This window comes from Mesoplodon mirus (assembly GCF_964341445.2).
Source record: "Mesoplodon mirus genome assembly, chromosome: 3".
NCBI lineage: Eukaryota > Metazoa > Chordata > Mammalia > Artiodactyla > Ziphiidae > Mesoplodon > Mesoplodon mirus.
In genome coordinates, this window is record NC_138978.1 from 190,395,246 (window position 1) to 190,539,424 (window position 144,179).

The following is a 144,179-nucleotide window of genomic DNA, read 5'->3' on the forward strand; positions in this document are numbered from 1 at the left end:
TATGTAATGTCCTTTTTTTCTCTCTTGTAAGTCTTTATTTTGAAGTCTGTTTTGTCTGATATGAGAATTGCTACTTCAGCTTTATTTTGATTTCCTTTTGCATGGAATATCTTTTTCCATCCCTTCACTTGCAGTCTGTATGTGTCCCTAGGTCTGAAATGGGTCTCTTGTAGACAGCATATATACAGGTCTTATTTATGTATCCATTCAGCCAGTCTATGTCTTTTTGTTGGAGCATTTAGTCCATTTACATTTAAGGTAATTATCGATATGTATGTTCCTATTACCATTTTCTTAATTGTTTTGGGTTTTGTTTTTGTAGGTCTTTTCCTTCTCTTGCGTTTCCCATTTAGAGAAGTTCTTTAGCATTTGTTGTAAAGCTGGTTTGGTGGTGCTGAATTCTCTTAACTTTTGCTTATCTGTAAAGGTTTTAATTTCTGCATCGAATCTGAATGAGATCCTTGCTGGGTAGAGTAATCTTGGTTGTAGGTTCTTCCCTTTCATCACTTTACATATGTCCTCCCACTCCCTTCTGGCTTGCAGAGTTTCTTCTGAGAAATCAGCTGTTAACCTTATGGGGGGTTCTCTTGTATGTTATTTGTTGCTTTTCCCTTGCTGCTTTTTATATTTTTTCTTTGTTTTTAATTTTTGATAATTTGATTAGTATGTGTCTCGGTGTGTTTCTCTTTGGGTTTATCCTATGTGGTACTCTCTGTGCTTCGTGGACTTGGGTGGCTATTTCCTTTCCCATGTTAGGGACGTTTTCCACTATAATCCTTTCAAATATTTTCTCAGACCCTTTCTTTTTCTCTTCTTCTTCTGGGACCCCTATAATTCGATTGTTGGTGCATTTAATGTTGTCCCAGAGGTCTCTGAAACTGTCTTCAATTCTTTTCATTCTTTTTTCTTTATTCTGCTCCCTGGCAGTTATTTCCACCATTTTATCTTCCAGTGTACTTATCCGTTCTTCTGCCTCACTTATTCTGTTATTGGTTCCTTCTAGAGTACTTTTTATTTCAGTAATTATGTTGGTCATCACTGTTTGTTTGCTCTTTAGTTCTTCTAGATCTTTGTTAAATGTTTCTTGTATTTTCTCCATTCTGTTTTTGAGATTTTGAAACATCTTTACTATCATTACTCTGAATTCTTTTTCATGTAGGTTGCCTTTCTTCTTCATTTTATTTTTTTTATTTTTGACATAACATTTTATTGTTCATCTAAAATGAAAACCTTTTCTATTTTATAAAATTGAAAAACATGCTTAACAATTTGAAGAGCCTAGCAAGTACAAAAGGTTTAATATGATTCATAAGATATACTTATTGTTAATCACTTGAAATTTAAGCTAAACTTAAGAAGAATTATTGGGACTTAAAAAATTTCCCCTCCCACATGATATCACATATATGGAATCTAAAATATGATACAAATGAACTTATTTACAGAATAGAAACAGACTCACAGACATAGAAATCAAACTCATGGTTACCAAAGGGGAAAGGGGGTGGGGGGAAGGGATAAATTAGGAGTTTGGGATTAGCAGATACACATTACTATATATAAAATAGATAAACAACAATGTCCTACTGTATAGCACAGGGAACCATATTCAACATCCTGTAATAAACCATAATGGAAAAGAATATGAAAAAGAATATATGTATATATACAAATATATACGTGTATAACTGAATCATCTTGCCATACATCAGAAACTAACATAATACTGCAAATCAACTCCACACTTCTTCATTTATTTGGTCTTGTAGGTTTTTACCTTGCTCCTTCATCTGTAACATATTTTTCTGTCACTTCCTTTTTTTTTTTTTTTTTTTGATGGGTGGTGCTCTATTTCTGTCTTACTGGTTGTTTGGCCTGAGATGTCCAGCACTGGACTTTGCAGGCAGTTGGACAGAGCTGGGTCTTGGTGCTGAGATGAGGACCTCTGGGAGGCCTCACTCTGATTGATATTCCTTGGGATCTGAGGTTCTTGTTAGTCCAGCAGTTTGGACTCAGAGCTCACACCACAGGAGCTTGGGCCCGACCTCCAGCCTGGGAACCAAGATCCTGCAAGCTTCATGGCACAGTTAAAAAAAAAAAAAAAAAAAAGGGAGAAAGAAAGAAAAAAAGGAGCAGTACAATATCAAAGAATAAAAAACAAAATAAAATTAGAAAGATAAAAAAATATATTAGGAAAAATAAAACTATAATTGAAACAACTATAACAAGGTAAAATAAAACCAGAACAGAAAAAAGAAAAAACAAAGGCTGGGGGGGAACAAGCCAAAAGGAGAGAACAATAACAATGTATAAAGAATAAAATAAAATTTAAAAAATAAAAGATTTATTAAGAAAAATAAAAATATGAAAGAAGCAACTACAATGAATCAACAAGGTAAAATAGAACCCCAATCTAAGAGGAAAAAAGAAAAGGAAAAAAAAAAAGCCTTGGCTATGGAGGTGGAGTTTAGGCAGGGGAGTGGAACTTAGGCAGGGGCATGGAACTTAGGCAGGGGCAGGGTTTAGGGTGGGGCAGGACCTAGGCGGGTCGGGGGAGTGACGTTCAAGCGTGGGCCAGGGCCTCTGCTTAGGACCTGCACTGAAGGGGAGAGGCAGCATGTGGAAAGGAGGGCCTCTGGAGTGTGGAGCTCCCGAGTTTGGAGGTAGGGCCCTGAGTGAGGGTGTGTGGGTGGGGATTAGGTCCAGTGGGGTTGGAGGGGGTCTCAGAGGGGGTCTCCGAGTGGAGAGGTAGGGCCCTGGGGTGGGGGTAGGGGCGGGGCTTGGGCTCTTCATGGCAGGAGGGAGGCTCTGAGGACAGAGGATTAGGCCCGGGAGCCCAACAGGCCTCCCAGTGCCCAAGTGGACAGGGAAAGCACTGGCCCCATCCCTTGTGTTCCTTTGCACCTCTTCCCCACTGTCTCCCCCATCCCTGCTGGACCCCTAACCGTAGGTGGGTCTCTCTGGGTGTAGGAACTCCTCCCTTCCACCAGCCACCCCACAGGAGTGCCAGTCCTGGAGATCCGGCCTTTACTTTTGCTCTCCCTTCACTCCCTCCCACTCCCTCAGGACCCGCGTGGCTGGAGGGGGCGTCAGTGGGCAGACGATCAGGCCCGGGATCTCAACAGGTCCCTGGGGGCCCAAGTGGGCAGGGGAAACCTGGCCATGCTTCCTTTTGATCCTCTGCCCTCCCAGTGGTTCCTCAATTTCTCCCTTTGGGTATGGGATCCCTTCCCCTCCCCCAGCCGCCACTCAGGGGCTCCAGTCCCATCCCACCTCCACTTCTCCTCCCCCTTCACTCCCCCCATGCCCACGTCCTACCCGGTCGCTGGGGATTCCTCCCGTCCCCTTAGGTGTCCATGGTCCCCCACCAGTGCCTGGTAGGTGCCCTAGTTGTGAGGAGATGTGAAGTCCGCATCCTCCTAGTACACCATCTTGACTCAGCCTCCCTGCTTGCTTTTTGAGCCTCACCTCTCATCTACTGTCTACCCCTCATCTCTACACCATGCTACATTCCAATAATACTAAAATATTATAATTGGCTACATCATGCTCAAGTATTTATATCTGTTGCTTCTTCTGCCAGAAATATCACCCCCTGAACAACTTGGTTAAACTCCTCTGGTCTTTTGACTTCCTTTCCAAGATACCTTTTTTGACCACTGACACCACTCTTTATCCCTCTAACCTGAATCAAGACTCACCAGGTGAACCTATTCTGTACCTTTATTAGGGTATGAATCATGTATTATAATTAATATCCATATTCATATTAAAAAATCCATTAATAATCCAGCTTTGGTGGGTGCAAGGCTCTGACACCTGGAGAGGACTGTGACGGTTTCAGGTTTGTTGTATAACAACAAATATCTTGTTAAATGTTCCATGAGAGTTGATAGTAATCCAAAATTTCCCATGAAGGCAGAAGCTATGTAACTTTCATAAATTCAGATTTTTTTAAATCTCAGAGATCATCAGAATACCTGCGCAAATATCTTTATGCTCTGTAAGCTCCTTATTTGACTGCAAGTCATCTTGTTCAACAAGATCAGGAACAAAGTGGGGAATCATAAAAATAAATACATAAGTAAAAATGTATTACCTAAAATATTTTTTCTCTGAGTATGACTCTATGATTTCAATTTCAGTTTTGTCACCTTTGTCTTTTGACTTTATACCCACCATAAAAATTCTACAAATTACAGTTCTAGTTTCTTTAAAGTGAATGAGAACTAAAAGAAATAGTCTGAGTGCAGAAATTCTTCCATATTTTTATTTTCCAAGCATGGGAGCCCAGTCTAGTTGTGGGGTCATCACACAGACTATTGACAGTAATTCCCTACATTTTCTGACCTTGGGTAAGGACAAGTTCAGCTATTTAGAGCAACAGGCACACCAGCTTTCCTGTGTTGCCCTCCTAATGCCTCTCAGGTGACCCTGGATCTGTGGGCTCTGGGTTAAGAGAGAGGAGTCTCCTTGTGACCGGCTTTTAACCCCAATTAACTCCCATTAGCCCCAGCCCCACCTAAGAAGATGTAACTACCCTGTTATTACCATCATGCAAAAGGTAATAAGCTTTCTAGTCATTCTGAGCCATAAAGCGTAAAGATGTCCACATTTAACAGAGGGGGCTTGACAAGCAGCACAGGTGTTTTCAAAACCGGGCACTTGCAAGCAGAGGCCTGGTCATAGCCAAGCATGCCAACCTTTGGCTACTGCTTCACCCAGACTTAATTGCACGGCACCTACTTAGCAATTCATCTTTGTTGAGTCTTTTCAATGCATTCAATGTGGTCTTCATTGAATCAACTCTCTATTCCTGCCCTGATTTTATTTGTTTGTGTATTATTTAATCAAATAATGCATTAATAATAAGTAAAACAAAGAAAAAAGGAAAAAAAAATCTGTCTCTTGATAAACATACAGCTCTTTTGGTATGAGGAGATGAGCACTAGCAACAAAAGATTCAGTATTACAGACATCAGACAGTATGTTAAAAAAATAGAGAAAGTGGAAAAGCTCAGAGAAGTCTTTGATTGGAGTTTTGTTAAGAGAATATCTAGACTGACTTTTAAGATGACTTTTTTTTTTTTTTTTTTTTTTGCGGTACGTGGGCCTCTCACTGTTGTGGCCTCTCCCGTTGCGGAGCACAGGCTCCGGACGCGCAGGCTCAGCGGCCATGGCTCACGGGCCCAGCCGCTCTGCGGCATGTGGGATCCTCCCGGACTGGGGCACGAACCCGTGTCCCCTGCATCGGCAGGTGTGGACTCTCAACCACTGTGCCACCAGGGAAGCCCAAGATGACTTTTAAGATGGCGAAAACCCACATATAGTTATCCGACATCATGTTGTATTACAATCCTGAAAGAACTGAGAGCTAAATAGGAAAGACGGAGGTGGCCCATTTACTGTCGAAGCATAAATTTCTAAGAGTTTAAAATACCATTCAAATGCAAATATAAAAGAAACACATATTGACAAAATCACTGTACTTTTTAATAAGGGAACCAGCAGGATAGTAAAGCTGTTTCAAAAGAGAATGAGAGAGCCTGAACTACTCACAATCAACTAAAGATGCTAAAATATAATTACAAAGTTATAGATGAAACTAATTAATGTCCTAGAGAGTACTACAGCCATATTCTTTTCTTCCAGACACAAATCCATTGCTTCCCCAAAGGACAAAATTCGTTGTCAATTTATCAATCATCTACCTTCACTGAGTCTAAATCCTGATCAACAATAGGTAGTCAATCAAACAGTAGTTCATTATCCCAGAGCAGAGGGTTGGCAAAAGTTTTCTTTAAAGTGCCTGATAGTAAATATTTTAGTATTTTTGTGCCATATAAAATCTCTGTCACATATTGGTTTCCTTTTTTTACTTTTTAAAAATGTAAAATCCATATTAGCTCAAGGGCTGAACAAACAGGCCTTGGTCTAGATCTCACCTGTGGGCTATAATTTGCCAAACCCTTCCCTAGAAAATAAAATAATCCTTGAATAAACCTGTTGCACAAGCTCTAGTGTGACACTGAAAAAAAACTTGCAGTCTTCCCTTGCCTTTCTTCCAAGATTTGGGTAATTTGCTAATCATAGAAATGAGGTAGCAGAGGCAAAAAGAGTTGATTAGCCCAAAGCTCTAAAGCAAGAGGCACAGCTGGGACTGGACTGTGACTTCAGTGCCCTGTTCTCTCATCTCTCTTAATCACGTATATGTACACAATACACACAGACACACACACACACACACACAGTGACAGTTTTGATAAATTATTTTTTAAAGACTTTATTTTACTTACTCATTTTATAACGTGATACATAAGATGTTTAATAAGAAATTCAGTTGGCATTGTTTTCCATATTGCTATATTGGGTAGTTGTAATCATAGTCTATTCTACATGCAAAAAAGTCAATGCCAGTTGAAGGGTCAAAGCTAAAAGAGAAGAGAGAAGAACCAAGAAGGAAGGAATAAAAGGAAAGGAAGAAACTCTGACTAGGAAAGAGCAATAAAGATATTTTATCCCTTCACGAGAGTTGTCAGGGTCTAGTAGGGAAAACAGAAACAATTCTGGGTAGGTTGCAAAGAGGAAATCTAATACGCAGAACTAGTTATCAAAGTGATGGCTGAGCTGAAAAGCTAAGCAAAGGATGGTGATGAAACACAGAGATTAACATCGACTAGAAGTGCTATTGTCTTAGGGCTAGAGGCATACAAGAGGTGGGGGTGTTACCAGATCTCAGGAGTCCGAAGTGTCTACTGGGGCCAGAACACCATGTGAGGGTTGACTGGTAGAAGTTGGAACCACAGAAGGAAGGCCACGTTTGGAGGCATGGAAAAGATGCAGTCCCTGACGGAGACACCACCCAAGACAGAGAGGGGGAAACACTCTGGAGTCTCCCCTCCCCCTCCCCCCACCAATCCCTGTCTGTGGCGCCCATGGACCAACCCTCTAAGTGTGTAAAAAAAAAAAAAAAAAAAAAGAAGGAAGGAAGGTAAATATGGAAATAGAAGTAGAGAAGAAACAGGAACCAAAGAGGAATTAAGCACTGTGCACAATAAAGCAAGATTCTTGAGAGTAAGCTTTCATTTCTGCACGATAGAAGTTGCCAGCCCCTAATAAACCACCCAATTTAATCTATGAAAGAGAGGGTGTTGAAAAAAGAAAAAAAAAACTATAAAATATACATAACTCACTAATGTCAAACATATCTATCACTACTAACATTATAATTATCAGACACTATTAAAAAATCTAAATGTGCATAATGAAAAAGAATAGTTATATCTCCCTGAATTTGCATTTTCAAGTAATTCTAAATCATAAGTATAATAAAATTATTATGCTGAATTAGTTTTATTAAACCTACAATATGAAATAAAAAGGTATTTAAATCCAAGTAAAGTGCTTAATGAAAATTCTTATTTTATGAAATGCATCTATTATGAAACTATATTTGAGTTATTTAAAACTGTTGTTTAATTTAGGCTTCTTAAATATTTTGAGAATGCTACTGAACTTATACACAAACAACTATAATGTCCCATGAATTTAAAATAATATTTAGCAGTAATTAAACTAGACAGATTTTTAAATATAACCATTTTTGAATGTGAACAAACTTAGCAAGTTTTATTAAGCAAGTGTATTTTAGAAACATGCCTTGGGAAAAATACAATTTCTTGGGGATATGAAATATAAGAAAATAATTGGGGAACTTTTAGAAAGTGCCTGAAAAATTTTAACCGTATAACTCTTTTAACTTAAGGTTACTTTTCTTTCAAGATTAAAATGTTAAACTTAGAAAAGTAGCAACTTTTCAACAAAACATGGAACGTACTGGTTGTGAAGAGCTATGCTATACATTATGCAAATTTAATTTTACCCTTGCTGTAACACTGAATAAATGCACATACTGTGTCATAATGAAGCATTTCTTCTTAGTATTATTCTAAACTTACCATACAACTCAGCCATCAGTAAAGTGTTATTTAACATATTACAAGTTACAAGTATTTGTTAATACCAAAGGTTTAATTAATTAATTCTATATCACAATGCTTAAAATAATATTTCTTACCTCACTGTTTTCACTTACCGGAAGGATATGAGATGTTATCCTATTTTGAAGTTAACAAGTTGGCCTTCTATAATCCCATAGATGACAGAAGACACAAGACTCCTGAATCTGAAACAAAAGATATTATTACTCATAGTAAAAGCAGTAGGCAAAGTATCAGGACCCTTGAGCCCCACCTCCCACAGGTGCAGAGAGCTGGGTGACACCTGCATACTCAATGGTTTGTGTCACAAGAGAGAAAGCCTGAGCTTAGGGAACCTGAATCTTTATAATGGGCAGTAAACATGCCTATCCTTTGCTCTGGAGAGAGACACACTATTTTCCAAGGCTATCTGCAAAAATAGTCAGTGCTTCTGCTTGCAAGATGGGCAGAAACGTGAGAGGCCCGTGGAGAAATGTCTCCCAACAGCTACCCAAAGCCTGGAAAATATCTAGTCTTATTACAGGAAACACAGGGAAAATGCTCAGACATTTTTGCTCTGTGGACTGTGAATGCAGAGTTGCATCTGAACTTGCAGGAAGCCATTCCCTGAGAGCAGGAGGTAATAATCAACAGAGAAAAGATAAGAGTCATCTTTCATCAGAGACGATACTCTCCATAAAAGTAAGTCAAAGTATATTACTTTGCATGAGATGGGATTTTTCTCTTTGGAAGCTCTTCAGCAAGCTGCCTACAAATGGATAAGAGAAGTGCCCTAGAAAAGAGGCCCATGTTTTCTAAAGATGGAAATACTTGGAGTTAAACAGATTGCATTTAAAATAAGTGTCACAAGTGAGATGACTCAACTGAAACTTCGCTGCTTGATCTTCTGTTTGCTGTCTTCTAAAAAGAAGTCATCATTTCAGATCTTAAATGTACCAAATATAGTTTCAGTTGTGTCACACCCCTTGTGGCTCCATATTTCAGTTATGCAATATTACAGTGGAACAATGCTGCCCACTTGAAATTCAGCTTCATTTATTGTGTTGCTGTAGTCCTGAGAACGCTCTGAGTAGACATCAAAGCAATCATTCCATTCTGCTTAAATCAATGTGTGTCTATTGGGAGTAATACTAAATTCTGGTGCTATACAAATTTTTTAAATAATTAAACACGGTTTCCACTATAAGTGGCACAGGACACCTCCTTATGAATCCACTAATTCATCAAGTACACAGTTGTAATTTATGCACACAATAAATAAACTGTATAGTTAGAAGTTTTAAAGAAAATCATAATCAAAACAATACATTAAAATCACTGATTTTTCTTTCTTTCTTTTTTTTTTTTTGGCTTCATTTAAAAAAATTGTGCTACCTCTACTCCAACCCTAACAAAAATCTCCACAAAATAGGGAAATATCTTAAGTAACTTGATATACTGTTGTATAATATAAATGTTTAAGACTGTGCACCAGACTGCTTACTATAAGAGTACTTTATTTTGCTTATTATTTTGCTATTGATTCCTTCCTGCAGAGTTTTTACTCTCATCTACCTAATCTATTGTTGGAGTATAAGAATCATCCAAGTTGACAAGGTAAAGTAAAAAAGCAGTTACTGCTCCAATTCATCATCCATCCATCCATCTACCCACCTACCCATTCTTCCAGTCATCTATATAGTAATCCTTTCAACCATTAATTAATCCAGCAAATAATTAACTGTTGAGTTGCTTCATAACTGTGGTTCATAGAAAAGTGAGTAGGGACTTCTCCCAATGGGTTAAATAACAGGTTGCTTTCACTGATCACATAATAGGGAAATTATTACAGGAATGCAATGATAGAAGGCCCTGTATGTGAGTCAGCTGGGATAGAGCAGAGAGTTTAAGAAAGTGAGAAAGAATGTGTGTGTGCATATGTGTCTGTTTGGAACAGGAAGAGCCTCAAAAGAGGTGGAGACTTAGCCTTTCAATGCAGGGGGTGTGGGTTGGATCCCTGGGCAGGGAGCTAAGATACCCCATGCCTCAGGGCCAAAAAACCAAAACATAAAACAGAAGCAGTATTGTAACAAATTCAATAAAGACTTTGAAAATGGTCCACATCAAAAAAATCTTAAAAATAAAAAGAAATCTAAAGAATAAGTTAGGCTGAAACCAATACTAAAAACCTACCAGATAGGGTGATGGGATATAAAAGGTGTTGGGGAAAAAAAGAGGGCGAGTGAGCACTGTGAGTTTAGAAAACCTCAGTGCCCAGCCAGCTCCATGCTTGAGTGAATGAGTTACAGTCTCATCCTATCCTTATTCACATTCACTGGTCTTCTCATTTCTGTGGCTGAATCTGAAAATGGAGACATATGGCAGCCCTAGAAATTCTACCACTCCTCTCCCCAACCAACACCTAATAAGCCAAGATTGTAGGGCCACACAGAAGAGGAGCAGAACTCCTCCTTTTGGCTTTGCTTTGTTGCCTGCTGATGTGCCACAAGTTAGAGGTATTAATATTCACACATTTCAGAAATGCTTCTTGAATACTTGCTATGAGGTATGCAAGGCATTAGTTTCTAGGGAGACAAAAATAAATAGGGTGGATAGAACATCTGCCTCTTTGGAAAGTACAGCTTAGCAGCAGAGAGAAAACTAAACAAGCCCAATAATATTTTCTATTAAAGGGAAAGGAGAGAGGTCATAGAAGGATATGTCAGTCTTTGACAGGGATGGAGAGCTCAAATAAATCCTTCCAACAGGCACCTACCATCCTGTATGCCAGAGTGGGGAGGAAGCTCGTCAAGGGGTTTAAGCAACAAAGAAAATTAAAATTTTCTTTTAGAAAGATGGCTGAAGTGTTGAAATGCCTTGGAAATGAACAAAACTTTCACTTCTAGGTGTTAAATGTTTATGTATAATCTTGTCAATGTAAAAGTGTTCACCAAAATATTCTATAACTTTGATCTCCTTTCTACATGCAAGGTATACGCATCGTTAGGGCAAGAAACTTTCCTTTCACCAAGTAGTGGGACAGAGCTTCATACACAGTAAACACCTTTTAAATACTCTTGTAATGTCTAATCCAAACCCAGAAAATACAACACACTGAAGCTGGCAGTGTCTGTTTGCTTTCTGTAGACAATAAATAAGTTCATCACAGACCCTAAAAGTGGTTACAAACATGGTTGACATGATTATAAGACCTTGATTTTGTAAGATCTTCATGTTCCATATGCCACGGAATTAAAAAATTATGTCAAAGTTTGACTAATATTCTGTAACCCGTTCCTTAAAAATATCAAGCAACCTCCCTTCTGACTGTTCCCTTGGTCTACACCGGAGGAAGGTGGGTTCGTGGATGGGGAAATCAATGAACACTTTTCACAGAATAAACTAGAACCTCTCCAGCTCATCTTCACACGGAATTCTGTGGCACCCACATATGTATTTTAGAATGAGGACAACTTCCTACCTGACTGCTCCACAGCAAAATTCATACCATTGTGGGGAGGGGAAATTCACCTCTGAACTTTCATCCGGTTAAATGTCTAACTATGGCAAGAAGTGAAAGAGCACCCGGTGGAAAATCAAGGCTTGCTGCTGATTAGCATCTCCACAATTCCCCCCAGGGGAGTCGGGTGGCCAATTAAGCTTAATTGCTGAGCACCAGGCTGTGGGGTCCGGCCCTTCCAAAACTCACAGCTGTAGCGGTGGAGACTTCGCCGCCGAGCAGGGTTTCAACCCCACACTAATCCCAGTGACACTTTACCCTAACGCACTCAAGCCAAGAGAGGGTAGATCCACCTTTAGAATGTTGCCTTATTATTTAGGATTGATTTTCAGTTAATTTTCTTTTCTGAATTTTAACATATTCCCTGGTCTTTGCTACTTATTTGGTTTATGATGAATAAGATTAGTGCTGGGGAAAAACACACCTGTGGGAAAACGTTGAGTGCAAAATTTTCATTAAAAAACTAAGACAGGAATAAAGACACAGACCTACTAGAGAATGGACTTGAGGATATGGGGAGGGGGAAGGGTAAGCTGTGACAAAGCGAGAGAGAGGCATGGACATATATACACTACCAAACGTAAGGTAGATAGCTAGTGGGAAGCAGCCGCATAGCACAGGGAGATCAGCTCGGTGCTTTGTGACCACCTAGAGGGGTGGGGTAGGGAGGGTGGGAGGGAGGGAGACGAAAGAGGGAAGAGATATGGGAACCTATGTATATGTATAACTGATTCACTTTGTTATAAAGCAGAAACTAACACACCATTGTAAAGCAATTATACTCCAATAAAGATGTAAAAAAAAAACTCAAAACACACAATTTAATAAAATTCAGAACTCACTACACACTTATATTTTGAATTTCACACACAAAAATTATTCCTTGCTTTGAATTTAGAAAAAACTCCAAAAATTGTCGTTTATAGAAATCTCAAACAACCTGAAGATGAGTGTATTTTATATCCCCGCCTTTGTAAAGGTAGGGTTTTCTGTCACTATTCCTTCTCTAATGCTTTTTCTCGGGATCCTGATAACTAAGATTTTTCAGGATATATTCTCCATCTGACACTGACAGGAGTGAAATCGCAAACCTGTGCCTGACTCACTTTCTTTTCAGGTTTATTTTTATAAATAAGTAAGTTGTTATGCCTCCTTGTCACCATGACAGCTTTCTGCAGTGCCGAAAACACACCCTTTCCCTCTGACACTCTTGTCCTACTCAGATTCCACAATTTGCATTGAACATGAACGAATCCTGAATGATATTCCAGGCCTTCTGCAAATGGGTTTGCATCCAGGTTGCTGCTGGATGTGAATAATTTTCCATTCTGCATTCATTAGTCATAGCAACAAGCAAAGAGGATTTATAGGAAATGATGGAATCTGGAGGCTAAGCTTTTTTCTCTCTGGTGGTATTATTCATTTCTTGACATCCTTTTATTTTTCTCTAGCTCTAGGAACACAAATGATAGGCAAGAAATTTTCTAAAACATAATTAAATAATTATCATCTTTCAAGAAAAAACTGTATGTGAATTGGGACAAGAAAAGTGTATGTATTTGAGAGAAATATAGAAAAAAGACAAGCAGTAATGCTCAGACAGGTAGGAAGTATGAAAAAAAGGAAGAGGCTAGAAAAGTGAATGGCAGTTATGTAAGTACTACACCAACGATGACTACAAAGAATGTAATGATTTTTACTTTGCATCTTTTGATACAAGTGCCATCACAATCTAGTTACATGTCACATTCATACGTACTGTACCTTGGCAGTTTCTGATTCTCTAAAATTGTGTGAATGTTTATAAAGAGAAAAGTCAGCAGAAAAGGAAGTGACATTATGGAAACTATTTTAAATGAGATCTTTTTAAGCTCCAGTTTAACTGAATAAATAACGTTACAAGTAAATTCACGGGACGATTAGGAAAAGAGGTTTAAAAACAGATACATATAAAAAAATTTCTACTAAGCAATGAATCACGTGAGAAACCTTCAAGAATATTGAGCAAATTTACAGAGGAGAAGAAAGCTAAGTATTTTTCAGAACTTCAGTTGGATGTTGTATTAATTTGCTAGGGTTGCTATAACAAAGTATCACAAACTGGGTGGCTTAAACAACAGAAATATATTGTCTTATGGTTCTGAAGGCTAGAAGTCTGAAATCGAGGTGTGGGCAGGGTTGGTTCCTTCTGAGATTCAAGAGGAACACTGTCCCAAGTGTCTATCGTTGGCTCGTAGATGGCCGTCTTCATGTTCACATGGCACTCTTCCTGCATATGTACCTGGGTCCAAATTTCCCCGTTTACAAGGACTCCAGTCATAATGGATCAGGAACCCACCCTACTCCATTATGACTTTACCTTAACTAATTATATCTGCAACAATCCCATTTCCAAATAAGGTCACATTCTGAGGTGCTGGGGGTTAGGACTTCAACCTATGAAATTTGGGCAGCACACAGTCTAACTTATAACGGGTATGAACCTCTTTTAAAGGGAAAAATATGCTAGCAGATAGCCCACATTGACTAATTATTTCAATTTTAACATTACCTGAATGAGTAACGAAACATATTTCTTATAGTTCACATAATACTAAGCAGACAAAATTTAAAATTAAGTTTAAATTAATAGTACTAATTTATCATGACAGAAATGTCATTTTGTTGCAGCCAAATCATATTTAGAACGTGAACGTGCTTTTGGCGGCTCTTTTGATTTCATTATGGGCCACAGATAATTCCATATCTCCCTAGCTTTCTCTATTTGAACTTCCAAAAAGCAAGAGTGGTTTCAGTCAGTCCTAAGGGAAAAGAGGCTCCCTGCTCAAGAGACTCTTCCTCCTGCATTCCCAGGCAGCGGGATCCTGTACAAACACTTCCACCTGATTATGGAACCCTTCTGGGTGATACCATCCAATTAGCGTGTCTCTGACGTCATCCAAGACACGATGGGTATTTCAGGTTTCAAGGTTACTTTCTGACCTTCATTCATAGTGGCAGTTTCAGTTAATGTCTGATAGCAAGCTAGTAACTGCCTCTCAAATGGAAACTCTCTAGTCCAAAATCCCCATAGTCGTTGCTGAGAGGAGCCCACAGACTTCGCCACAGCCCCAGTCTCTGCTCCGCAAAGACCTCTCACACAGAGCATCTGTCCGAACACCAGCTCCAGTTCTACAGGGGCTGGGCTCCGGCAATCATACTGGTTCCCGCTTAGCCTGTCTAATTAATCTTTCTCAAAGGGAGAATTTACACGTCATCTTTTACAAGACGAGGTAGGAAAAATGTTCCCCAGTCACTGGAATGAGACATAATACTCATTCCTATAAAACATTCAGATAAAAGAAACACAACTTCTTTACATAAACATAACCATTCCAACTTTTACTCAAACTCTCACCTTAAACCTATCAACCCTTATTTTTTTCTACTCCTTCAATCTAATTATAGCCTGAGTTCGGGCTTCACCAGGGAGTTTTAGTACCACAGTGCACGAGGTCCCCATACCAAGGAGCCCTGGACACTTCCCTTTTCTCTCCCTGACCATTCTACCCACTCTGATGCAAAAGGCTTCGGGTTCCCAGCAGGAGGCTGAGCCAGGGCCCTGGCCCTTTTGCCAAGCTTTATCCTGGTTATAACCTACATAACCACTGCCCAGCAACTGTAGCTCAGATTTCCCATCGTAATCTTTGCCTACCTTCCAGCTTTAAATTTCTCTAAACTTGGGTAAACAGAGTGGACTTATTTGGGCCCCTTTAATGTTGGGGACAAGCAGGGAGGTCCCTCTGTCCTGCCCAGCACTTGGCAGTGCTCTCCCAATACTGTGCTGTAACCCTAGCCGTGTTCTTTTTATTGATCTCATTTCTTAACAACTGTGTAAGATCTCCACCCTGCTTGGATGATTTTAGTGACCTTCCCCTTTCTTTTTCCTCTTTTTTGCCCATATCAGTGTTTCCTTTATCCCTTTGTTTTGTCTTTTTCTTTTGGCCTCACCTCACAGCGTGCGGGATCTTCGTTCCCCAACCAGGGATTGAACCTGGGCCCTGGCAGTGAAAGCACCAAGTCCTAACCATCGGATCGCTGGATCACCAGGGAATTCCCTATCGCCTTATTTCTTAATAATAGTTTAAAATTTTCCACCTTTTGGGAAAGAGTGCCTTTCCCCATTCTCTTCTGAATTAACCTAATGTCCTTATTAGCATTTGTATGAGCCATGGGGGGAAACTGAGGCAACAAATTCAATAAAGCTTCCAGAGCTCACCCTCGGTTTTGCAGCAGTAAGGATACATGGGGTGCCCGTGTGAAAAGGACCCTCTGAACCACAGCACTTACCACGACAGGGTAATAGGCACATTCAGTGGGTGACCGTCCAGGTCATCACACAGCCAGTCCCACATGGCTTGCACACAAAGCATATCAGCTGCTTCACCTAGGGTGTTCCACTTGGCATTTATGGGGGAGATGGTCAGTCCCCCTCCTCAGGACAAGCAGACCTCACAGTGGTTTTTATCCAGTCCACAACATTGACTGTTCTCTCAGGAATAACCTCCTGTTGTGTCTGGATCATGCATCTGTGATCATTCACTGGTGAGCTGTGTGTACTGTATCAACCCAAACGTGCCCTTCCGTCCTGAATCATTAAAACAAAAGACACAGACCCTACAGTAACCACTCTCACCATCCATTTCAGTAAAGGTTCTAGAGGAATCTGACGATACAGATCTACAAATGAAACAACTCTTCTACACTATGCCCATTGGTCCATAGTTTCTTGGTTTTGCTGTCTTGCACACTGACCACCTTCTTGGTGACCAAGGTCTTAGAGGTACCTTCTGTTGTCCCTTTCTGGGTGGCTTTGAGACGAGTGGCCAAAATCTCCGACTGATCAAATTCTGAGCTTGTTCCACCAGCAAGGCCCAGCTCAGCACTTTCTTTTACTTTCCTTGTAGCTCTTGCAGGTTAAAATAACCAAGAGATCGTATATTTAGCTATTTTGCTATTAGTTTGCATTCCCTTAAGCATGCTGTGAACCAAGCCCTACAGCTGGCTCCAACTCTAAATCCTGTTGGTAACTTTTAGTAAGTGATGGTGCAGCCACTTCTCCATACCGTGGGTGACCATGTGGCCAGCCAAGAATCAAGGTTCCTCATGCCCCACCCTTTCAACTTTCCTCCTCCCAAACTCTACATTTCCATGAGGCAAGGCTGTTCTAGCAAATCCTACTTCTCTGACTCCAGCTAAAAGAGAAATACTTGTTCCTATACTCACACAGCAATGCTTCACTTCTGACACCAAACGTACAGGTTTTTCCTGCACCAACGAATTCTCAACCCTCCACACACCACTGGCTGTCCTACAGTTCAATTCTGACACTACCAACCTGGAGGTTGTGCAGATCCCACAGGTTTAAGGGCTCGGTTCCACAGGACTGCCCCTCGTCCAATACCAGTCACAGGTACTGGATTCCCAGGTTACCCACACTTCCATCAAACGTGGCTGACAAATCAGGAGTTCCATGACTCCTCTTCCAGTTCAGATAACTTGCTATAATGACTCATGGAATTCAGGAAAACACTTACTTTCACCAGTTTATTATAAAGGATATGACAAAGGATGCAAATGAATAGACACAAGAAGAGGTACATAGGGCAAGGTCCAGAAGGGTCTCAAATGCAGGGGGTTTTGTCCCTGTGGAATTGGGGTGCGCCAGCCTCCTGGCACATGGATGTGTTCACCAATCCAAAAGCTCTCAGACTTCATACTTGGACATTTTTATGGTGGCTTCATCACAGAGGTATGATTGATTATTAACTCAATCTCCAGCCTTTCTCCGCCCCCCCCCGCCCCGCCCTGAGGATGGGGAGTAGAGTTGAAGATTCCAAGCTTCTAACCGTGGCTTTGGTCCTTCTGATGACCAGCCCCACCCCATCCGGGAGCTATCTAGGGACCCCCAGCTACCAGTCATGTCAATAGCACACAAAAAGACGCTCTGATTACCCCAGAGCTTCCAAGCATCTTAGAAGTTCTTGGTGTCAGAAACCAGAGTCAAAGACCAAATTAGAAGAAAAGATGCTCCTAGCACCCCTATAACTTAGGGAATCATAAGGGTTTTAGGAGTTCTATGCCTGAAACTGGGCGAAGGGTGAAATAATTCTTATTAAGCCGCAGAACCATTGCTGAACATTAGTATGAAGAGCCTACTGTATCAGCCTGGGTCCAATCAAGACAGAAACCACACAGTTAAGACAGGGAAACTTTAATATAAAGAATTATTAACTATAGCAAGGGATTAGAGTAACACAAAGTTGGCTAGTAAGAAAGAGAACTTAAAGAATCCAAAATTATCAGGCCAAAGGAACAGCCACGACCTCTAGGGTTAAGGGTTAAGAGAGAGCACTCAAGGTAGAGACACTGCAGGGCTGAGATCCAGAACCTGCAGCCCTGCCCCATTTTACGGCAAAGAAGTTGCTCTATCACTGCACCAAAAGAGCTTGCTAAGAATACGTCCTTCAGGACACCGGGTAAAGCCGTTCATGGGGAAGGTGTCTCACCAGAGTCTTTCTGCTACAAAATCTCCCAAGACAGTACCAAGGGGGAGCTGCTGGCTGCCATGCACTGCAGGAAACAGCAGCTCCTGTGCGCCCTCTACTGGGAAAAGCTGTGTGCCTTCTACTGGCGAAGCTTCAGCGCCAGCTGGCAAAGAAAAACGATTTAAAGGGTCCATGCCCATTTTCACTGACCAGACAAAAAGCATGAATTTAGAGCTAAGAGACAATAAATCAACAGGCAGCACATCCACCGTCGCTGGATGCAGCGGTCATTCACATATTAAGGTTATTCTATTCTTTTCTTATTTGGCAATAAAAACAAAGTGCTACTGATTCCCAACTCCTTATCCTCACGCTTCACTCTTGAAAATGACTTGAAAATGATTTTCATAACTTATTGACGGCAAAATCTGATGTGATGTAACAGAAGAATAGTTAACATCTTTATCTCCCACTGAGTTGGATATACACATTTATCACTGTGTTGATTTCAGGGTTCTGCCCCACGCCACCTGGAAGTTATATACTTTGCGGTGTATGCACCATGTTACCTTTCACAAATCTAAAATTATGAAAAACATCTGGCCCCAGGGGTTTCAGATAAGGGATTGTAGACCTTACTACCTGGAGCCGATTTGATCTTAAATAAAAAAACAGATAAGGGGAGGTAACATCAGTAAGATGGAAAAATAGGAAACCCCAGACCTCATTTCTCAACAGAAACACCAACTTAACAATATACTATTCAAAAAGCCTTCGTGAGAACTCCAGAAACCAGTTAGGAAGTTGCAGTGCCAAGACCAGTCCCATTGAAATGGGCAAGAAGCCAAGGTCAAAGGCAGGACCAGTCCCATTGAAATGGGCAAGAAAAGCCATTTCATTTCAACTACATCAGTGCCTCCCCTAAGCTGGCACAGCCTGTGACCAGGAACAAAGCCCTGCCCCTCTTGGGATAGCAAGAGAAGAGTGAATCATTAGTCCAAAATTCCAGCTCTTCAGGAGCCTGACTGAGGGACTGGTTTCTGTCTTGCCTGGTTGGAAAGCTGATGGGGAACCAACATACTTTGGATGCCTGGGCCTGCTGAGGCAAAAGAGAAATCATTGGCTTGTAGCAGCATCAGCGAATCTGTAATACTATAGACAGAAGGTGATAGTTGTCATGATCAGGAGAAAGCACTCAACTTGGGACCCTTTTGGGGGAGCTGCCCTAAGGACTGGTTTTTGTCTTGCCCGACTCAGCACTGATAAAACCAGCACACCTTGAATGTCTGGGGGCCATGGAGAATAGTACCTGCAGTACCACAGAAAAACAGCAGAGAGAGCAAGATATCACCAACTCCTGAAAGGGAAACCATCAAACCTCCCTAATTGGGAAATAACACACAGAAGCCCAGAGAAGACCCATAATGATAAAAGGTTTGAGAGGTCCCCAGTCTCTACCCAAACTGGTGAAGGCCTTCCTCTGTATCAGGCCAGGCTATATAATGACTGGGAAAAGTCTATTTTTTTCAAATGCGGAAATCCTGACCAAAAAAAAAATAATAATAATAACAAGGCACGTGAAGAAACAGATGGCCTAATCAAAGGAACAAATTCTCCAGCACATGACACTAAAGAAATGGAGATCTATGAATTACCTGACAAAGAATTCCAAATAATCATCTTATGGAAGCTCAAGTACTACAAGACAACACAGATAGACAACTAAATGAAATCAGGAAAACAATGTATGTACAAAATGAGAACATCAAGAGATAGACACTATAAAAAAGAACTAAACAGACATTCTGGAGCTAAGAATTCAGTAGCTGAACTGAAAAATTTACTAACAAGAATCAACAGCAGAGTCAATCAAGCAGAAGAATACATGAACTTGAAGGCAAGTCAACACATGACAACATGGATGAAACTTGAGGATATGAGGAATCTAAAATAGTCAAACGCTCAGAGACAGAAAGTAGATGCTGGCTGCCAGGACCTGTGGGGGAGGAGGAAAAAGGGAGTTGCTCAATGGACAGAGTTTCAGTTTTGTAAGATAAAGAAGTTCTAGAGATACATAGCACAACAATGCACATTTGGTTAACTCTACTGTACTGTGCACTTAAAAATGGTTAAGATGGGGCTTCCCTGGTTGCGCAGAGGTTAAGAATCCGCCTGCCAATGCGGGGGACGCGGGTTCAAGCCCTGGTCCGGGAAGAACCCACGTGCCGCAGAGCAACTAAGCCCATGCGCCACAACTACTGAGCCTGCGCTCTAGAGCCCTTGAGTCACAACTACTGAAGCCCACGCACCCTAGAGCCCATGCTACGCAACAAGAGAAGCCACCGCAATGAGAAGCCCGCGCACCGCAATGAAGAGTAGCCCCCGCTCGCCGCAACCAGAGAAAAGCCCACGTGCAGCAACGAAAACCCAACACAGCCATAAATAAATAAATTAATTAATTTTTTAAGATGGTAAATTTTGATATGTTTTAAATAATAGTAATAATCAAACAGATAGGAGCCCTGAAATGGCCTCACTGTACTCAGTAAGAACACGATTCGCAAGACGCTTACATTATTTTTTAGGTATCTCTGTAAATGAAATTTTTAAAAATTAATCTTATCTCATGAGGAGCCAGAGTCCCTCGTAGGATATTTCCAGAATCTGGGGAGTTGAGACAGGGAGAGTGTGGAGGACACAGATGGGGCGCCTTCATACCCTAATTTGAGAAACCCAGTGTATGCAATTAAGTCAAACCTCGTATATGAAAGAGTACAGCTTTAGACACTGCTTAATTGTCCTTTCAAATAACAATTGCCAGGAAGAAGCAAAATACATGGTGCCAGCACCCAGAGTTAACTCTAACCCTGACGGTAACCTTAGCTTCAGTGAATTCTTGTATGTTTCTGATAAATAATAAAAACATCTTTGGGGCTTCCCTGGTGGCACAGTGGTTGAGAATCTGCCTGCTAATGCAGGGGACACGGGTTCGAGCCCTGGTCTGGGAAGATCCCACATGCCATGGAGCAACTAGGCCCGTGAGCCACAACTACTGAGCCTGCGCGTCTGGAGCCTGTGCTCCGCAACAAGAGAGGCCGCAATAGTGACAGGCCCGTGCACCGCGATGAAGAGTGGCCCCCGCTTGCCACAACTAGAGAAAGCCCTCGCACAGAAACGAAGACCCAACACAGCCAATAAATAAATAAATAAATAAACAGATGTGGGTTTTAAAAAAAAAGGTTGGCCCAGTTTTCATCATTTAAAAAAAAAAAAAAGTCGTTGTAAATGGGAGCTACAATGAGTAAAGCCATTTCTAATAACAAGAAATTGGCCTGCTCTTAGCTTAAATCTCTATCATGATCTAAAAATTTCTAAACGTTAAGCAATCTGGTAGTAGTTTCTGAGTTTCATTTTCTTTGGTTGCCACTCATTATTACTATACTAAATGTCAATACACTTGCTAAATAATTTCTATAATTATGGAATTTTATATTCTAAAATTTCATTTTAATTGAATTTAAAAGTGTGAAGCAATCTGCTTTTTCTTGAAAAAAAAACCTCCATCCCATACAGTTGTCACAGGTTCAGAGCACTACCATTTCACCACCAAACAGTGCAGAGCAGACACTGTTCATTTCCTTTATATATACCTTTATCAAATCCATGGCTCCACTCCTTACTGTAAGTGCTAGTACAGAAGAGTATAATATCAACTGTTATACTTGTGCTGAGGAGACCTGATCAATTTAACAACACAGAAATCATTCAAGTCATGTCATTCATTCATTAAATATTAGCCATGCAACAAGATACCTCATAACTGTAATTCAATAATTTAATTAAAATAACCATATGAAATAAAATAGTGGTCACAGACTTGGAAATAATTGAACATTAAAGAAAAGATTTAATAGGCATCTAAAGGATGAGCTTCTTTATTGCACATTTGGCAGGTAAGTGAAGACAATAACATCCCCAGCTAATGCTCAGATATGAGCATTATTAGCACTGTGATATTTGCAAAGATGGCTCAGATAATTGCCATAAACCATTGAGAGTACATATTGTTAAGCATTCAGGTACCTGACCCTAAGCATCTAGAAACACGTTCTGCTCTTTTAAAATGTAACTGGCTAGGATTGTGGCCATCTGTAACTAAAGTACAAGTGTGCTATTTGAAAATTAAAATACAGGTCCACGCATTGTTATAGATTAATACTGTTAACCCATTTCATGAGAAAGTTTAAAATAATGGAAACCTCAAATAATTTTAAAGTTCAGTTAATAATGGCAAAATTGCAAAGTTGGCAAAATTACAGTTGACCCTTGAACAACATTGGTTTGAACTGCCCTGGTCCACTTAGATGTGGATTTTTTAAAATAAATATACCGTCAGCCCACTGTATTCCTGAGTTTGGCATCCATGGATTCAACCAACGGCAGACCTAAGTTTCCATCCGAGGTTGGTTGAATCTGCGGACGTGAGACCCATGGATATGGCAGGTCGACTATGAGACTTGAGCATCCGCCAATCTTGGTATATGTGGGAGCTCCTGGAACCAACACCCCAGCCCTGTAGACTGAGGGGTGATTGTATAAAGTCTGCTTAAGCCCAGGCCTCCCACGGAGACAGTACTTTTGCAGATAAACAGAAACACCCACTTCTAAACTTTACAGTATCTTGTGATCCAAGCCATTGTATACACACAGGAACTTCTACAGATGATTATCATTACCACTGCTATTATTTTAACATAAAATAACATAAATCTTTTTTAAAACTAATAATAGTACGCAAGCATTCATCAAGTGGCAATGATGGTGCTTAAAATCAATAAATTTGGAATCGAATGTTTTTAATGTGGAAGAAAACCCCACTATGAAGATAGGCAAAAAACCAGCTTGATTCTCTGTGCTGTTAATTTGGGAAAATGCACTATTGTTGCCTGAGAACCTCCTCAGAGCTGCCTGGGTATGATCTGAAATCACCCCCTGGTCCCGGACACAGAGGGCAGGGAGAGACCAAAGACAGGGGCAGATCATCCCAGCTTGGGAGGTGGCAGGGTTACCAAACAAAGGAACTTGCGTGTGAGGCTTGACTTGAGCAGCTGCAAGATGAGCAGCTCTCCGCACACATCTGCCAGAATCTTGTAAGTTTATATAGAGACCGTAACAGGGTTCAGTCATGTATTTATCCTAGGTGGCTGCAACACCACATTTCTATTTCAAGGCTGTACACTTGGAGCAGCTTCTGGGGACGGGGAAGGAAGCACAATGCAATTCCCAAGGACAGGAGCGGGGTGGCGGGGGGGCGCAGCTTGTGGGTCAGCTGGAGGTCATGTCCTTTGGACGGCTTCCTCCAATGGCTCTGTGCCATGTTAGAGGTAAAGCTGAGAAAAGAAATACACCGGTAAGCCAGGCACACCTTTAAGCTTGCCAAAATCATAACATCCCAGGCAAGAAAAACAGAGAAAATGCAAGCAAGTTGTTAGCACATGGCTGCAAGATGAACCTCTCCTTGTAAAGTGCCCTTGAGTTTAGTCCTAAAGGAAACTCAAACCTGTCCGGTGCCCCAGTGGGCCTCCACATTCCCCTCGGGATGACGTAACTTTATACCCCAGGCCCCTGACCTCCTTTTTCTTAGAGCATTTACCTGAGAAAACTTGTGATGGCAAATCCATTCTCTGCCTCTATAAGAAGTAAATTTTTTTTTTTTTTACTTTTACTTTATATTGGAGTGTAGTTGATTAACAATGTTGTGTTAGTTTCAGGTGTACAGCAAAGTGATTCAGTTATACCCATGGAAGTATCCTTTCTTTTTCAAATTCTTTTCCCATTTAGGTTATTAAAGAATATTGAGCCAAGTTCCCTGTGCTATACAGTAGGTCCTTGTTGGTTATCTATTTTATATAGTGTGTGTGTGTATGTTAATTTGAAACTCCTAATTTATCCCTCCCACCACCAACCTTTCCCCCTGGTAACCATAAGTTCGTCCTCTAAGTCTATGAGTGTTTCTGTTTTGTAAATAAGTTCATTTGTATCATCTTTTTAGATTCCGCATATAAGCGATATCATATATTTGTCTTTCTCTGTCTAACTTAAGAAGTAAATATTTTTGTAAAGCCTCTTGTCAGTTTTACAACCAGAATGTCTTCCTCAAGGACCTAGGAGCCCTTCCTTTGGAAGCTAAACATCATGGAAGACAACACCCTCTCTCCCAGACTCAGTGGGAAGGAAGGAGTCGAACTTGCCTGGACACTTGCTCCAACTTGTGAAACTCCCTCCTCCTGTCATGATGATAGGAGAAAGCTTACATTTCCTTTGGTGAAGGTCAATTAGCAAATGCAGAAAGCCTAGAGCCTCCACTCCAGCTGTTGGAAACACCCGCTTTGTTTCAGTGGGTGCTTGTATCCCACTTGGTCTGTGCTCAAGCCCCTGTAGCTGGAAATAGTATCAGAGAAAATCAACTTCTCTCTGCTCATCATCTTGTCTGGTGCACTTTTTTCCTTTAACAGGTGCGTTTTAAGGAATATCATGCCTCACACAGACCATGGCCTCTGCATCCTGTAGTGGTGGGAGATGGAAGCTGAGCAGATAACACAAGGAGCTGGAAAATGGTTCTGGAAGAGAGTAGAATGTCTCTGATTGTCAAGGGTTTAACCTGTCAGCACCAGAACTAAAAAAGGAGGTGGGGGGGACTGAGGGAAGATTGTGGCTGAAATGGTCTAATTCCACAATTCTGGAAGCTGTTCTGTCTCCACACTCCACAGTGGATGAAGCACATTCAAAGCTAATAGGATTTAAGTACCAAGAGAGGAGAATGGGCCCTGGAGACAAGAGGAACAGAGTCTCATTCATCGGGAAGGCAGAGGCTTTAAGGCTCCTGCAGGATGGAGGGAGGGAGATGGGCCTCAGGGCAGACCACTGACACGGCACCTCTTCAGTTTTATTAAAGGAAAAGCTCCAGCTCCTGGAGTGCTGGGTCCTTGGGAGAGCCAGCAAAATAAAAGTAACCACAGTGGGGAAGAAATTGCTTTTTCCTGTTAGTAAATATCGGATGCTTCTTAATTTATGTTCTGTATAAGGAATTAATATGATATGGTTATCTGAATCAGATGTTCTTGGAAGTCAAAGCGTTGAAATTATAGAGAATCAAATAAGACACTCATCCCAAGCAAACAGCTCTCCTCAAGCCTTGTTCTCTTATTTTTAAGAGAATATTTTTTTCCTCTTTTTATTCGATGGTGTTGTCCTCTCAGTGGGTACGAGGTAATTTATAGCTCCACACTTTTTGAGTGGAGCTCTTAGAGCTCTTTATAGCTATAAGAGCCTTACACAGAAAGCTGAATTCACAGGCATGATATTTTTAATTTATTCCTGGTTGACTAGAATCTCCAGATGCCTGCATTCTACACTGACCACTCCTGAATGGGGGAAACTTAAATTGGGTCTCTGGACACACTAAGGTAAATTGGGCCAGAAGGAGGAGGGCGAGGAGGAGGAGGAGGAGGAGGAGTAAGTATGCAACCCTCGGTTGAGAGAAAAAAGTCCTCAGAATATCCTGAAGAAATCAGACGCCCCCCCCCACCCCCAATCTAATTGCTGAGAGATTAAGGCCTGCTCAGAGGAGGTACTTCCTCACACTTAGACAATGCAAATGTAACCCCAGAGGCAGCTCACACTACAAATGTATTCATCCAACAAATATTTACTGAGCACCTAGTATGTCTAAGCGCCAAGTAGGTAGAAGAGATACAGAAGAGAAGGTTAACCAACTCTGCTCTCATGCAGCTTGCCTGCTAGTGGGATAAAAACAGTCCTTCCATCAGTACAACAAACAAGAACATATGAGACAGTACTACTTGCTAGGGAAAAATTAAAATAGGATGATTTGATAAAATTATTATAATTTTATTATCAGACTTGATGCTCGGAGAAGGCCTAACAGAGGTAGAGTTATTGAAGCTAAGAACACAAGAAGAGGTCACCCATTTGGAAATCAAGAGAGCAGCTAGGATAAAAACCCTGAGGCAAAGGGCTTGAGTGTGGGAGCATGAACACATCCGTGGGCTAATGTACTGGGGCTGAAGGAGGGAGCGGAATAAGATGGCGACGTGGGAGAGCACGGGAAGGCTTCAAGGGTGGGAGGAGCCATGACTCAAGGGATCTTTACCGCAGAGCAGGTCTGCACAGCCAGCTCCTGCCGTGCTGGGTCCTTGGGAGACCCAGCAAAATAACGGTAACCACAGACATTAAGCAGTCAAGGGATCTTTGTGCCATATGATACAAGTGCTCCTGCCAAACCTGCAATTACCCAGCAATCGACACTTACTCCCATTTTACAGCTTGAAAACTGAAACCTGGAGAGGTTGTGTGACCTCATCAGGGCCTCATAGCAAGTCACTGGCAGACTCAGAATTTGCAATATTTTACAGATTTCCTGGGTTTGATTCCTTGGTGAAAGGAGGAGGAGACAGGAGCAGGGCTGAGTGGCCGTCTCATCTCCTTAGTTCTTTCTGTTCTTTCTCTCCACTGGCCCAGGGAGGAGCTCCGATTCCAGGCTCCCCTCTGCTCTCCCCTCTAACGGAGCTGTCTCAGGCGTTTGTCATCACACAGGTGGACCCGAAACTCGCTGGGTGGCGTCTTCTGCTCCAAACAATTGTTGGAGCAGATCCCACCCCAGGACAGCCACCCTCAGAGGGCCACTCCTGAGAGTTTACTCTTTGAAATTCACAACTTAATCATTAACTCACACCTATCAAAAGGAGTGGGAACTTGGAATATAACTGCATTTTTAAGTATAATCTAAATGTAGAGGGCTTCCCTGGTGGTGCAGTGGTTAAGAATCCGCCTGTCAAGGCAGGGGACATGGGTTCGAGCCCTGGTCCGGGAAGATCCCACATGCCATGGAGTAGCTAAGCCCGTGCGCCACAACTACTGAGCCTGCACTGTAGAGCCCGTGTGCTGCAACTACTGAAGTCCACACGCCTAGAGCCCGTGCTCAGCAACAGGAGAAGCCACCGCAGTGAGAAGCCTGCGCACCGCAACGAAGAGTAGCCCCCGCTCGTCGCAACTAGAGAAAGCCGGCACGCAGCAATGAAGACCCAACACAGCCAAAAATAAATAAATAAATAAATTTAAAAAATGAAAAATAAAGAAAAATAAATGTAGAGCATTTAAGATTTCTTATATAGATACATTAAAAAAATATTAACCAGGATATTTAACTAATTAGAAAAACCCAACTCCCTAGTTTACTAGAAATCCTCTCAGTAGCGTAAACGTATTCTGCCCATTAGTCCACTTATCCAGCTCATGACTGCTTCTCTGATTAAATGCAGAAAATGTAGCTTAATAAATGTCACAGGACACAGTAAAAGCAAGACTGTAACTCAACACATTAGAGTTTGAAAACATTGCAAAGTAACCTTCAAACTGCAAGAGTTTCTTTAAAAACCAAAGCAAGTTTATTAAACTCTTACTTGTGATGAGTCTGTAAAAGAAAAAAATAAATTGTTCTACTTTCCTTCTGAATAGGAAAAACTCATTTTATATAAGGAACATTCCACGGATTTTTATTTAACCACACGCAATTGACTGAGTGTGTCTGAAGTACTTCAGCACCTCTTGGTATGTCATCATTCTGAACTCATTTAGAATTCGGTGAAACATCACAGAGCATAATGTATGCATTTGGTAACCATTTGGATGTCACATTTATTTCTATAGGTGTTCAACTGTAATTCGACATTACTGGGCACTCAGGAAAAGCGTTAGCCTTTTCTAGAGTCGCCCACTGTTAGAATTCATCCTCTGCATCTAAATCAGCATATTTGCATGTACAATGTATTCTTAATCTGACCTTTATATTTTAAAGAAGTTCTTTTTCCTGATTATCACTTTTAAATGCAAATTGTATGACACACTGCTAGTCTGCACAGTTGTGAAGAAATCTTATAAAGCAAGAGAGTCCACAGGTTAGGTATAGCTGCAAAAGTTGTATGAGGTTGTGTTATTTTCTTATTTAAAAAAAAGGTATATTGTGCCGGAATAATAGAAGAATATTTTGGCCACTTTTTCCCCCAGCAAAACCCAACCAGGCTGTGTTAAAATATAAATATCCTATGGGAATTTGTCTTATATTTTACGGGTTTTGAGGAAGGCTATCCCTCACACAGAATGTGACCTCTTTATGTTTGAGCAAAGAGAGTTGAATAATAACACAAGTGGTCAGAACACGATTCTGGAAATGGCTGGATGCTTCTGAGGTTTAACTGCCAGCATGAGAACTAAAAAGTAGGAGTGAGAAAGGGGTGGATGGAATTGTTCCAGTTCTAAGGACAGATATAAACATAGAGATACTAAATCAAAATTACAATTACGATCTGCTGAACTAAGTCTCCAGGGTCACCGTAAAATATAAATATGTGTGTATATGATAGAGAATTTTCCATTACTCATCAGGTAGCAACATTAAACAAATCATAATAATGACAACTTATTGAGAATTACAATTTACATGAGCTAAACTCAAAAATATATATAAATGTGAATATAAATATGTGTATATTTTATATAGATTAGAATTATTATTGGTTATGTAGCAACATTATTCTTAATTATAATGTAATTAACTATAACTAAAATCTAAAATACATTTAAAAATAAAATCTCCAAAACGATACCTCTTCAAAGATATAAGAGGAAGTTTAAACCCCATTTTACAGAAGACAAAGTAGAAGTAGATTTTTGAATTTGTAATTTAGTGAGCTAACCATGAATAAAAAAAAAGGCTCTCCCTCCAGATTTTTTTATGGGTTTTAAATATGTTCAGTTGTCTTCAATTCTCAAAGCCAATATATTCTCTACTAAGAAAACCAGCTGAGAAGCAGTTAATTATTGCCAAATTAATTTATTCGTATTTCTCCTTGGCCTTATAAAAGCTGAATCATCAATGAATGAGTGAATTGTAAACAAACAGATGCACAGGTAGTTACACAGATCGAGTTTGAGATTCTGGCAGAGTCATCAACACATACATAGAAGCACCCACGGTGTCCGGGGTCAACACTGGGCTATTCCCTGGTGGATGCCACCACCTTCTCTTAAGTGACTCCCACCTTGAAACTGAGAAGCTCTACTGCTGAGAACATTAAAAAGGTCTTAACTGAAAAGTAACGGAAGTGGCATAGCATCCATTTAAATAGCATATCAGCCATACAATATAGGGGAAAAAATGTATGATAGTTTAGCATGTATAATTATACCAGCTGAGACAAAATATTTTTAAAGAGAAATTTGATTTAAGAGGGGTGGTAGGAGAGGACTTTTAAAGAATCATGGATTCTTTTTTTCTGACTACTATTCCTAGCTAAAATGTCTCTGTTTTACCATATGTTTGCAGATCTTATTTTTAATTTTTTTAGACTGTAAATTCACCAAATGGTATACAGTCATCACAAGTTCACATCATTTAATACATGAAAGAAAATTTTCATTTAAAAAGAGGATTTTCTGTTTAGAATTTTTCAATTAGAGATATTCAAGATCCTACAATGCAGTTTTTCATTGGGAATTTTTCTTGACAAACACTATCAATCCGAAATCCTAAGTAACAGAAGAAAAAAGATATTTCACAGAATTTTTACGTCATGAAAAAAAGCTGCAGTTTGTTATGACATTTAAGTGATTCTGAATAACTAAATAATACGTGAACTATATGAAATAAAACATCCGTTCTTGTCTTTCAAGAATGAAGTTTTTTTCTTTGACCTTGAGGTGATGGTCATGCCATATTAAATTTTCTAACTTCATCAAATAGAATGCTATTGGTCTTAGATGCTATCTAAAAACCACTAAAACTTTCCTCCAGGTGATAACGGGAAACAGCATTTCTAGCAAACAGATATTAACCCCTTACCTAATGAGATTAATTTGTTTCCCTGTGGGTTGGAGATATCTATCCAGGATGATTTTTTTTCAGAGGATTTCTGCTTTATCAGAGATGGCAGACAAACATTTAATCACCCCCTCATCTCTGTTCCTTTTTCCTGACCTGTTTCCTAAGAGGGGAGGCCTGGTTGCTGAGCAACAGACTACTCTGAAGCGCACACAGCACTCCACGTCCTTTACTTAGCAAAAAGCAGGCAGCTGAAAGCTAATCTAACCGAGGCTTGGACACCAGGAAGGGGTTTGGCTGGGCCACCTTTCCCCGGCCATGACAGCATTGCAGTCAGTCGTGGAGTCTGGCTGCCATATAATTGCACAGCTGCAAAATATCAAATGGCTTTGTAATAAGTTACTAAATTAGAGTGAAGTAAATGTTTCACAATTACTAAAAATAACCAGCTTAAGTCTCAGGACATATAATAAATCAAAAAGTACTGTTTAGTTCCAAGACAATAGTTTTTGTGCTCTCATTCATGTTGGACTAGAAAAGAGAGTGACATTTTATTGATGCATTTTATTTATTTACTTATTAATCTATGTGTCTATATATTTATTCATTTATGTTGGAGGGGATATTTTGGTTTATTAATAAACACACATAACAAATTTCATCTGAAGGCTATTCATTAGATTTTCCCTGACTTCAGTTGTGCTGTCCTGCAATTTATATAGTTGATTTTAAATGAAAAATTCACTTAGTGTTCCAGGAATTAAGGTATTTCTTGTTGCCTTCTGTGAACAAGAGTGGCCACGTCTACATAACCTCTAAGTCATTTACAATTTCAGCATCTTTTTGTCATCAGAAGTGAGTGCCCAACTCTTACTTCTTCAGTAATTTGCTGCTCTGCCCAAACTTTTAAACAAATTGACAAGACTCAATAAACTTGTTTTTGCTCTATTTCAGGAATAAAGTGAGCCAAGATTTCTTTATTGAAAGTAAAAGCTACGAGGAGAACCTTAAATCAGCCATACTTCAATAAAATAAATTTTTTAAAAAGCTATGAGAATCTTGCAAAAGTGCTATACATTTTCCCCATTTTCCCATATACATACATACAATGGAATATTACTCAGCCATAAAAAAGAATAAAATAATGTCATTTGCAGCAACGTGGAGAGACCTAGAGATTACCATACTAAGTGAAGTAAATCAAAGAACGATAAATAACATATGATACATCATTTATATGTGGAATCTAAGAAAAATGATACAAATGAACTTATTTACAAAACAGAAACAGACTCACAGACATAGAAAACAAACTATGGTTACCAAAGGGAAAGGGGGGGAGGGATAAATTAGGAGTTTGGGATTAACAGATTCACACTACTATATACAAAATAGATAAACAACAAGGACCTACTGTATAGCCCAGGGAGCTAACTATATTCAATATCTTGTAATAACCCATAACGGAAAAGAATCTGAAAAACAATATATGTATATATAACTGAATCACTTTGCTGTACACCTGAAACTAATACATTGTAAATCAACTTCAATAACTTCAATCATACTTCAATAAAAAATATAAATAAATAAAAACAGAAAAACCCCAAATCCAAAAATAAAAACATAAAGTAACTAAAAGAATGAATTCTTTCCACCAATATTTACTGAAGCACAAAGCATCCCTCTGAATCATTGGAATCAACCATGATAGGAACAACCACAGTCTTGCCTTCATGGAGCATACAGTCTAGTAAAGCTGATGGATATTTATTTATTTTTAAAATAATTCCTGTGTGTCTGTTATGTTTCTTGCACTGTCTGGTTGCTGAGGATATAGCAGTAAACAGACAAATGTAATTTAACTCTTAGGAGCTCAGAGTTGCAGCTGGAAGAGGCAAACAATAAACAAAGGCACTCATCTGGCCAGTTGTGACCAGTTCAGTGAAAATAAATAAAGGAAGGAAGGAAGCAGCGTAAGGTGACAGCGATAGACAGGTGACAGTGCAGGTAAAGAAGAGGGATGTTATCCAGGGACTGGCTTACAAAGGTAATGTTCACGGCTATTGTAATACAGAGTTTGACTGCACGTCTGATGATTGACCACTGAGAGCTTTGAGGTCCCATGTCTCCCACGTTTCCTCTTGCCCCACATCCGGGCAACCAGTAAGAAAGCCTGTGCTCTCCTTCCCTTAGCACCAGCGCAAAGTTCCAACCAAGTAAGTCCCCACCCCTCCTGGGAACCCTCACCTCGCCTACTCTCAGACCACAAGAAAAACCAAAGCCAACTGCCTCTCCCATCTCCCAAGCCACTTTCAGACCACACTGACAGCTTGCCTGCATTCCCCAGAGATCCTCTTTATGTGAGTAATACGCCTCCTCACACCCTTGTAGTGGCATGTGTGGTGTCATCAGTCTCGACATCCAGACCAGATTTTGGTTGGGGATGTGGATCCCACCCTCCACGGGGCAACAATACAACAGTAACTTACAGTTTCCAATGAGCTCTAGGAATTTACAACCTTTAGAGAAATGATCTGATCATTGTACATGATATGATCCTGTCATGAACTGTTTAGTAGTTACCAGTGAGCCTTTTTTAGTAGTTACCAAAATATTACCATTAAGCAAAAAAGATAGACACAGAAAGGCCTAGAATCTCAACTGAGAATAGATCATGTGTGGTAAACTCTACCTACATGTCTTCATATTTGTCGTAGTAATTTCTTGAAAGCCCTGTAAAGTTTTCATGAAATGAGACTAATTAAATAAATAAATGAACTGGCTTATTCAAACAAAACATTCATATAGATACTTAACCCAGTGACAGGAGATGCCTGAGAAGAGACAACAAAATTGTAAACATTTATTCCAGATGCAAAACATTTCAGGCAGGTGTCCACTGGTCCTGTGTTTTCGCTGAAATGTAAGTGCTAACCTACCTTTAGCTTTGCTCTGTGGAGTGTGTGAATCTCCACGTTACCGAGAAGGCCCGCTGCCCACGGCACTTCAAGCCCAGAGTGGTGTGCACGACAGAGGGACCGACATTTCAGGAAGAAGATGGGAAAGATGGTGGGAGAGGTGGTGAGCAGGGGACCCAGGAGCATCGTGACTCTAAGAATAGGTGGCAGTTAAACCCATGGGGCACTCTTAGGGAAAGAGCAAATATTTGACACCTCAGGTCCTCAGCCTAAATTCAAGGGTATTTCCTGAATAGTATCGCATTATATAAAACAAATTGAGCTCTTTATCTATAGAAGGTGCAAATTGCAGCTATTTCAAGAGAAGACACATGGGGTGAGACAGTTTGCCCTGAGGTAAGCATTTCATGCATTTTGTTAAAGCAAAATCAAAGTTCTAAAATAAGAAAAAAAATAGGAGAGAATTGCGGCAGAGGCACTGGGAATTTCCCCTGATCCCTAATGTAATTGAACAGCCTGAATACAAACCCAACAGCATGTCAGCTGTCCTGACACAACTGTCTTGGCACCTTTGAAAACAAAATGAATATTCCCTATTATTACTTCACCTTTTTCTGCCAGTTGTATTCAGATTTAACACTTTCAGGTTTTCTTCAGGCATTATACCTGTATCCAGAATTTTCTTAACTTCAAAACAAACTCTAAGCATTATGGTGTTCTAAAGAGGTTTGAATATTGAAAAGAATTATGTCCCAGACCATAACTATTTTTTAACATCTTTATTGGAGTATAATTGCTTTACAATGGTGTGTTAGTTTCTGCTGTATAACAAAGTGAATCAGCTATATGTATACATATATCCCCATATCCCCTCCCTCTTGCATCTCCCTCCAACCTGCCCTATCTACCCCTCTAGGTGGTCACAAAGCACCGAGCTGATCTCCCTGTGCTATGCGGCTGCTTCCCACTAGCTACCTATTTTGCGTTTGGTAGTGTATATATGTCCATGCCACTCTCTCACTTTGTCCCAGCTTACCCTTCCCCCACCCCGTGTCCTTAAGTCTATTCTGTATGTCTGCGTCTTTATTCTTGTCCTGCCCCTAGGTTTTTCAGAACCATTTTTTTTCTTTTAGATTCCATATATATGTGTTAGCATATGGTATTTTTCTCTTTCTGACTTACTTCACTCTGTATGACAGACTCTAGGTCCATCCACCTCACAACAAATAACTCAATTTTGTTTCTTTTTATGGCTGAGTAATATTCCATTGTATATATGTGCCACATCTTTATCCTTTCATCTGTCGATTGACACTTAGGTTGTTTCCATCTCCTGGCTATTGTAAATAGAGCTGCAATGAACATTGTGGTACCTGACTCTTTTTGAATTATGGTTTTCTCAGGGTATATGCCCAGGAGTGGGATTGCTGGGTCATATGGTAGTTCTATTTGCAGTTTTTTGAGGAACCTCCATATTGTTCTCCATAGCAGCTGTATCAATTTACATTCCCACCAACAGCACAAGAGGGTTCCCTTTTCTCCACACCCTCTCCAGCCTTTATTGTTTGTAGATTTTTTGATCATGGCCATTCTGACTGGTGTGAGGTGATATCTAATTGTAGTTTTGATTTGCATTTCTCTAATGATTAGTGAGTTGAGTATCCTTTCATGTGTTTGTTGGCAACCTGTATATTTTCAGAAATGTCTATTTAGATTTTCTGTGCATTTTTGGAATAGGGTTGTTTTTTGATATTGAGCTGCATAAGCTGTTTGTATATTTTGGAGATTAAAACTTTGTCAGTTGCATCATTTGCAAATATTTTCTCACATTCTCAGGGTTGTCTTTTTGTCTTTTTTTATGGTTTCCTTCCCTGTGCAAAAGCTTTGAAGTTTCATTTGGTCCCATTTGTTTTTTATTTCCATTTCTCTAGGAGGTGGGTCAAAAAGGATCTTGCTGTGATTTATGTCATAGAGTGTTCTGCCTATGTTTTCCTCTAAGAGTTTTATAGTGCCTGGCCTTACATTTAGGTCTTTAATTCATTTTGAGTTTATTTTTGTATATGGTGTTAGGGAGTGTTCTAATTTCATTATTTTACATGTAGCTGTCCAGTTTGCCCAGCACCACTTATTGAAGAGGCTGACTTTTCTCCATTGTATATTCTTGCCTCCTTTATCAAAGATAAGGTGACCATATGTGCATGGGTTTATCTCTGGGCTTTCTGTCCTGTTCCATTCATCTATATTTCTGTTTTTGTGTCAGTACCATACTCTCTTGATGACTGTAGCTTTGTAGTATAGTCTGAAGTCAGGGAGCCTGATTCCTCCAGCTCCGTTTTTCTTTCTCAAGACTGCTTTGGCTATTTGGGGTCTTCTGTGTTTCCATACAAATTGTGAAATTTTTTGTTCTGCTTCTGTGAAAAATGCCATTGGTAGTTTGATAGGGATTGCACTGAATCTGTGGATTGCTTTGGGTAGTATAGTCATTTTCACAATGTTGATTCTTCCAATCCAAGAACATGGTAGATCTCTCCATTTGTTTGTACCGTCTTTAATTTCTTTCATCAGTGTCTTATAGTTTTCTGCATACAGGTCTTTTGTCTCCTTAGGTAGGTTTATTCCTAGGTATTTTATTCTTTCTGTTGCAGTGGTAAATGGCAGTGTTTCCTTAATTTCTCTTTCAGATTTTTCATCATTAGTGTATAGGAATGCAAGAGATTTCTGTGCATTAATTTTGTATCCTGCTACTTTATCAAATTCATTGATTAGCTCTAGTAGTTTTCTGGTAGCATCTTTAGGATTCTCTATGTATAGTATCATGTCATCTGTAAACAGTGACAGTTTTACTTCTTCTTTTTTTGTGATTTGGATTCCTTTTATTTTTTTTCTTCTGATTTGGATTCCTTTTATTTCTTTTTCTTCTCTGATTGTTGTGGCTAAAACTTCCAAAACTCTGTTGAATAATAGTGGTGAGAGGGGACAACCTTGTCTTGTTCCCAATCTTAGAGGAAATGGTTTCAGTTTTCCACCACTGAGAACAATGTTGGCTGTGGGTTTGTCACATATGGTCTTTATTATGGTGAGGTAGGTTCCCTCTATGCCTACTTTCTGGAGAGTTTTTATCATAAATGGCTGTTGAATTTTGTCAAAAGCTTTTTCTGCATCTATTGAGATGACCATATGGTTTTTATCCTTCAATTTGTTAATATCGTGTATCACATTGACTGAATTGCATATATTGAAGAATCCTTGCATTCCTGGGATAAACCCTAGTTGATCATGGTGTATGATCCTTTTAATGTGCTATTGGATTCTGTTTGCTAGTATTTTGTTGAGGATTTTTGTATCTATGTTCCTCAGTGATATTGGCCTGTAGTTTTCTTTTTTTGTGACATCTTTGTCTGGTTTTGGTATCAGGGTGATGGGTAGCCTCGTAGAATGAGTTTGGGAGTGTTCCTCCCTCTGCTATATTTTGGAAGAGTTTGAGAAGTATAGGTGTTACCTCTTCTCTAAATGTTTGACAGAATTCGCTTGTGAAGCCCTCTGGTGCTGGGCTTTTGTTTGTTGGAAGATTTTTAATCACAGTTTCAATTTCAGTGCTTGTGATTGGTCTGTTTATATTTTCTATTTCTTCCTGGTTCAGTCTTGGAAGGTTGTGCTTTTCTAAGAATTTGTCCATTTCTTCCAGGTTGTCCATTTTATTGGCATATAACTGACTGTAGTAATCACTCATGATCCTTTGTATTTCTGCAGTGTCAGTTGTTAGTTCTCCTTTTCATTTCTAATTCTGTTGATTTGAGTCTTCTCCTTTTTCTTGATGAGTCTGGCTAATGGTTTATCAATTTTGTTTATCTTCTCAAAGAACCAGCTTTTAGTTGTATTGATCTTTGCTATTGTTTCCTTTATTTCATTTTCATTTATTTCTGATCTGATTTTTATATTTTCCTTCTGCTAACTTTGGGGTTTTTTTGTTCTTCTTTCTCTAATTGCTTTAGATGTAAGGTTAGGTTGTTTATTTGAGATTTTTCTTGTTTCTTGAGGTAGGATTGTATTGCTATAAACTTCCGTCTTGGAACTGCTTTGCTGCATCCCACAGGTTTTGGGTTGTCATGTTTTCATTGTCATTTTTATCTAGGTATTTTTTGATTTCCTCTTTGATTTCTTCAGTGATACCTTGGTTATTTAGTACTGTATTCCAAACCATAACTACTTTTATGTACAGTAATTTCAAATACAGGAATTCAGTATAAAAACCATGTTTTCCTGCTTGGCTTCACAAGATAAGGGTGAATTTATTTGCTTTTTCTCCTATATTTATGAGCAAAAAGTAACCCCCCAATTATATCAATTCCAAAATAGTACTAAAGAATCTAGTGAGAGAACAAGCTTTGGATTTCAGTTTTACTCTGTCACCTGAAAGTATGAAAAAATTTCAGATTATGAACTCAGAATATCTCATTTGAACCAAGATAGGCTTCTATACCACTTCAAACTCCATTCATTTTGTTTTGGTTTTTTTTTTTTGTCCAAACAAGAAAAAAGCACAATTATAAACAATTAGTTTAAAATATGAAATCTCATTGAGGAAAAACTACATGAAATCCCCCTTTCTCCCTTATCAGACTTTTTCACATAACTGGAAGTACAAGGCAATTAAAATCTGAATTGGGATGTTGATATTCTGGGGAATTGTCTCCTCTATGGTGAAGCTGCTAAGTTGCTTTTTCTTATTGTTACGTTTTTAACTCTGAAAATCTTGATGTAGGCTCTTAATTTTCACAATGCCTTTTTTATTGAATATTACTGTGCCTTTCAAAGAAATAATTAGAATATTGTGTTAAAACTTTAATGTCACTGTTATTTTGACCTAAAGAGCCTAAATTTTTTTGCTTTCTTCTTTTCATGTAAATATTAATCTTGACAATGTGTAGCCTAGTACTAGATTATATAATATCTCAAGAAATTGGGGGGGATTTTTAATGTTCAAGAAATAAAAAATATGAATGAGAAAATTAAAGTAGGCAAGTACTTTCAGAGCTAAGAGTGGAAATTAACCTCATGGTGGTTTTAAGTACAACTCCCTAGTCTTTGGGGCTTCATCTCCAGCTGAGCACCTGAGTCATCAATAAACATGGAATAAATTATTATGAAGTTAGTCATATCTCTGAAATGATGCATATAAATATTTCTGTAAAACTGTGAATATAAATATAAATAAAGATATCTTAATAATGATTACTCTGTTTTCTACTACTACTATTACAAACTCTATCTAAAAATTTATACATCACATGAGCTTTGGTCTGTTTGTATAAGACTATCAAATATCACTCTGAACAGAGTCTTTCCAACAGAAAGCTCCCACAGTACCTACACAATACAGATACACTTGTACTGATAGTCTCTGGTTTTCAATAAGCACCTCAAGCAATTCTTATACACATTAAATGATAACGGCATAAAAGATGATCACAAATGAGACACACAAGAGAAAGGTGTAGCACAAAAGAACACTAATATCTGGGTGACCCTCTCTTTCCAAGCAGGATGAATTGCTGAGAATAGTAATCAATTAACAAAGTATAGAAAACCCAGTCAATGGGAATTTAGGCCAATAAGGCTTCAAGGACTAGATCCTGCTCCCCGTTATCACTCAGTGTGTTGAATTCCCACAGACTTCCTTTACCTCACATTTCCTTAGACTACATTCTAATAAAGTGAGATCATTAGCTAAAGCTGTGAGGCTTGTTAAATAATTTAACATTTTGAGACACTGCTGTTCTCAACAAGATTAGGTACTACTAAGGTAGTTGACTAAGTAGAATGCTGCACTGTATGGCCATGAACAAGAATATTAAGATCAAGGGGTTTTTCCTATAATGCCAAAAATCTCTCAAGGAGAAATTCAGAACACTATTTTAAAAATTCTTTCTTTCCTTAAGCTAAAGAATCATAAAAACAACAAATCTGGATGTGGAAGAAAATAAATTTTTCACTAGCATTTTATTAATGCAAGACTTTGTCACAGTATGTAGGCACAGAACATCCATGATCAAAAGTAGCTGTCTTTCACAGACAGCCAAAAGGCACATGGAAAACATGCTCAACGTCGCTAATTATCAGGGAAATGCAAATCAAAACCACAGTGAGCTATCATCTCACACCAGTCAGAGTGGCCATAATCAAAAAGAACACAAATAACAAATGCTGACGAGGATGTGGAGAAAAGGGAACCCTTGTACACTGTTGGTGGGAATGTAAATCAGTGCAGTCACTGTGGAAAACAGTATGGAGGTTTTTCAAAAAACTAAAAATAAGAACTACCATATGACCAGCAATTCCACTTCTGGGTATATATCCAAAAACACCCAAAAGTACTAGCTTGAAAAATTACAATATTAGTAACAGCATTATTTACAACTGCCAAGATATGGAAGCAACATAAGTGTCCATCAACAGACAAATGGATAGAGAAGGTGTTTTATATATATATATATATATATATATATATATATATATATAAAAAATGGAATATAGATAGATACATAAAGTGGTATACTACTCAGCCATAAAAAAAAGAATGAAATTTTGCCATGTGCAGCAACATGGATGACTTGGAGGGCATTATGCTAAGTGAAATAAGTCAATAGAGAAAGACAAATACTATACGATATCACTTACGTGTGGAATCTAAAAAATACAACAAACTAGTGAATAAAACAAAAAATAAGCATACTCACAGATATACCGAACAAACTTCTGGTTACCAGTGGGGAGAGGGAAGGGGGGAGGGGCAATACAGGGGTGGGGGAAAACAGGGTTATTATGGGATTGTATAAAATCATGTGTGTGAAACTTTTGAAAATCATAAAGCACTACAGAATTCAAAGAATGTTTCATTCATTTAAAAAAATAAAAATAAAAAGATATACAAAAGAAGTGGTTGTCTTTCAAATATGATCACATTCAGCATTCAACATGTATTAAACAATTATTTTAAACTACTTTTGGAAACCAAAGTAGAATGATAACCTCCCAAGTCATATATCTCTCATTCTAATACCTATTGTATTTTCAACAGTTCATAATATTACTGTCTTTTAGCATTTCAGAGTTTGAGTAGTATATGATAGAAAAATGGGCCATCTATAAATGTATTTAACAAGTCATACCCATTCACCCTCAAACACACCAAATTTTTCATACTTGCATATACAAAAAAGAAACGTGATACCGCTAATGGAATATCTATCTACCACTCTTAAGTTAGTTATTTTTCATTCTGCCCTCCAAACACACACACACACAAACACACACCCCACAAATACACAAATTAGGATGTCAGAAACAGCAACATTTTTTAATGTGAAAAACTGGCATCGTTGTTAATACCAAAACCATTTTCCCAGATCTTTTAGAATTCTTCCAGGACAATTTTGACAGAGACTTAATCTTAATGACATAAACAAAGTTGCTGCTCAATAATTCATTTCATAAAACCAGAGGGAAAGACAGAGCAACTGCATGACACTAAATCACTCCTTGGATCTTAAGTATTCCTCACAGTAACCAGCCTGGTCTTTCTTTAAGAGTGTGTAGTTTCCTTGGAGAGATGCTAATTTTAATTTTACTAGCCTGGCTATTCTTTCTTTATAAATCTGCAGGTTTTTCAGAAAGATACAAATTTTAATCGTAGATATATGGAGAAGGAAAAAAATGTGCATATTTACTCAGATTCCTAAAGACATGTAAAACCTTTTATAACATAGGCTCTGCTAATTCAAAATTTAGGGTAACCTAGATAGAGAATGAACTGAAATTCTTTGTTCATCTAGGAAGAAAAAAATGTTGAATAAATGAAATGTTAGCCAATTGATGGATTCAAATTTTTGTTTTCACAAATTTCTTACATTTCATATTCAATACATTTCATATGATATTAGTAGCAATACCAATTCACATGTGAATACCAGATCTAGAGATTAATAATTGTTCTTAACATACCAAAACCATGGTGTGTTTTAGTTATGAAATACACATGAAATAATATTCCTCTGTCTCACTGTTTATAGCATGCATTTCACAATTAATAATCGTGTACCACATTTTTAAAAATTTCTAAAAATTTTTCTATTATTTTTTAACTTTTTGTTTATTACTTCTTGAGACAGAAACTAATTTTTTGTATATACATTCCACAACACCCATAATGAACAAATGTTTATTGATTTAAATTTTTCCTTAAATTGTATTAAAGTATGTAATTATGTAATAATTATAATCTATTTTTAGAATTCTTTAATTATAATTACATTCTTTTTAAAAATTTTATTTTATTTATTTATTTAGGCTGCATTGGGTCTTTGCTGCTGCATGCAGGCTTCCTCTAGCTGCGGTGAGTGGGGTTACTCTTCATTGTGGTGCGTGGGCTTCTCATTGCAGTGGCTCGTCTTGTTGTGGAGCGCGGGCTTCAGTAGTTGTGGCACGTGGGCTCAGTAGTTATGGCTTGTGGGCTCTAGAGCACAGGCTCAGTAGTTGTGGCACACGGGCTTAGTTGCTCTGCGGCATGTGGGATCTTCCCAGAACAGGGCTTGAACCCGTGCCCCTGCATTGGCAGGCGGATTCTTAACCACTGTGCCACCAGGGAAGCCCTATAATTACATTCTTAATTGCAATGTTATGAATCTAGAGTAATTTCTGTTTTCTTCCACACATACCAAATATACATAGTTTACCTATATAAACAACATCTTGCCAGAGTTGGGTTTTTGGCTCCCTTTTCTTGTAAAAATCCTAAGAGACTATCTTGACTATTTGACTTGTAAATGGAAAGTATATGATGACTAAATGGACTGTCATTGAATGTTAACTGGACTGTCATTGCTCACTGGACTCCAGTTTGAATGGGAAGGATGGTACCTGTTAGGCTGAGAAGAAGCCAGTTCCAGTAAATTCTACAGCAAACATATCTCCTTCCATAGATGCAATTTCCTGCAAACATGTGTTGGTTGTTCTCCAACCCAACAACCAGCATATGACAATTTCTGTTGTATATACTTTGCACCAGAGCAGATCAATAATAGGAACATTTTAAAGTCACTTGTTATAAATAAATAAAATAACTGAGACTTCCCTGGCGGTCCAATGGTTAAGACTCCACGCTTCCACCGCAGGGGGCACAGGTTCAATCCCTGGTCAGGGAACTAAGATCCCCCATGCCATGCGGCATGGCCACAAAAAATAAATAAATAAATTTTAATAAATAAATAAATAAATAAAAGAACTGGTTCTTCTAATGCTGATTATGAACTCTAACTTTTCAGATAAGCACTTAATTATTCCCTTCTGGTTTTTTATATTTCAACACGTGCAACAAAAGACAACATAGGGTCTGATAAGTAGCAGTACTCCCCTCAAAGTACAATCCAGCAGTGGGGCCATTAAAAAGCATGCAATTTCTGTTTACATTTTGATCAAGATATCTTCTAGGTTTGTTTCATGAAAAATGGCTCAAGTCAACAACCACAATCAGGTTCTGTCTACATAAGAAAAAACAGGTAGAATTTGAGGTTCACCTAAAACCAGATTCAATCCACAGCACAACAAAATTAATGAGAAGTAGTTTTGATTAAATAATTAGAAATTTTCCCAATACAAGGAAATTTAATAATTTTAGATTGTCTATTATGCAGGTGTTGTGGAGTATGTAAGGGACTATTAAAATTACTGTTTGAACTCAAGAAGAATTAAACAATTTAAAAATTGATGAAAAGCTTGCTACAAATAAAAATTTAAAGAGAAATGTCATAAAATGGTATATGATTAATTGTAAAAGAGGTAGTATTAACAATGAGTCAGTAGAGATATTCTTTCATATATATTCCATAATCAAAACTCAGAACAACTTTAATGTTAGCTAAGAATGATTAATAATCAAGTCAGATGTTCATATATGGATCAATCCTGAAAAAATGTTTGAAGTTTTCCAAAAACTAAAGTATATTATAGATGCATACTTACATGCAACTATAATAAATAAATATTATACCATTTTATCCATTATTATACATAATATTAAAATGAATAAGATGAACAACTTTTAACAACAATATTTTGATATTAGGATTATTTAGCTTATTGTGAACACTGATATAATAAGTTATACGTGGCTCCTTGACAAAAGAAGAAAATTTTAATCCTTTTTATTAAACTGTATTCTCTATAACTGCTAATATTTAGATTCCTTAAATTCTATTATTCATTGTATCAAGTAAAATTTCCTATTTTTAGGGAGTTTCTTGTTTACTAAGATTTTGAAATGTGTACATTTAATCTAGCATTACAAGATTTTTGTAGAAAAAAATTATTTACCTCATTTGTGTCACTCATGATTTTATATGTTTAGATTTGGTTGCTATTTAGTTTATTTTTTAGACTTTTAAGCCTAAAAGTTTATACCCACCTCTGTCTATCGTGTAGCTTTAGATTATGAAAAGAATTTTTCTGCGTAAATTATTAGTTTTTTGTTTTCATTTATTACACTGGCTCTTTTGTTTGCTGCATTACTATAAATTAATACCTTAGGATACCATTTCTGAAACTAAGATGCTTTTCTGCTACCAATGTCAATAGCTATTAAATATTTAAATGCTTAAAAAACTCTGTATATTACTTTTTATCAAACAAAATTAACCTGATAACCTTCAGCTGATGCAAATGTTGGCATGTCTCCAGCACAGAATAACTGTGCCCTTGCCCTTTATTTTCTAGCTATGAGCCATTTTCTTGTAAAAATAAGGATTTATGTTACACTGATATAATATATTAAACCCTAGTTCTTTGTGGAACCCCAAAGATACTCTATAGAAATTCAAGTAGATTATACAAAGCGGGTCCATCTTTAGTTATCTAACCTAAATTAGCATGATTTACCATTGGAAGGGTGAAAAATCACATAACCTATTTTTTTCTAATTTGTCTTTTTGTTAAGTATTCAGAGTTTTTTTTTTCTTTTTCTCCCATTTATAAATGTCTATAGTTTATCCATTGTGGAGGTGATTCTAATTCAACATACTTCCTTATGTGAATTAAATTGATAATCAAATTTGAAATACATCATTAAGCTTTTTATATATAAATTATACATTTTGTATAATTTATATATACATTTTATCTCATAAAACCCCAGTTTTCTGTTTGGATTCCTTTAAATCTCTCAGACATATACCATCCAGATACGTTGCTTTGTCTGTTTTGATTTTGTTAAACTTCTTGTGAACTGGCCACACCAATCCGATTCAAGAAATAATTTTGGAGAGAGGCTCTCTCTGCTATACACAGCAAATATAGATATATTCCAGGTAATTGTGGATACAGGCCTATTGTTTCTTCCAGGATATTAACTTTATTCTTATTTCTAATTCTAGTCTTTTTTTTTTTTTTTTTTTTAAAGATGTTGGGGGTAGGAGTTTATTTATTTATTTATTCATTTTTGCTGTGTTGGGGCTTAGTTTCCGTGCGAGGGCTTTCTCTAGTTGTGACAAGTGGGGGCCACTCTTCATCGCGGTGTGCGGGCCTCTCACTATCGCAGCCTCTCCCGCTGCAGAGCACAGGCTCCAGACGCGCAGGCTCAGTAGTTGTGGCTCACGGGCCCAGCTGCTCCGCGGCATGTGGGATCCTCCCAGACCAGGGCTCGAACCCGCGTCCCCTGCATTAGCAGGCAGACTCCCAACCACTGCGCCACCAGGGAAGCCCAAATTCTAGTTTTATGTCAGTTATTATAATGAAGATTCCTTCTCTCATCTCAAGATTTCTGAAGAAAAGAGTAATAAAACCAGATTTAAGTATTATTCTTGGACAAAATGACTGATTCGAAGTCTATAATAATGTAACACCTGGGATGACTTTAAACTAGTATACAATCATCTCCCGATCATGTTTAATTTAAAATTCCACTGCTTCCTTAGATAAAAATGTTCCTTCCAATCTTCTTAAGAGCTTTGGGTTTTTCATCTAAACATTTCAGGTTCTGCCAACACAGCCTCTGTAATTAGTAGCTCCAGGCCAGTAAATTCATCCTGTGTGTCAGTTGCACCAGTTTACTAACTTCAGCCCACGATGCTAAAGCAAATAATCACAACTGGCTTCTCAGACTTGAAATGGAACTTGACAAACACTCTTTGGGAGTTATGCAGAATAAGAACGTGAGCTACAGACAACAATGACACCTGTTACAAAGGCCATGTTCTAACCGCATTACATGTATTCAGTTCCTGCTGACTTCAAGGAAAGCCGTGAGCATGTAAGAAAAAACACAGTTTATCCCTGGATTCCTAACACATTTCTAATGGCATATAGGAAACATCATGCTTCTCATTGAACCTGGGACTTCCAGGTTCCAAGTGACGATACATGTTTTATTTGCTATTCAAATAATGTCCATTTTGGTATATTATTCCAATGGATCTCATGTTCATTCACCTTGTCACAATACTGTAGTCTCAAAAGCATAGTTGTGAAAGATAAAAACCGTCATACACTACGGTAAGTGCTAGGAAAGTCAGAAGTAAAGTCAAGAAAAAAATGATGAAGCAATTTCAGAAGATGTTAGAACAAAGGAAATCAGGGATCTTTTAACACCCTGTCTTCATTTTACCAGAGAGAAAACACAGGTTCAGGGAAGAAAATGAGAGCCCAGGGGCAAAGAGCTAGTTAGTGACAGAACTGAGAATAAAAACCACATCTTCTTATTTTCATTCTGATGTTTTCAATCTCTTATCAGTGAATCTCCAGGGAAACAAGCATATAATTTACACTACAAATTCCAAATAATAAAAAGTAAATAAAAGAGACTCTGAAGGAACAAGAAGAAGTGAAAAAAATATTCTAAACAGAATGTTTAAAATGATCATTGTGGTAACTTTTAGTAAGGTAATAAATACATTAGTCGGGTTAATTTTTCAAAATAACTAATTCAGATTTCAAAATTCACATTAACATGCAAATTATTTGGAATTTTCAGTTGTAAAGAAGGAAAATGTGGCTGACAAAATAATGATCTGGAGAAGTAACCTTAAATTTGTGTATCTTGGGATTTATAGTAGAAAAAAATTGGAAGTTATAAAAGTTTAAATTATATGCTTGTTTCCCTGGAAATAATTTTAAAATTCAAAAAAATGACAGGCAGAAATGTGCTTTGTTTTGGACTAACTCGTTGTTAAAAGATGGTAAACTCAGCCATGTTCCCCTCCAGCTTTCTTACACCTCAAGCGCTGTATCTAAAGGAGACAAAATGGCAGTGTAGCCTTCGGTCTCTAATTCGTTTCATGCCTATTTTCCAGCATCCAAACACAAACGAAATTGCAAACCTCAGTGGACTTCTTTTGAAAATGAAGACACTGGTTGATTTTGATTGGTGCTTAAAAAACATAGCTTGTGGAAATACTTCATCTTTTATACCTGCACATTCTCGACCTCATAAGAGAACAAGTGCTCCCAATAGCTTGCAGGTATTATTTATTACTTTTAAGGAAAACAGAAGTTCTTGAAAATGCACACAGGCCCATAATATCAGTACTTCCACTGATATTGTAAAATAAAAATGAATAAATAAATGAATAATAAATGAAATATCACAAATTGTATTTGCTTTGCCCTCTCATATAAATTATGATGGGATAGTGGAAGTCCCACAATGAATTCAAATAATTAAACATCAGTGTTAAAAAAACAAAAGATGGATGCTAGAGTGTAACCGAGCAGGACCCTATGGGGCCTTCCTGGAACAGACTCCCCCATACACCATGTCCTCAGCCTGTCTTTTGTCTGTAGAAAAACTTTAGCCTCCTAGGCTCTCCCCAAGTTTCAAAGAGTAACTTTAATCAGAGAAGTGAGAAAATGCAGAAAAAAAGGAAAACAGTCAAGCAAGACAAAATAATAACAGTTTAGCCATTAACCAAAATCAAGGACCTTTAGTTCCTCCTCAAACGCTGTAGGTAATATTCTGAGCCATGTCCTTTGAGCTGTTTCGCAGAGACTGAAACCCCCGCCAGGTGGAAGAGGTTAACTGTCTGCTGCTCACAAGCACGGAGACCCCAGACCGGTTGGAACCAGAAGGGTGATGATGTTGACTCCTGACTACCTCACCACCAACCAATCAGAAGAATGTCCACCAGCTGATCACACACCCCACACTCCCCCTCCCTCACCCTGTCTTTAAAAACCTTTCCTTGAAGGCCTTCAGGGAGTTCAGACCTTTTGAGCATTAGTCACCTGAACTTCTTGCTTGGAACCCTGAAATAAATGTGGACTTCCCTTCCCTACAACCTGCTGTCAGTAGATTGGCTTTACTGCACGTGGGCAAGCAGACCCAAGTGTGGTTCAGTAACAAGAGGGCTACTTCTAGAAATGTAAGGTGTAATTCAGATCTGCATCTGTAAGGATTCATTGATTGACTATGACTTATGACACTATGACCACACTAGTACAAAGGGACTTTGTGGTACCTGATACATTTTTTCACCCATTTGCAACTACAACTCCTACTTCTAATAACAGTAGAAAACTTGGTTGCCACAAACAACCTCTGGGTCCCGGAAATGTTTGGGTCTCAGAAACAGAAGAACAAAAATGGTGACTTCAAATCTCAAAGGGTCAGGGGAGAATTGTCTTAGTGTGGAAGCAGAAACTAAATAATTTGCAGAATGATAAGGAGAGTATCACATCGATTAGATTGCTTCAGATTATGCTTTTCCAAACACTGATTGGAAATCTACCAATAGGTGTACCAGACCACATGCTACATGCTTTCCTTTATATCTCATTTACTCTTCACAGCAACTGTATGAATAAGCATAGCTATACCTACTTTATAAATAAAGAAACTGAGAGTCCACGAGATTAAGTAACATGATCAAGGTAACACAGCTAGTAAGAGCAGGTGTTTTTTTTAAAAAACAGATTCCCTCTACCATTTGTTCTTCAGCAAAGGTAACAGAGCTTGCTTGAAATTCCACTGTCATGAATTCAGTCTTTCAAAAATATAATATTTATTGTTCTATAACTGAATGGAATTTGGCTTGCAATGTGTTTTCCGACCAGAAGAATTTGTCTTGCCAATTTAAGGAAATACAGCCCTTTCCAATGTAAAATTGAATCCCATTGAGTCCTCTCTCTCTCTCCCTCTCTCGCTCTCCCTCATCCCCTTCTTGATCCTTCTTCTCTCCCTAAAGTTATGCAATTTCTAGTGGCCTTACATGTTTTCCTGGAACTGAAGCAAGGGCATCTTGCCCATGTAATGGTGGGTACCATCGCTGGCCTCCCCTGAGCCCAGCTGATCCTGCCTTGTCTAGGTATCATCTTCTATCTCTGTTGCATCTGCTGTTTATGTCTCTGATCCTCCATGACATCCAGTGACGGGTCCGTGCTCTATACATCCTTTCTTCCAGTGGTGAGGCTCTCACATCTATTTCCACACCTTTCTTGTAAACAGAGTAAACTTATAAATCTTCCCTAAACTTGCCTGCCCTGGATGTGCAAAACTCCATAACATTGCTATGACTCAGGCTGGTCCACAAGGTACCACACTCAACCATTGACAACCTACAACTCCAATATTCCAAGACTGCCATCTTGTTTAGCTGTGCCCTGAGAGGCATTAAGTCATGGTATATTCAGCTGTGAGATATCTCCAAACTTATCAGGTGTCTCCAGAGTCATACCTTCTCCCTGGACTCAGCTGAGAAGATTATATCAAAGACTGAAACTCTTTCCAAAGACCCAACAACCTTTAAACGAAATTCATTTTCCTCAATCTCTTTCCTGCCCTGTGGTTGAACCCATCTTCTTCAAGAATGGCTCCTGGAAAGAAAATCACTAAGCAGAATATCTGCAATCCACGATCTCCCTTGTGGCAGGAGGAGGGAGATGGGGAGCCACTCTGGGAAACAAAGAAGCTGATCTAGCCAAATCTCCTTACCATCATGCTGACAACAGATGGCCTGGTACACACACTCATGGTGTTCTCTCAAGAGAGTCTTCATCTATGAAAATATTTTAGCAGAATATACTTGATTTGCCTATGATTGTTGGTACTAAACAAACAAATCTACAAATTTATGGCACATGGCTTCCTGGAAAATGTCACATAAGCTATACAACCACCTGGAAATTAAATGATAATGTGTCATAGCAAAATGGCCCTCTTTTGTGTCGTTTATGTAGACACAAATATCACACAGAGGTGCACGTAGTAACCTGAGCCAGAGCACATCCTGACTGGCAAGAAATAACCTGAGTAACTTCACTGAAGGTCCAGATCTCTCCCTGTTTCACCTGTGCCTCATGATTATATGTCTTCTTGAAATTATTAGCAAAGCTTGTTATTGTGTAAGATTTCTCACGTGAGTGAGTCTGATTTGACAATCCAGCCCTTTGTATTATCTCTACTCATCACTAATTCTCTCTTATTGGTTTAAGCGCTATGCTGAGTCATCCAAATTTGAGCTGTTGATATTTTTAAATAAGATTACAAAATTCAGGGAATTCCTTGGCAGTCCAGTGGTTAGGACTCCATGCTCTCACTGCTGAGGGTGTGGGTTCAATCCCTGGTCAGGGAAACTAAGATCCTGCAAGCCAGTGTGGTCAAAAAAAAAAAAAAGATTATAAAATTCACTAAATGCTTCTGACTCTTAACAATTAAAAGGAGGGATATTTCTGAATATTGTGTGCTTCATGCAGTGAACATAAAAGACTCTAACTGATGCTTGAATGGTGAGAAGAATAAGGATAACAAGAACATTAAAAACACATAATCCAATATTAAAATATAAAATAGTACTCGTAATTCAGAAGTTTACTGTGGCAGTATCACTACATCATCTTAAAATACATTAGAGTCACACTTTTATTACCCTATCTTCCTAACTGGATGAGCATTCAATTATTTTAGCTAGATACAAATAGTTATTAATATAATTTTTGTTAATAATATGTGAATAGATTGATAAATTCCTACATCATCATATATTTACGAGTCTTGTTTAAAAACAAACATGGACTATTAGTGACCTCTGTGATCTTGCCTAGGACAGGGACAGAAAGATTGAGTGCAATATTCAGTTACAACAATCAAATTGTGAGAATTAGATTTGTTGAATTCTTATGAAGACGTTTCTTTATCAGACATGACTTGATTACTAGAAAAGTCACATACACAGGTATATTGCTAAGTATGACGTAAGATGATTGACCATTTTATAAACAAAGTATCATATTCAATGATTAAAACCCAACAAATATGAGTCTCGAGTCTACATAAAACAAAATTCAATGCAGAAGCCCCAAAGTAATCTACAGAAATTAGCTATTTGCCTTATGATATGAATAATATTTTCAACTTTAATTGAAACTAACTATAAGTGAATAAAAAATTATTATTACAAAAGCAAAAAAGTAATACTCTGGGTTTTCCAAATGAATCTACCATTATGGACCAAACTGTATGACATATACTTGAGAATTTAATTATTTCCCATTAAAATTAAGTATTGATATATTTCAACTGGTAACTATTAAATAGTCTATTTTTCATGTTTATGTTTGGTATTTTTTCTTGTCAATGATGTAAAAGAGCTAACAAGATTTTATGAATGTAGAAAGGGAGAATAAGTACAAAGACCTTAAAAAAAGAAGTTTAGGGACTTCCCTGGCAGTCCAGTGGTTAAGGACTACGCCTTCTGGTGCAGGGGGTGTGGGTTCGATCTCTGGTTGGGGAGCTGGGATCCCACATGCCTTGTGGCCAAAAGACCAGGGCATGGAACGGAGGCAATATTGTAATAAATTCAGTGGGGGCTTTAAAAATGGTTCACGTTAAAAAAAAAAAGAAAGAAAGAAAGTTTAAGACCTCTGTTTAGACCATTTCTTTTAAAGTGAAAATGAATGAAAATAGTTCTAATAATATCTCCTAGTATTACAAATTTTTCTAGTTTAAAAATTAGAATTCCTGTGAGGTTCTGCAAATGTGTTATGCTTTATGAGAAACTGGGATTGTTTCATTACTAGAAGAAAATATCAGAACATAAAATTTTAAAATCCAGAGGTTTCTACAGATCTTGAGGAGATGTATTATGATAGTGTTTCTTAAGGCCACACATTTAATAAACGGAAGTGACAGCATGGCTCTAGGGCAAATCTATACATTTAAATAAAAGTACAGTGACGCTGTTCGCATACAGAACATTTTTTGTACCAGTGATATATTATTATATGTTGCCAAATGGACCTCAGATATTTGTCTACATAGCCCAGAACTAAATGTAATAAAACCAGACCAGCACCTGTTTAAGTTTACATTATTTTGTGCACATTACTACAGAATGCAGAGCTTTTCAAGCAACATTCAGATAAGATGCTTCACTGGATAGAACCTGTTCTACTTTTAAGTCAGGGCTGCCCAGGCAAAACCAACCTTCCCAAGTGAAATAATAAACAAAAGTGTGTGTTACTAGGATGGTATTTTGTGGGAGTATATCACACAGTGCAGTTTACAATTTAGAATAAATTTATTCTAAATATATACCATTCACAATATGGTATACATTAGACTATGGGCTCTTTTATACATAATTTTTTTAACCCTGAGTCTTTTATACAGTATGTATAACTATAAAGGACTCAGAAAACTTTCTACTCTTTGATATACTTGGATATACGGTCCAAATGTGGCATCTTCAGGCTGTAGTACAGAAGACTTACCTTATAGTTATCAATACAGGAAGGAAGGAAGGAAGGAAGGAAGGAAGGAAGGAAGGAAGGGAGGGAGGGAGGGAGGGAGGGAGAGAGGGAGGGAGAGAGGGAGAAATACTGCTGGAAATTAAAAAGAAAAGTGATCTCTAGATAAAATAATGTCAATCCCAAAAGAACGATCTAGTTTTCAGTCTGTGGACACCCTTGGATGGAAAAGTCTTCTGTGTATTTGTCAGCAAATAAGGTTCATATACTGACTAATCTTTGTCAACTCAATGTAGAAAGTTAAAATACAAAGAGGCAAACTATTTTGAATTAACTATTTAGATCATATATACACAATGCCTAATAGTTTATAACTTTTCTAATTAACAATGAGAATATTGTTTTATAAATGCTTCTTTGACTAATTTTTCTAAATTAAAATTCAGCTTAGTGGGCTTCCCTGGTGGCACAGCGGCTGAGAATCCGCCTGCCAATGCAGGGGACACAGGTTCAAGCCCTGGTCCGGGAGGATCCCACATGCCGTGGAGCAACTAAGCCCGTGTGCCACAACTACTGAGCCTGCGCTCCAGAGCCTGCGAGCCACAACTCCTGAAGCCCAGGCGCCTAGAGCCCGTGCTCTGCAACAAGAAAAGCCACCGCAATGAGAAGCCCGTGCACCGCAACAAAGAGTAGCCCCTGCTCACCGCAGCTAGAGGAAGCCGGCGTACAGCAACAAAGACCCAACGCAGCCAAAAATAAATAAAATAAATAAATAAATAAATAAAATTCAGCTTAGTGAGTTTATGAGTTTAGATCAATGGTTTTCAGTCCAAAACCCTGGACTCCAGGGTTCATGCCAAAATGGACTCCAAAATAACAATAATGATGCTAATGATAATACTGATAAAATAATAATAAAAAAACACTTACTGTGTGCCTACTGTATTCCAGAAACTGTTTTATATATGTTACATCTATGAAATATTTAATCCTTTACAACAAAGCTGTGAGCTTAGTGTTCTTCATTCTACAAACAAGGAGATTAATGCAGAGAGAGAGATGAAGCAGCTTTGACCAAGGTCACTCAGTTAGTAACTGGCTGAGTTAAAATTTGAACCCAAGCAACCTAGATATTTTAATCACTCTGCATATCACCTTTCAAGATAGTCATGGGAAGTCTATGAGCTATTTTCAATTTCAAACTGTCTTATAGACATTGCTCATTTATCCATTTTGGATGAACTAAATAAAACACCGTTTCTTTGACTTTGATCAAAATTATGTCAATTCAGAGTGGTAACACTAATTGATTACAAATCATGATCTGAAGTCTATAGATACCTTGGGATACAAGGAAGATCATGACCTATCCCTCATCTCACATTCAGTTGTTAGGAAAATTAAAACTGGAAAATCTAGCTTTTGTGGGTTTCTTGCCAATATGCTCCTGAACTTCCATCTAGTTTCTTTAATAAAATAGTACATCAGAATCTCCTTCACACAATGTTTTATGTTTTTCACGGCACTTTCTCACCTTAGCACATTTAAAATATCTGGAGCTAATGCTTTAAAGACTTGCAAACTTTTAAAGTGGCTTCTATGCTCAAAAAAAATGAAACAAGGTAAAACCTACTTTTTATCCAGTCAGCACATCCTCTGGTAACATATTCTGTTTCTTCCATCTAATTTTAAGGTGCCCCGTTGCAGTGGTATATAACAACCTGATAAGGATTCATTGCAAAATTCAGTCACAGGGTCAGTCAATCTGAAAAAAAAAACATTCACACAAATCCGACCTGGATCAAAATTTTTACTGCAGACATGAAAGCAAGCTAGGGTGGGGGTAGAAGTGACGGAGCTATAGAAATGTAGCACACTCATCATCTTTCATTTCTGCCCTGGAGAGGCTTGAAATGTTGAAGCCAGGACCTAGAATATGATCAAACAGCCCCGCTTGTATGTAGCTAAATTGATAAAGCCATGAAAACCTAGATCTAAATTATAAAGCACATTTATGAAGTCCTATCAAACTGAATTGTTATCTTTAGGTGTTTAAAACAAAAATTCTGAACACTGAATAATGGACCAATAAATGCTTAACAAAGAAATGAATATACGGTTCTACCAATCCACACTTTATCTTTTGAGATGGTTTCTTTCACGTCTCTAAAATACACATGAAGCCAAGACTTGCAACCTATTCCGAGTGATTTGTGGAAGAAGGAAAAGGTGCTGTATTACTCAGAGAAGAAAGCCTATACATTTTGAATATTGAGAAGGTATTTTAAAATGTGGGTAGAAATACAATATGTGTCATAAGATTATTTGTTTGCAGTAGTGAATGGTCACAGCATCCCACAAATTATCCACTAATCACCATCGGTAAAACAAAAAATGTAAGATGGTGACAGATTTGACACGTAAGCCATTTAGTTCATTTTGAACTGTCATTTGGTAGGTTAAAAAAAAATTAAAGACAAACATTCAAAACCGAATGGTCGATTTGTATAACCATTTTAAGCTTAAATGTTTAATTTGACAAAGATTATACGGTATAGAAAAACACCCAACAGGGGCTTCCCCGGTGGCGCAGTGGTTGAGAGTCCACCTGCCGATGCAGGGGACACGGGTTCGTGCCCCGGTCTGGGAAGATCCCACATGCCGTGGAGTGGCTAGGCCCGTGAGCCATGGCTGCTGGGCCTGCGTGTCCAGAGCCTGTGCTCCACAACGGGAGAGGCCACAGCAGTGAGAAGCCCACGTAATGCAAAAAAAAAAAAAAAAACACCCAACAGTTCAGATTTTGAGAAGTGGGAAATTCTATCACATAAAGATAAGGACGGAAAAAGAAAGAATATAATCTCCTAATTTCACACACTTAAAATTGCATGTCTTATATTGTTTGAAGACTGGACATGCTGACAATGTATCTACAATAACAGTCTTAGATTGTACGTGTTGGCTTGCAAAGTCATGAAAATAGTATACATCCATCCTCAACACTCCCCTGAATTACCTAGAAAATGAAGGGAAACTCTTTCACATGTACTTATCACAGCAACATACCATAACATTTTCAACTCTGTTTTTGATATGAATAAACAAATCAATTGGCAAATGTGCATAATTTTTCTCCAAATGTCCTTTCTATTACTACTATTTGACATAAAAAGTTAAAATTAATAAACATGCAATGGTATAATATTCAGCCATAAGAAAGAATGAAATAATGCCATTTGCAGCAACATTGATGGACCTCGAGATTATCATACTAAGTGAAGTAAGTCAGAAAGAGAAAGACAAATATCATATGATGTCACTTACTTGTGGATTTAAAATATGACACAAATGAGCTTATCTACTAAACAGAAACAGACTCTCAGACATGGAGAACAGACTTGTGGTTGCCAAGGGGGGAGGGGGGGGGAGGAGGGATGGATTGGGAGTTTGGGACTAGCAGATGCAAACTATTACATAGAGAATGGATAAACAACAAGGTCCTACTGTATAGCACAGGGAACTATATTCAATATCCTATAATAAACCATAATGGAAAAGAATATGAAAAAGAATATATATATATATAACTGAATCACTTTGCTATACACCAGAAACTAACACAATATTGTAAATCAACTATACTTCAATAAAATGAATTTTTTTAAAGAAGTTAAAATTATCACCCCTATGTATTCCCTTCAATGAACAATCTACTATAAAAGTCTTATTGTCCTTAAAGACAAAACAACATGAATATTTCTTGAATCAAGGAAATAAAGGGAATGAGGTGAGAAAGTCCATCAGTGCTGAGGAGATAACTCTTCCACAGCTGCTAGAGAAGTAAGTGATCTTTAACACAACTCCTGCTTTTTGCCTTTTATTTGAGCTGTATTTCCAACAATAACAACAAAATAAGCAACAGAAAAAAATATTCTCTATGTTGGAAAAAAATAGATGTAATCAAATCATAAACTGCAAAGTTTTCAGGGACTGATATATATAAGAATAAGCCTGAGCAGTGCCATTCATGGTGTCTTCCCTGGGCTAGTGCTGGATGAAAAAACTGACCCCAGTCCATGGTGAGATAAGGAGCTTGCAGCAGAATATGTCAACTATTGTCACAAAATAATAATTAGTTCAACTTCATATTTTTCATAACAAGACTTCCTCAGTGAAGAAAGCACTATGTAGATTTGCATTATGGTAGAAGCTCTTTATCTCATTCTAGACTGGTAATAACCATGAATAACACTGAACTAGAACAGATGTCAGTAAATTAAGGCCTATGAGCCAAATATGACCCACTACCTTTTTTTGGAAATAAAGTTTTATTGGAACACAGGCATACCCAATTTTTTTCTTACCCTCTACAGCTGCTTTCCCACTACAAAGACACAGTTGAGACCATCTGGTCCACAAAGCCTAAAATATTCGACATCTGGCCCTTTAAAGAAAATGTTTCCTGACTCCTGAGCTGGAGGACAAACACTATCTTGAAAGCTTTTGAAAAGGGAAATTGAAAATCAAAAACAATAATCAAAACAGAGACATGAATTTTAAAAAATCTCTAAATATGCATGTTAAGGCACATGTATTTACTGTGTGCTATTCAGGAGGAAATGGCATGGCCTTCATAAATCCAAAACAATGTAAGACAAATTACAGTTTCAGAAGAACTACACATTCCAACCAGATTTTCTAACTTGGATGTCAACAGTAATTAAATAGTCCTAGGGAAATCATGATGATTGTTCAGGTTTTAACCTGAACAGCAGTCAATCTGGAATGTTATTTACAATAGAGAATTTCTATTCCCTATTCTGAGAGCAAGGAATGAAGTCTACACCTAGAAGATACTTTTACTCCTTTTTAGAGAGGCAGAACACCTTTCAACAAAAACCATGAGGGATCTTTAAAAAAGTAAAAAAAAAAAAAAAAGGTTATGCCTTACATATAAAAAACTATATTTGAGAAAAGGTACATTTACAAAGACATAAATGAAAATGAACAAACCAAATAAACCTCTTCTCCATTAATCTGAAATGTTTCCTTTAAATTATGAGACATTTTTACTTCTCTCAAGCCATATTTGGATATGTGGTTCTTTCTCTCTATGCTTTACCTAAAAGGAAGAGGATACCATGAGAGAAGTTCATTAAAAGTTTTATTTAATTGAAGAAACAATTATTTATGTATATAAATATCTTTGAAGAAACAATTATTTATGTACATAAATATCTATCTATATCTATATAAACATACACATATATGTATGTAGGAAAATAGAAAAACAAAAAATCTTCAAATTTTCTTTAGTCAAGATAAATGGAAATGAAATTTTGACATGATTTATCACATGCACAATAGTTGAATATGATAAATGAGCAAAAATTTACATACAGCATCTTCTGAATGTTTAAGTAATCAAAACAATTTGATTATATTTATAGATGAGACACTTAAAATATGTAGGCCAAAGTGATTATAGCAAGATGGCACGATACAAGGTTAATTTACCAAAGTTCAATTGCTTTCTTATATAACAGCAATGAAAAAAGTGGAATTTGAAATTAAAAGCACAATACAATTTATATTAGCATCAAAAAAAATTGAATACTTAGGCATACCTCTAACAAAATATGTACAAGATCTATATGAGGAAAACTAAAACTTTTTTTGTGTGTGTGTGTGGTACGTGAGCCTCTCACTGTTGTGGCCTCTCCCGTTGCGGAGCACAGGCCCCAGACACGCAGGCTCAGTGGCCATGGCTCACGGGCCCAGCCGCTCCGCGGCATGTGGGATCTTCCCGGACCGGGGCACGAACCCGTGTCCCCTGCATCAGCAGGCGGACTCTCAACCACTGTGCCACCAGTGAAGCCCAAACTAAAACGTTTTGATGAAAGAAATCATAACTAAAAAGATATTCCATATTCATGGATGGAAACAGTCAACAGTGTCAAGATGTCCATTCTTCTCAACTTGATCTATAGTTTCAACACAATCCCAATCAACACCGTGCAACTTATTTTGTGGATATTGACAAACTGATTCTAAAGTTTATAAAGAAAGGCAAAAGGCCCAAAATACTCAACCTAATATTGAAGGAGAAGAACAAAGTTGGAAGACTGACACTACCCAACTTCAAGGGTTACTGTAAAGCTACAGTCATCAAGACAGTGTGTATTGGCAAAAGAATAGACAAAGAGATCAACAGGAGAGAATGGAAAGCCCAGAAATAGACCCATAAATATAGTCAACTGATATGTGCCACAGGGGCAAAGGCAATACAATGGAGCAAAGGTAGTCTTTTCAACAAATCGTGCTGGAACAACTAGACCACCACATGAAAAAAAAAAAATCTAGACACAGACATTACACCCTTGAGAAAAATAAACTCAAAATGGATCATAGACTTAAGTGTAAAATGTAAAATTATAAAATCCTAGAAGATAACATCGGAGAAAACCTAGATGATACTGTGTTTGGCAATGACTTTTAGATACAACACCAAAAGCACAATTCATGAAGGAAATAATTGATAAGCTAAAATTTAAATTTAAATTTCCTGTTTTGCATGAGATTTTGTCAAAAAAATGAAAAGACAAGCCATAGATTGGGAGTAAATATTTGCCAAAGACATAATGTATAAAGAATTGTTGTCCAAAATATACCAAAAAACCTAGTAAAACTCAACAAGAAAACAAACAACCCACTTACAAAATGGGCCAAAGACTTTAATAGACACCTCACAAAAGAAGGTACACAGATGGCAAATAAGCATATGAAAATATGCTCCACGTCATACATCATCAAGGAAATGCAAATTAAAACAAAATACTGCTGCACACCATTAAAATAGCCCAGATCCAGAATACTGACAACAGCAAATGCTGATGAGGATGTGGAGCAGCAGGAACGCTCATTCATTTCTGGCAAAGGATGCAAAATGGTGCAGACACTTTGGAAGGCAGTTCCTCAGTTTCTTACAAAACTATTCTTGCCATAGGATGCGTCAGTAGCATCCCTTGGTATTTACCCAAAGGAGTTCAAAACTTATGTCTACACAAGAACCTGCACATGCATGTTTATAACATCTTGGCTCATAACTACCAAAACTTGGAAGCAAACAAGAGGTCCTTCAGGTGAATGGATAAACTGTGATACATCCAGCAAATGTAATATTATTCAGCACTAAAAAGAAAGGAGTTATGAAGCTATGAGAAAACAAGGAAACTTAAACGCATATTACTAAGTGAAAGAGGTATGATTTTAGCTATGTGACATTCTGGGAAAGGCAAAACTATGAACAAGTTAAAAAGATCAGTAGTTGCCAGGGATTGGAGGGAGAGACAGATGACTAGATGGAGTACAGAGGATTTTTAGGGCAGTGAAGCTACTGTATATGATACTAGAAGCTACTGTATCCGTATCATTAAACATTTGTCCAAACCCATAGAATGTACAATACCAGGAGTGAACTGTAATGTTAACTGTGGACTTTGGGTGATAGTAATGTGTCAATATAAGTCCACAGATTAATCAAATGTCCCACTCTGATGGGAGACGTTGATAATAGTCAAGAGTATGCATGTGAGAACAGAGGAGGTATAGGAAAAATCTCTGCACCTTTTTTAAGAATTTTATTTTATTTTTATTTATTTATTTTTGACCATGCTGTGCGGCTTACAGGATTTTGGTTCCCCAACCAGGGATTGAACCTGGGCCACCAGCAGTGGAAATGCAGAGTCCTAACCACTGGACCACCAGGGAATTCCTTGTACCTTCTTATTTTTGTTGTGAACCTAAAACTGCTCTAAAAAATAAAGTCTATTAAAAAAATATGCAGGCCATTAGAAACCCCTAGTTAATGCTATGAAATGAAAATGCAATTGACAGGCTAAAGTCCTTTTCTTCCAAATCACCAGAGAAGTGTCCAGAGGATGGTTTAACTCAGTAATCAATAATTAAAAAGAAAAACATTCTACTTTGTTTTACAGCTTACTCTCAAATATTAAGGATGATCAGTCTATTGCTAGGAAAGGTCATTTTGCACTCCAACAAGGTGGGGTCAAAGGGCAAGAAGCTTGCCTCCCCCAGGAGCCTCAGGGTAATGTGGATACTGCCACGCACACTGCCTCACCTCTGACCATAGACTTTCCTGGATGGGTGGGCAAGTAAATATGATGAATATAAACAAGGCCAGTCTTGCAGAGGAAGCTGTGTAAAAGTCAGCCTGTAGCCAGAGGGATCTAGAAGATGGAAAACAATGTATTAACATGGAATGGATCTGTGATATATTCTGGAAAGAAAAATAGTTTGCAGAATAGTGGACTAGTGTGAATATATCTTACACACACTTACTCTCTCACATCTGGAAATATATAACCCAAAATGTTAACAGTTACTACTCATGGAAATAAAAGTAAGGGGGACAATGGAGACTTCCACCTTTTATGTCTTCAGTATTGTTGGAAAGATATCTATTTTTTTTAATAAATACTACTTTTGTAATTTAACAGCAAACTAAATTATGAGTAAGGCTTAGAATAGTATATTACTACTGAGGAAAAAAGAGAGGCTTGTTCACAAGTTTTTAACATGCCCTGACCTTTAAGATCTGGCCATAACCTCAAACAATTTCTTTTATCCAATTGTCAGCCAGAACACTGGGGACTGAAAAGACAGAAAAAATATTGGTCTAAATATAAGCAGTAATTAATTCATGACTTCATCTTGATTTTACTGAGAATCAGTTTTCTTATCAAGATGAATAATCTTTAATAGCATGGCTCTAAGGGGGAATTAATACATCAAGAATTCTTAAGAGAATGAAGAAAATTAATATTTAAAATATTTATGCAAGCAAATATACACTTATCTTCACTTTTCAGTTTGGTCCATGGGTTTGTCTCTGAGCATGCATTGGTGGTTTTACAGATTTCTCTGTAAACTAGTGAGTTGTTAGTTCTCATGGGAAAACAGAAGGAGAAACCCATGCATCAGGGAACAGCCTTGACCTGACCTGTCCCCAGCAAAACCTCTGGCACTGGGAGGGAGAGAGGATTTGACCTTCGATATGCTGAAGGTCAAAGTCTCAGCATGGCTAAAATCTCTGCCGAGCTCCTCAGACTGATGAATGATAATCAGGTGGTATTTTTAAAATGTACTACATACACCTTTTAAAAACTGGTCTGTGAAGATACTGGTTGAACCATGTGCTTGGGTGCCTGTGGACCAAGTGCACACAGACCCTGCACGGGGAGGCAGCGCACTGCGGATGCTGGTGAGATGCAAACCCAAGCGCAGAACCCAAAAATGAGCTTGGTCTGGCCAGACTCAAACAGGCTTTTCTCTATCCAAATATGACTTTCTTTCCCCATTGAATGTAATGGATATGTAATTGAATCGTTCATCTTTGCTCACTAACTAAACATACCTGGGACAATAAGAAGTGGTGGGAAATTTTTCAAAACTTAAATTAAGAGAAGTTCCTGACTTCAAGGAACTTATGCTCTAGAAGGGAATATATGATAACAAAAATAATATGTAAAATGTACATTGTAATTGAATAAGCACCAAAGGCTAGACCAGCCCAGGTACAGCATTGCAGGGATTTGGAAGAAAGAGAGGCAGCCGTGGCCTAGTGGTCTGTACACTCGATTTGGAGTCAGAAGGTTCTACATTACAGCGCTGCCCCTCAAAAAGCAGCGTGATTTAGGTAAATTGTTTAAATTCTCTAAACTCAACCTGCTCATCTGCAAAACACATCTTATTATCTGTTTCAAAGGATTGTTTTAGGAATTAAAGAATATAATAAATATGTAAAGTATTTGTGAACTATGAAAAAAACTACAAATATAAAAGCATTATCAAAGACTAGGAAACTCAAGAAATATTTAATCAGAAGAGACAGCATTTGAGCTACATAAAAGGGTGAGGGGCAGGAAGACACTCTTCCCTCCAGAAGAGTAAGACACAGAGAAGACAAAGTGCCAGGGATGCTTAGAGAACAGAAGATCTTCCCATAAACTCACTAATAAAGCATGGGCGGTAGACAGTTCCATGGGAGGCTGGAAGGTTAAGAACATACAGAAGCAGCCGTAATGCCAGACTAAGGAGCTGAGACTTTATTTCTTAGACTATAAGGAAACACGGAAAGTTTTAAGGTTATTTATTGCATGATCAGAGACATGTCAGTGAAACACTAAAAGTCTGAGGGATGGAGGACTGAGGAAGACCGGGAGGTGACACGATCCCCAAATAAATTATTGAAACCGCTCAGGTAAGAAAAAATGCACACCACTTTTCCTCTAGCAATTCCATTTCTAGGATCTATTATCCACAGATATATTCACATGAATATATTTACATGAAAGTGTATGTAAAGAAGAAATTGTACGACTGTTGAATAATGGTGATACTGTTTAAAAATGGAAACTACCTAAATGTTATCAAAGAAATATTAAATAAGTGACAATGCATCCATACTATGCGATGCTATGCAGTAATTAAAAGAGAATTAAACTGATGGGAAGTGACGTGGAAACAAAACTATAGATAAGACAAGAAACTGTCTCCACGTTGCTTCCATTCTGGTGATGGGAAACAGATAACATGTAGATCACAAAATATCCTATGGCTCTAAATATAATGCAGAGAATTGAAACAGAGATATACGATAGGGAATATCTTAGTTTGTAGACTTTAGATTGCATGATCGTTTTGGTTTTCTATTGCCACAAATTTAGCAACTTAAAACAACACCCACTTACTATCTCAGTTTCCATGGGTCAGATTTCCTGGATCCTCTCTCCCTGGGTCTCACAAGATTGCAGTCAAGGTGTTGGCCAAGCTGCCTTCTTTCTGGAGCTTGGGGCCCTCCTCCAAGCTCACTAGAGGGCTGGCAAAACTAGTTTCCTCGGAGCTCTGTGACTGGGAGACCGGCTTCTTACTAGCTATCGGCTCTAAGCAGCCCCAGGTCCTAGAGGTGGCTACCTTCTGTGCCCCATGGCTGTCTCCACAGGCAGCTCACAGCAAGGCCAGTGAGAGCCTCTCTCGGTCCAGTCTGCCAAGATGAAACCTTGCATAACATAATGTAACCATGGGCGTGGCATCCCATCCTATTTGCCATATTCTATCCATGAGAAGCAAGTCACAGATTCCACCTACACTCAACTGGAGGGGAAGAAACAAGAGTGACTCATTGGAGGTTGCCTTAGGGTGCATCTTCCACGGTGATCAAGAGAGCCCTTCTGAATAGGTGACATTTAGGCTGAGATCTGAATAATCAGGTCAGACAGCTGGTCTGGACCCTGTGATGGGCCACCCAGAGTTCCCTGAGGACTGACATATATTCCCCAGCTGCTTCAAGTACTGCTGCCTGGGAGCTCCTAGTTGAGTTAAATTAAGTAAACAAGGAGGCCTTTGGATGGAGGTGGCTCTAATGCCGTGGCAGCCTAAGAAAGCTACCAAAATCTAAGCCTGTAAATGCCTCAAGTTTACAAAATTAAAGCCTAAGAACAACCAATCACAAGCAGGCAACTAGGATTTGAGCTGTAGCCAACCAACAGTTTTCTCACTTTGTTCTGGGCTTTCCTCTACAAAAAACTCTCCCCAGCTCCCACTGGTGGAACACTCCTAACTTCTTCAAGTTTGGCATTGCCGAATTCAAATTTATTTCTGCTCAAATAAACTTAAAATGTTTACTACGTCTCAGTGGATTTGGTAACAGTGGTTAGCCCTCTCTGCAAATTTTCCTCACTGGAGAGAGCAGCCTTGGCCAAGATCACACCGTTTCCAAGAGCAGCTTTCCTTCAATAACTGTTAAAGATGGAGAACACAACATCATTAATCATGAGAGAAATGCAAATCAAAACCACAGTGAGGTATCACCTCACACCAGTCAGAATGGCCATCATCAAAAAATTTAGAAACCATAAATGCTGGAGAGGGTGTGGAGAAAAGGGAATCCTCTTGCAGTGTTGGTGGGAATGTAAATTGATACAGCCACTATGGAGAACAGTATGGAGGTTCTTTAAAAACCTAAAAATAGAACTACCATATGACCCAGCATTCCCACTACTGGGCATATACCCTGAGAAAACCATAATTCAAAAAGAGTCTTGGGGCCTCCCTGGTGGCGCAGTGGTTGAGAGTCCGCCTGCCGATGCAGGGGATGCGGGTTCGTGCCCCGGTCTGGGAGGATCCCATATGCCGCGGAGCGGCTGGGCCCGTGAGCCATGGCTGCTGAGCCTGCGCGTCCGGAGCCTGTGCTCCGCAACGGGAGAGGCCACAACAGTGAGAGGCCCGCATACCACAAAAAAAAAAAAAAAAAAAAAAAAAGAGTCTTGTACCACAATGTTCATTGCAGCTCTATTTACAATAGCCAGGACATGGAAGCAACCTAAGCGCTCATCAACAGATGAATGGATAAAGAAGATGTGGCACATGTATACAATGGAATATTAGCCATAAAAAGGAACGAAACTGAGTTATTTGTAGTGAGGTGGATGGACCTAGAGACTGTCATACAGAGTGAAGTAAGTCAGAAAGAGGAAAACAAATATCGTATGCTGACACATATATATGGAATCTAAAAATACAGTACTGATGGACCTAGAGGCAGGGCAGGAATAAAGACACAAACTTAGAGAATGGACTTGAGGACACGGGGAGGGGGAAGGGGAAACAGACGAGGTGAGAAAGTGGCATGGACATATATACACTACCAAATGTAAAATAGATAGTTAGTGGGAAGCAGCCGCATAGCACAGGGAGATCAGCTCTGTGCTTTGTGACCACCTGGGGGGGGATAGGGAAGGTGGGAGGGTGACGCAAGAAGGAAGAGATATGGGGATATATGTATATGTATAGCTGATTCACTTTGTTATACAGCAGAAACTAACACAACACTGTAAAGCAATTATACTCCAATAAACAGGTGAAAAAAAAAAAAAGATGGAGAGTAAAGGCCTGGCCCCTCAGCCCAACTCCAGACAATTCTGAGCGGCCAACCCAGCCTCCAAGTTCCCCCTGGGGTCACCTGACGCCTTTACTGAGGCTGTGATGCAGCCTACTTTCTCCCTGCCCTCGCTTTTGCTTTCCTCCCTTGCACAATGTTGATCCCAAGAGCATTCCCTAACAAACTCCCAACATCCTAATTACCACTTCAGAGCCTGTTTCCTGGGAAACTGAACCTGCAGCAGTAGCAATGGCATGATTAGAGTGATGAACATTCCAGAAAGAGGCAACTGCTTGTGCTAAATTTTTCAATTAGGAAGGACAGGCAAAAAAAAGAAAAAAAGAAAAAAATGATTGAGGTTAGAGTTTAACTGTTCAAAAGAATGGCTCAACTTAAGGTCAGAAAATTAGGCTAGTGTTAGATCATGTAGGACTGTGTAAGCCAGAATAAGAAGGTTTGATTTTTCAGTGTGATGGAAAACCATTTACACTGTACTTTTATTTTATTTACTTTTGGCTGCGTTGGGTCTTCCTTGCTGCACGCGGGCTTTCTCTAGTTGCGGCGAGCGGGGGCTACTCTTCATTGCGGTGCGCAGGCTTCTCATTGCGGTGGCTTCTCTTGTTGTGGAGCACAGGCTCTAGGTGCTCAGGCTTCAGTAGTTGTGGCACGTGGGCTCAGTAGTTGTGACTCACAGGCTCTAGAGCACAGGCTCAGTAGTTGTGGCGCACAGGCTTAGTTGCTCCATAGCATGTGGGATCTTCCCGGACCAGGGCTAGAATCCATGTCCCATGCATTGGCAGGCAGATTCTTAACCACTGCACCACCAGGGAAGTCCCTACATTGTACTTCTAAATTAAAAATTTTTTAATCAATAAAAACCAATTCAATGTCAAGACGAAAATATGCAAATAGTAAGAGAATAGATAAATAGATACATTTGATAACAGATGAAACCCTAGAAAGGGAAAAGATGCAAGTTTCTCTTATCAAGTCAATGGACAAACAAAAGGGAGAATTAAGTTATTTATTATCCATTATTCACCTCTGATTTAGTTTTAATAAAGAACGATGGAGCCCGTGATTGTGATAAACCTGTATCTGAGAAATTCTTATTGATGTCTCCACCTACTTTTAAATTCAGCTCTTTTGAATGAGCATATCCTTTGCAAACAATACCAAGACGGCTGACCCGCTAAATATGGCATCCTAACAGGAACTAATATCTACATAGAACATAAAACCTATAGTGTTCAATCCTCTCAAGCTGTGCAACGCATTCCTGCAAAGAATCAGTCTTTTCTCTACCAAGCCTGCGAGGAAGAGCGCTTAGGGATACAGGCTCAGGTGGTTTAACAACAATGGGTTCCATTCAAAAGCAGAAGAATCTGATAGAAAAGATGTTTGAGAAGTGGACGTGAAGCATTTCATAAATTTCTCTATTTCTTTCCACTTAAAGACAATTCGAATAGCTTGCTTCTACCCTATAAGACAAGATAGCATTAAGCTTTTAACCTTGACAGAGAGTAAAACTGCAATATCATTGTGTAGGAGGCTGCCTGCTGAGCGCCACTGGCAACTTAAAATTCTTTCTCAGTGGAAGGATGAAAGTTCTTGGCAAATTTCATCAGGGAGAGTCAAACGTTAGATATCTGGGACTTAAAGGTAGAATTATGTTAAACTTTCAATAAATTCTCTACATGCACTACTAACATTAAGATTTCGGTCATTCAAGTGACGCAAAAATGTAATTCGAATGGATACTAATTACTTCCGACGCATGTATCCAATGAACCTCAGAGTTTAAGCAGATGAAAAATACTTTCCCTTATTTATTTATCAACTCAGCCTTACAGCTTTGGTAAAAGGAGTTAACTGAAGACACAGTTGGTCTTAACCTTATTAACGATGACAAGGAAAAAACTAAGTTATGTATAGGGTTTTTTATTTATAAGGTGCTTTCAGAGACATTCCCTTCACTGGTATAATGATCCTATGCAGCAATAAAAGAAAAATAAATATTATTTCCCACTTTACAAAAGAGAAAACAGGTTCAGTGACACCATAAGTTTATCCAATATCACAGAGTCACTAAATGGCAAAGACAGGGATAAACCCACTTCCTTCCATTCTACAGAGCCACGAGGCTTTCTCAGCAACCCACAGTGGTATTATTCCTGGGTAGGTTGCACCCTCCCCAGCACCACAGGTACCTCGGAATATGACCCCAGGCAGACACCTAAAGATACCTGTCAGATGTCATCAGAAAAGGATTTCAGACACTTACAACTGCAGTACTAAGGGAACACTTAAAAAGTATAAGTAGTCTCCATGCTATCTGATTTCAGCCTCTTTGGTTACTGACGATTCATTCTCTCAACATCTCTTCTTTAATAGCTGAAACTTTATTAAAACAGAGGATGAATGTAATTACCTGTGAAGGATGTAATATACGTGCTTAAATGTATATTGCTGAGTGGAAACACAAGGGAACTTTTGGGAGAAATGGAAATGTTTTAAAACTGGATTTTGGTCAAGGTTGAACAACTCTGTAAATTTACTAAAATTATTGGATTGCACATTTATGATGTGAATTTCGTGGTATGTAAATTATATCTCAATAAAACTATTTTTTAAAGGGTAAGAAAGAATGGGGGAATGTATATTACTGTTAAATATGAACAGCATGAATATATTAATATAAATTAATTAATATTGGATTTGAAGGAAAGGAGAATACAGAGTCACTGAGTACTTGGATTTAAGGGAATGAGGGATTTAATGTTTTCTTTAGGACCTAAAGAAAGAAAGAAAGGGGAGTGATAAAAGCACGGACCCTTCTGGAGCACTTTTCTCATTGCACTGCACCAGGCAAAATGACTATCCAGTGGGATCGTCACAAAGCCTCCATTTAATATTCCCCTGAGGAAAAGTAATCATAGACAGGGGAGGTGATTCCACCAAGATCGCAGAACTAGTCTCAGAGCTCATTTCATACTGAGCCCCTAGAATAGAAACCTTGCATTCCAAAGAAGTTAGATTTGACTGGAGCACTCCCATTATATCTAAATATTCATCCATCCAATGAACTTTTGTTGAGCAACTCTTTTTTTATATAAATTTACTTATTTATTTTTGGCTGCATTGGGTCTTCATTACTGCGTGCAAGCTTTCTCTAGTTGTGGTGAGTGGGGGCTACTCTTCGTTGCAGTGTGTGGGCTTCTCATTGTGGTGGCTTTTCTTGTTGTGGACTATAGGTGCACAGGCTTCAACAGTTGTGGCACGTGGGCTCAGTAGCTGTGGTGCACGGGCTTAGTTGCTCCGCAGCATGTGGGAGCTTCCCCAACCAAGGCTTGACCCGTGTCCCCTGCATTGGCAGGCGGATTCTTAACCACTGCACCACCACAGAAGTCCCTGTTGAGCAACTCTTACATTCCAGACATGGCCAACCATTGAACCCTCATGTGTAATCCCCTGATGAGAAATTGTCATTGTGACTTCAGTGTCATGCGAGTCTCCTTAGGCCTGACCAACCTACGAGGACACACGGGGTCATGTGAACAACATCAACCCAAATTCTCCCAGCTCTTGCTATACTGCCCTCATAGGACTCCAAACACTTGCAAAGGCCACCTATTCAAAATATTTCTGAGAATCCCAAGGATTTTGCTCAAGGAGCGGCTCTGAGATGCTGCTTTGCACATTCTCATGGGACAGCAGTGTCTCCTCTGCGTTCTCCAGATGCCTTTCAGAAATGTGCAGTGTTCTCTGGTAAAGGGCTCAATGCCTCTCATCTTCTTGTGAGTTAGGAATCCCAAGAGAATGTTGTCTGTCCATTCATATTTTAAAATATTTTTAGTTCAAATGGTTCAGTCTTTGCTTACTCTTCTTCTAGTCCCAGACACAGGACATCAACCTTGACTGGACGCATGTGCCAGCCACCACTCTGAACTCAGGACCACTGCTTCCCTAAGATCATCAAGGCTTTGTTGCTGAGTGCAGCTCACCATGTCTGGCTTCACGTTTGCTTATTATGGGCCATGTCCCAGGAGCCTTCCCAGTCCCTGCTCAGGGAGACCCCTAGTGAGCCATTTAGCCCCATCACTTTTCCAAGTGTGTTGATACAATCCAAATCCAGTTTAGACTGTGTGAGTCCTACGGCATTAGGGATTCTGTTATGAGCCCATCATCTGCCAGAGGACACTACTCCCACAGGGCATAATCCCTTCTGAATTAGGATTTGTTCACCCTACATTCACCCTATTGAATATATCTCGCTAAGAAACTTACCTAACATTGCAGAAAATTACTTATACTATATAAATATACATGCAAATCTATTCTATAATGCGAGTTTTGTGATTATAAATAAACCAGTCCATAAATGTTTACTCAAGTCTCAATATTCCTAATTTTTTAACCAATCATGTCTAACAACTCGAATTTAAATTCAGCTTTTTCAAATCATGTATCACAAAGTTGACAACTGAATTGAAAGTTAAGGAAAAGTGATAGAACGAAATAAATATCTTTTAAAGATAGTAAAACAGTTCACCTTTAAAAAAAAGACATATGGATTTGGATTCCCCCCCCCCCCGGCTGTGAAGAGAAATCTACAGAGATAAAGTAAGTCACCTGTAGGAGAGCTGAGTAAACAACAACAGTATTTACATAGTTCTTCATATAAAATTTGGAAAAACCAAGCACATGGCCAGATTATGCATCTAAATTTTATGATGCCCATAATTCACAATTGTTACTAGCCTAGGTTTAGAAGATTGTTAAGTTATATTCTTGATCTTATGTGTATGCAAGAAAAACCAATTTACACTTGGCTATGTAGTCTTGCATTATCATATTTGTAAGACCAGAACATTTATAATTTGATGATACTGACTAAAACTTTGACCTGACTTGTTCTGCATTTGGCCTACAGTTGAAGTCCCTACATTTCCCTGTACTTGTTAAAAGTAATTTACAAGATAGTATTTTAAAAGTACATGGTCATGGGCCTCCCTGGTGGCGCAGTGGTTGAGAGTCCGCCTGCCGATGCAGGGGATACGGGTTCGTGCCCCGGTCTGGGAGGATCCCATATGCCGCAGAGCGGCTGGGCCCCTGAGCCACGGCCGCTGGGCCTGCGCATCCGGAGCCTGTGCTCCGCAACGGGAGAGGCCACAACAGTGAGAGGCCCGCACACCGCAAAAAGAAAAAAAAAAAAAAAAAAAAAGTACATGGTCATATCTCCCAAAGTGATATGGGGAATTTTTATTTTTAATAATAATATATTTAAAATGAAGATACAAATTGAGCCAGATTCTCCTAGGATCTAAAATGACTCCTAATGTTTAAGTTATTTCACTAGAGAAGCTTCATCAATGTGCACAAAGCTGTTAATAAAGGACTTGCAACCTGTTGAGGCTCTTAGGGAAGCAAAATAACCTGAAATAAACTTAGGATACTCAGAAAATCCAGCTGATAAATAAAAATACATATTGAGTGTTTTTTTTTTTTTGCGGTATGCGGGCCTCTCACTGTTGTGGCCTCTCCCGTTGTGGAGCACAGGCTCCGGGCGCGCAGGCTCAGCGGCCATGGCACACGGGCCTAGCCGCTCCGCGGCATGTGGGATCTTCCTGGACTGGGGCACGAACCCGTGTCCCCTGCATCGGCAGGCAGACTCTCAACCACTGCGCCACCAGGGAAGCCCCTATATTGAGTGTTTTTTTTTTTTTTTTTTTTTTTTTTTTGCGGTATGCGGGCCTCTCACTGCTGTGGCCTCTCCCGTTGCGGAGCACAGGCTCCGGACGCGCAGGCCCAGCGGCCATGGCTCACGGGCCCAGCCGCTCCGCGGCATATGGGATCCTCCCAGACCGGGGCACGAACCCGCATCCCCTGCATCGGCAGGCGGACTCCCAACCACTGCGCCACCAGGGAGGCCCTATATTGAGTGTTTTTGATGGCTATTATTTTTGATAAATATCTGATAGATGGTAAATTATTTTATTTCATTTGAATAAAAAATACAGTATTTTATACATTATTAACTTATTGACTGATCAAACCAAAATTTCCTGAGTGTCTAGGAGAGGCACTGTGATTGGAGCTGGGAGACAATAAGGTAAACAAATCAGATAAAAATCCTTGCCCTCATAGCACTTGCTTTCCAGTGAAGGAATTAATGATAAAGAAAATAAATGAATAAATACTATGTCAGATGGGGGAAAAGTGCCGTGAGGAAATATAAAACAGAGCAGAATGATGGGGACTGACGGAGTGTGGTGATGTAAATAGGATGGTCTGGAAGACCTCAATGAAAAGGTGACATTTGTACAATGGCTTGGAGATGAGTGAGCCAGTCTCGTGGTTTTCTGGAAGAAGAGAAATACAGGAAAAAGAACAATAATTGCAAAGGCCCTGATGTAGGCATGCTTGGTAGGAGGACAGTATAGATATGGTGAAGACTACAGGGGAGAAAACTAGAAAGGAGGCCAGATGGGGATGTGTGTGTGTTTGTGTGTGTATATGTGTGTGTAGGGCCTTTTAGGCCATTATAAGAACTTTGACTTTTGTCCAAGTAAGATAGGAAGGTACTGAGTAAGATAACAAAGTTTTGGACAAAAAAGTAACATGAGCTAGTTTATATTTTTAAAAAATTATGCTGACTGCTCTGTTGAAATAGCCTAGAAGACAGATAGATAGATAGACATAGATAGATAGATAGATAGATAGATAGATAGATGGATGACAGATAGTTGGTTTTTAAGGCCATGGAACTGGATGAGATCACCAAGTCAGGGAGTTTAGGTAGAGAACAAAACAGGTGCAAGGACTCAGTCCTGGGGGGCTCCAGTTAGAAGTCAAGAAGACAAGGAACTAGCAAAGGAGACCAAGACAGATTTGCCGCACACGTATATTAAAAGCTTGTCTAAACCAGGACATTCTTTCCTTCTCAGATCCAAAAGGCTGAAGCCTACACACAATGTTGCCATGTGGGGAAGGGAAGACGCAGCCTAGAACTGGGTACCATTCACCGTCACATAGACTCATGAATCTACAGTGGCCAAACCTGTAGCTCATTCCAGGAAAAGGTATCAGTAGTACTGGAGATCAAGAAGCCAAAAGTATGATCAGGACATAGAACTAGCTCAGTCACCAAATCATTTACATTCATTCAAATGGTAGTGATGGAGAGCCAGCTGTGTGAGTCACTGTCCCAGGTGCTGAACTCTGAATGCACGATAAATTTAGAGCCCATTGCTAATCCTATAAATGCAAAAATATGCATAAATATACACTTTGATGATATATCACCATTTATGATAACGGAAAAATGTTTTTTGATCAGTCAGTATTACCAAGCATTGTGTAGACAGAGTGCATTAAGCAAAGATGACAGCAATAATACCCTCCCCTGCGGGTTGCCCTGCAATGTGACCTCGTCCATTCCTAGGTGGAGTCTGATCCCTCTTTACTTAGGATCTAGGTTGGACTTAGGGACCAGCGTGCAGGCAGAAGAACATAAAGGAAGGGACTCTATTTGACAGCTGAGGCTAGGTCAGAAAAGCCACGCATCTTCCACCCGGTTCTCTTGAAACACTTGCTTTCCAGACACCACTCTTTGGACGGGACCTCTTGGAACCCTGTCAGAGGCACAGACAAGATGGAGAGGCTGCAGTGGATGACCACAGGGGAGGCTGCCCCTTAAGTCTTTACAAAATGGAAAATAGTTTCCATTTTGTACCACTAAGATTTAGGGGTGGTTTATTAAGCAGCAACAGATGACAGGACCAATTATGTTCCTGTCATTTAACTCATTTAATCTTCAGAAGAAATCTATTAGCTGGGTATTATTATTCTCTGCGTTTCACAATGGGGACTGAGCCTTAAGAATGGTTAATGCAGCTAATAAATGGTAGAACCAAGATTCAAACACAGTTACAGAACCAGAGATGGTAAAGAACATTATCATACAGGGCGTGGGCAAGAAATTCTGCTAGGTACTGAGAAAATAGGAAATAAATATATGAAATAACCCGTTTTTTGATACTTACATAGGCAGAATAAGGAGTCAAGACATGTATAGGTGGCAATGACTCTCTTCTCCAAGTCTTTAATTCAACAACATGGCAAATGGTGCATTCGTTCATTAATCAAGCATTCAATAAGTGGCCACTGGGTGCTAACATGGTATTAATCAGGAAACCAGCCAACGGGATAGGCAGAGAACAAAATGTAGCGACATGAAGGAGAGGGCGCCTTTATAACTCAACCATGTGTGTTCTAGGAGTGAGATTTCCAAAACACCTTGCTAATAAAAGAAAAAACAGTAGGACTGAAGGTTGAGAAAATGGTTCATCAAAGTGATCCATGACTCATGCACAGAGAAACAGATTCTAAAAGATTACATAAAGCATGGAAGAAATGACTAAAATAGGTACGCATGTTCCTGGTGGGAGAGGGAAGGGGGAGAGATACAAGGAGGAGGGAGCCTGCACAGGATTGTTTCTGGGAAGAATAAACGGAAATCAATGTGAAATATGTGGCATTCAAAGTTATTCACATTTAGGGGAATGATTTACATGCACAGTTTTAAGATTCTGCTGTATATTTTTCAAATTTTATTTACAAGTTCCAAATAAGATGTTCTGAGGAATAAAAAGGAGTTTTGTCCCTAGTGCCAGGGAAAACAAGGATGGCTCTTTAAGAGATAGAAAATGTTTCTATCTCTTCTAGATTTCCTATGTCAAGTAGCTCATATAATTTTTTAATTGGAGAAAACTTAAGAAAAATCTAAGAAAATGCAGGGGTAGTGCGCTAGGACGGATTCTACACTGCCTCTCAGTTTGCCCAGGGAGACTTTTTGTGTTTGGTCAGAATGCATTATCATCACCTGCCTTTAAGCTCAAGTCACTAAAGGTCTTAATTCCTGGAGAAAGAGAAGTGTGTGTGTGTGTGTGTGTGTGTGTGTGTGTGGTTGGTTTCTCTAATGTAATGGTTTGTAGCAGCAATGAGATCTTGGTCAACTCCGTTTTCCACCTTTAAAATGGAAATTAACATACTGTGATTGTATTGGGTGCAAGATAAGCTATAAGGATGTATTTTACAACATGGGGAACATGGCCAATATTTTGTAATAACTGTAAATGGAGTGTAACCTTTAAAAATTGTATAAAAATTAAAAAATGCTATGTTTGTTACAATATTGCCACTAAAATACAATTCCAATTTTATATAGTGCAAAGTTAATTATTTTAAAAACTTTACTTCAAGAAACTAAACTACTCACAAAGGTATTCATTAATTCACATCTCTAAGATACTGTATCTTTATTTAGATGAGCATTTGGTTCTTGAAAGTTAAGTCTTGTTGGCTCGGTATTTTAACATTGCTGCATTATTTGAAAATAAGCAGAAGGTTTGTAAACAGGGGGGTTAAAAAAACTAGAGGTCTAAGCTCCTAACTGATGAAGGAGTAGCAACCAGCATATGGAAGGATCAATGTTGAGTCTAGTATTAATTGATCTGGTTTATAGATGCAGTAAATGGGGACATGAGAGAGATGTACAAGTTCATGTTCATGTGCAAAATGACTAAGACAATGGTTATCTATCTAATCTTCATATCTGTTAAGATTAGTTTCTTCCACCCCACACCACAAGAGATAGGAAGAATAGTAACCAATTAATGACAATTTTCCTATTATTAACATTAGTAAAAACCATAATGAATTCATAAATTCATGATCACCATTACTGATTAAATGTGATGGAGATCAACATTAGCCAGAAAATGTTGACATTTTGGACCACAATTTAAGTATATTCTCCAATGGACTAGAGGACACGGGGAGGGGGAAGGGTAAGCTGGGATGAAGTGAGAGAGTGGCATGGACATATATACACTACCAAATGTAAAATAGATAGCTAGTGGGAAGCAGGTGCATAGCACAGGGAGATCAGTTCAGTGCTTTGTGACTACCTAGAGGGGTGGGATAGGGAGGGTGGAAGGGAGACGCAAGAGGGAGGGGATATGGGGATATATGTATACGTATAGCTGATCCACTGGGTTATACAGCAGCAACTAACACACCATTGTAAAGCAATTATACTCCAATAAAGATGTTAAAAAATAAGTAAATAAAAAATAAATTAAAAAATAAGTATATTCTCTGTTTTGTGCATTTTTTTCCATAGTGGTCTCTCAGCATGCAAGGCGTGATATTCATTCACAGAGCATTTCTTAGGTTTCTATTATGTGCCAGGCTCTGGGAGACAAAACCAAATAAGATACAATTGCTTTCTCAGAGGATTCACAATTAAATAAAAGAGGGCGGGTAGGAAAGTAAATACTATGTGCACTTATGAGGCCTAGATACTGACAGAAATGTGCATAAGGAAAAAATGCGCCACAGATAACAAAGCAAATAATACATTTTTTGCCTGGGAGAGATATCAGGAAGGGCTTCACAAAGAAAGGGGTTTCTGAGTGGAGTCTAGAAAGGAATGTGAGACGGGGGCCGTTCCAGAAGAGGCTTGAAGGCACCAAACAGCCCAGGCTGCTTCCTTTGAAGAAAATGTTCTGCTTTGATAGATAGATAGATAGATAGAAAAGAATAGATATTAAAAAAAAGAACAGAAAAGATATATTCTATAATGTATATGTTATATACATTACATAAAATACATGTAAATATTATATATAATATATGAATATATATATGAATATGTGTGTACAGATACACTACGTGTATAGACACACGTATATATATGTATTTTGCATTCTTTTGAGCAAAGTAGCCATTTTCGCCAGCCTTTCCTACACATTCCTTCTCTGGCCCTCCATTTCTCACTTGATCCACAGTTTTGCTTTTTAAAATGCTTACTCAGTGTGCTCTCACATTTGGGAGCAAAACAGCACCCAGAAAATACTTGAAATTTAAATTATTAATCATAATTTTATTAAGTCATTTGCATATAAATCTAAAAATATTTTTAGAAGAACACTATCTCATCATTGTTTTGACTGCTTCTGTGCTACTGTGATAGAGTTGAGTAGGTGTGACAGACTGCATATGATCCAAAAATTTTAAATATTTACTATCTGACACTAGAGAAGCTTGCCTATTTTTAGTGTAGAATACAGAGTCCAGAAATAAATCAATACATAAATGGAACTTGGAATCAAGATTATGTTACCCACGAAGCAATGGGGTAGGATAGCCTTTTCAACAAATAGTGCTGTGTAAATTGAATAATGATATGCAAGAAGAAATTATTCCTGACTTCAATCTTAAATCATGCACAAAAATCAATTTCATTTAAAAGTCAAACAAATAAAGCTTCTTCAAAATAACACAGGAGATGTTAAAAAGATTTTTAAAAAACTAACCGCTGATAAAAAGCAATAATCAAAAAGGAATAAATACACGAAACTTCAATAAAATCAAATCAAGATGTTCTGATTTTCAAAAGACATCGTTAATAAAGAGGCAAGCCACACAGTGGGAGAATATATTTGCAACCTATAGAACCAATAAAAGACTCTAGTTCTTTCAAATACAAATACATAGCAAGCTAGCTAGATCGACCCAATAAGAAATAGGCAAGAGACTAGAAGATATCCAGATAACCTGGTCACAGAAAATGGTGGTCCACATCATTAATCAATCAATAATATGCATTTAAAAAAAGAAAGAAAGAAAAAAAAAAGAACACTATCCCATCATTGTTTTGGAGTAAGTAGAGCTAAATGCACTTACTTCAAATACGCTGGTGCCACCTGGCGGTTTGTTTCCATATGACAGCCTACTGATAAATGGATCACTTTTTAATTTTGTTACAGAAAACTTTTAAAATACTATACTCAAGCATCTGCTCGACAACTATTTATTAAGCGTTATGTTGGGATCCGAAATATTGTTAGTCATTAGGTTCACAAAGATAAATAATAAATGGACATTTTCTCAAGGGATGTATTTTCTGGTGTGTGTTTTGAGGGAGGGACTGGAGAGGAGAGACAAAGATGACACACAGTTACAGCACCTGTCATAGACCCGGAAACCATGTCTGTATCTTTATCATCGTTTGTGTCAGACTAAAAAAAAATTCCTGTGCTGAACGATTTCCTCTGCTTAGGAAAGCTATAGAGGTATATCTATGTTGACCACTCTTCATGCAACTAACAAGAGATTAAGAATCTGAATAAGTAGTCGATTAAATTAAAATCTGTCAAATTGTGTAATTTACATTTTGGGGGAAGAAAGAGCATCCTGGTTTCCTTTAATAAGTAATAGTATCAACAGCAGAACTCAAATCACTTGGAACTCCCTTTTCCACCATTCCCCCACCGTTTCCTCTCCTGCCCCAGGGTACCTGAAAACTACTTCCAGCCCGAATCTGCTCCTCAAGTAGGGCTATACCATGCCTGTTGTTAGCTGAGAAACCCTTTACCCACTTCAACAGTTGTCTATGATAGCAGCTGCTATCTGCTTAGCACTGTTTAGACTGGTGTTTTCAATAGCCCTTTTCATGCTTGGGAAGAAACAATTATTCACTCTAAACAGTGTCCCCACACATTGCAGTGTATTTAGCATTCTTGGAATTTAGGCACCCAAATACCTGCAGCCCACATCAGCCTTCCAAACAAAATAGAACACTTCCATACATTTTCAGATGCTCCCTAGAGGTTTAGAGCATGTAGGTGAGCAAAGAAGTACATACAAGAAAAATACTTATTTATTCAACAATCTATTAAGCATCTATAATTATGAGACAAATAACATATACACTGATTGGAGAGACAAAATAAACATAAAATCACAATTGATGTTATTGTAAAAATATATATGAGGTGGTACTAGAAAACAAAAGGAAAAAAATGACTGGGAGAATAGAGATAGCTATAAAGTGCAGGAAAAAAAAATGTATCTCGGTTTTGAAGGAAGCATGGAGCAGCCCAGGGAAGGGCGGTGAGACCCTGCAGTGGTGGAAACAATTGGAAATTGCTTCCCGAGCCGAAGGGGCGGGGCCAGGGGAAAGGTGACTTCTGAACCACCTGCGGAATCTGAACGGTGTTCCGCTCTTCCCGACTCTGTAATCCTGCCTTGGGGTCTGAGTTACTCTCACACCATCAGCCATGACTCGCCGCGAGGCGCCATCTGGCCCTGTTATCCCGTCGAACCCCCTCCTGGCCTCCGCGTTACATGTCAGATCTCCCCTCCTTCCTTTCGAAGCTTCTGCCCTAACCTCAGGCTTGAAAGGTCTACAGCGAGCTAGTCTTTCCTTCCCAACTGTCGCCTCCTCCGGTCACTATTTTAACCTCAAAGTCACTTCGTTTTCTTTCTTTGAGATTTCCCTGCTGCCACGGAAATCAAGTCAGTTGCTATTCTCTGCTCTAGTTTTCTGGAACAATATATTTTTTATAAATTTTTTCTTGTAAACTCCACGGGCTATAATGCAGGAACGTCATTCCTGGGCTACTCTTCGCCTCCCCCATCTGGCCCCTGAGCCCCTGCTCTCCACCCTCTGCCGTCACCCATGCCCTTGGACATCACACACATCTGACATTTGACTTTAGTGGCTTTGGTCTCATGCTCAAAAAGGTAAGGGCCAGTGACGGAAGGAAAGAGAACTGTGCTTATGCTGGCGTTCGAGGTCCCCCGCAATCTGGGCCCCAGCTAACTCCTTAATCCATCTAGGGACGGTCCTTGACTTTCAGTGCCGGGAACTGGTAGTAATGACGAGTGTAACAGTCAAGAAATACTGAGAGCTTTCTATACCTCGAAACTGAGAGAAGGGCTTTATATAAATTTTCTCATTTAGCCTTGACTACCTCATTTATTTATTACCCCTTTTAGTTCCCATTTTGCAGATGAAGAAACAGAAGTTGTTTAGAGGTTAAGTAACTTGGCCACATTTTTTTGACTTGTAGTAAATGATAGAGCCGGAATTTGACATATGAAGTTATTTCTGATTCTTAATGCCATGCTATACTTCTGATTTTCTCCTCTCTCTCTCTCATTCTCTCTTTTTCTCTATCTCTATTCACCCCTCTCTATTTTCTGAAACAAATTTTAATACATGACCTAAAATGCCTCCATTTTTTCCCGTCGGAATTCAGCCCATCTGTCAGATCCTCCTCAGAGCCCACTCTCTCCATAAACACCCCCTCCCCCATCAACTTAAGTCAGAGTCACCTCCCCCTCCCACCAAGCCAGTGGTTCCCACCTTTGGCTGCACGTCGGAATCACCTGTGGAGACTTGATATAATTGGTTGGGGAGCACCTGGGCATCACGATGTGTCAGTCTCTCAAGGTGATTCCAACGTACAGCCGAGGACGAAAAATGGCTACAAGATCTTAACGCTTTTTTGGACTCTACAGCTCTTTTGGCAACTAGAATCACAGACTAGCATGATTTCGAGATAGATTTGGAGATCAGCTATTTTATCTGTAAATGAGAATGTTGAATATGATTAGTAATATTCAAAAATCTTTGGCAAAATACTTTGAAATTATTCAGAGACACACCAAAATTATGTAAAAAAGAAAGTTGAACTTCTTTCATGGAAATGGAGGAGGGAAATGTCAGATCCCACTAATTTGCCTTTTTCCCTCATTACAACTCTGGGGTCCCTGAAAGAACTGCATCAACCTCTAGGGCACCAAAGATCAAACCCTGAATATGCTGCATTATGTCAGTCCCTTCTGTCTGTAAGAGTCTGATAGTCTATGGTATCATGGCTAAACAAAAGACGAATTATCTATGTGTTAGCTCTATTATCAGACTACTTCTCTCTCAACAATGTGTCATTTAGCTGACAGAGTGTCTATTTCTTAGGGAATCATATTTATCTCATAAAAAAAGAATAGTATTTTCAAATGACCTAGGAATGGCACCGTGTACCAAACAGCTGATATTAATATTTCAAACTCACACCACCTCTGAGGACAAACACCAGTATAACCCTTTTGCCAGTGAAGAAATTGAGGGTTAAGGGGTTAAGTGACCCACCTCGAAATGTGGTACAATTTAGTGCCAAACTCCCCACTCTTAATCCAGTCTATTCTATCTTTTATAAATATTTTATGAGCCTCTCCTTTACCTGCCACCATGGGCATAAAAACATTTCCACTAACGAGTAGCACAGAGCCGTCTCTAAGCTACTTGGAACCAAAGTTCAGCTGGAATTTAGTATAATACACAATTCACAAGACATTTCCAGAGATCAGTGGGGGGCGGGGAAACACAATTCAGTTTTGCATTCATGTAAGGTAAAAGGTACTTGGAGACATTTTTTTTCTCAATGACAAATACAAAGTAAAATTCTTTGTAACAAAAAAAAAGTGGCATATTGAGCTTGCATTCCACAACTATTAAGGAAAGATTAAAGAAGAAATAAATCAATGAAGAAAACCTGTTATTTCAAAACAGATCAAACTGTAACAAAAGGAAGAACATTTAAAAAATATTCTGGCATGGGTGTCTCAGTTTTCTGAGAAAGCTCTGCTCACCACAGCTCATTTTTATTCCCATTTTACTTTTCCTCTTCCCCCATCAGATCATTTTCCTTACTATATGAGGATCAGTGCAGAGGTCTGCCAAATTAAACTGTCACAAGAATACAGGGGATAAAGATTCCCAATAGTGAGGGAAGCTTAGACGAATAATCCATCAGGATGTGCCACCACTAAGTCAAGGTAGTAATACACTCAGGGGGACACACATCCATCCACAGTGACTGAATCCTTACAGTTTAATATATCTTATTACTTGTGCCAACAATCTTGAAAGGCACATCATGCCCTAGAAATTACAGAGTAATTGCTTTTTTTAATTAACAGCCAAATAAAAAGAAACCAATAGCAACAGAACTGAATAATTTAAGTCCTATTTAAAAGAATTTAGTTCAATATTAAACTTGGAGTTCTTCAATTAAAGACACATCTGCTCTCAATTCTTAAATCTTTGTAAGAAAATACAAAGATTTAAGAATTGAGAGCAGATTTGGAAGTTGGCCATGTATATTTAAATTTATACATATTGTATAATATGTGTTCTAATCTAATATTTAGCTAATACTTTTACCTTGTGTGTTTAGAAAACATTGCTTCATTCATTTTAAATAAGAAATTCATTGACTGTAACCAATATCTAGCTTAACTGAGGCAAGTGTTTAGGTTGACCAGCATTTATATAGTTTAGGGGGACATACATGGAGGTATGATTTGGACATAACGTGCTGAATGTCCTTAGCTTTCTTCTGAGGGAACTGACCTAGGAATTTCATATGCATAGGCTGTCAATACTGGGCACAGCTTCTCAGAGCAGAGGTGGTTGTCATACCCTAAGGCAGCCATCCACAGGTGACTGTCACAGGATTCTGCCCATAAGAAATGCCCTTATACTGGATGATGACAACTCAACCAAAATGAATACTCTCTCTTGGGGAAACTTGCAAAGACAGAGTCAGTTAGCAGTAGCACAAGTAAAAGCAGGTGAAACAAAGATGAGCTGGGGTATAAAATAGCCACGGTCAACAGGAAAGACGGACCCACATTTCTGGAGGCCGCACCAGAGAACCAGGTTATAACCAGAGCAATGTCAAACACTAAAGTTCCACTTCTCCCTAAGGCATGACTACAGAATTACAGTTTTATTCTGAATGTGGGGCTGGAAATGTAGCTTTTCAGGCTACTTCCTGCTCTTCCTCAATCAAAAGTCCTATTATATACCGTAACCAAACACATCTCTATTCCTTGCAGCCTCGCCTCAAAAATCCATAAGGCCATGTGCCTTAAATACCTTTAATTGAGCATGATCAATAAGGTTAAAAAAAAAAAACCTATGGATTTCAGGGCTAATTGCTCTTTTTTGTAATGACATGACTAGTTTTCAAATTTTCCTCTAAATTACCACATAGTTGATCAACAACACTAAATAATCCTAACTTGCATTATACATTTTTAAAAGGTAGTATGGCGGTGAAGTTCTTCAGAGGTGAAGAACACGGTCTCTGGGGCATTGGTTCAATCTCAACTCTGCTACCTAATAGCTCTGTGACCCTGGGTAGACTTCTCAATTTCTCTGAACCTCAGTCTCCTCCTCTGTGAAACAGATATTAATTGTATCTACCTCATACAGTCTTGGTGAAAATTAAATGAATTACACAGGTAAAGCTGATAATAAGCACTGTAGGAGAGCGAGTTATTAAGATATTATTATTATTAAATGAGAAAATAATTTAAACACTAGAAGACTGTACTTTAACTTTAAAACAGCATCATCTACTTTTAAAAGGGTGATTAATCGTAGTGGAAGCTGGTGGCATCCTTCATCCTCAGAATGTTTTCATTTGTATTATTCTACTGAAATATAAAGGTGAAAATGAAAGCAACCCTCAAAAGATACCAAGTGAGCACATTGCTTCATTACTCTTAACTTCAGATACAAGATTTGGCAAGAAAAATATGCTTAACCGAAATATTCTGAATTCTTCTATTATACAGACAAGCACGCTAAGCTCTTCATAAACATTTCCGGCCCCTGGATATTCACTGGAGCTATTCATCAAATAATTCAAACAGCTGATAAAGAGTTGACCGAAACAAAAATGATTGCATTCCTCTCCAAAGAACCGGAGTGAGTCTCTGGCAAAAACAAGAAGCTATTATGTCTGGGCCAATGTATTCGGTCTAGTGATTCAAAGACCACTGTTGCATCCCTTATCATCATTTCCCTTTCTAAGGTTCTGATATTCATTAGGAAAGGTCCTTAGCGACCCTGAAGAGTTCACGTTCATTAACTACATTAGATTGAATAAACTGGACACGGCCTTACAGAGCGATAAAACAAAAGGAGCCAGCAGAGGCGGGACATCAGTGCCCGAAAGTGGCTTCCAGGGATGTGCTCACTGGCCGGGCCCTCCCCGTTGGAGGCCTCCAGCCGCGGACTCGGCAGTCCTCCCCACACCCTTCCTTTCCTGTTTGCTCTTAGGGCTGGATACGTTTTATAAGCAAGAGGATTGAGAGGCCCAGGAACAGATGCTCTTTTACAGTAAGTACTATTGCAATCTCCAAGCGAGCTTTCCAGGCTGCTGATGGCAATCACTCCCCAAAGAGACATTTCTTAAATACCTATTTTAAGATCCGCATTTTGGTAATTTTATTAAGTTAGAAATTAAACACTTGCTGGCTCAAGTGCATCACTGACTATGAACAAAACGGTGCTTAGAGACCTTTTCAAAGTATATATTCTCTGCATGGCTCAGCACTACCTTTGTCCAGCTAAACACACGGCAAAACGGGTGAATGCCCGAGACGTGTCTGTGCTGCCGGCCACAGAGACGATAAATCCAAAGCATGGTCAGAAGGAATTTGAGGCATCTCTGAAAGACTTGGAGAACTCCGATGTCACATTTCAGGCCCTCAAACTGTGTCTGTGGAACTCATCAGTAAAGTTTCCATGATACAAATGCTGGATTTTTCTCTGGCCCTTTGAACAGAGAATATAATCTCAGTGTTTTCTCTATGTATTGTGAGAGGTAGAAAGCATTAAATCTAGAAAGGACGTTACACGACTTGTTTTAGCCCTGACAATTCTAAAGTGATACACGTGCCCTTGGTGAGTGATGGGAAGACATTAATGAAATTAATTATTTAGGCTTAGTTCATTCATTGTTGGTACTGACATGGCCATTTATTGATACTCATTTGGGTAAAAGCAAGCCAAGAAGGAAAATCAAGAAAATAAAAAGAATAAGAAAGATGAAATTATACAGAGTCTCGATTTGCACTTTGACCTTACTACAAACCACCTCTGTATCTTTTTCTTTCCCCAAGCAATTTATCATCCTAGTGACCTCTGCATAAACATATTATGATCTAAGTCTCCTTACAAGAAAAATGTTCAGTGCAATCAAGCATTTCTTTTTGTAAAACCTTTGCTTGTTTTAAAATGTCAACAACTTTACATGTTGGTAGGTATTATATGCATATATGTAAATAATATAAGCATGTGCATGTGTATTTATATGTACTCACACATGTATGCATGCATATAGTTATATATATACTATATATAATATATATTTGATGGGGTCTGTATCCATGTCTTTAACTGTAACTATATGTATATATTTTTATATAGATAGGTAAACAAAACTTAATCCTTTCCAGGTCTTGAATTTCTTGGGTAATCTGATAAGATTTCCTAAGGAAAATGCACCTGTGTACAGCTATAAAAACCAATATTACCAGCAAGGTATGTATTCATCTCCAAGTCCATGGGTCACTAATTAGGAACCTTGGGTAACCCTTACACTGGTCAGCAAAAATGTTCAGTTTAGAAAAATATTAGGGAATTATTATAATATATCATTTTCTATATTATAATAAATAGGACAAGAAACATTAATCTTCCTCTGATTTTATTTTCAAGTCAGGCCAGAGGAAGTGCCTTAAGACAATGGGCCCAGGCAAAAAGCCCAGCCTGTTCAGTGTTTTTTGTTTTGTTTTGTTGTTTTGCCTCAGCAACTTTCATATGCATCACAGTAAAGGGAATCACATCTCTCTCTTCCTTCTGCTGTTCTCAAGAGGAGAGGGAGAAAGGCCCTATGGTCCTAGAGATGGACTGTGGTATTACCAGGGTATCTGGCGGGCGTGGAGGTTAGGATGACACCAGCATCTGGGTCACTGAATTGCAAATTACCCACTTGAGTAAGAAGGCATTTTATGGGCATCGATCAAGCTATGTAGCATTTCTGTGTTTTCTAATGTGTACTTCAATACTACTTCCTGGGAAGAGGGGCTTTCCTTGAGCTTGAGGTTGCTGAAGATTTATATGAAGAAAAAGTCTTAATAATTAAGGTCCAGCCCCAGGAATAAAGACAGGGAGAGCTATTTGTTTGTGGCTACATATACCTATCAACCCCACCATATTTTTTATTGTAGTCATCACGGCCCATTGTGACTGGCATAATTTCCAAAAGGAAGCAGAGACCATGAATGAAAGAATGTCAAAATATTTTCTAGGCCACAGGGTATCCTCCGTGCCCTAGGAGTCAGGCAATATAATTTAACTCAGAGAGCACAGATTTCACAGAATCGTATGAGCCAAAATAGTCTACTCTCTTCCCTGGGATGCTCCTGGATGGCAGCCCTCCTCATTTCCATGACAAAACAAAGGGAGGGAGAGAGTTTGGCATCTCATCTGGGAACTATCGCCTCATTCAATGGTCTAAGATTTATAATCCTCAATATATTCTGTGTCATGCCCAGAACATCCCAAGTGCCCTTTTAAGTAAGGCTGGTTCCATTCAGAATATGGGAGATTTCAAGAATATTATTTGTGGGCTTCCCTGGTGGCGCAGTGGTTGAGAATCTGCCTGCCAATGCAGGGGACACGGGTTCGAGCCCTGGTCTGGGAAGATCCCACATGCCACGGAGCAACTGGGCCCGTGAGTCACAACTACTGAGCCTGCGTGTCTGGAGACCGTGCTCCGCAACAAGAGAGGCCGCGATAGTGAGAGGCCCGCGCACCGTGATGAAGAGTGGCCCCCGCTAGCCACAACTAGAGAAAGCCCTCGCACAGAAATGAAGACCCAACACAGCCATGAATAAATAAATAAATAAATAAATAAATTTTTAAAAAAGACTATGAAAAGGAAAGCCTTTCCACAAATTTCTGGCCTTGCACCGTTATTACCCCTGGCAGAAGTTAAGTTTGACTGCAGAAAGCAAATGGGAAAGCAATTCAGCAAGTTCAAAAGTGCACTGACCATTTAATTACTCTTAAATTATATTCTACATAAGGATTAATATTAGGCCTCCGTAGCATCAAGTCTCTACTTTGTTAACTGTTTAAATATATCTTACAACTTGTAACAGCGCTTCAGGATACTATATAAATCAGTGAGTACTCAAGACAATGATTTTAAAATATCTCAAACATTTTCAACTTCTCGTTAGTTTTCCTTAAGTTTTATCCGTTTCCCCTTATTCAGTTAATAAATGATTTCTGAATGCCGACTATACCCCAAGTTCTGTGCAAAGTATTGAAGATATGATAGTAAATAAGATAAATACAGGTTTCTTGCCCTGAGAGAGCCTGCAATATTTTGGGAGACAATGAAAGCAATGGGGCAATGCTAGCATGATATGTGCTTTGACAGGGACGAGCAGTTTGCTAAGATATGACATTGAAAAGGGCATCTAGACAATTATGGGCAGACTTCTAGATGAAGTGCCATCTAAGTTGGACCCTGAGTGGTGAGCCTTTTTCTAAAATATATAAATTTATTTATTTATTTGTTTATTTTTGGCTGCATCGGGTCTTCGTTGCTGCACGGGCTTTCTCTAGTTGCAGCGAGCAGGGGCTACTCTTCGTTGCAGTGCGCGGGCTTCTCATTGCGGTGGCCTCTCTTGTTGCAGAGCACGGGCTCTAGGCACGCGGGCTCAGTAGCTGTGGCTTGTGGGAGTAGTTGTGGCACATGGGCTTAGTTGCTCTGAGGCATGTGGGATCTTCCCGGACCAGGGCTCGAACCCACATCCCCTGCATTGGCAGGCAGATTCTTAACCACTGTGCCACCAGGGAAGCCCGAGTGGTGAGCCTTTAACCAGATTCAGGAAGGTGATGGTTTGAGAAAAGGAGCAAGATAGGGCAATAATGAGAGAGAAGCAAATATCAACAGCTTTACTTTAAGATATCAGAGAATCCTGTCTCAGTCTAAAGGTTAATGAGAAGGATCCAGTATGGAGGAAGAAGGTGACGCTGGAGGAGGCAGCGGGAATAACTGACAGAACAAAGACCTCGTGAAGGTATAATGAAGGCACAGCACAGCCGAGGAATGGGTTTGAAGAAGGACCGTTACATTGCAATGGAAGGAAAGAATAAACCAGAATATAAAGAAATTTAAAGGTGCAGTGGCAGGAAGTTGACAGAATTCCCATAGCGTGGTTTCAATTTCTTAATATGAACAAACATAGTAATCAATATTCACTGATTACATTTTATGTCTCAATCAGGGTGATTAGAGTTCATCTAATACTCAGAACTTTCTGTGACACTGATAGTATCTTCCCAGTTTGCAGATGAAAAAGAACATCTCCGAGAAGATAGTTTGTCCAATATCACACAACCAGAATGTGTCAAAGATATGAATTCAGATTCTCTAAACTACATGTTTCTTTCCAGTTCCTCCAACGAAGTAGAAGAAGCAGTTCTCTGTGGTGAGAGTGAGAGGGAAATGGAGACAAGTTTGAAGACAGTAGAAAAGGATCAATACTCTCACTAATTTCTCCCATTCTAACTACAAGGTCTCCAAGATAGGGTAATGAATAGAAACAGACGGTCACCAATTATTCGGAAATCTCAAGAGTTGCTCAACAGCTCGATCAAGTGTGGACATGGAAAAAGTAGGCAGTTGAATTGATCTAAGATAGAAATTCTTCCAGATAGATGGTGTCTTAGCTCAGGCTGCCATAGCAAAATACTGTAGACCGAGTGGGTTAAACAATAGAATATAAATATTTCTCAGAGTTCTAGAGGCTGGGAAATCCAAGATCCAGGGGCTGGCCTATTCAGCTCCCCAGTGAGAGCTCTCTTCTTGCACTGCAGATGGCCACCTTCTCACTGTGTCCTCACACGGCAAAGAGAGAGAGACAGAGAGCACACGGGGTCTCTTCCTCTTCTAGTAAGGACACGTGCCATCATGTGCCTTACCCTTACGACCTCATCTGGTTCTCATTATAGCCCAAATGCCCCGTCTCCAAATACCATCACATTGGGAATTAGGGGATCAACTCATGCATTTGGGGGTGATACAATTCAGTACACAGTAGAGAAAAAATGAGAGCTAATTAAATATGTGATTAAGAACTGTTCAAGGGCTGGACCATGAAAATCTATGATGAATGGGAAAGGAAGTGAAGACCAGGGGGCTTATTGCAAAGGAGAAAGTGGTGGAGGCCAGATGATGTGACAGAATATTGAAACGGGAGCGACTCAGCTCAAATAAAACAGATGGAAGATGGGATGACTGAATTGACTTTTTAATTTTTAATATTTCCCATATTGGTTTTTAGTTACTATCTAAAAACAAATAAGGGTCTATATGCTTATTTTCTACAGGCAGAAAGGAACAAATATGTTTGGAGTGTGTTCTGCAAACACACTTGTGGAGAGAGAAAACTCGGGTTCAGAAAGAAGCTGGCAGCTTTGAAGAAAAATGAATGGCACATGGAGTTTCCCGAAGAGAAGAAAAGGTGAACAAAGGGAGCTGAAAGAGATCCCCGTGGGCACCCCAGTAAAACCGTGCCCTGTGCCTAGTACAAGAGAAACACAGGTGACTACGGAAACAAGAATACAATCCGTACTATCTGTAAGATACACTCACTGTTTGCAAATCATCTATCTCACCAGATAATGGGGTTTAACAATTTCAATGAATGATTGAAAGACATTTTTAAAAAGAGTAAGAGGTCAGTATCACTGAAGAAAATATGATAAATATTAAGCTCTACTTTAAAATAGCATGTTAAATTAACAGGGTTTTTTTTTTTTTTTGATCCCATCAACCTTCACTAAGATGGACCTCAGAGACAGTGTCACCTTCTGTCTGCTGCTTCATAAATTATATTCTCCAAGGAAGGGGATTAACAGGGAAGGGAAAATGTTCAACCACTTTAATCGCTAGTAGACATCTTTTAATCGTCAAAATATAATTTTGTCCAATAAACTACTTATTTAAATGAGGCTAAGAATACAAACTTATTAATTTTCAAGGAGTTCAAAAATAGAACTGAACACTAAAATCTAGTGGATTTGTGCTAAGTTATGTTGAAACATATTATTGAATAATTTAGTTTAGCAGTTCTCAAAATGTGGTCTTCAGCCCCCTGAGGGTCCCCAAAAGGTTAGAGCCATTTTAATAGTAAGACTAAGACTTTGTCATTTTCACCGTGTCGACATCTGTACTGAATGTGCAAAGCGGTGACGGATTAAAGAGCTGGCACTTTAGAATGAATGGAGGCAATGGCAGCAAACTGCACAGGGGTCATTATTTTCTTCAGGCAACACATCCACTTCCACTTAAGGATGTCCTTGACGAAGCACAGAAATACTAATATGGTTAAATCTGGACCCTTGAGTACATGTCTTTTTAATATTCTGTGTGACAAGGTGGGAAGTACACATAAGGCACTTCTGCTGCGTGTCAAAATCTGATGGTTGTCATGAGGAAAAACATTTGTGCAGTTGTTTAAGTTGTGAGCCAAACCTTCTACTATTTGCATGAAACGTCACTTTTACTGAAAAGAACAGCTGGAAAACAAATATTATTCAGACTTGAATCTTGTCAGGCATTTTCTCAAACATGAACAAAGTGAGCCTGTCACTTAAGGATAACAACTAACGGTATTTACTGCAAATAAATACTTAAACACTGTTTAAGCTTCAAGTAAAAGCTTCCATTAGCTTGACAGCTTTCCAACACTTCCAGACTTTTCTGGTAAATTTGGTAGTGATATTCATGAAATTTCTGGATATGGTAGAATGAAATTCATCAACATTTGGAAGTCTACAAAATTCAACATAATATTTTCCAAATGTTCAATGTGTCATATTACAGAAATATGAATGGGTAAAAACTACATTCAAATAACATGATAGACCAATGGATTTTAATGTAATGACATGTTTATTGCTTCCACATTACCATTAACTTTTAAGAAACTACCACTTGCTGAGTTTGGGTGTGGTAGTGAAGAAGGTTCTTCACAATTATTTATAAAGGCTATTAAAACACTCCTCCCTTTGTCAACTATATATGTGCGTACAATGCTGAATTTTCTTCATTTACTTCAACCAAAGAAACATATCGCCAAAGACTGAATGCAGAGGCAGACAGGTTAATCCAGCAACCCACTATTAGGACAGGTAGTAGAAAGATTTGCAGAAGGGTGAAACACTGCCACTCCTCTCACTCAACTTCTATTTGGAAAATCTAGTTATTTCATTAAAATTATGCTATTTATGTCAACATGTGATGAGATTATTATGGGTTTTCAAATGAATCTATATAAACATTTAAAATTCTGTTTTAATTTCTATTATAAATATATATAAACAAAATTTCCTTAGTGTCTTAATAGCATTTCAGTGTGTATAGGGTCTCTAAAACCAAATGTTTTGAGAATTCTTGCTTTAAAGGAGCAAAATTCACCTGTAACTGTGATTTCTATTATATCCACCGACTAAGTTATTGAATTTTAAATGTTATGTTGACCTTAGTTCACAAGATACACCGGTCAAAGAAAAAATACCCAGGGCGCAGGTTTTATTTTAAAAGATTTGAAACATATCTGATTATAATAAAATTATAAATCCATCTGCCCCTCTCCTTTCAAACCAGTACTTTTTTCAAGACTCTGTAAATCAAGTCTTCTGGACGCAGGACGCCAATATTGCACTGACAGCCCACATACGACAAGTTTTATTCCCACACCCAGAGCTGGGAAACTCTTCTCCTCCCCAGAGAGAGTTTTTTGGCTTCCAGGCCAAGTGGCTACGATAATAGTCTCCTGCTTTCCTCCTGCTTTGGGGAATCTTAATCCTATGGACAGCTGATCACAGACCCTGAAGCTCCCTCCATACTTTCCCAAGACAGCCGGCAATAGGACATATACAATGAAAATCAGACGTTTGGTCCATAGGTCAAGATTTATATAACTAGCCAAGGTCCTGACAAGCATCCTGAATTCACACAAGATAGATTTGTTTTATAAAAAGAGATAGAGATGATGTTTGTTAGAAATACTTTTAAAAGGTATTTAACTATTCAATAAATAGTTTTACCAATACAGGGAATATAAAGGTATAAACGTGTGGGGTGGGTAAAGAGGAGAGGTGGAGAGCAAAGTCAAGCTGGAGCTGTCCCACCCTAACAAGTGGGCAACGGGGCCTCCTGCACCGTAATTCATGTGTCCGCCCTTTGGGCGTAGATTGTTCCTATTGAGATCAAATAGAGTATTACAGGAGGACAGCGCGAGCCCTCCTCAGCTGCTGTAGCAGTCCTACCCGGTCTCCTCCGGTAAATTCCTGAGCATTCTTGAGAGCCGGGTTGAGGGGATGAGGATGGAGAGGCGCTACTTTTCTGAGTCAGCGTGGATCTCCACGCTGCGAGCTCACCCAGCTGCGGTCCCCAGCTGGCCCGCTTGCCCCTCCTGCCCCCCTGCTGGATTTCATGTTTCTGGGGCAGAAACACCAGTACCTGTCTCCTTCCAGATACATGTGCTCACCTTGTCTCTCAAAATAAAGAATACTAATTTTCAGCTAGACAGCTTGCAGTCAGCTAGGAGTCTTGGTTTCCCAGCCTCCCTTGACTCTAAGTACTGGTGAGTGAGATGCATATAAAGGTCTGTGGAAATGGAGGAGTTCTGTGCAACTTCCAGGAAGCCTCTTTGGAAAAGAGGAAACATGCTCTTCTTCTTCCCTTTCCCCATCCTACCGGGTGTAGGATGGGGTCTGATGCCTGCTGTAGTGACCACAGGGAACTGCTGGATGAGAACCGTACCCTCAGGTGGCTGAATGGAGAACAGGAAGGGCTGTGGGCTCCTGATGACCCCGGGGCTGGCACTGCTGCCCTGGATGGCCCTCCCCTAGAATTCTTTACAGGAGAAATAAGTTTCCCACCATATTTAAGCCATGCTCTTTCAAGTTTTCTGCCACACAGAGTCATGACCAGTCCTAACCGAAACTCTTTCTTTCTTTCCCCAAATTATAAATAACACTAGGCTATTTGGAGCCAAAAAAGCATTCAATGGACACTTGACAGTAACCATATAAAGGTATAAAATGGAAAGGGATTACTGCAAATTCAGTGGAGGACATCCCTGTTTCTAAGTATTTGTTATCACTCCTCTGCTGTGGAAGTATTCTTCAATGTCCACACTCACCCCCAAGCCCCTTGCCTTCTGTCACATTCAGGAGGCTCTCCTTCCTCCTCATTTGATTGTCACTTAGATGATCTCCTCTGGTTGACTCACCGTGACTCGAAATTCCTCTCACTCTATCTTGTCAAACAGTCCACGCCTGTCCTTCTCCCACTGACTCCATCCAAATGAGACCGACAGCATTGCGTTTCTCAAGCAAAAATGCCATCAGAGCCCATCTCAGTGTTTTCACCAACAAAAGAACCATCTACCCCAGAGATAATTTAAGCAATTCCATCAGAAAGAAAAAGCAGCTACCATACATTTTTTCATAGTATTTTTCTTTCTACTCTATATTAATTAAGAAGTAGGGAAAATGTAAGTGTGAAAATTTAATGAAATCAGAAATTCCAGCACAGATTTTAGCAGAGTTTCTGTATATTGTGAAAAATGCCTAGGAAGGCATGAGACCCGATGCTGGCAAAGGCACTGTGATTTATGTGAAAGCAGAAGCCATCTCTCCTGACACAGAGCTCCACCTCCAGTGATCCGTCACGCCCCCCACCCCCCGGTCCTCCAGACCCCCAGCTCCGGCTGATGCCTGCAGACACTGCCTACCAGGCCTGCCCCTACGTCCTGCACTTTATGATTTTTCTCTTCAACTGTCATGGGATGCAACTTCTCTCATTTAAGACACAGCATAAAAAGTTTGCCTTCTTACTCTCTTACCCATAGCTTTCAATGAACGCACGTGCTCTGAGAACTTTGCTATGGGATCCACAGCCTTCTCTTCACTGCCAGTTACTGCAGTTATCCATCAAATTTCACATGGATGTTGGAATCAAGACCCCGGCCTGACAGTGTCTTACCTCACCTCCATACTTTTTCATCTCCGCTCAACCTCGGATACTTAAGAGCATATTTGAACATGTCACCATCTAACACTTCACTTCTTAAATCTTCAACTCTGATTTTCTATCACCAACAATTTTTAGCCTTCCATCTTTCTCTCCTTCACTCCCACTACAACTACTTTTTAAGCCTTTTGAGAGAATTCTGGGAAAGGAAGGCAGAGCAAAAGATTCTCTGTCCCTCTCTTTCTTAGAAACTATCCAACAATAATAAGGAGAAAAACAGAAAAGACCACCTCATCTTCAATAAAAACTGATGAAAGTCCGTAACTCTGGATGAAAATACATAGAAAAGAGTTCCAAAGGGCAATGATAATTAGACCAGGGCCTTGAAAGTTTGACCAGGATCTCAGCAGAACCCAGGCAGTGTATGTAGCGTGCTGAGTTCACCGTAGCTACATCCCACGTTCAGGGGCAAACAGTGGTCTCTGGTTAGAATAGCAAGATTCCCATGGGGGACGGGCAGCGGGAGCCTCCAAGATGCCTTTGTGTTGCAAAGCAGTGGCCCCAGGAAGGTGGAACTGAAAGAGGAAATATATTTTAAAAGCTGTCTGCCATGGGAATGACAGCACAGAGAATAAAATACAGTAGCAAGCAGCCCCGCAGGTGCTGAACTTGCCCACTGGAGAAGGAAAAAAGATCTCAGCACGCCTGTGTGTGCACGTGTGGACAAACACACACTCGTGCACATATATGTACACACATCCCCCACCTCGTACCAAATCAGAGACATTCTAGACTTCACAGAGCCCCGGGGGACCTTCTTGTAACCCCAGAACACTGGAGGGTGTGGGGAAACTGGCTGATCTTCAAAATCTGCAGGCCCACCCTTTCCTCTGACACCTCACCCAACTCTCTTTCAGAACGGCTCACCTTTCCAAGATGAACAATACTAAGAATAAGAAACCACTTAGAGAAGGAGCAGGATGCAGAGAGGAGCACACTACACAAAAGGCAGATGAAGATCCTTTGTCAAAAAGTAAAGACAACAAAATAGGTGATGTTATTTGCACACCTGACTCTCTGCACCAGACTGTGGCCTAGTGTTCCCAGCACCTAGCAGTGTGGCTGGTACATACTAAATATTTCATCTAGATTTGATGAGTAAAGAAGTGACTTTCTAAAGTGGCATTTCAGATATTATTGGTCTCCTTCTGAAAATGATTTGGGGTGACTGGGCCCTCCTGGATTTCCTGAAATGAAACAAATATGTGTAACTTTCTTTGTTAAATTTAATGAAGACAGGTTGTTTTGAAAGTCTAATTAAATTCAACAAATATTCATTGAGTCCTTACTACATGCAGATTACTCTGCTGGGTTCTACCATGGATTTAAAAACAAGATCTGATTCTAATCTGAAAAGATACGTGCACCCCAATGTTCACAGCAGCACTATTTACAACAGCCAAGACGTGGAAGCAACCTAAATGTCCATCGACAGAGGAATGGATAAAGATGTGGTACCTATATACAATGGAATATTCCTCAGCCATAAAAAGAATGAAATAATGCCATTTGTAGCAGCATTGATGGTCCTAGAGATTATCATACTAAGTGAAGTATGTCAGACAGAGAAAGACAAATACCATATGATAACACTTCTATGTGGAATCTAAAATATGATACAAGTGAACTCATTTACAAAACAGAAACAGACTCACAGATATAGAAAACAAACTTATGGTTATCAAAGGGGAAAGGGGGTGGGGAAGGGATAAATTAGGAGTTTGGGATTAGCAGATACAAACTGCTGTAAAATAAACAACTAGGTCCTACTGTATAGTACAGGGAACTATATTCAATATCCTGTAATAAACCATAATAGAAAAGAATATGAAAAAATATATATATATGTATAACTGAATCACTTTGCTGTACATGAGAAACACAACACTGTAAATCAACTATACTTTAATAATATATATATATATGAACAAGACCTCGAGGGGTTGAAAATTCACTATTTAATTAATTACATTTTTAATTTTAAAACGTCTATTAGTCTGGGGAAGGGCAAATGCTGTTTCCTGACCACCAGTATCTATTCTAACAGTAAAACCATTTCTACTATTCCAATATAACAAGACAGAATAGGTAGGTGATTCAAACTCTTTTAAATAGTGCAAATGAACTGGATTTCTTTTAAATTTAATAATAAATGAATATTGTAATAAGTTTGCATGGAGACAGATGCAAATTACTGTGGTGGTAATTTCATAATGTATGCAAATGTCAAATCATTATGCAGTACACCTGAAACCAATACAACATTGTATGTCAACTATATTTCAATTTAAAAATTTTTTAAAGATACTTAATTCCTCATTTCAAGATAAATAAATAATAAATGGTCATGGTAAATGAAGTTCATACACTTACGTACTCATTCAACAAGTACTTGTAAAATGCCTTCTATTTGGAAGATGCTATATTATATTAGGCAGTTTAGGAGTTCCTATATCTGATACTCAAAGTATAGGTGATAGATGACTGTGATACATTTTTCATTTCTGTTTGTAAATGGATGGATTTTTATTCAGAGTTTACTATTAGAGGAAAAGGGGAGATTTCTGGCTTCTGGCTCCGCATGTAAGGAGTCTGGAAGTTGCCACTCCCTCCCAACAAGTAAAAAGCTGAACAGGGCTTCCCTGGCGGCGCAGTGGTTGAGAGTCCGCCTGCCGATGCAGAAACACGGGTTCGTGCCCCGGTCTGGGAAGATCCCACATGCCACGGAGCGGCTGGGCCCGTGAGCCATGGCCGCTGAGCCCGCGCGTCCGGGGCCTGTGCTCCGCAACGGGGGAGGCCACAACAGTGAGGGGCCCGCGTACCGCAAAAAAAAAAAAAGCTGAACAGACGGAAGAATCAACAGCTCTTCGTGGATCCATGAGAGACATGAGGACACAGGGCAAACTGCTCTCCCCAAGACTGGAGAGACAGCCAGTCAAATACAGGGAGCTGTGGTTTACTGGAGCAGAAACAGCTATGGGAACTCATGCTGGGGGAGAGCCCTGCACTGTGATTAATGAATTGCTGCAGACTCAGTGCGGACAACGTGGAGAGTTAAACACTGCAGGTAAACACAGTCATAGGAGGTCCCCATAGTTTTGTGACACTTACCTCCAGGATCCTGACAAGGCTTCTCCAGTAAATAGCAGAGAAAAAGCTCCTTGGGCTCCGGCAGTTGGAGGGGAAAAGGAACTGTCTGAAATACACCAGAACACTCTCTCAACAAGGCTGCCCTCAGGTGAAACTGGTGAACCAGAGCGTAGCCTGCTGGGGGATTATCAGAGCCCAACTGACTGGGGGAAAGGGAAATACCCAACTGCAGCCCGCTCTAGCCATCCTGCCCCACCTAAGAGGGGAGAGAAAACTGAGAAACACCTGTGAAGCTCATGGCCCAGAGGCCTCGACTCCCTAAATTCTGAGACCTCATCACAGGACTGTGGAACGCTTCCCCTCCCACCTCACCACCAAGGCCAATTTACAGCAGTCCTTTCACCTGGGGCATCACGTCCCGCTCTCAAGAAAAACTACAACGCCTACCAAAAGGCAAAAAACACAGTTTGAAGGGAAGGACCCAGCATCAGAACCAGACATGGCAGGGATGTTAGAATGATCAGACAGGGGATTTAAAACAACTGTGATTAATACGCTGCGGGCTCTGATGGGTAAGGCAGACAGCATGCAAGAGCAGATGGGCCATGTCAGCAGAGAGATGGAAATAATAAGAGAGAAAGGAAGAGAAATGCTAGAGATAAAAAGCACTGTAACGGAAATAAAGAACGCCTGACATAGGCTTGTTAGGAGACTAGACACAGGTGAAGAAAGACTCTCTGAGCTTGCATATATGTTAGTAGAAACCTCCAAAAAGAGAAAAGTAAAGAGACTGAAGAAAACAGAACAGACTATCTAAAACCGTGGGACAACCACAAAACATGTAACATATATGTAATGGGAATACCAGATGGAGACGGAAGAGAGAAAGGAACAGAAAAAATACTGGAAAAAATAGTGACTAAGAATTTCTCCAAATGAAAGTCAGACACCAAAACACAGATCCAGGAAGCTCAGAGAACACGAAGATAAACACCAACACAATCTGTATGTAGGCGTATCATCTTCAAACTATCGAAAATCAAAGATAAAGAAAAAATCTTGAAAGAAGCCAGAGGAAAATACCACTTTACCTACAGAGGAACAAAGATACAGATTACATCCAACATCTCCTCAGAAACCACGTGAGCAGGAAGAAAGTGGAGTGAAATACTGAAAGTATTGAGAGAAAAAAGCCTCCAACTTAGAATTCTGTTCCCTGTGAAGTTATCCTTCAAAAGTGAAGGAGAAATAAAGACTTTCTCCGACAAACCAAAATTGAGGGAATTTGTTGCCAGTAGACCCTCCTTGCAAGAAATGTCAAAAAACAGTCTTACAGGGAAGGAAATTAATACAGGTCAGAAACTGGGATCTACATAAAGAAAGGAAGAGCATCAGAGAAAAGAATTAGTGAAGGTAAAATAAAAGCTTTTATTTTATTTCTCTTATTTTTAATTGATCTGTCGGATAACAGTATGTTGAAAATAACAGCAACAATGTAGTTGGTTACATATGCTGATGTATATATATTAAGTACATATGTGCTTAAGGATGCTTATGTATAAACAAAATGAAAGTAAGTGATGCTACAAAGGACAGGAGGGAGGAATTAGGATTATTTTGCTACCAGAAGGTACTCACACTGTCTGTGCTGTGGTGCTTTTCCCCAACAGGGACTTGGATTAATTATACACTATCTTGAGAATTCTAGGGCAGCCATTACAAAGTTAAAGAAAGAAGTGTAACTGATATGCTAATAAGAGAAAATGGAATCTCATAGAATGCTCAGTTAAAACCACAAAAGGCAGAAAAAGAGTGGAAGACAGGGAGAACAAGGACAGCAAATAGAAAACAGTAACAAACATGGCGGCAATGAACCCAACTACATCAACATCAGATACAAAGCTGTGCTTGCATCATTACTGTTCAGTCTATCGAGGAAAAGTTAGGAACTGGCTAAAAACAGCATGTGCCCACATATTTACCATATAATCTCATTTCTTTTCAATTTATTTGAGTGCTAGAAAAAAAATGGGATTTATGAGAAACGACATAAAGAAAAATGCCTTTTAAAAATCAATTTTAATAAAAGAAACTCCAGTCCTTTTGATTATGCAGAATCTCCTAAGGTATGTTCCTTGGAAATCTTCTTCCAAAGTACAAAGGATAGTTCAGGAGAAAAGATTTATGTGGTCAAAGGGGTTTGGAGAATGCTGCATTCTATAAATTCCCTTCTGGAAATGTACAATACGCATGAGCAAATCAAAGAGTCTGAAAGGATAAAGAAGATGTGGTACATATATACAATGGAATATTACTCAGCCATAAAAAAGAACAAAATAATGCCATTCACGGCAACATGGATGGACCTAGAGATTGTCATACTGAGTGAAGTAAGTCAGACACAGAAAGACAAATGTCATATGATATTGCTTATATGTGGAATCTAAAAAAAAAAAAGGGTACAAATGAACTTATTTACAAAACAGAAGTAGAGTCACGGGTGTAGAAAACTTATGGTTACTAGGGGATAAGGTGGGGGGGACGGATAAATTGGGAGATTGGGATTGACATGGACACACTACTATATATAAAATAGATAACTAATAAGAACCTTCTGTATAGCACAGGGAACTCTACTCAATACTCTGTAATGGCCTATATGGGAAAAGAATCTAAAAAAAAAAAGAAAGAGTGGATATATGTATATGTATATGTATAACTGACTTTGCTGTACACCTGAAACTAACACAACATTGTAAATGTAAATCAACTATACCCCAATAAAAAATTTAAATTTTTTGTTTTTAATTTTAAAAAGAGTCTGAAAAGTCCCAGAGTAAAGGAAGTTTATTTAGCCCAATGTTTCCCAAATTTTGGAAAGCACAAAGAAATTCTGGCAAAAAAAAATGTGATCTTGTAACTCAAAAACACAAGATTCTTAAGATGGTCAAGTGACCTTAGCTAGAGATGAACATGATCCATGTCTATGGCCATGGTCTCTGTCTCTCCTGCTGGTGTAAAGGTGCCCCTTTCCTGTTTAAGGACCAGCCCCTCCAAGTGCACTCTGGTTGCCATCCCCTGTTACTTTCTCAAGGACTTCATTCCTACATCATCAATTTTCTATTGATGTTTTTCTTTATTAAGATGCTGATCCAGTAAGTATGAAAACATTTCTTTGTAACCCCATTTGGAAAAAGATGTTACTTGAAAAATGTCAAGTTGCCACCCATTTCCTTGCTCCCCCGTTACAGCACAATTCTTGGAAGTTTCTACTTGACATCTCTTCTCGGTGATGTTACATAATCATTCTTGTCTGTTCTAATCTGGCTTTCTTCCACACCGCTGCACTGAATTGTTGCTGTCAAGGTCTCAAAAAATTCCATGTTGCCAAATTCTGTAGACACTTTAAAATTCTTATTTTACTTTACACTCAACAGCATTTCACATACTTGGCCACTCATTCCTTGAAATACTACCCTTTATTTCTGCGACCTCATGTTCTTCTGCTTTTCTCCATGTTTCACCTCAGCCACCTCTGATGACTTCACTGTCGCCACCTGACCTCAAAAAGTAAGAATTCCCCAGGTTCAGTTCAGTTTACTTGTGTTTTTCTAACCTCTTACTAGATAATTTCATTCATTTCCATGGCTTTAAATAACGCATATGACTAGATTATGAGTGCCAAATGCACAGCCCCAGTTCCTAATTCTGCCCTGAGCTCTAAATTCTTAGAGCCAGCTGCCTATTGACATGTTAGCATATATGCCACGTGCATCTCAAAGGTAACAAGTCCAAAAGGTGCTTTCCCACCTTAACCCAACTTCTGCTTCTGTGTTTCGTATCATGATAAACTGCACTTCCTTCCACCCGGTAACTCTAGACAAACACTCCGGAGTCATCCTCTGCCCTCCTTCCCTTATCCCTCACATCTAAGCCATTAACAAGACCTGCCAATTTTCCCCTCGCATACCTGTGCACTTGAACCTGTCTGCTTCTCTGCACCTCCATTTCTACCATCTGAGTTCACCCATCTTCTCTCGCCTGGACTATTGCTATTGCTTCCTAGCTGATCTGTTTCTCCTCTTGCCTCTCTCCAAACAATACTCCCCACAGCACAGGAGTGACTTATAAAAATGCAAATCCAGTTGACTCACTCCGCATCCCGCTTGTTAAAAGCCTTCCGCGGCTGGCTCACTAGCTCGGAATACAGTACAGCGGTCAAGGTCTGGTTGGCAGCTGCTTCCTCTTGGTCCATTTGCTCCTTTCCCCCCCGCCGCGCGTTGGCTTTTCTGCTTTCTGTACTCTTCCCCTAAACACGCTTGGCTCTTCCCCTCCTGTTCTTTCTCTACCTGATGGTTCTTCCCCTCTTTTGCATACAGCTGACTTCTTTCATTTCTCACCTCAAATCCATCCCTAACCATCCTACCTAAAGCTGCCAGCACACCCACGAGATTCCGTCCCACCTCCATGTTTAGTCCCCTCAAGGCACATCAGATGATCTGCATGGATGGCGTTTCCTATGAAGGGGTGATGGTGAGTTGGGCAGGGTGCGATTTGGGTCTTTGTTTGTCTTCTCTGCACACACCTCACACACATCCCTGAGGATGGAGATCTTTTCTGTCTAGTTGACCACTGTAATCCCAATGCCCAGAGCAATGCTGGCACAGAATAGCTCCTAAATTAATATTTGCTGGATAAATAAATCCATAATCCTCATTATAAACAAAGGTTTACAAAAATATGTGATTATTCCTCTGTGTCAACCCAGACGATATAATCCTGGTGCATTTCAATGGAAAGTGAGTCTAAGGAGGCCAGTCCAGGTTACAATAAGAAAACAAAACTGCAAGTGAAATATGGATTTCCTAAGGTGATATACATCCCTAGTACACCTGAGGTTTAGGGATGGAAATGATTCATCACCAATTTTGGGAGGAAATTTCAGCTAAAAGACACATCTCACGGCATCTACATCTCCTTTTCAAATCGCAGCTTCTAATATTGTGAATTGAAAATCCTGGGGCTTCCCTGGTGGCGCAGTGGTTGAGAATCTGCCTGCCAATTCAGGGGACACGGATTCGAGTCCCGGTCTGGGAAGATCCCACATGCCGCGGAGCAACTAAGCCCGTGAGCCACAGCTACTGAGCCTGCGCGTCTGGAGCCTGTGCTCTGCAACAAGAGAGGCCGCGACAGTGAGAGGCCTGCGCACCGCGATGAAGAGTGGCCCCCGCTCGCCGTTACTAGAGAAAGCCCTCGCACAGAAACGAAGACCCAACACAGACAAAAATAAATAAATAAATTTATTTTAAAAAAAAAAAAAGAAGAAGAAGAAGAAAATCCTGGACTCCAAAGAATTCTTCCCTCTCTACTCACCTTTTTCAAATAAATCTTTTCACTAAAGTGTAATTTACAGTTTAGCCACCTGAGGGCACTTTAGATCTGTTATATGCACTCCCTTTTAAAAAAATGCCAGGCACCTTTCAAAAAGGCCGGAATTAATTTCCCTACAAATATTACATCCTTGATTCTGACACTTTTAAATCTCTATTAAATCTCTAGCTCCTAAAATTCAAACAAGCTATTTCTAATCCAGGAAACTGTGACATTGCTAGCTCATGACTTAATCTTATTCAAGTTGTCATTACAACTCCGAGCCTCTGTCTTCAGTTTCTCCTGAAGAGATCACAGCGCTATCCATTTTAGGTTAATGATTCACAACGAAGGTGAGCTTAGACTCACGCCAGAGAATTTTCGAAACGTCCACTTCTGAGCCCCACTCTGTTCATTCAGATGCATTAAATTACAACCGCCGGGGTGCAGCATTAGCTTAGGAGGTTTTTAGAAGCTCCCCAAGTGCTTTTAATACACTCTTGGATGAGGACAAAGGCCACTGTTTTCAACCAGCCTTGCAAAAATATGTGTATATACATGTACACACACACACACACATACATACACACATATATATACACACGTATATATACATATATACCCACATATATATATATATATATGAACAACTGTGCCTCGGAAGAGACAAGAATCAGGACCCCCGCCCCCGCAGGAATCTCCACAGGAGTCACGGGCGTTACTTAAAGCGGCCAGGAAATGACTGCCTCGAAGACGGTTACCACACAACGTGGCAGTTCTGTTTGCAGTCCCCACGGGTCCTCTACCAAAGCGCTCATTTTTGAGGTGAGCGGTCAGACTGGCCTGATGTGGCTCCACATCCGCCTCTGGAGCTGAGGACGCGTCTAGAGAGCGCGCCGAGGGAAGGCGCAGCCCGGCAGCCCGGCTGGACAGACAAGAGCAGCACCCCGTGCTGCGCCGAGTACGTGTAACGCCCCTCGATTCCTCCAAGTATGCCAACCGCACCCACATTCCGGCGCCAGCAACACCACGAGCTCCCGTGCCTGGCAGTCTTGCAAGCATTAGTGAACACATTTGTTTTCCCACAAGAACATGAGCAGGAGAGCTGCGGGTTTTTTGTTTTTTGTTTTTTTTTTTTGGCGGTACGCAGGTCTCTCACTGTTGTGGCCTCTCCCATTGCGGAGCACAGGCTCCGGACGCGCAGGCTCAGCGGCCATGGCTCACGGGCCCACCCGCTCCACGGCATATGGGATCTTCCCGGACCGGGGCACGAACCCGTGTCCCCTGCATCGGCAGGCGGACCCTCAACCACTGCGCCACCAGGGAAGCCCCCGAGAGCTGCGTTTTCATTTTACGTCTTTTTATCCCAAGCCCAGGCAGTCAGCTCACTCAGGAGACCATCTTCACTTCACTTCTCTTTGAATCTGGGTCTCATCCTGATGAAACATGAAGAAAGACGTGTGTGTACGGGGCGCCGTTTCCACGTTATTCTAAACTGGAATGAACGCTGACATCGTGCGGTCACATCAAGAGAGTGGGACGTGCTGTGCTTTGGGAGAAAAGAGGCACAGCCTCCCCCCCTGATGCTCCAGCGTATGATGTCACCTGCTGGGGCCTCTCCTCCTCATCTCCAAGATGCAGAAATGAAAATACGTGCCTCTGTGGGGACTGGACGGACGAGACGTTGTGTGTGATGTGGCCAGTTGCCCCCATGTCCACCCCCACCCCTTCCCATGCTCCTTCCTGGTCCACCGCGGCTGGAAGGGAGGCCCACTCCCTGGCAGCAGGGGCTCTGGGTGTGAGCTGTGTTCTGTCCGCCAAAGGCAGAAGCTGGACGGGAGCGAGAGGCCATGTCCCTGCAGCTCAGCCATCTGTGCCGGCAAGCAAGGTGTCAGAACTCGGAGGTTTCCTGCAGCGGAGTTCCAGTCCACTGTCCGGATTTTTCAGTCTTGTGAGACCTGTGGTCTCATGTCGGGGCCAGCCTCAGAGGTGGGAGCCGCTTGGGCCTGTGTCATCCCGGCGGGCATCCCAGCCACCCGAGAACCTGCTTCCCTGGCCTCTCCCTGACTGTAAGGGCTGCACTCTCTGTCTCTACCCACTTCCACTTTAAATCTCTGGAGAGGCTTCTGTTTCCTACCCTGAACCTTGCCTAATACAGACATACAAAGTGCTTAGTAGAGTTTCTGGCACTTAAAAGTTGCTTTAAAAATGTTAGCTATTATTATGGTTTATATTTGACCTTTTTAAAACGTTTAAAATTGATATATAGTTGATGTACAATATTATAAGTTATAGTTGTACAACATAGTGATTCACAATTTTTAAAGGGTATATTCCATTTATAGTTATTATAAAATACTGGCTACATTCCCTGTGTTGTACAATATATCCTTGTAGCTTATTAATTTTATACCTAGTAGTTGTACCTCTTAACCTCCTACCTGTATCTTCCCCCTCCCCACTGGTAACCACTAGTTTGTTCTCTATACCTGTGAGTCTGTTTCCTTTTTGTTATATTCACTCGTTGATTTTATTTTTTTAGATTTCACATATAAGTGATGTCATATATTTGACCTTAGCCACATCAAGCCCGTTTCCTTATCTGTAAAATGGTGACCTGCTTCCATAATTGCTGTGTAGATAAAATCAGATAATGTATGGAAAGTGCTTAGCACCATGTGTAAGGGTTCAAAACTTTTATCTATAATTATCATTTTGACTGGGTTCCATTGTTATTTTTTTACCAACATATAAATTATTTTGATATTAGTCTTTTAGTATTGAACTAAAAATCTTGCATACTTGATAACACCATATGTAACAGCGCTGTACAAGTGTATGCCAATGCCTAGGCTATTGACCTGTCCCAGATTTCTAAATGTAGTAATACGTTACACAGAGAGCCAGGCTGAGCTACAATAATAATAATAATAGTTTCTCAAAACTAAATCATCTGATTCTGACCTGTGGAATTTTTCTTTGGACTTTGCTCTGTAACCACTAGAGGGCAGACAAACACAGTACTTTTGTAACTGTGGAAAAATCAGTACTTACCAGACAAAGCAGTAGAGTCTTGGTCTGCTTTTTCAATGTGGGTAGAAGCCATGTTTTTCAAACAGTTTCTCCTGTCGCAGCAACCAATGAAGAAAGTAGAATAATGATGCTTCCTATGTAAGAACACAAATTTCAGTTAAAGTATCATGTATGTTTTAACTTAATAGTTTCATAAAATTAATGAGCACAATTTTCCACCACAGACTTCTATAAACTTTAAAGCAAAACCACTCAACAACACATGCATGGATTTCTTTTTAACTTAGAAGAGAATTAAGCAGTGCATGACTCATTAGAATAGAAGCAGAAGCACACTGTGGTATCATAGTGAGCATACCACGCACCTGGGCATATGGAGACCTGGGGATACACAAACGGGCCCATTTTACCATTAGGTGCTGTTGCTGCGGTGCTTGGGGTTTACACATTGTTCCAGACACTAGGATAAAGCGTGAGACTTGTAGAAAAATCGACTCCCAACTTCAAAATGAAAACCGCTTTTTCAGTTTACACAAACACACACACACATACACTGAAGCTAACAAACCAGACCCCCAAAACAACAAACATCTGCTGGGGTTTTGACGGAATAGTATTAATCAATTTTCTTAAAATAACCACCTTTACAAGATTGAGTCTTACAATTCATGAATTCAATAGTATTTAAATCATATGTAGGGCCTCCCTGGTGGCGCAAGTGGTTGAGAGTCCGCCTGCCGATGCAGGGGATACGGGTTCGTGCCCCGGTCTGGGAGGATCCCATATGCCGCGGAGCGGCTGGGCCCGTGAGCCATGGCCGCTGGGCCTGCGCATCCGGAGCCTGTGCTCCGCAACGGGGGAGGCCACAACAGTGAGAGGCCCGCATACCGCAAAAAGAAAAAATAAATAAATAAATAAAATAAATCATATGTAATTCCTCTAAAGAATATTTTACAATGTTCTACATAGAGTTCTTGCACCTAGAGTTAAGTATTTGGATTATTTACATTGCCTTAAATAGTATCTTGTTCTTAAAGTTTAATTTCTACCTGTGTTACTGGTACCTGCAAATGCAATGATTTCTGTACACTGGCTATAATCAGCACACTTGCTAAATTCTCTTATTAGTTGATACTATTTAGGTATAAAATCTCAAATTTTTGATTATATCTTATGCAAATAATGCCTATTTCCTACTGTGCTAACATTAAAGTGTTGTCTTTTTCTTACTGCGTTGCTTGGGGCCTCCAGTATACTAGGACACAAAGTAGTGACAGCACATCCTAGCGTTGTTTCTGATATGATGGAGGTTTTCAATCTTTCACCATCACACACATTTGCTAAGGGTTCAGCACTTTTATTAATGTTTTCAATTTAGCAAGTCTGACTTTATTAATCTCTTTTATTGTGTGTTTCTTCTGTTCCATTAATCTTTTATGCTATCATGCCATTTTCTTCCCTTTATATTCTTTGGATTTAATTTGCTGTTCTTTTTCCAATATCTAACATTGAAATGGAGACTTGGTTTGTAGAATTTCTTCTAAAATATATGTGTATACCTTTCATTATAAATTTCCAATAAGTATGGAAAGCGAGTTGGAAATAATCAGTTTTAATTATTCAACCTGAAGTTCCCAGTATCTTCATTCTGAAATTAAATCCTTTAACAACTTTTTATAATATTGTGTAGATTAAAATCATTCTTCTACATCAGTAGACCTTGCCTTTCCTAACCTCCCATGTCTATTCTCTTCTTTGGTGTGTGATACTCCATCTCAGAGCACACTAGAATGCATTCACTACAGTTCTAGCTTTGGCACCCCACAGCCTGGCCGTGTCTAGTCCACCGCATGCTCTGCAGTCAACAGAACACTTGATCCACCTGTTAGTCAGCTCCTGAAATCTCGTCCTGTGAAACCTTTCCTCACAATTGCATTTTGTGGTTGTTGTTTTACCATTTTGTTTTGTATTTCTCTGTATCCCAATTTAGGGGATATCAGGGTTCTAAATGTTTTAAATAAATGAACTCCATATCCACCTTCTGATCAATTCTCTTTGGTTATCAGGTTTACATTGTAAAGTGAACCGTGATTTCAGTTTACAATAGTGCCCATGTTGCTTTAATTTTGTGGCTGCATTATTTGGACCCTGTTGAATGGGGAGATGAATTTGCTTAATACTAACTTCCCCCCATGGAAGGTAAAACCAGATGAAATGAACTGATAGTTCTCATTAAAAAAAATAAAGGGATGGATTTATAATTTGGAGTGTGGCACTTCCACAGCCAAGTTTTTAGGTTGTGCAACATTTAACTTGGTTTTGTTCCATGAGTATAGCCTGGCACTCACCTGACCAGTCCTCTTGGAAGTACATGCTCCAGAGCACAATGGGGACATGAGGTCAGAGGGTGCATGAATCAGCACACGCCCACAAACTCCGCTAGGAAAAACAGCTCTAGCCGTTTGAGCAGGTATCATTAATCATCTTAGCAGATGGAAAGCCTGTTAAAAAGTGACTCCTTCTAGATGCCAGCAGAGACCACGTTACCAAAGAACTGGTATGGCCCAGGCTCTTCGGATGGAATGATTAAAGGGGAAGGCACTCAGTACAGCCCTAAATAAGGAGAATTATCCATTGCTGGCAGTTTCTGGAAGCCATAATTCCCTGGGAACAGCCCAAATCTTGGGCCTCAATTCAATTCATCCAGGTGTGTTTCTCCAAAATCTCACTGTTATCAGAAAAATCACACCACTTTCTCATCACTCCTGAGGCACATAAAAATCATCATCCCCTATTGCCTGACATGCCCTGGAGTAAACTGGCCAGGCATATATTATCAGTAATTGTACACATTCCCTGAAGGCAAGAATTGCACTTGGCCAAGTTATAGGCGTACAATACATATATAAAAAATAGGTATTGATTATTTATTTCATAGCGAATCAATTTACACTATTTCATGAACACCTACAAAAAGTAAAATGCTTATAAGAAGTTGTTTTGTAATGGTGGTAAGGATTAGCACCCTTTGAAAAGCCTGCTGTGTCACATAAGTCTATCACTCAAGGGGGAAAAAGTGGTATGTAGTTATCCAGTCATTTTCAGGATTACAATGAGCTCACACTACATTAAAATGTGTTAATGATGATCATAAAGCAAATGTTTCCACAAAAATAACCGGTGATATAGCCCTGAGGTCATTTACTAACATGTTCAATGAGTATCAAGTAAATAAAAGAAGTTGTAAAACAAAAAAATTATGAACATCCAAATGTTTCCCTTCCTTTTTATTTTGAAAATTTTGAAATCTACAGAAATGTTGCAAAAATAGTAAGAGAAACACCCATATGCCCTTTGTCTGGATTCCTCAGTGTTAAGCTTTTGCTGAACTTGTTTCTCGTCTGTGTGTGCGTGTGTGTGCACGAATATATTCTTGACCGTTTGAGAATTACTTGCAGATATCATAACACTTCATCACTAAATGCAAATCTCCTACGAATGAAGGCATTCTCCTATATAATAATACAATTATGTCACTCAGGAAATATAACAGTAATACGATGCCATTATCTAATACACGTCCATTTTCAAATTTGCCCAATTATACCAATAACGTCCTTTGTTTTTTTAATTTACTTTTCCTCTCTGGGCTACAATCTAGGGTCACACATGTCATGTCTCTTCAACCTCCTTTAATCTGGGACAGTTTCCCAGCCTTGTTTGTCATTCATGATGTTGACATTTTTAAAGGTCCAGGACAGCGGTTTTCCAGAATGTGCTACAATTTGGATAGTTAGACTCAGTTTAAACATTCTGAGCATCAATACTATGCAGATGAAAGGTGTCCTTCTTGGGGCATCAACAATCACGTGTTTCTCCCTTAGAACTTTCTCTCCATGCATCCTACACACAAACTCTGCTATTACTCATCCCCAGAATCTATCGCGGGGTGGGGGTGGAGGGTTACTTTCTCCTGCCGCTGCTAACACAGCCCACCTGCACAGGACGTGTTCTCTCTGTTCTAAGCCTGCTACCCAAGGGTTCCTTTGTTCACTGCTCAACTCAAACATCACACTTACCACAAAACCTGTCTCTACTATACTCCTCCAGGCATATATCTCTCTCTCCAAGGTTCCTATAGTTGTCTAGAATCCACCCAGTACTTCATCACGACGAATAACTTCATTGCTCCCCTTGTATTAATACTAATCTTATCACAGTTGTGTACCTTGCCATCCCACTGGAATGCCACCGAATTGACAGCAGCGACCATGAACCTTGAATTCTCTATATTTGGATTGTATTTCCCAAAGGGGCTATCAGAATCCAGAGCACTTAATAAACAGTAATTTTGTGGTCTTTGATGAATGAGTGAATTAACATTACCTTAGGAAAAAATCCATACTGCAGTTAATTCCCCTTTGTATTTAAGAACTCATCCAAGAAAACCGTGTTTTCAATGTAGCCCCCCCGAGGGCCACACAAATCCCCAGAGGTTTTTTCTACGTCTATATGTAACTGTACTTAAAAAAAAAAAAAAATTTTTTTTTTTAAAGTTTAAATTCTCAAGGAAATGTCTCAGAAATTAAGAATGGAGGCCAGCAGCGAGCCGGAGCTCACTGGAGGTGGTGGCTGCAGCAGCGACTCTTTTGAGCTGCGAGTTTCAGGCCAGTCCCGACTCCTTCCTCCCCTTTCCCTCCCCTCTTTTGTTTTCCGTTCCCCTCCCCCTCCCTTCCCTGTCCCCGGATCCTGAGGAGGCAGCTGCAGTGGCAGCTGCTGAGTTCTGGGTGAAGGGTTTTCATTTGTTCCATCCCCTTCCCTCCCCACCCCATCCATTAATATTATTCTTTTGAAGAGTCCTCGTTGTCAAGCCGCCAAAGTGGAGAGTGCGATTGAGGAAGGGGGTGCTTCTTGTTCCAGTGCTTCTTTGGGCGGAGGAGGAAGTGGGGGGGGCACCTCAGCACTATCCCAAGAACTGCTGGCAACAGCGAGTTCCTGGGGAGAACCCCAGGGCAAAACGCTCAGAAATGGATTCCTGCACGAAGCACTGGACGAGGTGACAACTCCGCGGCAAACAACTCCGCAAATGAAAAAGAACGACATGATGCAATCTTCAGGAAAGTAAGAGGCATACTAAGGAAGCTCACTCCTGAGAAGTCTGACAAGCTATGCCTTGAGCTCCTCAATGTGGGTGTAAACGCATCCTTAAAGGGGTCATACTGCTGATTGTGGACAAAGCCCTAGAAGAGCCAAAGTATAGCTCACTGTATGCTCAGCTATGTCTGCGATTGGCAGAAGATGCACCAAACACTTCGATGGCCCAGCAGCAGAGGGTCAACCAGTACAGAAGCAAAGCACAACATTCAGACGCCCCTGAATTTCCAAATTACAAGATGAATTTGAAAACCGAACCAGAAATGTTGATGTCTGTGATAAGCGTGAAAATCCCATCCTCCCGAGGAGGAGGAACAGAGAGCCATTGCTAAGACCAAGATGTTGGGGAACATCAAATTCGTTGGAGAACCTGGAAAGCTTGATCTTATTCATGAATCTATCCTTCATAAGTGCATCAAAACACTTTTGGAAAAAAAGAAGAGAGTCCGACTCAAAGATATGGGAGAGGATCTGGAGTGCCTCTGTCAGATAATGAGGACAGTGGGACCTAGGTTAGACCATGAACGAGCCAAGTCCTTAATGGATCAGTACTTTGCCCGAATGTGCTCCTTGATGTTAAGTAAGGAATTGCCGCTGCAGGATACCGTGGAGTTGAGAGAACACCACTGGGGTCCTCGCAAGGCTTTTCTTGACAGTGGACCAAAGACGATCAATCAAATCCGTCAAGATGCAGTAAAAGATCCAGGAGTGTTTATTCCTGCTCCTATGGCTCAAGGAATGAGAAGTAACTTCTTTCTGGAGGGACCATTCATGCCACCCAGGATGACAATGCATAGGGACCCACTTGGAGGACTTGCTGATATGTTTGGACAAATGCCAGGTAGCGGAATCGGTACTGATCCAGGAGTTACCCAGGATAGATTTTCACCCACCATGGGGCGTCATCGTTCAAATCAACTCTTCAATGGCCATGGGGGACACATCATGCCTCCCACACAATCGCAGACTGGGGAGATGGGAGGCAAGTTTATGAAAAGCCAGGGGCTAAGCCAGCTCTCCCATAACCAGAGTCAGGGACTCTTATCCCAGCTGCAAGGACAGTCAAAGGATATGCCACCTCTGTTCTCTAAGAAAGGCCAGCTTAATGCAGATGAGATTAGCCTGAGGCCTGCTCAGTCTTTCCTAATGAATAAAAATCAAGTGCCAGAGCTTCAGCCCCAGATAACTATGATTCCTTCTAGTGCAACCACCACGCACTCAAACACCACTGCTGGGACAGACACCTCAGCTTGGTCTCAAAACTAATCTACCACTTATTCAGGAAAAGCCTACTAAGACCAGTAAAAAGCCACCACCATCAAAGGAAGAACTGCTTAAATCAACCGAAACTGTTGTAACCGAATATCTGAATAGTGGAAATGCAAACGAAGCTGTCGGTGGTGTGAGAGAGATGAGGGCTCCTGAACACTTTCTCCCCGAGATGTTAAGCTAAGTAATCATCCTGTCTCTAGACAGAAGTGATGAAGATAAAGAAAAAGCGAGTTCTCTGATCAGTTTACTCAAACAGGAAGGGATGGCCACAAGTGACAACTTCCTGCAGGCTTTCCTGAATGTACTGGACCAGTGCCCCAAACTGGAGGTTGACATCCCCTTGGTGAAATCATATTTAGCACAGTTTGCGGCTCGTGCTATCATTTCAGAGCTGGTAAGCATTTCAGAACTAGCTCAACCACTGGAAAGTGGCACCAGTTTTCCTCTCTTCTTACTTTGTCTTCAGCAATTAGCTAAATTACAAGATCGAGAACGGTTAACAGAGCTTTTCCAACAAAGCAAGGTCAATAGGCAGAAGATGCTCCCAGAAATTGATCAGAATAAGGACCGCATGTTGGAGATCTTGGAAGGAAAGGGACTGAGTGTCTTATTCCCACTCCTCAAATTGGAGAAGGAACTGTTAAAGCAAATAAAGTTGGGTCCATCTCCTCAAACCATATATAAGTGGATTAAAGATAACATCTCTCCCAAACTTCATGTAGATAAAGGATGTGTGAACATCTTAATGACTAGCTTCTTACAGTACGTTTCTAGTGAAGTAAATCCCCCCAGTGATGAAACAGATTCTCCCTCTGCTCCTTCCAAAGAACCGTTAGAAAAGGAGAAACAACTGCTTCTTTCCTCCAAGCCAGTAATGCAGAAATCTCTTCATGGTCACGTTGATCTACAAGTCAGTGCCTCTATGCTCTTCAGGTGCACTGCTGCAAGAGCAACTTCCAGAAAGGCATGTTACTCCGCTTTTTTGTTCACTTCTATGACATGGAGATTATTGAAGGAGAAGCTTTCTTGGCTTGGAAAGAAGATATAACCCAAGAGTTTCCAGGGAAAAAGGCAAGGCGTTGTTCCAGATGAATCAGTGGCTAAGCTGGCTAGAAACTGCTGAAGAAGAAGAATCAGAGGAAGAAGCTGACTAAAAGAATCAGCCAAAGCCTTAAATTGTGGAAAACATACTTTTGCTGTGATGTTACTGCATTTGACCTAACCACTGCGAAAATTCATCTCGCTGTAATGTTTTCACAATATTTAAAGCAGAAGCACGTCAGTTAGGATTTCCTTCTGCCTAAGGCTTTTTTGTAGTGTAAAGTCTTAATCATAGTCTACCATCAAATATTTTAGGAGTATCTTTAATGTTTAGATAGTATATTAGCAGCATGCAGTAATTACATCGTAATTTCTCAGGCAGAGGCCGTCTATGGCAAGGACCTTCTTTGATGCCAGTCATCATAGGCTGTTTTAAGTTAGAAAACTGAAGAGCAGCACTGAATAATGTAGAAATGCACTTTGCTCAGTAATACTTGAGTTATTGCAATATTTGATTATCCATTTGGTTGTTACAGAAAAATTCTTAACTGTAATTAATGGTTGTTGCCGTAATAGTATATTGCCTGTATTTCTACCTCTAGTAATGGGCTTTACATGCTAGATTTTAATAGCCTTGAGCCTGGGCAAGTGCACAAGTCTTCTTAAAAGAAACAGGGTTTACTTGCACAAAACTGATCAGTTCTAAGAGATCGTAAATGTCCTTGAAGTGGTCTTTGTGGGTGTGAAACAAATGGTGAGAATTTGAATTGATCCCTCTTATTATAGTATTGAAATTGAGTCTACTTAATTTATCAAGTCATGTTCATGCCCTGATTTTATATACTTGTATCTATCAATAAACATTGTGATACTTAGAAAAAAAAAAAGAATGGAGAAAAAACTCCAAGTTTTAAAGTGCCTCCTCTTTTTTCAAAACAGCATTTTCTCTATTCTTAAAAAAATAGGTCACTTGACCTGAAATAATCATAATAAAAATAACAAAAAATTTGAGACAATAAAGAATATCCTGTTATATCAAGTGATTGTAGTATCCATTCTTTATTACTTTGTACATAAATTTCCTGAAAACTCAAGGCTTTATAGCTCCACCTGTTCTGTTCTGTGTGCATCTGTACTCACCTCTGTTTTAGTGCAGAGCATATTTTCCAGGGGTAAATACTTCTTTGTATCTCAGACTCATTTATCTCCACATCAACTTACCTCATTGCGGATGAGGAAATGCAGAAGACTCCAGCTGAGGCCGTGCTCTGTCATGGTTTCTCGTTGCTAGGAACACACGGAAGCAACTCTAAACTGCTGTGGATTCTCCTGTTAGTCTGTTAACTAAATATGGGTGAATTTTCTATGAGGAAAATATTACCAGTAAATGTTTTGTTTTGTTTTTAATTAGGGCCTGGCTAAGTTGCTAAAGGATTGACTGAATCAAATTACAACACAATTGATCTTCAAAGTTTGGCTTCCGACACATCACAGATGTCCATCTAAACCAAATGTAATTCTCAAGCATGGCTTATGTCAAGAAAATAACTGCTTATTGAAGCTGCCATGAAGTGCATTCACCCACGCTTTTAACAATAACAAGTCTTACTGTTTTGACACCTTTTCAGGCCTAGTCCAGAGCAGGGGACAGTGCCCAAGGGTGGTGTTCTGTGGTCTTGTGAAATCAGGAAACATTTAAAAATGCAACATAACACAGATTTCAAAAAATACAGACATTTCCAGAGACTTGATAATGCTATTTTATATTGTGAATCTTCAAAAAGGGAATAGAGGGTTTCCTACTTCGAAAACTTACTTGGAGTAACTTACAACAACTACAGAAGACACAGCCTAAGACACAAGTGTTCCATATATATTTGCAAGTGATTTGAGAGGCAGCGTCATTACAATATGGATTGGAGGCAGACAGGTTGAATTCTTCCCCTACCTCGGTCAGTAATTAGCTGACAAAGTAACTGGCAAGGCCTTGGACAAAGCATTTTTGTCCCCAGGCCTTAGTTTCCAATTTGTAAAGTGGAGATAAAGTCGTAAGATTATTGTGAAAATCAAATTAATAAATTCATAGTGAAATTGCTATATAAACTGAAAAGCACTACATGAATATGAGTACATATTCTATTTTTAAAATATTCCAATACATTCCCTTACAGATTCATAATACTTGCTTTTTCTAATTAGAAGTCCTATTCTCTGAGTCTATATTAGTACAAAACAAGGCAATCTTCTATCTGATGTAGTTGTCTAACTACAGGACCAGGTCATGCAAATATACGACTATGTTTTAAAGTCCTTCTAATTTTCAAATTAAAAAAATGCTTTCAAATAGGGAATAGAAGTATAAATTTACTTGTGTTTTGAAGCAGTAGAAAGATAAACCAAAAACTATTTAAAAATGGTTACTATGGGGCAAGAAACAGAAAAAGGAACTGAATGTCCAAATATATATTTACTTGGGAACACTATAAAAGCCTTCTGTAATCAAAAAGTATAATTATTTCAGAAATAAAAAGCTAAGCAATTCCTAAAAATGAAAAAAAAGAATCTAACTGCATAACAAATTGTTGACATAAACACATGGAAAAGAATAATTAAAATGCAATATTTTTACAGTCCATCGCTAGTGAGATATATCCTAAGGATAAAAATTACCACAAATAAATCAAAGGCTGCATTCAGTAGGTTTATTATTAAAGACATTGGTATTGTTATTTTGAAATTATTATATGTGTATGGTTTAGGATAAATCAAACGAGTAATTAGGTGTATGTCATGTCACCAAGATTTTCCATATAAGAAAAGCATAAAACCAAATAAATTAATACACAGTAATCACACATTTGAAACAAATATCATTTTGGACACACAATTTTTTTTTCTTATTCTAAAAAATACACATTCTCATTGTTATGGACTGAATGTTTGTTTCCCCCCAAAATTCATTTGTTGAAGCTCTAATTTCCAGTGTGATATATTTAGAGGCAGAGCTTTGGGGAGGTAATTAGGTCACAAGAGAGAGCCCTCAAAGGAAGAGACAGGAGAGAAATGACCTCTTCTCTTTCTTGTTAGGTTACAGCAAGATGGTGGCTAGCTACAAGCCAGGAGGCAGGCTCGCACCAGACACCAAATCTGCTGGCACCTTGATCTTGGACTTCCCAGCCTCCAGGACTATGAGAAATAAATGTTGTTGTTTAAGCCATTCAGCCTATGGTATTTGTTATAGCAGCCTGAGCTGACAAAGACACCTAACTTCATTTATTTATCTTTTTTAAAAAATACGTATTAGGTAAATACCTGTTCACTGAGCAGTTCCAGAAGCAAAAACAAATCGGTAGCAATGACCACTTCTGGGGCTTCGATTCTGGTCTCAGAACTTAATTTTCCTCCTTGTGAAACTGATTGATTCCAGGTCTGAGTGGAAAATATGTTGAATAGATCTCTGGCATCTTGTGCTGAAAAGCAAGAAAGCTATCAACGACTATAGATGTCAAAGAAAAGAGACAGAGGAAACAATTAGAGCAGCTCCCACTGGCTAATTTGTGGAACAGTTGGGAGCATCAATGGAAATGACTGGAAAGGCCTGAAACAGATCTTATACATATGTAAAATCATGAGTTAGTAATTATACAAAAAAAATTACACGTGCTCGTTGGTTACCTTTGATAGTTACCAGAAGGTTCAAAAAATTGATTTAAAAAAGGGAAAGGATTATGCGTGATGTATTCTGTTGTTTCTGCATAGAGGTTATTTCATGCTGTTTTTCCAGGGTATCCGCTGCTTCAACTTAGGACAATTCATAAGGTCACCAGGCTGCCAAAGCCCACCGTGGAAATAAAGCCATTGTTGGAGGCACTGTTGAGACTGATCACAGGTCAGCTCTGCCTGTTCACCCCGGTCCTTCTTCTCCCAAGAGCACTACCTAATAAATACTGTGGATGCTAGTCTCCATCACCGGGTTTGCTTCCCAAGAGACCCAACCTATGGCAAGCCATCACTGCCACGTGTTGTCTAAGAAAGTAAATACTAAGATAGGATTTTAGAGCTGAATCTCTTGTTCCTCAGTTGGCAATGAGAACCCCTTCACGGATGGCAAGTGGCGCTCAGATGGACTCTGGCACAAGGTGGCAGTGTAATTGCTAATATTTTCACCAGCTGGGCATACTGGTGGCAGGAAACGCATTAGCTGGTGCAGGGTGTCAGACATTTGAGAAACGGGGGAAATGGGAACAATAAGGAACAGAACTGGGTGAGCTTAAGTGATACTCTGGAAAAATAAAATAACCGAGAATTTCTTTTAAATTTTGCTTAACACACCATACTTAAGGATGCTTTCTGGAGAAAATAACTGGTTAGGAAAATGCATAATGGAATGATATCTGTCCGTATACATCAACTAAAATACATCGTGTTGCACAATTCTTGATGTGATTTCTGTTTTGTTTTTTTAAAATCTAGATAGTTCTGTATATAGATAATTTAAAAGTTTGGAAATATATATACAAAAAGTCCACAGTGATCACCTTTAAAGGGTAAGAGTAAAGAAATACTAACTCTATTTTACATATTTCTATGCCTTTTGATTTTTTATACTGAGTGTGTATTAATGTAAGTGGGATGAAGCATAAATATTCCTTTTTAAGGAATTTAATGTAGATGTATATATATGTGTATATGTATACATATGCATATATATATGTATGTTTTAATATATATTCTTATTTAATGAGATTAAGTATAAATATTTCTTTACGAAAAAAGAATACCATTGTTGGTTTTACAAGTTTTAGTAATCTGTTCCTATCATCCTTTTCTATCAAAACAAATTTTTAATTCTGTACTAGGCCATGGATTTTTCAAAATTATATTCCCTGACCATAAAGAACTTCAGTAAAATTAACCTTCATCTTTTATGGATTTAAAACAATCTTTACCTTAACTCCACTCAAGTAAGAGCATTTATTAAATTATCTTGTAGTGGACATTAAATTGAACTGGGCCTTGTGCTGTAAGGAAGCATGTAAAAAGTCACAGGAGACCAGCCCTAATGAGAATATGTTGCATAAGCTACAAAAACATAGTTAAAAGTAATCAGAGAGTTGAGGAAAGAAACTTAAAGGAACAAATTCCAAAAAGTGTTGAGCCCTTCCTGGTAGAGAAGTGAGCCAAACTGCTTTCCTCCATGAAGGAATGGTGTAGAAAAAGGAGGAAACTACCATAGAGTAAGAAGAAACTACCCCAACTCTTAATTACCTCTCAGTGACTGTGTGAGGGCTGGCGTGATGAATTAGAATCCCCAGGAGCCCCAGCCTCAGAGCAAGTCTGCTCCCACCCGCTATTTCCCCACAGACCTTCCTGCACATGGACGTACAGCTGTGGACAGGGCAAGGCAGATAGGGCCTTCCTAAGAGAAGCAGCCTGCTGAGGACTGGGGACATGGAAGAAAAGTCCATCTGAGGCACTTCAGAATCCCAATGGATGCAAGCAATCACTACTGAAGTTTGATGGTGAGGCAGGAAGAGGAAGAGAGATCTCCCAAGGGTCAGAAAACTAAGAGCGCGAATAAATAAATAAAGAGCACTCTGAGCAATTAAAAATCTAGCAGCCGGAGTGCAGAAAGTAACTTGGCTATAAAGCATAAGAGAGCCTTGAGATCTTGCTCAGATCCAAGTCCTATCAAAGGGAAAGTCCCGATCCAACCTTCAAAACATTTGAAGCCAGTGGTGATCTAAAACTTACTGAAGCTACAGCAGAGTAGAGACAGCTGACTTTAACCAGATTATAGAGACTTCGCCGCCCAGTCTAGAGGTTTGACAGAAAAAAAGATGCTTGATTTGGGGGAGGGGGGTAGTAAATAATATTACTTCAGTCTTTACTGTTCTTTTACTCACAATCCCATTATAAAATCCAGAATTCTGAGACATCCTAAGTGAGAAGAAATGATCTGTTTGAGACAATACATAGTCAAGAGAAAGAAGCCTACAGATGGCATGTTGGAATTATCACAGGGACTTTAAAATATTACAATAAATATTATAAAGAATCTAATGTAAATGGCATTCAACATATGAAAACAGATGATGAATTATAGCAAAAAGATGGAAACTATCAAAAAAGACACACATATAAATGCTAGAAATAAAAAAATGTAATATCAGACAAAAAGTTTATCCAATGGCTAATCGGAAAACTGGACACAGCAGATTTTAAAAAGCCATTTGCTTGAATACAGATCAATCAAAATTATCCAGACTGATGCACAAAAAGGAAAAAAAAAAAGAAGAAAAAGAACAGAATATCCAAGATCTATGTGGTGATACCAAACTTTCTGACATAGATATAATTGAGGTTTCACAAGGAGAGAAGAGAGAAAATTGAAAAACACAACAACAAAACAAACAAACAAAAAAATAGAGAAGTAACTCATCAAGAAGAGATGATGGCCAAAACTTTTCAAAAATTGATGAAAGACTGACCCACAGACTAAACATCTTAGCAAACCCTAAGCAGAATAATTCTGAAAACTCACAGCTACTCATGTCTTAGTCAAACTGTTGAAGACCAGAGAAAAAGAGTATACCTTAAAAGCACACAGAGAAAAGTTACAGTTCTGGAAACCTAATGGTGGAGTGACCTGCGTGGGACTGATCCTCCTACAGATAACAATCATAAACTCAAAACAGACATTTTTATAAACAAAAATGTGAAGGCATCAGTGTACAACAACAAGAAAAAGCAGGCAGAAAACAGGGGAGGAGTCTACCTTTGAGAAAAAGGAAGCGCACTGGGTGACATCCATGCTGATGGGCTTTCTGCATTAGGGCACTTCCTGGAATGTTTACGGCAGAGTGGATAGAGCTCAAGCAGAAGGCCAATTCCTTAAGATAAATAGGTGACATCAGTATAGATACAGATACAGATATAGTCGTACAATGGAAAACTACTCAGTCATAAGAAGGAGCAGACTCTTCATACACACAGCCTGGATGCATCTCAGAAACATGATATGGAGTGAAAACAGCCAGACACTCAAGTAGAAAGCTACGGTCTCATTAGGTTGAGATGTCAGGGAATGTAATTCAGATCTGCCAAAGTAGCTAGAAATTAAGGAGAGAAATACCAGAAAGGAGGGGGCCACAGAGGAAATAGCCTCAAAATATGACTAAAACGTCACTCAGACCCTTGGCTGAGCCCTGATCTGTGGTATATGGGGCTTGCCCCAGAAGCACAGTGGAAATCAAAAGTAGGGCAGCTCAAATGGTGGACCAGAGATTTTAACTGCTGCCCACAGAACAGGAAACAGAGTTTGGAGTCTTAATTCATCAGAAGAGGGGCTTGTAACCACCTCAGAGAGTTCACTGGCATCACAAAGTGCCATGTCTTAGGAGTAAAGACAATATCCCAAGACCAAGAAACTTGTCCCAGAAATAGGGAAAAACCAAAATGTACTTGCCCTAATAAAGCCTAAAATCAAGCCTCCATAAGTTCAAACTTCTCAGTGAGTAATTGAACTGCCTGCTAAAACAATAATTAATGCTCTTTAGAAGAAGATAGGAAAGTACCATCTCTACAACATTTTGTCCATAATATATTGTACACAATAAACATTTATCGGGCATTACAAGAAAAATCTGGGTGATAGCCTAGTTCCCCACAATCGCATGAGCCACTTCTTTAAAATAAATCTCTTTATATATATTGATTCTATTCTCTGGAGAACCCTGAGATACATAGAGAGAGATACATAGATACGTGTTCTATTTATTTCTGTGACTAATACAGTCATGCAATGGAAAACTACTCAGTCATAAAAAGGAAAAGACTACTCATACAATCAACATGCATAAATCTCATAAACACTGTGTTGAGTTTAAAAAGCCAGATACAAAATAATACATATTCTATCATTTCATTTATATGAAGTCCAAGAACAGATAAAACTAACCTATGATGATAGAAATAAGTAAATGTTTGTCTGGGGAAGGTGGGTGTGGATGTGTATTGGCTGGAAATAGACAGGAGACAACTTTCTGGAGAGATGGAACTGTGCCACGTCTTGTTTTGGGTGGTGTTACATGGGTGTGTACCTTTGTCAAAACTCAGAGAACTGAATGGTCAAGGTCCATGCATTTCATCCTGTGTAAATTATACCTTTAAAAAACAGCATGTGAGGGTTTCCCTGGTGGCGCAGTGGTTGAGAGTCCGCCTGCCGATGCAGGGGACACGGGTTCATGACCCGGTCCGGGAAGATTCCACATGCCGCGGAGCGGCTGGGTCTGTGAGCCATGGCCGCTGAGCCTGCGCGTCCAGAGCCTGTGCTCCACAACGGGAGAGGCCACAACAGTGAGAGGCCTGCGTACCACAAAAAAAAAAAAAAAAAAAAACCAACATGTGAAAAATTACATATTGCATCAAATTTCAACTATGTATATATGCATAAATTTATTTCAAATATGAATTTAAAAAAACAATTAAGTCATTGAATCTTTGTAGCTAAATATGTCCATTATTAACTTAGCATCAGCTGTAATATCCAAACCAGTGTTCCAGTGTTTGCATTTCTTTTCCTGACCAGAGCTGAAATACCTGTAGCCCCAAATTCCAGGACCAATTCTGTCCCAGAGTTTCTCTCTAACAACATAAATGCCATTGGCAGCCTTTCTGAGGTTCCACAAATCAAGCTCCACTATTTCCTAACTCTTATCCTTTTAGATCCCACACATTTCCTCCCCCCCACACACATCTAACACACACACACACGCGTGCGCGCACACACGCACACACACACACACACCGCATCTTGGACCGTCCTTCCTTAACTACCATCTGAGGACTGTTAATGCAGATCCCTCTGGACGCTGAGTTTTACCATCAAAATGAACTCCCTTTTCTGTACCTAAAGACAATCAGTTTTCCTCAGGGCTGTTTCCTTCACAGCTTATTGACTCTTTGGCTATGATATAGGGGGCAAATTTTGAGATCACTCTGGAGGAAGAACAAGAATAACTGCAAATAGTGATGCCACATTGTCAGACGGAGAAGAGCAAACAAAGAGTGGATACATGTGTATGTATAACTGATTCACTTTCCTGTACACCTGAAACTAACACAACACTGTAAATCAACTATACTCCAATAAAAAAATTTTTTTAAAGGGATGAATGATTTGAGGTGAAAAGTAAAAAAGATAATCCACTTCCTTTTCTTAGGCTCTCCAAAACTTGTTCATTTGATTATATTTCCATGAGATATTTTGGGCAAGATAGAAATTTCTGTTTTGCTACCATAACCTCCTGTGATAGGTGAGATGCGAGGATGCTAGTATTCCCATAAAAAATGTGCACTTTAACAAGGCAAGGACTTATGGCCAGGACACTGATGTGAACACTGGAACTTAAAGCACAATGGAACTTTCCTGGGTGGCGTATTTTCAGCGGCAACCCTGAAATCCCATCACATAGATATCTGCTCATTCTACCTACTGGAAGCTCACCAATGCTTGTCCATACAGATATAGGGACCTAATTCCTTTGCGGTAACTGATGCTCCTGCTCAAGTGAGAGTAAGACGTGCCCATATGTGTTCCTGAGTCAACACTCAATGCACCTGTAGACAGAAGCTCAAAAGGAGTGTGAAGGACACAGGACTTACTAGTTATAAAACTTTAAACAGTCATTTTTCTAGGCTCACAGAGGACTTGGGACTAGTAAGACCAGAGGAGTGCCAGAGGAGTCCCTACTTCTGTTCTTAAGAAGCCCCACTTGAGCTTCGGGGAAATGTTTAACCATTTGGGGGACCCCGCAGGTCACAAAGGTAAGGTGACACTGCGCTTAGACACCCAACTTCAGCACTGTGATCACTGCAGCCTGAGCAGGTTCACTGAAGTCAATACTTGCATCAAGCAGCGAACTTGCACTTGAGTGAAAGTTATAATTAATCTCGTTATTTTAATATCGATTCTGGTTAAAGTTTAACATATTAATTATATCCATATGTTATTAATTCCTTACAGGCTAAGATCAAGTTTTAATATTTTTTGGTGTTTCCCAAAAGACTTAAGACAGCCTGAATATATACACTTGGTAATTGGATTGATGAATAATCAGCTGTTTTGTTTTGGTTTTGCCCAGGAAAAAAGTGAATTCCCTCCATCCACCCAGGGATATCCCATCCTTTACCATTGAATAGATCCATCAGTTTGATCTCAGATCTCTAGAGGCATTTAATTCACTGTGAAAATTTTTTCCTGGGGAGAGAATAAGTATTTATCTTAAAAAGTAAAATAAAATAGGGACTTCTCTGGCGATCCAGTGGTTTAAGACTCTGCGCTTCCACTGCAGGGAGCGCAGGTTTGATCCCTGGTCCAGGAACTAAGAGCCCGCAAGCCACGCAGCATGGCCAAAAGAAAAAGTAAAATAAAATAATCTATGGAACAGGAGGAAAACAGGGAGATGGTAAAGGAGGAAGAAGAGGAAAATGAAGAGAAAAAAGCAGACAAGTACAAGAAGAAGGAAGAAGAAATGTAGAAATGGCAAGTACACAAAATCAGGAATTTAAAAAATACTTCAGTTTTATCCTCTAAATTCTTAGGCATAAACGTTTATCCCTCTGACTTTAAAAATTAGGATAAATCATTACTGTATATAATATTGATTCTATATGTTAATAATTACTTGTAATTGAGATTTCTGTTTTCAGTTTCTAAAGAAAGGTACAGATTACAATTTTTAAAGTACTATTTCATCCTCAATCCAATAGAGGCCATTCCATATGTTGAGTAAATTCCTATAACGTAAGTACACATATCATTCTTGCATACATTTGAAGATCAAATGAAATAATATCAGTATACATAAAAGATTTAAGCACCCGGTATATGTACGGGAAGTGACTATGGGCCAGATGAGGACATGTTTATAGAAGTAAAAAAACTCAATATGGATTTACACACACAGAGGCACTATAACCATGGTGAGTGTCCGTAGGTTTCTAGCCCTGTGCTTACTGATGTAAGAGTTTTTTTCTTAAATATTATATAAACATTTAAAAAATATTTATTGATTGCCTCATCTGTCCTAGCAGTAAAAAAAAAGTAAATATATATATATATTATATGGAGACAGACAATAAATAAAATATATAAAAATATATAATATGCTATATGTTGAAAAATACTAAGGAGAAGAATAAGGCAGGGAAAGTCGCTAGAAATTATGAGTGGGGGGGGTCATTGCTTTAAATTAGGTGGCCAGGGAGAGCTTCACTGAAAAGGTGGTGTGTGAGCAAAGCTCTGAGAGATGATGAAGGAAGCCTTGTAAATATCTGGAGGAACAGCATTCCAGGAGAAGGAACAGCATCAGTGGCAGCTCTGAGCGGGGAGATGCCTAGTGGGTTTGAGCAAAAGCCAGGTGAGCAGTGTGCCTGGGAAAGAGAGTGCGAGGAGAGTAACAAGAGACACAGTCACAGAGGGCAGGAGGGCACGGGGGTGAGGGGCTGGCGAAGCCTTGAACAACGCTATCTTTACTCTTAGTGAGGTGAAACGCCATTGGGGGAGTGCGACCAGAGAAGTGAAATGATCTGTTTACAGTGGATGATTATTCCAGCTCATGTGTCTCAGGGTCACTGTTGAAGGGGAGAGACCAGTCAGGAAGCTGTAATTGCAGCAGGTGAGAGGCCATGGTGGCTTGGCCTGGGTGGTAGCAGTGAAGGTAGTGAGAAGTGTTTGGACTCTTGACCTTATCATCAAATTGTTTACTGTCCACTTACAAGGAAAAGTCCAGACAATCTTAATAATATTTTCTTAAAAAGAGGAAAACAGATCATTAGGAGCAAAGTGGTATTAACGAAGTTATAAATTTAAGAAGGATTTGGGAAAAAAGTAAATTAAACAAAGTGAGACACGTGTGAATGACTAATAGTGTTTAACTAAAAATAACTGCTGGGCTTCCCTGGTGGCGCAGTGGTTGAGAGTCCGCCTGCCGATGCAGGGGACGCGGGTTCATGCCCCGGTCCGGGAAGATCCCACGTGCCGCGGAGGGCACGTGAGCCATGGTTGCTAAGCCTGCGCGTCCGGAGCCTGTGCTCCGCAACGGGAGAGGCCACAACAGTGAGAGGCCCGCGTACCACAAAATAATAATAATAATAATAATAATAATAATAATAATAATAATAATAATTGCTGATATTCATTGTGTTCACTTCATGCCAGGGACCAGGTAAAGTCCTTTGCGTGCATCATCTCCACCCCGCCTAATCTCCACCACAAACCGATGAGTAAGTGGCTGTTACTGCCCCATTCCTACCTGAAGAAACCAAGGAAAGTCTGGAAAGGTTAAGTTGTCCGAGGGCCACAGCTGCGGTTTCAATACGATCTGCCTCTTACCAGAGACCATGCTCTAAGCCAACACTATTCTGATTCCCTATATAAGGGAGGGATGGGAAGGACCTTCTAAACTGGTGGATTCATGTGTGCGAAGGTTAGGAATTCACAGCGTTTGATGATGCCTGGGTGAGAATGACTGGTCTTGGGCAGAAAGTTCACGGTGGGCAACAGTAAGAGCAATAGTAGAGACGGTGAAAGAAGTCCTTGAGAGCCGGGCAGAAAACCTGCAGTTCCATCGACAAGAGAATGAGGATCTACGATGAACATGGGAGAAAGGAGTAATTTACTGGGTGCAGGATGAGTTAGAGGCAGTAGAGATCTGGCAAGTAGAATAGCAAGAAACAAATGTGATAATTCATAGGAGGTGATAAGAGTTGGTAAAATAGGAATGGAAAGGAGAAGATACATCTCAGCAACATTTCTCAGAAAGAACTTTTTTTTTTTCCAAAATCCAACATAGAATTTGGTTCTGAGTTGTTTATAAAAAATATAGAATTTAGACTCCAGGCCAGGTCCACAATTAGTTGTATGAACTTGGACAAGTTATTTATCTGGAACATGTCTTCATCCATAAGTGAAGTCATAGTAGATTATCTCTAGTTTTTCTTCCTTCTCTACATTACTATGATGAAGATTTGTTCACCTGTTTTTAAGCTCCAGCTTAGAACAATGTGAGAGGCTTTAGCATTTATTTCTTTAAAGGCATTAAGATTAAATTTCATCCACAGTGCACAGTACCATGTCTGGAATAGAGAAGATGCTCAAAATCATTTCCTGAATCGAAGTGAATTGAATCAAGAAATCACTGAAGAAAAAGTATGAATTCTAATCTCATGCCCATAAGTGACAAAGCCTGAATACCAAAAAGAAAATGTTCAGAACTTGTCACTATTCTTTACTGCCCTGCTCACTTTCTCAGCCAGGCCTGTTCCGAGCGTGGTCCCTGGACCAGAGCATCAGCACGTGTGAAGGCTTGCTGTCCATGCAAATCTCGGTTGCCACTGCAGACGTCCTTACCCAGAAACTCAGAGGTGGCCCAAGAGTCTGTGCTGTTAACAACCTCACAGGTGATTCTTAGGAACACTGAAGTTTGAGAAGAACTGCTCTAAACTACCCTTAAAATCTACTTATTTAGTTATGGCCCAGAATGGGATCCTAGACTTAGAACCAGAGTTTTTTATTAAGATATTTTAAAATACAAAGGTTACTAAATAACTTACGTATAATACGATCATGTGACAGGTAGACATAGCTGAATGCGTACGTGTGTATATAATCACCCCAGGCATTCTTCCAAACTAGAAGTCACCTCACAGCCCCAGGAAGCAAAGCTATACCTGTGATAATAGTTATTCCAGGGGCTTCCATATCTTCCCAGACACCCTTTACTATAAGAATGTCTCCAAGAAGCCAAAGATAGAAGTAGCTTTATCGGGAAGGCCTTGCTCATCATCTCTTTCTAAGCAAGTCATTATACAAAATGAAAACAACATAAACAAGATTCGTTTGTTTGCTTGCTTGATTTTTCAACCAGGAAAGATGATCATTTAGAATGGTTTTGCTTCTCAGCTCTTTCTGTATCCTGCTGTTCAGCAGAATGAAGTAGAGAGAGTGTAAGCTTTGAGAGCTGACAGATATTGGTCCAAAGCTTGCTTCTGCTTGTTTTAGCTGTGCAACCTCAGACAAGTTCCCTAATCTCTCTGAGCCCCAGTCCTCATCTGGAAATTAAATATGACACTGTGGTAACAGCACAGTGTTTGACACAAACGAAGTTCAAAACATATTTGCATTCCCTTCTTCCACTTCTAATTTGCCCATAATTTTTATTTCCAGACCCCTTTCCCAAACCCTAGAACTGATACAGAGAATAAGCTCTCCTCCACCCCAACCCCAATGGGATGCACTGAGGAAATATGATTTGGGGAAGTGTGTGCACAAGTACCTCTAATGCTGATTTCCAGATGCTCTGACCCCACAACTACCCACAGGGAAAAAGGAAGAGAAACCACTTCCCACAGCAGGGCTTTCCTCATTTCCAATGCTACAGAAGAGTGATCACAGTTCCCAGAGGAAGACTGTCACCCTTGGAGGCTCTTGGCTACCAAGAGGGCATTTAATAGCCCCGTCAGCATGACAGGCCTTTGGCCTCACTATTACTTGTCTGTAACCTACCTTTTACTGTAAGTAAAATCTTATCTTTTACAAAGTAAAGAACAATCATCTTCAACATTCCACATTCCTACTTTCTCAGCTTCCATTTTGTCTGAGTGATAACAGAGGAGACACAGGGAACGACTCTACTTCTTACTAGTTAGTCAACAAAGAGACACTTACAATAACATTCACTGCAAACAGAACTCATCCATGTGCTATCTTGGGTCAGGATCCACTTTCTCACCTGAACCTGAGAAATCTGTCTTTTGGTGGCTCTATCTCAGAACACTTGGGAGTGGCATTGCTGATAACAAACAGGCCAGTGTATATAGGAGGATGAACAGTTAGCGCTGAAGTTCTATGTCTTTTATCTCTTTGGCACTGTTTACATTAAAGTTCTCCACTTTGTGCCTACATCAGGCTTGTAAAGTCATGAATTATAGAAATTATAGGCATAAAAAAATTAGTTCAAAAGCCTTGTGGTAGCCATACCATGTGAGAAATCTCTTGTCTGAATAGTAAAATACTTTAGATCTTTAGTTCAGTTAACACATATCTTTGCAAAAAGAGAAAGAGGAGTGTGATGGGGGAGGGGATGGGCATGGTGGGGAGGGGTGTAGGATTTTGCATTGATTATGGGGCCTCCGTGGGCTAAAAAACAATAGCACATTTCATTTTAGGTTTAAGCTACATGAAATACAAAAATAAAACCACATGGATTTCTCCTTTGGCATCACAGGCTCATCGGTAGAGTATTATCAAATTAGATGTGCTCTGACTGTAAATTATTTAAAGTTACAGAAAAATTCTAAATTCTTGATGTTTATCCCTTCTAAATCTTAAGAATTCTTTCCGCATTAGAGGACCAAAAAAAATAGAAACAGGCAATGAAACTGAGAGGCCTTTGGTTCTGAATTTCCTCTGCCCAGGCTGCGTGCGGGGCGAGGTCAAACACACAAGTATGTGGTCTTGCCGCCGCTTTCCTGACCCCCCCGCCTACCTGCAGGTGGCAGGGAGCTCTCTCTCAGGCTAGTGCACACCCTTCTCCGTATGGAAGCAGGACCACCCGTGACATCAAACCAATTAACAACATCTCTACTTGGCCCTTGCCTCATTTCATCCTACAACCTGCCATCAATTCAAGTTTGTTCATTATCATTCAGCAAGAGGCCTTTTTTGTTTCTGAGAACTTTTTCTTAACCACTAAAAATGAATTCTCTTAGGCTACAAGCTTACCAGGGCAAAGCAAAAACGGGCTAAATGGTACCGTTGTGGCCAATGTTACTTGAGTTCATTCTATCTGGCAACACTTTGGGCTTGATCAGCTTACAGAGATATTTTCTTTTCTGCTCCAGGATTCCCAAAGACATTCCTGGTTTCAAAGAACAGAACAGTTTATTATTTCAGTCTGTGTTAGTACTTGGAGACCAAAGAGATCTGTTATATTGCTCCTTCTAGTCCATTAGTAACCACCATGCCAACATTCACGTTACATTCTCTTTTTTATGGTGACTTCTGCTGACACACAGTGAGTTAGGTTGATTCCGCTCAATGACTATAAAATAGTGACTATATTACTTGACAAATAAGCTGTGCCCTCAGCTCAACTCTTGAAACTCAAAGGGGTATATGTCCTTAGATAGACAAATACATAGATAGATACTTACAGATACATACATACAGATATATACTATTTGCCTCTGTCATGGAAAGAACTTATATTTTGTTGGTATTAACTCTTTCAATCATTAAGTAGCTAAGGCTGTGAATTCACCCAGTCAAATTTGTAAACATAATGGTTTTCTTTATTTAAGGCGGTCAAAAGGGAATGCGATTTATATTTATTAAGCACCTATTATGTACTTGGTTTCATGCCAGGTGTTTCATATTTGTTCTATCATTTAAAATTTCACAGCCTCCTAAATCTCACCCTATAATTCAGAGTTGATGTATCACCAATACAGTTTTCATGGAGGAAAGGCACTCCAATCAACAGGGATGGTTGGAAGCATTTAAATTCAGGATTGAAGAGACCAGGACACACATTCTGCCTCTACTATGTGTTCTTGAACGTGAAATCCTTGTTTTTTATCATAAACTGGGGATAATAAGACTACCTCAGGATGTGTTTGTAAAGATTAAAGGAGACAATGCAAAAAAGCAGCTGGAAAGTAGGACCTCAATGTCGGTTTGCTTCTTCTTCCTCTCCTTCCTCTCTCTACAGGTTTCTCTCCTGTCTCATACTCCACTTCTGTTGGCTTGTCAACTAAAAAATCAGAAAATAGTAAAACTGAAAGCAGTCTCAGTGACCATCAAGTGACCTCATTCAACAAATGAACAGAATAAGGTCCAAAGTGTTTGGAGACATTGACACAGCTAAGTGGTGGCAAACTTAGTAGAACAAACAAACAAACAAAACCAAAAAACACCCAAATTTGATGCCGTGTCTGTTATACCTAGCTCAGGTACATAGCTAAATTAAAGGTTAGTCATGTGTTACTCACCCTCCATACCCCTTCTCATTCTAAACTTAATTAAGAATTCTTAACCCTCCTACGCTGTTAGTGGGAACGTAAATTGGTGCAGCCACTATGGAAAACAGTACGGAGGTTCCTCAAAAAACTAAAAATAGAGTTGCCATATGATACAGCAATCCTACTCCTGGTCATATAACTGGACAAAACTATAATTCAAAATGATACACATACCCCTATGTTCATAGCAACACTGTTCACAATAGCCAAGACATGGAAACAACCTAAATCTCCATCGACAGATGAATGGATAAAGAACATATGGTATATATATATATATATATATATATATATATATATATATATACACACATACACACAATGGAATATTACTCAGACATAAAAAAAGAATGAAATAATGCCATTTGCAGTAACATGGATGGACCTGGAGATGATCATACTAAGTGAAGTAAGTCAGACAGAGAAAGACAAATAACATATTATATCACTTAGGGGTGGAATCTAAAATATGATACGAATGAACTTATTTATGAAACAAAAACAGACTCACAGACAGAGAACAGACTTGTGGTTGCCAAGGGGGAGGGGTGTGGGGGAAGGAAGGACTGGGAGTGTGGGATTAGCAGATGGAAACTATTATATACACGATGGATAAACCACAAGGTCCTACTGTAGAGCACAGGGAAGTATATTCAATATCCTGTGATAAACCATCATGGAAAAGAATATGGAAAATAACATATATATGTATAACTGAATCACTTTGTTGTATAGTAGAAGTTAACACAACGTTGTAAATCAACTATACTTCAATAAGTTTTAAAAAAAGAATTCTTAAACCTCTGTGTGTAATGCAAGCTGTGAATGTATAGTTCCATGTGCCTCAAAACGTATACAGTGACAGCCTGCAAATATTATCCACGTGCCCTACTTAACAGTTTCAGCTCCTGTTCAGATAATCATTGCTATGCAGAAATGCTGACCCACTGTTGCTGGATACTTTTCAAGAATAGACAGACATCTGAATATTGATGTATCAATAGAATTTTTTTCTATTTTTTTAAGCATTAAGAAGGCCAAACAAACCACCAGTTTTGCCTTCTAGAATAACTGATAAAGTGAAGAAACCAGGATTCAACCCTCTAAGACCATCCACACAAGGTCAGCCCTCGGTAAAGGAATTAGGGGAGAATAGACAACTCTTTTCCTCCTACTTTCTGTTTCCACTGGCTTTCATTTTAAATTGGGTAAAAAGTGAGCTTTCACGAGCCTGTTCTATCATACTTCCTCTGCATTCTTTGAAGACCACAGCTCACAAATAGGCCCTTAGCAAACAGTTGTCAAATGATTCACTGGTTGTGAGACTGGTACTAATTTCCTTCACCTCGCATATACACTTCCTTGATTGCTTCATTCTTTCTCCAAACATTCATCCAATAAACATTCGCTGAGCACCCACAACCTCTCAGGCCCTGTGCTGGAGGTGACGAAGAAATAGATAAAAACAGCTCTACCTTCAAAGAACTCCAAGCCTAGAGGAGGACACGGATACGGAATCGAGTAACTCTTTTTGATGATATATAAAAGTTATATCGGGGATGATTCCCTTTCAAGTGGCATTTACTTTACTTCCCACCACATCTCACATGGCCACAGAAGAGCTCAGAAGCTTTAAAAAAAAAAGCAGCTGTCAGTAATGATCAACACAACGGCGAGACGTGGTGTATGAGAACGGATATAGGTGGTTTTATAAGGACCACGTGATTGTGTGGGACACGCCTGTTGAACAGAGACTGCAGACACCTAGCTCCACACTTCCTTTTGCAGCCTGTGGTGTCAGCGAGCCATGCGTGGAAGGCTTTGCTTCCGGAATAGGAAGACTGATTAACCTGTGAAACTCTGTATTACTCATCTCAGCAATCATTTGCTTTTCCCGATGCAACACATAAAACTTGTACAAGACACAGCAAAGGAACTTAGTTAGGTCACCCACATTAATGTAGGACATGTTTCTGTTGACAAGCCATGGGGACACTATCTGTTAAAATGTAAAACAAAGCCAAAAGATGCTGGGCTTAAACAAACAGCATCTCTGAGAATCTCAGATTGAAACTTATAATCACATGACAGTTTGGGGGTAAACGATTCAGCAATTTTTATTTAAATTAAGCTACCCCAAACTATTCTAGATGAAATTATATTCTGGATACCTATTATTTGCATAGTACTCTTATAGATACAGTAGAGAGAAGAAGATATACAAAATATGCTTCTGATCCTCAAGGAGTTTGCAATCCAGTTGGGGGAGGAAGTTTTAGCAGAGCAATCTAGAAAGAAATCGTACTTGATGTGAGCTTTGGAAAAGAGAACCAGTCGGATAAAACAGAAGAATAAGAGAAAGAGGAATAAGAATAGGGGGAAAGGAGAGTGGAGCAAAGGCAGAGGAGTGGGAAAGTGGGAAAGCTTTAGGGAAGTTTAGGAAACAAGGATTGGACTTGGCTGAGGCAGGAGAAGAATCAGAACCAGGGCTGAGAATCAGGAGGGAATCAGACCAGCGAGAACATGAATGCAAAGCCAAGGAGTTCAGACTTCCTTCCACAGGTAACGCTGAGCCACTGAATACTTTTCGTCAGCAGAATGATGTGATAAATCTGGAGACTGGGTGCAGGAGAAAGAGCAGGAGTTAGAGGCAGGACCAAGTATGTGGGGAGAGAGGAGAGGCTCCCATGATGCTAATCATTTGGCATTTCTTCAGATGAATATATTCTCTAACTAGCTGGTTCAATATCTATTTAGTAAGGTGTGAGGGAATGTTCTGTGAGCCTAGATTATATGCCACTTTATATTTAAAACAGTTGTATTATGGTCACTGAATACAACATTGTCACTCTTCTGGAACTTTATGGTTTTCAAGTTAAAAATTGTTTCCCACTTTTCAGAATTCAGGCTTTCCCTCTTCCCGCCCCCCGCCCCCCCGCCCCCGCCCCCGTGATTCCTTGTAACATTCAAATTCTTGGCATGGGTTTAAAATGTAGATCATGAAGCCCACCATTTACCCCAGAAAATAGTGCTATACAGTGCATTATTCATTTTCAGAATTTCAGGGCATAGAACTGCCTACCCAGAGGAACTCTCAGCTGACTGGTTTCAAGTTTGATGGTGTGGCCTTTTCCGCACTGTGCAACTTCCTATGTACATGTCATCAAAATACTAACCCCAGGTGGGTCAATGTCAGTGAGGATGAGTTTGTTCAATTTTCATTCTTGGGCATTGCCTCTTCTGGCAGGAGTAAGACCAAGATTCATCTGGCCGATTATGAAAATGACATAATTGGAGAACTGAGTGACATGGCATTCATTTTGATGTATCATATAGATATTATAACATCATATAGGCAGGGAGCCCAGACAGCTGCCGGGCTAGCACACCTCATTCCCTGAATGTGATTAGGACCAATTGAGCTTTCCCTCTTAAATATTCAGTTCAATAAAGTCAGTTTGACAGCTCTAGGATGGCTGCCGCCCACTTGGGCAGAAACCAGGTGGAGCCACGCACTAAGGTTCAGATTTGCATGATCACAGAGCCTAGGTCACGCAAGGGTAATGTTAAATTTGACTGTATCTCACCTCCTCCGATCTGGTCCTGAACTTGATAAGGTGGCTCTGGGGTTACCTCTTCAGCTCTTACTCATATCTGCTAGAAAAACGCAGGTGGGCAGCAGAATAGTCTTTCTTGGATTCGGCAGTAAATCACATGACTCTATCTACCATATAACCTTATTGGACTGTAAAATTCTTTAACACTGAACCAACTGAGAGAAATGAAATCCATAAGTAATGAGGCACCATAATTCAAAGCATCGATCTGTAGTCTCTTTTTTAATGTAGCCTGCTTTAGTAGATCAGACACTGAAAGACCCCTACTCATTTCCTCATGCCCGTGCCAAATAAAATATTCCATCCCCCCAAAAAATTTATGGAACAAAACTCTAAACAGAGAGATGAATACAGGCTTTGGTAACACTGTGTTTTATTAAATCTTTTAATCAAGAATTCTTGAGACCAAAAAATATACAGAAATTACCATAATTAGAAACTTTAGATCTCTAAGAGACCTTCATAAGTGATCAATAAAACTACTCTACGTTTCAAAACTGATCATACTGTATGAGCAGAATACTGTGATAAGCAAGTTGACAGTTGTTAACCATTCCGTCTGAGTGAAGTTCTGTCAGTCGTGGAGAATGAATTGGTGGTTTTGTTCACACACACACCAAAGATGACTGTAAGAAAACCCACACCACCACTGAAAGTACAGACCTCGCCAAGAGAACTACGAATTCTCTCTGAACATGTCCTGTCATCCTGCTCTATGTTTCAATCCAAAGCTTAGACTCTGTCCACATAATCCTATACAGGAGAAGGGAAGCCATTTCTCCCTAAAAAGAGCCTCCCTCAACACCTGCTATCCGAGGGTCGACAGAGCACCACGCTATGCAGCCCACCGTCAGCAGAACCAAAATACAGTCTGAAATCAACAAGAAAAAGATACACATCATGAACTTTTCCAAGACATACTTCCGGAAATGTGGAGTTTGTGAGTTACTCATCATGGGATCCTTTCCTTAATTCTAAAGACACAGGCAAAGCTGCTGTAGCGGTTTGATTACCTCGTGTATACAATGTCCTGTAGAAGAAGACATGCTAGACCCGAGGTGAGAGGATGGGCAGACACTGCCACTGATCACCTATGGCATCCTGAAAGAGACAGTTTTCTAGATCTCAGCTTTCCCATCTGCACATTAAGGGTGACTTGTAGATGGGTCTTTACAAAAACATGACAACAGAAATAGGCGCGACAACAGAATAAGGGCTGCATGGGGGAAAGGTCTACTCCAAGTGCTTCAAGAAGTTAGGGAGAGGCTCTGAGGAAGTGACGTTTAAGTCACAATTTGAAAGATAGGAAAGAGTGAATCAAGCCAAGTAGAGGTGGAGTAGGGAGGTGAGTTAACTGTGAAAGGGTGACTTTGCACGAAGGAACGTTTTGAACTTTACCACCAAAGTAGCAACACTCAACAGCACGCCAACCGAGAGAGCCAACACGTATTACAGAAAACGTTACATCACACCTCTTAATTTTCTTTGCTTTTTCCACCACGTATTCCCTGTGCATCAATAATCCATCCATATGTGTTATGTGAGCTCTTACTACTGACTCAAGTGTTTTTCAAAGTATAATCATGATCCCCAGAGAGAACTGGCTTAGAAAAAGTACGTTCTGGGGCTCCACCCTGGAATGACTAAACTGCAGCATCTGGGGGAGAGGCCCCAGAATACGCATCTGTAACAACCATGTCAGGTGACCTCGGTGGGCTGGGCACTAAGCTAGGTGTTGCACACAACATCAGAACACACGCTCGTGTTCCCTGACCACAAGCACCTCGCAGTACAGTCTAGGCAACAGGGCACATGTACCTGAAAATATACTTAACACAGTACCTTGTCAGGATACAGGATGTAACCCACCCGTGGCTGAGGAAGGAGTTCAGGTGTTGGAGATCAAGGGCAATATCAGCTTCTGCAGTAACTAGATGTCTTTTCGTGGTACACCCTGTAAAGCAGAAGTCAGACTAAAACCCTATGAATTATATGGGATTCATGAAGGAGCATTAGTCAGGACACGTGGCTCAGAGACCAAGCGACATTACAGATGTTCTAATCAGTATCAGGGGAACATCTGTGCAGTAGAGGCTGGTCTGACATCTTCAACAACAGACTACCTGGGAAACACAGATGAAAAGCACAAATGAAGAGGGCACAGGAGCACTGGGACTGTACCCCAAACCCCACTGGAAAAGCTGATCCACGAAAAGTGATCTGAGTCACTAGGAACTCATAATCTAGGAATTCCACCCACCTCTTCAGGCTTGTTCTTGTTCACTTATAAAATCAGAACGGCCCACCTCTGAGGTAGTTCTGGTCTTAGAAAGGAGAAATGCTATACATCCTGCAGCAGAAAGGCTTTGGCTCAGGATCAAACCACATCTGTAAGTAACTATGGTTATCCATCCCTGCTTCCTAAACTGATGCTTAGATTGAGATACTTTACTAAGAAGATTTTTTACCTGGATGCTGCATCCTTCTTTCTTACGTTAATCTCCAAGGTCAGTTTGGACTTGATTTGGACTGGATTTTCTGATCACCTAGACCTGCAGTGCCCTTTACTCTCTCCTGCATTAATTAATCTTGCTGGACTTGACTTCAGGCCTTCAAATAATATCACCTTTCTGATGTTGTATTACAAGGGCAATCAATCCTGGCACAAGAGATGTTTACAAGCAGGTGCAGAAACGAAGGAGGGACAACCTGTCCCACTGTTTCCCCTTTTTCTCCATCTCTCTCCGCTCAGGTCTCTAAGCATCTTGATGGCCCAAGGTTTTGAGAAGCTTTCTTAGGGCATGTCTCCAACTGTCCCCGTGCTGGTGATCATTCAAAGTAAGCTTCTGGATCCATATACTACTAGCAACTCCCATCACGAGCAGCATATGCCCAATTCCGAAGCAAATGGATGGATAATTGAATGCAAAGAGAGTTGACATTCCACTGTGGAAAGGTTTTCAACAAGTGGTTTATTAGTTTATGGAGGTGTATTACACACCATCACAAAAGTCATCACTTTTATGATTTTACGCCTTTGCTTATGCATCTCCAAAAGTCAGCAATGTCATGATCCTTCATCCTAATCTGTTAAGGCCCTGCAGAAAACCTACCTTTGTGATCTTTTCAAAGGATCACTACCTGCGTCTGCCTCTGGTTCATCACAGTGTGTTCAGAGCCATGCTTATCAGACTATACGCTGCTTGGTTGTATATGTGTCTATCTAGCTCCTAGGTGGTCAGCATGTCAGACGTGGGCTTTGGATTCAGAAAGTCAGGGCTCTATCATTTACTTCCTGTGGGCCTTTAATAAAATAACTTAAACATGCTTGGTATTGGAATTTTCTTCTATATAATGTCATCAGTAATATCTATGTAATGGGATAGTTGGGAAAATTAAGTGAGAAAATTAATAAAGAGGTCTCACAGTGCTAAGCACAGATTAAGTGCTCAAAATGTCAGCTGAGTTGATTAAATCAGAACGACCAGTGTGCTCGTGCCCACAGCGGTGGCTGTTGTTTTTTTTTTGTCACATACTGAAAAGAGTTTTCATTTCTCAGAAATTCCAGTCAAGAAAAAAAAGAATAGTTTTGTTCTGCCTTCAGTGCCCTGAAAGTTCCCAGACAGAAATATAACATGAACTATAAACCCCCAAATCCACAAAGTTCTACCAGCTAGCACCTAAAACACAGAATTTTCCCAATTCCTCCTCATTTGGTGTTCCAGGCAATTAATGAGAAGGTGCTGGTAAAAATAGTGCTTTCCCTTAAAACAAACTCATTGACCTTTTGCCCTTTCTAAAGGTGTTTCCCTCTTCAACATTTGAAGAACTGTAACGTTTCATTTTTCCCGCTGAGTAACCAGTGACCACATAAGCAAGCTGCTGACTGAAATACCGGGAAAGAAGAGAAGGGTAAATGAACCTTCCCTGGGAACTACTACTTACATCACCAACCTACCCGGAACACTTCTGATACACTTAGAGACTAATCTATCCCTACTGAAGAAATTGGTACTCCTGAAACATTAAGATACCAAGGAATAAGCACATAGTTGGATTAATATTGGCAAGTGGTCATAATAGGAAATTGGAAATAGAACACTACTCGGACATTCGTAGGGATAGATAAATTGAATTTGCTTTTCAAAAGTTACCTTACGATGTCTAACACATAGACCCCCAGAGGCTGGGCAGTAAAATATGTTTGAAAGCGTGACCGTGGATAAACACTCTAAAATCTGAATTTTGAGCAATGGTGTGAGAGCAAGAAGCCCTCAGGTTTAGTTAAGAAAGAAAAAAAAGGGCTTCTTCTGCAGAATTAATCATTGCCACTTAGGTGACCATAGGATTTTGACTACTGAGAAAGACAGGAAAGTATTAGCATACAATGGAGAACTGGGATGAAAAAAGAAAAGGATCTTTTAGTAACTTAAACATATTACCACATCTTGTTATTTATCGTCTAAGCACCTTCATATTTCAAATGCCAGGGGTTAATTATCATTCCCCTCTTACTTGTTCTTTTTTTTTTTAAACAAACCCTTTTATTTATTTATTTATTTATTTTAATTTGGGGCTGTGTTGGGTCTTCGTTGCCTTGCACAGGCTTTTCTCTAGTTGCGGCGAGCGGGGGCTGCTCTTCTTTGCGGTGCGCAGGCTTCTCCCTGCGGTGGCTCCTCCTGTTGCAGAGCACAGGCTCTACGCGCACAGGCCTCAGTAGTTGTGGCATGCTGGCTCAATAGTTGTGGCTCGCGGGCTCTACAGCCCAGGCTCAGTAGTTGTGGTGCACGGGCTTAGCTGCTCCACGACATGTGGGATCTTCCGGGACCAGGGCTCGAACCCGTGTCGCCTGCATTGGCAGGCGGATTCTTAACCCCGGCGCCACCAGGGAAGTCTCTCTAGTTCTATCAGCTGCATTTAACGCATACAGGCCTCCACCTTTGAGAAGCATTTTCTTCTTCACTTGTTCAAAGAGCTATCCCTCTTCAGTCCTCCTCCCCACTCCTGTTCCCTGAATCTTCACTGGACCACCCCCTTCTTCCTTCTCAGTTTCTCGATATTGAGGTTCTTCTCTGGCTGCACTTACGGCACAGGTGTTCTCACCACGTCCCATCTGTGCGCTGGTGTCCTCCAGGTTCCTAGCTCCAGCCCTCTCCTCTCTCCTAAAAGCCAGGCTACTGTATCCAGCTGTTTTCAACACCTCCTAATGGGCTTTGCAGATGTAACACTTATCAAACTGAACTCCTGCTTCCCACCCACCCACCTATCCAATCCTATTCCTCTTCCCAAGTCTCCCCCATGTCACTTAGTGCCGTTATCATTCATCTATTGCTCAGCTCCAAAGCCTGAAAGCTTCTCTGATCCCCTCTTTCTCTCACATCCTACATCAACTCCTTCAGCAGATCCTGGCCACTCTTTGTCCAGATTTTATTGTGAATCTGGATGCCTCCTATGACCTCCGCTTTGTCTAGTGCCCTAGTTCTGGACCAAGCACCATCAGATTTCCCCTAGATTCCTATACAGTCTCCTATCTGATCTCTCTGCTTCCATTTTTATACGCCTTTCTCACCTAAGTCTATTTTCTAGAGCAAACAGGGATTTTTTTTTAATGTAAATAAAATCCCATCATTTTCTTCCTTGGAGACATCTAGTGACTTCCCATATCGCTAAGGATAAAACCCAAACTCTTTAGGTTGGTCTACAAGGTCTCCCATTATCTAGGAGCAGTCATACTTTAACCCGACCACTACCTCCATCACCACCCATGACGTCATAGTCTCCCCCCACAGAACCCTGGACCTGTTGTTCTTTCTGTCCAGAGGCACTTCCCCAAGATAGTCTCATGACTTGTTTCCTGACTTCTTTCAGGTCTCTGTTCAACCACAACATTCCCCTAAAGACTCTGCCTGACACCTGTTCCTGACTCTCTATACTATCCTCTACTTCTTTTTCTCTCGTGGCTCATGTATCACTACCAGGCATGACATCATCTATTCACCTATTTGCTTACAGTCTGTCCCATCACTACCTTAGAATGTAAGTCCCAGGAGGGCAGGGCTGTATCTGTTTTGATCTGTGCTCTAGTTCCAGTGTCTAGAACAATTCCCAAAACATAATGGGAACTAATAAACTGTTTTTAAATAAAATTAATTACTAATTGAATATATGTAAGCTACTTATTTAGTAAGCTACCAGTGGCCCATATTATGGGTGTAGTCAATCTTAATGAATTCTCTTGATTTTATAAAGTCCCCAGTTGAATCCCTATGAGCCCGGCTGGCAATAATGGACAAAGCTCGGCATCCTTTTCTGTTTGTATGAGCAAGATGTCACTTAGACACAAACGCACGTGTTACTTACAGTAACAGCAACCAAACCTGGACACTAACCAGTTCCCAGTGAACTGAAAAGTAATATAATATTATCGATAAATCTGAAGGCACATAGAGTCAAGGAGCTTAAGGCACCAAACCTATACAAAGAAACCACGCAAAGAAAGAGCAAGTGATGAGTCTTCACACATGTGGTAGTCAACCTGAGATCACAAAACCATGGGAGGAAAAGATCAAGGCCAAATCATTTAATTCGCCTCCACATGATCAACCTACAGAGTTTCCACAGAAAACGGAGAACCTTCTAGGGCCATTTACTATTGTCTGTTCTCTAGAGTTTTCAGAAGAGAGTATGAGGTCTACCCACGAAATCCTTCAGTGAATAGGTCCAAGAAGAAACATCTTGGGGGACTCACTGAATGATGACATAATGAATCCAGGCCTCCACACACACACCTTAAATGGAGTACAGGTGTCCCAAGGGGAGTTACTCATGAATATCAAGTTAAGCCTTCTTAGAGATTCCAGGAACTAAAAGACTTTCACCATTAGTCACTTTCACAAGGGCTCTATGCCATTTACTTCTGGCCAAGGATCAGGAGAGTCATGAGGGAAACGAGATGCTCAGCTTTCATGACAAAATCCTGGGGATTTCTCATGGACAGTCCCCTTCTCTTGAGCAGCTTCAAAAACTAGGGTCATGCAGAGATACACACACACACACAAATATACAGGCGCATGCTAACTCAGATATATCACAAGAGATGACAGGAAAGACATGGATCATTCATAAGTTCCTTTTAGTTTTTTTTTTTTCTAGTTTATCATTTTCATGTTTTGGAAAGGATAATTAGACTAATGGAGCTGAGAATTATGGTATTTGCACATTTGGGGAAGATTCAATCATGGAAAAACAAGTTGTTAGGTAACATAACCTGTTTTTAAATTTTTCATTCATAGTCCACATGCTGAATGACAGCAGAATCAGAACGGCCTCCTCTGCAGCACGGGCCTTATGAGCAGCCAGGATCAACGACCTGCTGCTGGCCATGCACACGCTTGAACCGAAAATGACTATCACGAAATAACTATCAAAGATGGCGCTGGATGTGGTTATGGCACATGCCTTCTAATCCAAGGGAGAAACTAGGAAAAGACAAGAATGAAGTGAGATAGGAAAGTAGTAGGTGAATGCTATGCAGGACTGAATAAGTGGTTGACTTATATTCCAAAACAGTCTCTCATGAAAAAAAACTAAAAATAATTCTATCTCACTTTGTTCTGATCTAGCTTCTCTCAGTGGTCTAAAATAAGATCTGTAACTTTTCCCCTGTACTCATCAAATACTGTATATGTATATAAGCAAATATAGATATGTGTGTGTTTATATATGTATATAATCAAGTAGGCACAAAATATATTCGTTTACTTATTCAACAAATATGTACTGAGCACCTACTCTGTGACAAGCACTGCTCAGATACCAGGGAAATAGCAGTGGACAAAAAGACAAAAATATCTGCTCTTGTGGGAGTTATATTCTAGCATAAGAAGACAGATGCTAAAAAAAGTAACAAGTAAATACATAGAATGTTACATGATTATAACTGTTGTGGATGACAATCAGTCAGGGAGGAAGGATAAAGTGTTTTGAAGGGTTGCAGTGTAAATACTGTAGTCATGGAAGACTTCATTGAGAAGCAAAGACTGAAGCAAAATCTGAAAGAATTAAGTGAGCAGGTCATCCAGATATTGAAGGAATGTTCTTCTAAGCGGGAGTGACAGTTGGTGCAAAGGGAATGTGCCTGGCATGGTGCACCAAGGTGTGTCGGTGGAGCAAAGCACTCCATGAGGAGATGAAGTTCGATTACAGAAGGGAAGACTGCTGAGAGCCTTGTAGTGACCTTGGCTTTGCTGTGAGTAAAATGGAAAGTCAGTGGAGGGTTCTGAACAGAGGCGTGAATAATCAACTTTTTAAAAATGGATCACCCTGGCTGCTATTCTGAGAACAGACTAAAGGTGAGAGATGGAGTGGAAGATAAAAAGGAAGACTAGACAGAGGTTACTGCTGTGATCGAAGCAAAGGATAATGATGTCTTAGACTAGGTTAGTGGCAGTGAGATAAGAAGGAATCAGATTCTGGATATTTTGAAGACAAAGCTAACAGGATGTACTATAGACAAGATGTGAGAGGCATCGAGATTGACTCTAAAGACTGTGGCCTGAGCACCTAAAAAATGGAGTTTCCATATGTCCATGGAGATCAGAAAAAAAATGGCAAGAGCAAGTTAAGAGTGATGGGAAATACAGGGGCTTCCCTGGTGGCGCAGTGGTTAAGAATCTGCCTGCCAATGCAGGGGTCACGGGTTTGAGCCCTGGTCCAGGAAGATCCCACATGCCACGGAGCAACTAAGCCTGTGCGCCACAACTACTGAGCCAGCATGCCGCAACTACTGAAGCCCGTGCACCTAGAGCCCGTGCTCCTCAACAAAAGAAGCCACCACCATGAGAAGCCCGAGCACCGCAACGAAGAGTAGCCCCTGCTCGCTGCAACTAGAGAAAGCCCGCGTGCACCAACAAAGACCCATGCAGCCAAAAATTAATTATTAATTAATTAATTTAAAAAAAAGAGTGATGGGAAATACAGACGTCTTAATTTTGAGAGAACAATTAAACATTCAAGGTGAGATACTTCAATCTCGAGTTAAAAGGAGAGATCCAGAGAGATATATAAATTCAGGTGCTTTTCAGCATATGGATGGTATTAAAATGACAAGAATGAATGAGATCACTCAGCAATTAGTGAGAACCGAAGAGAGAAGTGGCCTTGGGCCACTTCAAAATTAAGAAGTCAGGCAATGAAGAGGAATAAACGATGGAAAATGAAAAGAAATGGCCAGTAAACGGAAAATCGGGCTTATCCTGGAAGACAAGCGAAAAATACACCAAGAAGGAAGTGATAATCAACTGTGTCTGACTTTACTCACACTTCGGGTAAGAGGGGGATAGGGCACAGATCTTGGTTGTAATGACACCAGATCTTAGTGACGCAGACAAGAGCAGTCTCTGAAATACCGAAAGCACAAGCTTGATACAGGATGAAATGGGAAACTGAAGACAGCGAGCACAGTTGACTATTCCATGGAGATTTACCACTTTAAAAAAAAGAGGAAAACCGGGGCAGTAGTTGAAGAGGGGTAGTGAGATCAAGAGATCTCATTGTTTTAAATGGGAAAGGAACAGTAAGGACTTGATCCTATTTACATGCCGATGGAAAAATTCATGCTAGCACGGGGAAAATTCCAGAGAGAGGAGAATCACGGGAGCAATGTCTTTCTGCAAGGGGAGGAGTTGACCCTGGACTTGAACATGAACCACTCCTCTGTGGTAACAGGAGAGAAAGTGGAATATGTAGTGGGCACAGAGGCCAGAAGTCGGGTATGTGAGGTAATGAGTTTGCAGAAATTCTCCTCTAGTTGCCTCTATTTTCTCAGTAAAATGGGAAACAAGATATTCACCTGATAGTAAAGATTCAAAGGATAAAACTCACAACATAATTCAAGTGAAAAACCAAAAATACCGTCCAGAGAGAAAGGGCTGAGACGTGCTGGTATCCTGCCATCTCTTTACAGACAAACATCTGAACAGGGTTCAGGACAGGACGAGAATGTGCTGATGTACACGGAGTCTCGACCGGGCACATGCCGTGTAGGGGTGGGGAGGGCCATGCACTCACAGATGCACTTAAAGGAAGTGAAACTCAGTCAAGTCAGATCTGGCTGTTACTTCTGCCTCCAGTTTTGGCCAGACTTGGCCATACTGCCAATCGGTTTCAGTTTTACACACCAAAGAGTTCTTCATGCACTTCAACTTGGTTATTTGGTGGAGTGGGGGGTGGGGGGACGGACAGGTAGGAGGAGGGGATGTGAGGAGTGGAGAGGTATGTATTTTGTTTGTTTGTATTAAATTGGGAGAAATCCCAGTTTTCTAGGTATTTATATTTCTGTTGCAAAGTCATCAGTGCTCTTTTCCACAAAATTTTTTCTATTTCAAAATTGACCTGAAGGTGACTATTTTTATATAGACTGGAATTCTCTCATATTTTAGTGGAATTTAAGTCTTGATACATTATTTTTTGAATTAGAGTGAAAGAAGTGGTATATGAACACAACACAAAGATTTGCTCTGAATGAAATGAGTCACAAGATTCAGTGAAAACTATATATAGCTTATCATTCCATGTTATATATAATTAACTACAGAGGTTATATCTGGGACTCTGTCATCAATTCCCAATGCTTATTCACTCATTCAACAAACGTTTTTTAAGTACCTACTATGTGTCAGGCACGCAGTATACAGCAGTGAGAAAGAAAAGATAAAGATCCTTGCCTTCATGAAGCTTATTATATTCAAAAGGGATAAATACAGATAATAGACAATTAACTTAATAAATAAGAAAAAAATTCATATGTAAGAAGGTCATAAGTACAAATGGGGAAAAAAATACAGCAGAGCCAGTAGAACGGGGAGCTCGTTTGCAATATAAATGGTGCGGTCAAAGTAAGTCTCATTGACAGTTAACACCAGGACAAAGACTTGAAAACACTGAGGGCGTGAGTCACATCGGCTCACTGGGGCAAAGAGTCAGGCAGAGGGAACAGCAAGTACAAAGGCCTGGAGGGGAGAGGGTGCAGGCGAGTTCACAGAAGTGTGAGGGGTCAAAGTGAGGGTGGTGGGTGACCAGAGGACAGCAGAAGATAGAACTGGCTACATAATTTGTAGGGCCCAGTATAACATGAAAATCGGGGGTCCCTTGTTCAAAATTTCAAGATGGCTCTGGCAGATCCTTCAACCATGCACTGGGACCCTATGAGCACGGTCACACGTCCATAAAGCCAGCTTTGGCAGGAGATGAGGTCAGATCAAACAGGTAAGAAAGTGAGGGAACATATCTGAAGGGCCTTCCAGGCCCTTGTAAGAACTTTGACTTTTACTCTGAGCGAAATGATGCAACATTGGAGGGTTTTAACCAATCAAACTTACAGCATCTGCGTTGAAATTAGTCAGAGGGGCCCAAAGAAGAAACAGGAGATTAGACAAGAGACTGCTGCAATACTCCAGGTGAGAGATGACAGAGGCTTGGTCCAAAGATAATATTTGCAGAAGTAATAAGTACCGGACTCTGGATACATCTTGAAGATGAAACTCACAGACTAGTGATGGGTTTTATGTAGGGAGAGAGAAAAATTCCAAGAAGAATGAAGAATGACCCCAAGGTTTGGGGCCTGAGGAACTGAAAAATGGGAGTTGCCCTGAGTTTAGACAAGGAAGCCTAGCCAGATGCGGAGGTGGTGGAGAGGGGACAACCAGGAGGCCAGTTCTCACCCAGGCGTCTGAGATGCCTCTTAGACACTCAGGTAGTGGAGACGGGGAGCTGGCCATTGGCTTCATGAGTGTGATGCTCGGGAGAGTGGTCAGCCTGGAGGTATAAATGTGAAAGTGATCAGAAAAGCTGTAATTCTGCAGTGCAACTAAAAGTGAAGGTCTCAACGGATCTAGATTCTCCAAAAGTTCTAATCAAAATTCTTCTTTGTGTGCCACACTGATCTTAGCTAATGACACTTGCACTGTAATGTTTACTTTTTACTCCATTTCCCTTTGATTAAAGTCCTTCTTTCTTTCTTTTTTTTCTCATTTAACAGCTAAAACTGAACACCAAGGAGTTTGAAATGTGACTAAGAAGTTGGGGGAACACTGTTTCTAAATATCACAATTAGTTTTGTGTACCAGCAGTAGACTTTGATTCTGGAACAGAC

At 39.7% G+C, this 144,179-nt stretch overlaps 1 protein-coding gene and 1 pseudogene across 2 annotated transcripts; one reads left to right on the top strand and one right to left on the bottom strand.

Annotated features, from left to right (window-relative positions):
* Positions 1–53,111: 53,111 nt before the first annotated feature.
* LOC309800085 (uncharacterized protein) lies at positions 53,112–119,655 on the bottom strand. Its single transcript, XM_082613916.1, has 6 exons — positions 119,493–119,655; positions 114,639–114,796; positions 112,548–112,670; positions 103,881–103,993; positions 95,478–95,562; positions 53,112–53,337 (listed from the first exon to the last, which is right to left on the bottom strand). Exons 3-6 carry the CDS (start codon positions 112,550–112,552, stop codon positions 53,217–53,219), a joined length of 324 nt encoding a protein of 107 aa, XP_082470042.1. The 5' UTR covers positions 112,553–112,670; positions 114,639–114,796; positions 119,493–119,655; the 3' UTR covers positions 53,112–53,216.
* Positions 108,451–112,167, top strand: LOC309801072 (eukaryotic translation initiation factor 4 gamma 2-like; annotated as a pseudogene). The gene is made up of 2 exons: positions 108,451–108,526; positions 108,653–112,167. The product of its transcript is annotated as a eukaryotic translation initiation factor 4 gamma 2-like (transcript).
* Positions 119,656–144,179: the final 24,524 nt, after the last annotated feature.

Excerpts from the sequence above, each read along its gene's own strand:
- LOC309800085 (XM_082613916.1), bottom strand. Across the intron at positions 95,563-103,880 it reads AGACTCTACTGCTTTGTCTG|ACAGTTCCTTTTCCCCTCCA; the intron begins GTAAGTACTGAT and ends GGTGTATTTCAG. Across the intron at positions 53,338-95,477 it reads GCCTTGTCAGGATCCTGGAG|ATTGACTGACCCTGTGACTG; the intron begins GTAAGTGTCACA and ends TTTTTTTTTCAG.